The sequence below is a fragment of the Rhopilema esculentum genome, chromosome 11 (genome assembly GCF_057945365.1).
Source record: "Rhopilema esculentum isolate cy_ngs chromosome 11, ASM5794536v1, whole genome shotgun sequence".
Taxonomy (NCBI): Eukaryota; Metazoa; Cnidaria; class Scyphozoa; order Rhizostomeae; family Rhizostomatidae; genus Rhopilema; species Rhopilema esculentum.
Window position 1 is genome coordinate 14,264,571 of NC_142825.1, and position 144,179 is coordinate 14,408,749.

At 36.4% G+C, this 144,179-nt stretch overlaps 7 protein-coding genes across 9 annotated transcripts; 5 read left to right on the forward strand and 2 right to left on the reverse strand.

Annotated features, from left to right (window-relative positions):
• The first annotated feature begins 8,947 nt into the window (after nt 1-8,947).
• LOC135693729 (autophagy protein 5) lies at nt 8,948-20,698 on the forward strand. Of its 2 annotated transcripts, XM_089111241.1 has the most exons (9): nt 8,948-9,118; nt 14,410-14,537; nt 16,160-16,238; nt 17,040-17,117; nt 17,315-17,399; nt 17,576-17,617; nt 18,336-18,427; nt 18,955-19,003; nt 19,971-20,698. In XM_089111241.1, the coding sequence occupies exons 1-9, from the start codon at nt 9,008-9,010 to the stop codon at nt 20,159-20,161; spliced, it is 855 nt and encodes a 284-aa protein (XP_088967367.1). In that variant the 5' UTR covers nt 8,948-9,007; the 3' UTR covers nt 20,162-20,698. The 2 variants fall into 2 exon arrangements, with proteins under 2 accessions (XP_088967367.1, XP_065068357.1); XM_065212285.2 differs by lacking the exon at nt 17,576-17,617 and having other exon boundaries at nt 8,961-9,118.
• Nucleotides 20,699-27,674: 6,976 nt separating this feature from the next.
• On the reverse strand, nt 27,675-37,860 carry LOC135693725 (dol-P-Man:Man(7)GlcNAc(2)-PP-Dol alpha-1,6-mannosyltransferase). The gene is made up of 9 exons (XM_065212276.2): nt 37,669-37,860; nt 34,886-35,018; nt 34,171-34,344; nt 32,775-32,969; nt 32,371-32,474; nt 31,485-31,714; nt 30,574-30,746; nt 29,706-29,784; nt 27,675-28,694 (listed from the first exon to the last, which is right to left on the reverse strand). The coding sequence occupies exons 1-9, from the start codon at nt 37,858-37,860 to the stop codon at nt 28,478-28,480; spliced, it is 1,497 nt and encodes a 498-aa protein (XP_065068348.2). The 3' UTR covers nt 27,675-28,477.
• Nucleotides 37,861-37,931: 71 nt separating this feature from the next.
• On the forward strand, nt 37,932-41,724 carry LOC135693727 (exosome complex component CSL4). 2 transcript variants are annotated; one of them, XM_065212282.2, is made up of 3 exons: nt 37,932-38,139; nt 40,754-41,109; nt 41,590-41,724. In XM_065212282.2, exons 1-3 carry the CDS (start codon nt 37,932-37,934, stop codon nt 41,596-41,598), a joined length of 573 nt encoding a protein of 190 aa, XP_065068354.2. In that variant the 3' UTR covers nt 41,599-41,724. The 2 variants fall into 2 exon arrangements, with proteins under 2 accessions (XP_065068354.2, XP_088967227.1); XM_089111101.1 differs by lacking the exon at nt 41,590-41,724 and having other exon boundaries at nt 40,754-41,127.
• On the reverse strand, nt 41,680-76,643 carry LOC135693720 (A disintegrin and metalloproteinase with thrombospondin motifs 18). The gene is made up of 31 exons (XM_089111100.1): nt 76,008-76,643; nt 75,372-75,423; nt 74,412-74,701; nt 73,673-73,820; nt 72,509-72,654; nt 72,224-72,310; nt 70,293-70,417; nt 69,271-69,314; nt 67,993-68,098; nt 66,711-66,845; nt 66,089-66,248; nt 65,336-65,431; nt 63,210-63,358; nt 62,774-62,837; nt 61,637-61,742; nt 61,081-61,238; nt 57,463-57,781; nt 56,650-56,859; nt 56,066-56,195; nt 55,412-55,613; nt 53,563-53,725; nt 52,771-52,909; nt 51,713-51,969; nt 47,494-47,662; nt 46,738-46,964; nt 46,202-46,321; nt 45,699-45,821; nt 44,858-44,965; nt 43,719-43,784; nt 42,600-42,797; nt 41,680-41,819 (listed from the first exon to the last, which is right to left on the reverse strand). Exons 1-31 carry the CDS (start codon nt 76,077-76,079, stop codon nt 41,680-41,682), a joined length of 4,509 nt encoding a protein of 1,502 aa, XP_088967226.1. The 5' UTR covers nt 76,080-76,643.
• On the forward strand, nt 48,176-50,780 carry LOC148959056 (UPAR/Ly6 domain-containing protein cold-like). Its single transcript, XM_089111102.1, has 2 exons — nt 48,176-48,477; nt 50,135-50,780. Exons 1-2 carry the CDS (start codon nt 48,438-48,440, stop codon nt 50,467-50,469), a joined length of 375 nt encoding a protein of 124 aa, XP_088967228.1. The 5' UTR covers nt 48,176-48,437; the 3' UTR covers nt 50,470-50,780.
• A 20,439-nt stretch (nt 76,644-97,082) lies between the features above and the next one.
• Nucleotides 97,083-103,470, forward strand: LOC148959057 (ubiquitin-like protein 5). Its single transcript, XM_089111327.1, has 4 exons — nt 97,083-97,241; nt 100,065-100,148; nt 102,091-102,128; nt 102,851-103,470. The coding sequence occupies exons 1-4, from the start codon at nt 97,186-97,188 to the stop codon at nt 102,892-102,894; spliced, it is 222 nt and encodes a 73-aa protein (XP_088967453.1). The 5' UTR covers nt 97,083-97,185; the 3' UTR covers nt 102,895-103,470.
• A 9,298-nt stretch (nt 103,471-112,768) lies between these two features.
• On the forward strand, nt 112,769-116,439 carry LOC135693825 (core alpha-(1,3)-fucosyltransferase). Its single transcript, XM_065212407.2, has 2 exons — nt 112,769-113,440; nt 114,629-116,439. Exons 1-2 carry the CDS (start codon nt 112,831-112,833, stop codon nt 115,216-115,218), a joined length of 1,200 nt encoding a protein of 399 aa, XP_065068479.2. The 5' UTR covers nt 112,769-112,830; the 3' UTR covers nt 115,219-116,439.
• The last annotated feature ends 27,740 nt before the right edge of the window (nt 116,440-144,179 follow it).

A 144,179-nucleotide genomic window follows, 5' to 3' on the forward strand; every position in this document is an offset into this window, starting at 1 on the left:
TGCCAGAAACCAATGAAGAATGGACAGACATTGCAGAACAATTTGAGAGAATATGGAACTTTGGTAATTGTTTTGGGGCCATTGATGGGAAGCATCTGGTCATGCAAGTCCCTGCACGTGCTGGGTTTTATTTTTTGAACTACAAAAAGACACACAGCATTGTCTTGATGGCAGTTGTTAATTCAAGCAATGAATTTATTTTGGTAGATATTGGTGATTCTGGTAGACAGAGTGATGGTGGCGTATTTTCAGCAAGTTCTTTAGGACGAGCAATAGAGGAGAACCTACTCAACATACCACAGCCAAGGCCTTTACGAGCAACAGCAAAACATTTCTCTTTTGTTTTTTGTCGGGACGAAGCCTTTCCGCTCAGGGAGTATTTGATGAAGCCACATGCTAGAGCATCAATAGGCCCCAAGGAACAAATAGCCAATTACAGAATTTATAGAGCTAGGAGACAAGTGGGAAATGTATTTGGCGTATGTGCAGCACGTTTTTGTGGCCTCTGTTAAACCAACCAGGGCATGGTTTGTTGAAGGACTAGCACGAAATAACTAGCCTCTAAATGACTAGCATAGAACCAGGGGCGGACTGGCCGGTCGGGCAATTCGGGCGATCGCCCAAAGGGCCGGTCGGTTTAAGGGCCGGCTGATAAAAGTGCAAAAAAAATAAATTAGCTCAAAAAGTAAATGCGAGGCAAAAAAGTATACCCACGCGTTGATCTGTTTGTCTTGAATTTTCAGAAAGAATAAATATTCGGCAATTTGCTTTGTGGGAAAGAATAAATATTCAGGCGAGTACTCCAAAACCATCAAAATTATGAATTCATTTTTGTCACCGCAGCCCAAACACACTCCTTCAGGAAATATATTATTATATTTATTATATTCTTGTTATATTTTCTCTTGACGGTATTCATAAGATTTTTACCTGCCCTGATGTCTTTTTACTTAGCTTTTGCTTGAAGCTGGTCATGTTTTTGCCTAAGCACAAGCTATTGCTAAATGTAATATATTTAAAAGTCCAAAGTATAGAGTTCACTAAGCGATTTGCTCTGTGATGTGAAGCAATGAAGAGGACATACGTAGAACGAAGGAAGAAAAAGATAACTTCAACCAAAAGTGGTGCACAAAAAATTTCACAAGGAAAAGCTATGAGACTCAAAAAAGGATTCAGCTACGATACAAAGCTTTTTTTATCAAGCAAAAGCCACAAACGTCACCAAAAATAGCAGGGTCTTGCTTTTGCTCCTTTCAATAAACTCATACAAGTTATGGTAAGTTTATTAGGCCTATACTATCATAAGTCAAATGCATCCCCCGCCCAACAGGGTGCTACACGATAAAATTTCAAGTTAATGTTCTTCATGTTAATGTTCTTAGAAAAACACCTTTTAGATGACATCCAGAACCGAGGGGCAAATCACTTCATAAAAATCTCGTACACCTTTGGTCGAAATTTTATTGTTTTATGAGAAAATCCCTGGAAATCCTTTTTTGTGGAAATATCGTACACTTTTTGCAAGAGTGAACTACCCCTCGTCCAGAACGATAACTGTTGTATTTTTACGCATTCGTTAGGGTAGCTTGCGGTGACCGAAAAGCTAGAACTTCCTTTAACAATGCGATCGCTGGCAGAAATCAAACAGAGAAAAAGACAGAGTGCCAATCTATGATTAACACAAGTACTTTCTCTAAAACTGTAAAACTTGAGTGAGCAATGAGTAGTTAGCTAACAACTTTTATAGTAATCTGTCTTGTGTCCCTTGGCAATCCATTCTTCATGTAGCACCACTATGTTCACACGTCTCGGTTAATCAAAACATGTTTACGAAGAAACAGGTGTTAGTGAAGAAAAGGTGTTTACCAAAAAAGTTGTTTACCATAAAAATTGTTTATAAAAATCATTTATCAAAAACTTTACGTTCGTAACACCTCTCCATCAGGCTTAGGTCTCGTGGCAGCGACAGCCGATGCTGGTCGCTTTTCTTGAAGACGTTTGGACCTTCTTGGTTTGTTTGGTCCGTACTCATCGGAATTGGGAAGTCTTGGGTTGCGTCGCTTTGGCTTCTCAGTTGGCCCCTCCTTGGTATGTAGCTCTTGTGTGGGTTTAGCTCGGAAACCTGGATCATCGTCTTGATCAGCTCCGTATCTTGGCCGTAACTGATCCAAATGTCGACGCCACACCGGTCCTTTGGGAATCACCTTCACGTAGACACTCCTTGGTCCGTGGATTGCTTTGACAATAGCAGGAACCCATCTTGGCTCTCTGTCACGCCTCGGTCCACAGTACAGTACATAGCAGGGTGTTCCAATTTGATACTTGAAAACCTTGTCAATGAGAGCCTTTCCTTTGTTGATCCGACTGTTGACCTTCCATTGCTGAGCTTGGGCAGTGTGAGCTGGAGATGGAATGATAACATCGATCTTGGTTCTGATTTGTCTTCCATTTCGAAGTTCACTAGGCGAATATCCTGTAGGCAATGGCGTGCGGTGGTATTGCAATAAAAATTCTTCAACAGCCTCTTTAGGTGGAAGAAGTGATTTCTTTAACGACTGCTTGAAAGATTGTACCAACCTTTCTGCTGACCCATTGGTAGCAGGATAATAAGGTGCTCCAGTAAGATGATAAATTCCTCTCTCATTACAGAACTCTTGAAATTCCTCAGATGTAAAGGTTGTTGCATTACAATTGTATGCAGATATCCGAAATGTGCGAAATCTTGTTCCAGATGTAGCATTGTAGCTTTTGATGTTATTGACTGTGTCTGGCGAATACTTGGAATAGGCGTCAGGAATTAGCCAGTTGGAACCCATAAAGTTAATAGCATGATCAACATGAATTCTGCTCCAAGGCTTTTCAGGCAAGATCCATGGATGAATTGGTGCTTTTTCTGGTGCATTCTGGTGCTCTGCGCAGCTTGTACATCCTCTAACCAAATCCGCAATATTTTCGTCTATGTGCGGCCAGTAAACTGCTGATCGTGCCAGTTGTTTCATGCGCTGCATTCCCATGTGTCCCAAATGAAGAAGATCAAGAACTTGCCTTCGAAGTACCTCAGGAACGACAATTCGTGATCCATTGAAAACACTTCCATTGTCAACTGTAAGTGAGTTTTCGAGCTTTCTGAAATGACGCAATTCTGGTTCATCATTGTCTGGCATTGGAGGAAAACCTTCACGAATGTATCGTTTGAGTTTTGAAAGAATCGGGTCTTTTGCTGTTTCGTTTTTCACTACTCCTGGTTGAGTCGGACTTAGTTGTGTTCCAATTGAACGTATCAAACAAACTGTGTTGATGTCTTTAACTTCTTCCCCATTGTCAAAATTGGCATCAGGTCCAATGGGAATTCTACTGAGGACATCTGCGTTTCCATGTTCATCTGTCTTCCTGTACTCTATTGTGTAGTCGTATTGACTGAGGGTGAGAGCCCATCTCGCCAATCTGTTTGCTGCAAGAGCTGGAGTCGGCTTTGTTGGACCAAAAAGCGCCAGCAAAGGTTTATGGTCTGTGACAAGTATGAATCTTCTTCCATACAGGAACTGATGAAACTTTTTCAGAGCAAACACAATAGCGAGAGCTTCCTTTTGGATTTGACTGTAGTTTTTCTGAGCATCAGTCAATGATTTTGAAACATTGCTGATAGGGCGCTCACTTCCATCTGGATATCTGTGAAACAAAACTGCTCCAATTCCACAGGCGGATGCATCACATGAAATTCCAATTTGCTGAGAAAGATCGTAGTGTGCAAGTACCGTGTCATTTGAAAGAATTGTCTTCAAATTGTCAAATGCTTCTTGTGCTTTCTTGTTCCAATTCCAAGGTGTATCTTTCTTAGTCAGCTGATGCAAAGGTGCAGTGATTGTGGACAAATTTGGAATGAACTTCCCATAAAACTGAACGGATTCCAGAAAAGATCGAAGGCTAGTGACGTCAGTGGGCTCTGGCATGTTTCTGACTGCATCAACTTTGCTTCCTTTTTCTACTCCTTCCGGTGTAAGCGTATGCCCAAGATACTCCACAGATAACTGAGCAAAACTGCATTTCTCTAACCGACATCGCAATCCATGTTCCTCAAGGCGTTGTAGAAGCTGCTTCAGGTTCTGCAGATGATCATCAGCACTTTCTCCACTGACCAAGATGTCGTCCAAATATACTGCTACCCCTTGTAGATCACATGTCAGTTGTTCCATTATCTCCTGGAAGTAGCCAGGTGCAGAGCTGATTCCAAATGGTAGTCGCGTTTGCAGGAGAACTCCTCTGTGTGTACTGAGAGCAAGACGTTGTTGACTTTCTTCTGATTATAAGCATCTGCAAGATCGATCGGCCACCTGAGCTGCATCTTCTGTCTCACATGCCAATTCTACTGCTCGTGTGAAGGTCAGTCTGTCATCGTTTTCTTTGAACAGCATCTTTAGAACAGCTTCATTGCCAACTGAGCAGATAAAACGTGTCCTCATTGCTTCATCTTGAGGATCTTCAATTGCAGAGAAGTTGCAAGTTGCGGCGTCTTAGCGAATACGTGCTGCCAATTCTTGAATCGTCTCACCCGGCTTGCGGTTAAGAGAGCTCCAAAACTTGAAACATTCTCTGACTACGAATCGTTTAGGATCGTACTGCTTCTGCATGATGTCAACAATCTCGTCCATTTGTAGCTCATTGACATCTTTCCTGGGCGAGAGCTGTGATGCCATATTTGACAGAAATTTGTAGACAGCATTACTCTGGTTTGTCAGAAAAATCTGTGCTTTCTTTGAATCTTGAACAGAGTGGGCACCAAAAAATGTCTGAAAGCGTTTCCAATAATCAGTCCATAATTCTGACGTACTGTCGAAGGGCTGAAATTTAGGAATTACCGTTGTGATGTTAGTAGTTACTGCTGTATCGCTGCTTGTTGCTGGTTGTCGTCCAAACCCTTCAATGACCCTCATCATTGCTTGCAGTTCTTGCCGATGTAAATCTTGTTGCTTTTGAAATTGCTCCTGTTGTTGTCGAAGTTGAACTTGCTGCAATTCAAGAAGCTCGACCAACTTTTCATTTGCCATTCTTCAGATGAAAGATTCTTCTCTATGTGAAGTCCTCGTCGCCAATTGATTTCTGTTGTATTTTTACGCATTCGTTAGGGTAGCTTGCGGTGACCGAAAAGCTAGAACTTCCTTTAACAATGCGATCGCTGGCAGAAATCAAACAGAGAAAAAGACAGAGTGCCAATCTATGATTAACACAAGTACTTTCTCTAAAACTGTAAAACTTGAGTGAGCAATGAGTAGTTAGCTAACAACTTTTATAGTAATCTGTCTTGTGTCCCTTGACAATCCATTCTTCATGTAGCACCACTATGTTCACACGTCTCGGTTAATCAAAACATGTTTACGAAGAAACAGGTGTTAGTGAAGAAAAGGTGTTTACCAAAAAAGTTGTTTACCATAAAAGTTGTTTATAAAAATCATTTATCAAAAACTTTACGCTCGTAACAATAACATTATCAACATATAACTTACTGTATTTAGAAATAAAGTCAAACCAATGAGTTAAAATTTTTGTTTATTCACTATTTAGTCAGCAAATGACATATTTAACATGTTCTGTTAACCATGTTCTGTTCACCAGCATTCATCCGTGGACAAAATTACTGAATTTAAAAACTTTTTATTTGCTATTATTGTGGGCCGGTTTGATCAAAATTTGCCCGGGCCAAAAATTTGGCCAGTCCACCCCTGGGCAGAAGTGAGATTGGCCGATGATTTTTTGGTTTCAATTTCGCTTGTTTGCAATCGTCGGGGAAGCATGCTAGGAAAATTGAAAGATTGCATAGCTCCGTATTTGGTGTTGCTAGTATTGATGCACCTTCCTTGAGGAATTTCCCTGCAAGATTATCGGTTCCAGCTGCTTTTGAAGGATTTATTCCCTCCAGGAGTTTAAAGACGTTATCATGGTTGGTGTGGTGAAGTTTCAATCCTTCATTTTCAAGATTCAGCTTTTTGTAGTATTTTTTAACACTTTCTATACCAAATCTACGAGGTGGGTTAGGTAGCTTCTTTACAAGCTCTGTAGCTAAATTGGAGAAGAAATTCTTAAAAATATTAGAGTTGATTTTATCATCAAAACAGTGTCTCTCGTCCATTTTTAGGCAAATCTTTGAGAGCTCTCCCCTAGATAAAAACCTCTTGATTATCAAAATTTTATGCATTTACTCGATGCTGAAGAAATGATAATGTTTATCTGCAACTGGATATATAGAGGTACTTCTATTTCTGGGTAAGGACAAGTCTAGGCATGTTGTGCAATGACAGTTGCCTTGAACAGATTTTTTGCTCGTGTTGATTGGGTCAAGCTGGGAAAGTATCAAAGTAGGTCTATACCCGATAGAGAGTCCTAAAGTGATGACGTCAGAAAATCTATTTTTAGAATTTTTTAGTTTGGATTCCATAACCTGAAAGAGCATCATGAAATACCTGTAAATTTGCAAAATCAGGCAGGTGTATTACGAAATGGCAGAGATATGGCCACATGTTTATTCATTTGTATTTGTTGGTACCTAGCATGCGAAGGTAGTTTTTAGGACACTGAGAAGCTATGCTTAACGAGCAGTGTCCTGGTCCTTCCTCTCGATGTGACCACACCTCGTGATTCCTACGCCTGGAATTACAGAGAGCTGGCGACTCTCCCCACTCTGGGCAGTGGCGTGCTGGCAGGGGGGCAAGGGGGGCAATTGCCCCCCCTGCCGATCAAATATCAGGGGCACCAAAATGGATTTTCACGTTATAATGGCTACCGAACTAGGGCAATTTACATAAAAGAATACAACAATACTAAAAGCAGACACTGTATAAAAATCCACGATAAATCGCTTCGAAGAGAGCAAGGATCACCTTTCAACATACCACTTCTTTTTCTATACTCACTTTGATGTACAGAGCAACGATCGTCAAACACCATCTCACGCTAAATCTAAATGATTTTTACACAAAGTAGATACCATGGGCGTACCGAGGTAGGGTGTGGGGAGTGTTTTAAGGAGCCTGTCAAAAAATTTTGGCTTGGAGGTAGAAGTTCAGATAAGGCGCCATTTCATAAAAGTATTGAGAGGGTGCAAGAAGTTATGAAATACTTTCATGAAAAGAAATGCTAGGAAGAACAAGCGGAGAGATTATGTCCCAATCTGAAGAAAATTGTGTTGCATAAGCTAAAATATTTAACAACGAAACCCGAAAAATCGATTAAAACCATCAAATAGCTTTCAGCCTGTGGATATTTATTGAAGAGAAAGCTTGCGTTATTAAAAAAGTGCTTCAAAAAGTGAATTTTCCAGCAAACTGGAAGCATTAAAATTCAAAGTTTTTCTCCTTCGGCGGCAAGGGGTGCCGCCCCGGACAGTGTAGTTATATCTTGGGCTTGTTCCGATATATGGATCTAAAGGGTTGGAAGGTCTGATGATAATATGTAAATAGATGTTGTGAATCGACACAATGTATTGCAGAGGATGGTTTTCAATCCGGCAAATTCGTAGTAAACCCAAACAAGGCCTGTCTCGCTACGGCCTTGGGGCCATATTTGGAAGAAAGTTTATAGGTATTCTCAAGGATTTTCCATGAGTCTATAGTGTATTGTAAATATTTGGATGCATTTTCCGACCATCCCTAGCACGTCTTCTTTGCAAGTTGTTGCCGCCAACGATGGTGGCCGCCTTCATTAATCTCCTGAACGATCTTTCCGCCCCCTCCCTACTCCCAACCTCCCTCAATAGTAACGTTCCTGATTATCATTGTTGTACAGTTTGATGATACAGCCGCTACAACGATACTAAAAAATAATGTTAAGTTTTAACAAAAATAACATGCTCTATTTAAAAATTCTCTATCACGTCCTGTCAGTAATTACCTACCCCCTCTCCCCTCATTTGAAGATCTTACAGTACCCCCTCCCCCCATTTCGTAATCAGTAATAGAAATCTTATGAAAATTAGGACATGGGAAAACTTATCCTTTTACTTTTTGCAATATTACTCAATAAAAAATAATAATATATGTGACCATGCCCCCTGTTTTTGCCAAAATTCTGTTCTTTTCACAACACGCTATGTTGCTTTCAGAAAAACTCTTGGATCTCTTTACAATTCTTTCCTTCAACCTCGTATTCTTTATGGTATTTTGAATTGGGGCAGGCAGTGCCACTAATCTTGAACCTATAAAACGCAAACTACTTAAAGCAATTAAAACTTGTAGCAAAGATAATAACTTGTAGCAAAACTCTTTTCAAAAATCTAAAAATTCTTAATTTTGATTCTGTATACAAATAAAAAGAATGTAGATTCCTGTTCGAAAATCATAAGCAATTTTATAAATACTTTACCAAAACCTCTTCTTTTCATCATTATCAAACCAGATATTCCGCTAACAAAAACTTTTCACTCCCTTTGGTCTCAACTGATTCAAAAGGAAGTCGAACATTTTTCAAGGCTTACAAACTTGAAACGACTTGCCCCTTGAAGTAAAAGAAAATAAAACTAAAACGTTATTCACCAGAGTTGATAAACTGTTTAGCCAACTCTTAATTATGCAATTTATTTTAATTATGCAAACTATTACTTCGCATCCACATCTTTACATTTATATTATTTAATTTTTCAGTGTATTATAATTTTGTTTCTTCTTTTCCGACTTAATTTAACACTGTTTGCTTATCATTGTGGAATTATAAATAATTTTGAATATACTATATGATATAAAAGCATCTATCTTTAATTTTGACCGCTTTTAGCTTTGAAATTAAATTCAGATTTAAATGTTACATAAATTCACGTCAAACAGGGGAAAGCGGCTAGATAGCTCTAATGAGTTTTTCCACTTGTCCTACAGTTTCATTTTGTAACAAACAGTTACTGTTATGAAATTTATATGTAAATATTCATTTTCTGTTATTTAATCATCTTAAATTTAGCAGTATGTAAAAAATTGTTGTAAAATTAACCACTACACGGGAACGAGGCGAGCAAGGCCAAGCAAACATGGCCGACGACAGAGAGGTTCTCAGAGAGGTTTGGGAAGGCAAACTACCAGTCTGTTTTAGTCTGAGTCAGGATGAAATCACAACTGTGGAGCAACCAGAACCGTATTATGTAAGTGAAGCGAGCAATGCAGCAATTTTTGAAGGCATCTTTAAAGTTTCTTTTTGGGTTAAATTCGTTGGAATGATATGTATGAGTGCTGGGGGCGCTGCCTGGCGTTTCTCTGCCATAGATTCGTATTAAACAGTAGTCTTAGGTTTGCACAGAGCAAGCAAATCCCAAATGTGCTTTCAATGGCACAGAATTACAGTGATTTGAAACAATACAAGTTGCTGTTTGGTTTTCTGCCGATTTTCACTAGCGATAAAGCCCTTTTAGCAACTTCCTCCCCCACCCCGTGTTGGCTTGGTGGAGATTAAAGCAAATAATTTGAAGCATATTATTTGAAAGATAATACCCCAAGATTATCTAATATTGTTCAACTTTGCTAAAATCATGCTCAATGAAAACCGGTCAATTTGTTTTCAATTTTTTTAGTGGAATTTCACCTTATTTTCTTAAAGGTAATGTACACGATCAGTTTTTACTGATCAGTTTCAACTTCACACATTTTTTCGTCAGTTTTGACTGATCAATCTACTCGTTTACAAGGTACTGATGACCTTGTAATAATATTATTTTCCATCATGGCAGGTGTAAAACGCAGGTCATGCAGGTTGATAAAATGCAGGTTAAATCGTGCGGTTCAAGACTAGTGGCCATGGGCACAAGCTTTCAGGCTTACAGCCTATTTACGTTGCTGTTATGACTTTTGCGCAACATAATGAGGTGTTCGATGAAAGTTGACACCCGCTAATGTGTTGGGCATAATGAAATCCAGGAAAACATCAAGAACTGTTTTATCCACAAATATATTTGATATCAGCATGAATCACAAATAAATTTCGATTCTTTCTGTTCCAAGATGGCTGGAAAATGCACTCATTGAAGCAATTTTTACCACCTCACAGTACATTCTAACTCTTACAATTAGAATTGATCTATTTGATGGTTGTAAATAGATAGATTTCTGGATGTGGGTGTTATGCTTTAGCTTATATTAACCAAAATTTTCACGAGAACAAAAGGATTTTCAGGGATTTCAGATCAAACAAACAGATTTTCACGAAGAGTGATTTGCCCCTCGAAAAGTTTTTTTTCTTCTGACTATGACAGCACCTCCGCAAAGGAAGGGACCGCGTTTACTATAACAGGAAACAACAGGAAACAACAAGAAATGAATACAAATGAGAAGAAACGATAAGGAAACAATATGAAATGATTTGTGACTTTGCAGAAACGACTAAATCTCCAAAACGAAGCAAGCTTATCCATCCACGTGGGCAATGTCATCTTCGTTACAGTTGCCTAAGTTTTTCGGGCATGTCATTCTCCACCGCAATAGCTGTTGTCTTAGATGAGGCTACGGAAACCAAGTGATAATGCTTACTTATGTTTCTACAATGCTAATTTTAGCAAAAGCAACAGAAACTAAAAGAACAAACTCCAATATACTCGAGGAACAAGCTGTATAGGTTGACAATCTACTTCTTGAACAATGTTTTGTTTGGGAGCCTAACCCTGAAACCTCTATAAAGTTTCGGTAAGTTCCTAAAGCAGTTGAATTCAGGGGGAAAAAGGCTTGATTATTAGCCGAGAATTAGAATTGCTTTATCTCAACCTTCCCAGTAGCTGTTCCATGTTAATCCCAATGCCAGTGAGATTTGCTCTTACAATGCTGGCACTACATATCAGGCTTTCATAGTTTAATTCCTCTTACAAAATTACCATATCAACTTCTACTATCATAGCTATTAATGCAGGATTTCCACTTAATAAATAAAATTGTGCCGCAGTTAAAATTTTTCCAAGTGGTTTCTTCTGTTTCTTCTTGTTTCTAGTCTTTTCTACTCATTTCCTGTTATTGTAACCATGAGGAAGGGGCCTGGTCTGCGCTATTTCCCCCTCGGCGCTTCTTTCCAAAACAATAGACTTTTTTCAAAATCTTTTGCTATTATTGTTAAATTTTCTGTTGGCCCTTCCTCCCCCACTTTCCAACCTGTGTCGGAGCCCCTGTATGATAAAACGTAATACGATGGATTCTCTTGAGATCGGGACAAAATCTCAAAAACGTAGTTGTTGGGACGCAGTTCTGATGTAGGGCAGGTCTTGTTTGTTCCTATTCTTTGTTCTTGACTTTTAACCAATTATGAGGCTTCTGTTCTTATGCAATTGTTCTTATAAAAAAGAGTGTTGTTAGATTAGCCAACGTTTGCCTACTGCTGCCAGATTTTCTACCAAAGATCCGTCCGACTTCTGATTTTTAGGCAAACGGTTATAAGCTGAGATCCTCAGGCCTATGGCCACTAATTATGACCCGACGATTTAAGCTGCCTTTTGTTAACCTGCATGACCTGCGTTTTGCTCACTAAGTGTGTGTATATATATATATATGGTTTGCTTGATATTGTGAGTCTGGTGGAAGCTCAAGAAATCCAGAGTAGCTACAAGCAGGTTTCCAGCCTGACTGCAGGTGCAGCTTTCAGCACTATTTGTGTTCTGAATTTCCATTTAAATAATCTATCCTGAGAAATGAACTTTAATTTGCTATTTAATACTCTGATACAGTTTTTGACCTAGAGAAATATATTAGAAACAAGTTATGTATGATCACTTTTAACAACATTTACAAAGAAAACCCACCTAAAAATGACTCAGTGATGGGGAAATTGAATCAAGGTGTAGTCTGTTTCCATAAAAATTGAGCATTCTTCTAGCTTTACGTGAGTACCATTGATTTCTTTAGTGTAACATCATAAAGATATATTTTTAGAATTTTTATATTTTGACCATGTTACTTAAAAGAACACCATGCAGTACTTTCTAATGTGTCAAACAGGAGCGGTGCACAGAAATATGGGGTTGGCAATAGCTTCTATGATCCACTCCTGAAACGGGCATGAAACTGGGCACCAAGAAAATGCTCGATGTAAGGAGCCATTCAGTTTTGCAAGTGATCAAAAGACAGAAGATAAGAATAAAAATGCATTTCTCTAAATTAAGTAGATACTTTTGTAAAATGAACCTTAATTATAAAAAATTTAATGAATGGAGCTTGTATGCCATGTAATTTGCTAAATGTTTATGGGCTAAACTGGCTCCTGTTGAAAAAATCAGTTTTCCAGAACAAAAGATACTTTTATTTTTCATCTAAAAGAAAAACAAAATTAAGTCTATTTGAAATGTTTTGCATTGAAATGCCAATTTTATTTGATATTGAACATGTTACCACAAATAGTAGGTAAATATTGTTTTTATAAATTCTGTTCTTGTCATCCATTGCAAATTTCATTGCAAAATAAAGGCTGGGGCTGCACAGATGAGGCCACTTTTATGTGACGCTTTTTAATTGGAGGGCTAATTGCCTTTTCTTTTAGCCACTAAATGGCACGTTAATAGAACTGTGATTATATTAACACAAGAGCTGACTCTTTAATGAAACCTGACAGAATTATTATGATATATTTACATTGTGTATAGAAGTTATTTCTTTCTAACTTACTGTTGATAAGTCACCAATGATTAAACAAGACCAACCAAAAAAGTATTCTTTTTTTCATCTTCACACATCTATGGATATGCTTGATACACAGATTCACAGGATCTGTTCTTTATCACCACTTTAGGCTGAGGTCTACCCTTCTCTTTCATATCCAGATGTATCTAGTGAGTTAATTTACCTTGCGACGAAACCAGTGAAAACATCCTTAGTGATGTTTAGTTCTGTGGTTTACTAATAAGTGCTTCATGTTTTAAAGATAACTGCCGATTACATAGTAGTCTCTGGCCACATTAAGAGAATCTGGGAACTATTTCTCCAAAGCCAAAGCATGCACAGTTTTTATTCACAAAAGCAAAGGAGCCGAATCATTGGGTTAACACTAACCTGGTTGTTTCGCAAAGTCCGTGATAATGAAATTGTGAAACTATTGACCTGATGTTTGACTAAAAGCTCATTGATAAAAGATAAATATGCTCATTATGGTTTTTGTTAGAATAGAAATTTGTTTCATTCATAAGCAAACAATTTTTTTGAGTGCCTATTTATGTTAATATCACTACCCACCACCCCTGATGCCAAATCATTTAAATATGCCAATCTTATATAGATCACACACCATTGATCAATTTTTTGAACAGAAATGGCCTGATGACTGCAATCATGGTAATATTATCACATGCACAGTGCCATGTTTTGACTTATTTGTCTTTATTTTTTTTCTTTCAATATCTTTTTAATTTAAAGTAATTTTTAAGTTTCTTTTGTGTGCATTATCTTGATGGCATTTTTAGGGCCATAATTGCTCTTTACAGCCCTGTTTCCATTACCCTGTTTTTGTACCCATGACTTGTTTTCAAATGACTCCACTCTGTTTCTAGCACATTAATGGGAAGGCAGTATCTTTAACATTTTAAGGCATGCAATTACCACCAGCACGGCAACAAATTTTCATATTACCAGGACTGTGATCCTTTGGGTACTTTTAAAAAGCAATGACATTTGGGTTATAAGCCAAAAGTCCACGGAAGGGCAAAAATTGCATTCAACAATGAATAGTCAAATTTTAAAGAAGTAATTTCTCACCAAAGACATTCAAGCATTTAGAATTTACTGCACCAAAATTATCACAATGGGGAATCCATAGGTATCTCTTCATAGGGAAAAAAGTCCCATACCAGTTATCTCTGCAACAAACAAATGCCAAGAATGGAATTTAGAGACAGATTTGGCAGCTGTATATTTTGTAAGAGATATGTAGATGTTTTAGGACTATTAATATATTTCTTATTTGTATAATCACCTAGATAGTTTGTATTAGAGTGTTTGTTAGTGATTGACTTTGCATCTAGACTAGATATCACCAAAGTCAACCTTGAATTAAATTTTAATGTAAGCATATTTTGTTTGTAATGTTTATGGTTAATGGATTTTGCCCTTTTTCTCCAAGTTTTACTAGCCATGGATAAGTGTCTAGTTTTTGTATGCTAGGTTTCCACCAATCACCATGCTCTCTAACTACAACCCTACCACTTCCCTAAGTTTGATGGTAAAAATTGTAAGCCTCATGGTCAACCTGAAAATATTTCAAAGGTTTTGACGATCAAAGCAGCTCAAACCCTCCCTATATGTGATACATCTTCAGAATTGCTGGGAATGTTTGATATCTTGTTTTCAGTATTGAACATGGTTGACATTTTTCTGTACCACTGCTGTGCTGGTTTATAGATATGCATTGTTGTTATCTTCAGAAGTTTTTGCTAGATTTTGAAGTTTAAAATGAATTTTGTTTATTTTTATTGAGGTTCTTGTACCAAGGCTGAGCTATTTTCCACTGGTTGTTGACAAGATGTGTAGACATTTTCAAATTGCTGCAAATCAGAATGATTCTGATGAAATGTGGATGGAATACCAAGGACAACCTCTTAAATGGTATGTCTTCCATTTTAAGACCCTTTCTAATTAGCATCATTTTTACATGTTATTGATAAAAGTACCAGGTAAGGGAGCTCTCTTCAAAATATAGATTATTTCTAACTTATCCAATAGTATTTGAAGCATTACTACAGTTTTCATTGCCTTTCATGTTTGCATGCGAGTTTCTTTCTTGCCACTCTTTCTCGACTTCTTCTTTTGTTTTTTGGTTTTGTCAAAGTATTTCAATATTTTGAGGAGTAAAGTTATTGTGGAAACAGTCCTGCTAAGAAAATATTGTAAATGACAAAGATGTCAAATTTAGCAGGATTTAAGTAGCACTCCGTTTTTGTATAAATTTGTTTCCTAAGCGTACCCCCTTTTCCTTGATACTGCAGAAAGATGATTTACTGCATATAGCATATCATTGGTGACATTCTTGTATACTTGTTTGCTCTATTTGTTACCAAATTAGTGATGTGTCTCTTAAAAATGTGGGGACAGTTTATTTCCAAAGTAAGCTATTGGTACTGCAAGATTTGAAGATAACACAATATAGCTGAAACATATCATGCAAAGTACTTTTGGCCTGACACTCCCCAGATGAAAACTTTGGATAATGTCACAAAGATAGGCAGAAACATGTATCCAGATGTGGACCAGAAGTGAGAGGAAGAAACACATTTTTTTGTTTAATTGGTTGGCCTGTATTATGGTTAAGAAGCAATGAATTTTGTGTCGCCTTCTTGATCTTAGGTTTTTAATAGGTATGTACTGGTATTTGCTTGCTGCTTGCATTTTACAAAATAAACTACTCTCTGCTTCTTTAGAAAAAAAACATTTAGGGTTTATAACCTTTTTGCACTGTTGGCTGGGGTTATCTGCAGGGCTTTATGTTTGGGTGCATACATTGTTTATCTCTACGGTTGAATGTAGGGAGGCCATGAATTGCTAATCTGAGCATTGGTTGTAAGGGATCAATTACTTGCTCTATTGCTCAGGGTTTTCTAGGCCCTTCATACTGACTCATAAACTCTATGTAATTCTAATAAATGATGGCGTTTATTGAATTTGTAACCAAATATTAAGCAAATCATTTTTATCAATTAATGTCTAGATTATTAAGCTACTCTTGTTAAAGTGATATTCATAATATTCTTGTATTTTCTGTAAATTTGTCATATAAAACCACAAAACGGTTATTAGTTGAGGCATTAATTGGAAGGATGTGTTCATTTAAAAAAGGCAATAATATGAAGCAAGTGTTTTATTAGTGGAAATATGGTTTGCTATCTTTGACTCTTAAATCATGATAATCACAGGATATTTCATCAGTTAGTCAGGTCAGGTCTGGTGAGGTTTTCTTTAATGAGAAAAGTTGTTTCTCATCAAGTGAAGTCAGGTCAGGTCAGGGTCAGGTCAGAACAAGACAGGTCAGAACAAGTTTGATCAGGTCAAATTATGTCAGGTCAGATCAGGCCAGGCCAGATCAGGTCAGGCCAGATCAGGTCAGGTCAGGTAAGGTCAAGTTAGGTCAGGTCAGGTCAGGTCAGGTCAGGTCAGGTCAGGTCAGGTCAGGTATGTTTGTTTTGTAAGCACAGTTAGGAAAGTTCTTTCATACTTTCTATTTTTTGTTACAGGCATTATCCAATTGGCGTCTTGTTTGATTTATATGCTTCAAGTGATACATTGCCTTGGAATATTACTGTTCATTTTAAGGTATGCTGAAGCTCTTACCCTATTCTATTAGTTAGGCGCTCCAGCAAAGCTAGGGAATATGAATAGATAAAATATCAAGAAATTGGCTGCTAGTGTCAAATTTAATTTCTTCATATTTTATAGGTCTTGCACTCTTTAAAATTAAGGGCTATAGCCTTTGTCATAGAGATAGACCAAAACTATAAGAAAGTTTTTTAAGATTTGGTTTTAAAGGGTTCCTAGAAAAGTTTCTTTTTAAAAACATTGCAAGTCTAATGAGTACAACTAGCTTTTGTTAAAATTGTATAGTGCCAACTAGGGTAGAATGAAAGCCCAATTTGAAGGGTATTAAAACCATATCTAGGGTTTTAGACCTGCACTATGAATTTGTTTACTTTTTCTATATTTTCATCTGTTTTCATCGTCATTTCTGAAAAGAAACTCGTTTGTAAACAGAAGAATAAAAACATAAGGACAAAGAGCAAAAATATCTAAATTAATATATTGAGCTCAATTTGGATCTATAGAACATTATTCTTTTATACTGGAAGAACGTTGGCATCTGTATAAGCCAAACATAAGACCAAGGATCATTGTCAATAGGTTAATTTTTTATTTCAAAAATGCAGCTAAAATATCCTTTAAGAAATGTCTAATTTTAATGGGATTCACCAAGCAATTTGAACTGAAGAAATATGAAAATCTTGAAGAGTATTCTAAGTAGAGGATATCAGACAGAAATGAATAAGCCAATAGCTTTGAGGATAAATCAACTTATGTTCATGAAAATACAATCCTTTTCTTTTTATAAAAATATTGCAGAGGTTTCCTGAAACAGAACTTATCAGATGTCAAACTAAAGAAGTTGTCGAATCTCATTTCATGTCTTGTTTGAAAGAGGTAACCACCATGATTACATATTTTCTAAGTTTATTTTACGGAATTAGTTCAATTTGTCCAACAAGCATGAAATGAAATCCATGTTTTGAATATTGGTTTATTTTGAAATTGATTAAAGTAGTTGCTGCTGAATGCTATTATATCCTTTCTTTTATTGTGCAAGTTAGATGCTTTTGCATGTTAGTTTATATTTGCAGGCAGATAACCTGAAGCATAGATCACAAATAATGAATGCAATGCAGAAAAGAGATCACAAACAGCTCTGGTCAGGATTGAGTAGTGGTAAGTAAAAGGGTTGAGTAGTGGTAAGTAAAAGGGTTGAGTAGTGGTAAGTAAAAGGGTTGAGTAGTGGTAAGTAAAGGGTTGAGTAGTGGTAAGTAAAACGGTTGAGTAGTGGTAAGTAAAAGGGTTGAGTAGTGGTAAGTAAAATAATGAGAAATATCTTCATTTCCTTCTAGACACAATTCTAGTATTGCTGAGAGATGCCACTTCATTCTTAAGTATTAAATGCTGTAAATTTTATTGACAATATTTTTTGTAATTATTTCTTCTTTCACATAATATATTATTTACTAATGATTTAAAAAAGGTAGCATTATGCAGAATATAAATTGATGTTGAAGTCGAAAAAACACAGAAATCCAATTGAAAGCAATAATGTTAAATTTATTCAGTTTTGAATTCTCCCAAGCTAAAAGTGGCCTACCATATCAGCATGCCTTTCGTGAAAATTAATCGTCAGCGATAATAATGGCGGGAAAATGCGTAGAGACTTACGATCTAAGAGAAGTGAAAAGCTTGACAAATAAGGAATGGCTTCTACCGTATTTACTGGTACTGCCTTTCTTTTTGCAGTTTTTAGAGCTATGATAATTCAAGAGTGTAAGGATATTGAAAATGGAAGCATGTAACTGAGTTTTGCCTGATTTTTGGACCTTTTAGTTTGGTTTTAAAATCTTTACGTTGAAGAGGAAAATAGCGTATTTGTATGCAAACAAACTGCAATGTTCTTTTGCTATTCTAAAGCTTGCACTGGCAATATCCAAAGGATGTTTTCGTAGTACTTTTTTGCTTTTTCGTAATAATTGAAACATAACAATTTCACTTGTATAGAAATTCATAGAAACAGCCCTCGAAAGAAAAACCGTATACATACAGCAATTTAACTATCACCCTGGTGCCTTCTTTCACATGCTTTGTCTTGTTGTTCCATTTTAGACAAATTTGATCAGTTTTGGTCAGTCAATAAGCGCCTTATGGAGCGTCTCAATGGAGAAACATTTAAATATATCCCATTCAAAGTTTATCTGGTGTGTCTAAACTGTTTATTCTATTTCTTATTCAGGGGTTAATTTGCCTTTTTGCACTTCCTGTAATATTAATTTCATACATTATATATTCATGTATTGACTTGATACATTCATGCAGCTCTCAGAGTTTAAGTGGGCTAGCCTTTTTTTTGTACTGTTGAGCTTCAAAGTGTTAATTTATACTGTGATATGCAAATATTATATTCATATATGCAATAATATGGTTCGTTGTTTGGTAAAAATTGCTTTGGGAAATGTTTTCAAGTTTCTTTTATTATCTTTTAGTTTCTTTCATTTACTCCGTTTGAAAGTGACTGATAAAGAAGAGTGAATAATATATATTGAAGATGATTCGTAATGTTGCACTACGTTCATATAGAACATTCATATATTTAGAATAGTTGAACCGCACAGTTTGATGTTTGATCTAACCACCTCTAAGAAATTAGAGAGATATTTCAGTTACTGATTACGTGACGATGTCCGGTATTTTCTAAAAGATTCATACTGTTTTGAATTTCTTTAAGTCGGATCGACCATACATTCAATTGCTGTTTCGACCCTTGTCTGATAAAGGTATGCTTCTCAAACAAATGTTTTTTTGTAATTATATTTGAATCATTTAATATCCTATCCTCATTCCTATTCTCATTCAGAAGGTTCCAAATCTGACATGGTTTCATGAGACCATAGCCTGCCTCTTTTTGAATAACCCACACTTTTTGAATTAGCGGGATATATCAGTCACGCGATTCTCTCTTCTAAACATCGCAAAACAGGCAACTGCTAAAAAGCAAGAATATTGTAGCTGAGGCTTGGTTACTTTTTTAAGATATTCGTTAAAACTGGTTAATTCTGAGTCTGAATATTGTTATAAAAGAGTGTTTGCTTTGGACACGTATTTTGGTTGGTGAAATGTATTCAAAGTATTGCCTAAAATAGAACTCGATGGACGGAATTTTCGTGCGATTAGCCTGCGCGATTTTAGATAGAATCGGAAAAACAACTGCAATATTGTTGACTTGGAAGGGAGTTATACTGGTATATCTGCAAAAACATTGGCTAGAATTGACAATTAATTATGATTGGTAAAGTGGGACTGTTTGAAATAATATTATTGAATGACTGGCTAAGCGACAAGTCTGAACCGAAATGGTCCAGTTCACTTGGATATCGAACAAATTGTTTGTTTTAGGTCTTTCTGTCTTCGAGTACGGTATTTATAAGTTTTGATTTGTTTTTGTTGAATGAAGAACATTGCCACGTAAATTACAGTATTTTTAAGTGACCAAAATTTGCCATGTTTCGAGCATTTCTTACCGAATCAGCAGCTTGCCGGTTTTTCAACTGTTGAGAAAATAGAATGTTCGTAATTGGTGTTACTACTTTTTCTCTGTACTTCGTCACTTCGTCAGTATTACCAATGATTTTTGTTCATAACTCAAGTATAAAATTAAAGGCCCATTTTATATCACCTGCCTGCAAATATATTTTATAATTCTACTTCAAAATTGGAAAAGATAGAATAATTTCCGTTTTTTAGGTGAAATTTTGACATTACGAGACTTGATGAGAATTGTCACAACGAAAGTCATGGATAAAAACTTCACAGGGAATCAATGGAGAATTGTTTTACAAGGCATTGAGCCTCCTTTGGAAACTCCTGTGCAGTGGCTAAGTGAACATCTTAGCCACCCAGACAACTTTCTTCATATCTGTATGGTTGAAAATTAAGTATCAGTAAAAATATATTAAAGGGGCCTCAACAATATTTGGTATGCTAGAATTCGCGAGAACCTCTTAACTTCTTTGTTTGATGCCTTAAAATGAGAATTTCTATCGACGATTTTTTAATTTGGGTTGCACCTTGAAGTTTACCTTTGGTTATTTGTTTTCGAATGATTTGACTTTAGTGAAATTTCTTAAAATGCCTACAGGCCTGGGTGGAATAGGTGTAAGGTTTGATAGCATGCAAGCATATGTACAAATTGCGGTTGTTTAATTGAGTCAACTACGCCTTTCGAAAAGGATGTAAAATTTGAAGGTAAAGTTGTGCTGTTTTAAAGTATGGTGGCCTTGGTTGTGTTTAAAACAGCATCGTTAACAGGTGTGGAAAAAGTGACTTGGAAGTTTAAAGTTTCTCATTTCAAGGCAAATGTGAATATGCTGTTGTTATTCGATAATCCGTTCACTTGATTACGCCTCCCACTTGAGTTATTTCATATGTAATTTATTATCATATAGTTAATTTCTATTCTGTTTTCTGTGTCACGAATGTTGTTGTTTTTTGAAAGATTCCGCATATTAGATGAACCAACCCCCAAAAGAAGATCAAGCCACGAAAATCTTCTCACGAAAGCTCCCATCTCCGAAGCTTCCCTCTCAAGAAAGCTCCTCTCTCACGAAAGCTCCCATCTCCGAAGCTCCTCTCTCACGAAAGCTCCTCTCTCACGAAAGCTCCTCTCTCACGAAAGCTCCTCTCTCACGAAAGCTCCTCTCTCACGAAAGCTCCTCTCTCACGAAAGCTCCTCTCTCACGAAAGCTCCTCTCTCACGAAAGCTCCTCTCTCACGAAAGCTCCTCTCTCACGAAAGCTCCTCTCTCACGAAAGCTCCTCTCTCACGAAAGCTCCTCTCTCACAAAAGCTCCTCTCTCACGAAAGCTCCTCTCTCACGAAAGCTCCCATCTCCGAAGCTCCTCTCTCACGAAAGCTCCCATCTCCGAAGCTCCTCTCTCACGAAAGCTCCTCTCTCACAAAAGCTCCTCTCTCACGAAAGCTCCCATCTCCAAAGCTCCTCTCTCACGAAAGCTCCCATCTCCAAAGCTCCTCTCTCACGAAAGCTCCGCTCTCACGAAAGCTCCTCTCTCACGAAAGCTCCCATCTCTGAAGCTCCTCTCTCACGAAAGCTCCCATCTCCGAAGCTCCTCTCTCACGAAAGCTCCTCTCTCACGAAAGCTCCTCTCTCACGAAAGCTCCCATCTCTGAAGCTCCTCTCTCACGAAAGCTCCTCTCTCACGAAAGCTCCCATCTCCGAAGCTCCTCTCTCACGAAAGCTCCCATCTCTGAAGCTCCTCTCTCGCGAAAGCTCCCATCTCCGAATCTTCCCTCTCACGAAAGCTCCTCTCTCACGAAAGCTCCTCTCTCACGAAAGCTCCTCTCTCACGAAAGCTCCTCTCTCACGAAAGCTCCTCTCTCACGAAAGCTCCTCTCTCACGAAAGCTCCTCTCTCACGAAAGCTCCCATCTCCGAAGCTCCTCTCTCACGAAAGCTCCCATCTCTGAAGCTCCTCTCTCACGAAAACTCCCATCTCCGAAGCTTCCCTCTCACGAAAGCTCCCATCTCCGAAGCTCCTCTCTCATGAAAACTCCCATCTCCGAAGCTCCTCTCTCACGAAAGCTCCTCTCTCACGAAAGCTCCCATCTCCGAAGCTCCTCTCTCATGAAAGCTCCTCTCTCATGAAAGCTCCTCTCTCATGAAAGCTCCTCTCCCGCGAAAGCTCCCATCTCCGAATCTTCCCTCTCACGAAAGCTCCCATCTCCGAAGCTCCTCTCTCATAAAAGCTCCCATCTCCGAAGCTCCTCTCTCACGAAAGCTCCTCTCTCACGAAAGCTCCCATCTCCGAAGCTCCTCTCTCACGAAAGCTCCTCTCTCACGAAAGCTCCTCTCTCACGAAAGCTCCCATCTCCGAAGCTCCTCTCTCACGAAAGCTCCTACCTCCGAAGCTTCCCTCTCACAGACCCCACTATCTGACAGATGCTCCTCCTTTTTCAAAAATTATTGTTTTCAAGGTTGTTGTGACACCCCCAAAGCGCCCATTGTGACGACTCTGCTGCAACAGGAATTATTGATTTTTTTAGGCTTATAAATATAAATACATCGTTTTGGTCTTCTTTCCTAGTAGAACAAACGTGTTTATCATTTCTGGGTTGTTTTTTAACATCTGTCATTCGTACTTTGTAATTTTTATCTCAACAAATTGTGAAATTTGATTCATTTTTCTCTGTTAGTGATGCTATAGAGTTGAATCAGTGAAGGCTGTAATCATGCATCATGTCTTTACTTCTATCTATTTACAAAACTTATTGCTTTATACGCTATTTAAATCATATTGCTATATACGTAGCCTATAAAATATTAATCATTTCGATAATTTTTTATTCGATTCCGTTCCTTCTTTTTAAATCAAATTGATGTTTGGCACCCCAAGTTGCAGAAACGAATTAAACTATAAGATTCATTGGTTCATAACTGCTGCTTGTTATGAATGCATATGTTCAATGTACACGAAGGTAAACGAATCCATATATTGCGAATATTTAACATGCAAGGATATATGTAGTGTCCAACCCATAAAATAGTTTTTAAGCTTAGACTTTCGACGATCAAAATAATCTAAACTACTTCTTTTTATCAAAATTTTTCATGTGATACCAAAAATTTTTGGTTTCCAGGAATATCTTGTACCTTTCAGTTACTAGATTTTATTTATATTAGCAGGATCAATTTATCTTCATCGATTCCCAATTATTGTTTTCCTTTTCTGAAACAAAACAAAACAAGCATCCTGTTTCGCTGACAAGTTGAAGTTCGCCAAAGTAATTGCTCTTTTCAAAAAATGTTGTCCACTAATAACATCCAATTATAGACCTATTTCTCTACATTGTTCTTAGGAAAATGAAAAAAGTCATGTACGAGCGAGATTTCTTGTAAATCATTAAGTTCTATGCAGGGGCGGACTGGCTAATCTTTTTGGCCCGGGAAAATTTTGATCAAACCGGCCCACAAAAATAGCAAATAAAAAACTCCTCGGAAAATACAAGTAAATGTTAGTCTGTAAGGAAAACAAGTTTTTAAATTCAGTAATTTTGTGCATGGATGAATGCTGGTTAACAGAATAAGGTTAACAGAACATGTTAAATATGTTATTTGCTGACTAAAAAGTAAATAAAAAAAAAATTTAACACATTGGTTTGACTTTCTTTCTAAATACAGTAACTTATATGTTGATAATGTGATCGTTCTAGATGTCATCTAACAGGTGTTTTTCTAAGAACATTAACATAAAGGACTCCAGGTTTGGCTGCGAAAAATTACCACGTAATCTGTTCTTTATATATTTAAAGTGGAAAAGCTTCTATCACACTCGACTTGTGACAAATAATTTTCTAATCCTCCGGAAAACCACAATGATTTTCAGCAGCCCAATAATATCGATTTGTCAATTTCTGACCCCAAAAAGAAAACATGGGCACCCTTGTTGAAATTTTATCGTGTAGCACCCTGTTGGGCAGGGGATGCATTTGAATTATGATAGTATAGGCCTAATAAATTTACCATAACTTGTATGAGTTTATTGAAAGGAGCAAGAGCAAGACCCTGCTGTTTTTTGTGACGTTTGTGGCTTTTGCTTGATAAAAGAAGCTTTGTATCGTAGCTGAATCCTTTTTTAAGTCTCGCAGCTTTTCCTCACGAAATTTCTGTTCACCACCTTTGGTTGAAGTCTTGCTCTTCCCTTGTTCTACGTATGTCCTCTTCATTGCTTCAAATCACAGAGCAAATCCCTTAGTGAACTCTATATTTTGGATTTTTAAATGTATTACATTTAGCAATAGCTTGTGCTTAGGGAAAAACATGACCAGCTTCAGGCAAAAGCTAAGTAAAAAGACATCGGGGCAGGTTAAAATCTTAATCCCCGGTAAAACGACTGGACATTTTCACTGAACATGCACTGGACAAATGTCCAGCGTAAATGTTGCGTCGTTTTGCCACCTTGTCCAGTCTTGTTTAGCGATGTTGAATGTTGTTCAGTCGATTTTGAAGGTAGCCAAAAATGTTCAGTGGACAGGATTAAATTTCTTTTGTTCACTGATGTTGTACAGAAATTGTTCAGTCGTTTTGCCACTCTACTGAACATTGTCCAGTTCGCGCACGCGCAATCGATTAATGGTTTGGATTTGGCGTCAATTTATTTCCCATATTCAAATCTTCAACAAACTATCCTAGTCAACACCGCGAACGAAATGGAAACAACGTGAAAATTCAATTCGACCAATAGCAGAAAAGGCATTTTATTAGTAACGACGAGTCTTCTGATCAGATTAGCTTTAGTTCCGATAAGGAAAGCGATGTCAGAGAGCACGAAGACGGCGATTTTGATGAACCTAGCAGTCCTAGCCACTTTTCAATAATACACTCTAATTCATAAGATAACACGGTTAGGGTTATAAAAAGTGTATTTTCAAAGGTAAAGAGATGCCCTGTTGCCAGTTTTCCCACCCGCATTCTTCAACAGGGAAAAAGTTCACTGGACAATGTTCAGTCGTTTTGCCATAGCCAATATTTTCTTGATGTCCATACTCTGAAATATGAGCAATGTCTAGTGTGTGACCAGTGCAACTGCTCAGTGGTTTTGCCGGGGCTTTATGTATCGCATTGAAACAGAGATGTTACAGTATAATATGTCGTCAAGAAGGAAATACCGTCAAGAGAAAATATAACAAAATGTCAATAACATGTTCCCTGAAGAAGTGTGTTTGGGACGCTGTGACAAGCTCTTTTTCTGCCAGATTACACTAGTAGAAACAAGCACAATTTGGAAACAGAACCAAGAGTTGCGTATTTTAGCGAAACTTAAGAAGAACGGAGCCTTTCCCAAACTAGCATGGAACCAAATAAATGCCTTGTGTAAACGCAAGGCCTTGTGTAAACGCAGGCACGGAACCTAGGAGCTCCATTCGTTGTCTGTAAAAACAGAGTATGCGTCATCCGCTTCATTACATGAAGGATATCATATTTGGGAACGTTAAAGAATGAATGGCTTTTTCAAAAAGTTGAAAAATTTGGATTGATTCGTTTAAAACCGGTCCTGGCTAGGTTTGATTAGCCTCAATATATATAAAAATCAGGGGCTCATTTCTGCGTCTTCTGAGCTACTACAATACATAATACTATAGTATCACCTGTAAATGCAAAATATGGCATAATCGGGCAATGTGGAAGTTATTTAGATAAAATTAGGTTCTTTTGTAGCAGTCTGCAAGTCACGACATTGCAATTTATTACATAATAACTTCTCGACAGAAGCCAGAAATAGTTTAGTTATATTTGTAATTTGTTTGGGTGGAGTCTTGTAGACTGAGTTTACAAAAAGCATACAAATCGTGTTTTCTTGAACTGTTTCTGGTGAAACCAAGGGGCGGGGGATGCATTTCTACGATCAGACCCTTCATTATTCAATTACGTGGTTTTGTATGAAATTGTCAGAAAGCACAACTTTGTGCAAACAGTTAAGCTAGTTGAAAGGAATGATATTAATGGTTTACTCTTGTCAAAACATGTTGTCAGCAACGTCTAGTGCAAAATTCTGGACGCAAATTTACAGCCCTCCAGTTCCGACCCTGAACTCCTTACCCACAAAGCTTCAACAGAACGCAAAATCTTTATGGTCCGGTGTCCCGGTAAACTCTTTACATGGTATCATGAAAAAGAAATGGAAAGTTTAAAAAAGTACCTGAATCATCGTAGAAATAGAACCTCTAACGATCTTCATCTTCACAGCCACCATCCATTAAAACAAGCGAATTGCCTACTGGTGGATTGAAATGTCCCATGTATGGATGCACACATTGGGTTGCTCCATGCTTTAGAAGTGAGTTGCCAAAGGGTTTGTATATTGTCTGTGTTTAAGCACAATCGACAGTCAATCGTATGTGAGAAGCTGAGAAAATTACACATTTATCAGTTTGAACATGCCTCAGACGGAAATCATTTATGTACTCGAAACGATCGCAGGCAAGTGGATTGTTTAGTTCGATCAAATTTTCACTCGCACTGTAGACCCTACATAGTCCACCAAAATGCCGGATGTCATAGTGAGCATTCCTTCTGAAGAAGTATCTACTGGTGTTTTCGTTACAGCCTGTTTTTAGAATAACTGTTTTCGTTACGACAGGATCAACGACTCCGCTTTCTGGATGTAGGCATTTGCTTGACAACAGGTGTCTATAGTCTATAGCAATGTCTTTATGTTGTTTGTAAAGGAATAACCACAACTAAAAGGTTCTCTTTTGGGGAGACGAACATGGGTAACGCAACCCTTCTATCCTGGAGGCAAACAGCCTGCGCATAGAACGAGGCCATTATTATGCATCCTTTTTCTCTCCAGGAGGAGGGGTTGTTTCATTCATTTGAAGATCTTCGCTCGCTCATCTCCCAGAGATTCATTGCAACAGTCTTCAATTATATCATAGTTAGCTTGTGTATTGATGCATTAATCGCTTTAGTTATTCATTTATTTATCAGAAGATTCTATTTCATTCTGTATGAATCTAAATATGTTTTTGGTACCGCAAAATTTGAAGATGGCAGAAAATAGCGGAAATGTGGCAAACTTCAGTACTTTAAAGTAATTTTTAGATATTATAACTCTGTCTGATGAGTGCACAAATATATAGTTCCATGTAACGTGCAGACATGCTTCTATTGTATCAAATTCAGTGCACTCCTGCACTGCCATGTCAGAACAGAGAACTCATACTTGGATATATACAAATATATGTACATACGTAAATAATAATTGCTTTAAGGTTTTGGCAGAATGAATCCAATCAGTTAGAATATCCAATTAGTTAGAATTTTAGCTCTTGAAGTTTATAAAACACATAATTCCATTTTCACAAAAGAGTATTTGTTGATAGGAATTCTCTTTTACTCATACATAACCATCCGTCTAGTTGAAAGCAAAGAGTCAAAGTGAAAGGTCCTTACAGCTCCTTGGAATCAATTCTTGGACTTGTATTTTTCAATATTTTCCTAAACGATCGACAGAGAATAAAATATAATTATAAGCATTAACTCTAAAGAACGCCGATACCTTTATTACAGATTCCAAATTTTGGATGCGGCGTTCAATAGAGGGCAGCTGTTATCAGAGAGCAGCGTTAAATACAAAATGAAAAGTTTTTCAAATGAAAAATGAGATGAAAAAAGATAAAAGCAGACTTTTAACAATGCTTTTTTCCCCAAAACACGTAATAAAGATTGTGTGAACAATTTTTGAAAGTTCAGAAAAGATGTCTTAACGTTATGGAAATGTCAAGGAATGTCAATACCCTTGCCTCTGTCAGTATGGAGTCACATTGTGGACAAAATGACAACCGATAGATCGTACCGTTATACGTAGCCTGCGTGCAGGAGGAGAAGAAATTAGGAGAAGAAATCTAGAGGATGGAGGAGAAGAAATCTAGAGGATGAGGAAACCTCATGATTATTGATATGACAGGACGGTCTACGAATCACAACGATACAATACCAATCATGTTATGATTCGTAGACCGTGGGACGATCCATACAATACATTAAATACAATACAATAACACAATACGATGCAATAGAATACAATAGAATACAATACAATTCAATGTTTAGACAGAAGGAGCTCGTATTCAAACACAGCTTAAATAGAAAAAATTTCAACAGGCAAACTACAATGAGTGGCCAACTTCAACAGTCATGTGCTCGCGTTTCTGATTGGCCTATTTCGACCCACAACTGGGTATATATATTTCCTTGCGTAGAGCAATTGGACAAACAACCTCTTTTGCTGTACTCTAATGTTAGTTTTTCTACATGGAGATCCTTCCTATTCCTTGTGTTGTATTTTGTATGGCAGACCTTTTGAGGAACTATATTTTAGCCTTTCAGGGCAGAGCTGATTGACTATTTTATAAGTCAGAACTACTGGGTCAAATGTCATCAATTGATTTATGTTAATGAGTTCATGATTCGTCATTTACCTTTAAAGATTCTGTTTTATCAATGCTTTGTTCTGATGTTTTTGCTGAGTGCTTAGTTTGGTATCAGAGAGGGCTCCCCATACCACCTTACTGTACCTTGAGTGGTTTTCAACAAGTGCTTGAGATGAGAGTGAGGTAAGAAAACAAAAAGGAAGAGTCGTTAGCTTTACACCATCAATCGACAAATTCTAAATCAAACCACTTTACAATATAAAAAAGATTTTCAGATCTAAATTACAGCTTAATTTTGGGACTATTATGTTCTGCGTTTCAGAATACAAATTTTCTCAGTGATCCTGACATCTAGAAATTTCCTCAGAATTCGCCAATTAAATATCATCTTGTCGAACCCGCTTATAACATCCAGTGTACGATGTGTGTTAGAAAATGAAGAGCAAGGCATTTCGCGTAGAAGATAATTGAAGTTCTGGAGTTTAGAAGAAGATTCTTCGAGGTTTTCTTCTTTTGAATATCTGGAAAAAAACAAATAGAATTAACCCAAAGGCAAGTGTAGAATTTTCTGGCTGAACCTATCATTTAAAACTGACGAAAGGTAAGATAAAAAAGACAAAAATATCATAGCAAAATGAATATCTACTCTTGCAAAAGAACAACATATCAGTCGAAGACTTATTCTGAAATTAGAAAGATATTTGTATGAGGATAAATATATTGCGTAATTCCTAAAAAAACTGCAACATATCATTTTACAGAAATTTTTGTCTCACACTCTTCAGAATATAAATGTTGGATAAATATTAATATATAAAAGTAATTTTTAGCATAAAAATAAAAGCCAGTCTTCGCGGCATGTTTTGTTTCTCAAACAAAACAGAGGTTTCAGTGATAATGTGCCTCAGAAAATAATGCAACTCAATGGGAATAGTGAACGGAACGAATTCAACGGATCTTTGTTGAAAGATAACCGCTTTAATGGGACATAGGGCCAGAGTCTCCTTTGCTACAAAAGGGCATAACACCGAGCAGCATGAATTATAAGTCTTTTTTTAAACTGACTCATTTCCTTCTTTTCTTGGTCGATTGTCTAAGATTGATTGTAGGGCTGATTTCATATTTGTCTGATTTCAAGAAGGGTGGTAAAAATGATCGCCACACCGACAATTTTGACATCAGTGCCCAGGCTCCTAACTCTTTAACAAATATCATCACTTTAACGGAGTTTCAAAATACTAGCCTTATGTTCTCTGACTGCTAGAATTTAAAGTATCATTTCGAGTATAAATGGTTCTGCCATTAGCAAAATATGCTGCTTTTGTGATAGAGTTGTTAAGACTAGCATATGACCGTCATAGTCCGCCATTTGCCAAGTCTAAGGACGCTGTTACAACTCTATCTACCGCGAAGCTATTTGGGAATGGCATAATTTTCGGTCTGGCACATACAATTAAACCTGAACATCTGACAGGGTAAAATGATCCTGATGCGATCCAGAAGTTAGAAGTTAGATTTCAGAAGTCACACACCTCCAGAATGAATTTTGTTCCCCAAAACGGGTGACGCCAGTCTGAGCTGCATAGTTGTCAGTGTGTACTGATGCATTACCTAAAAGAAATAGTTGCAATGGGTGAAGGGGAGCCCCTAAAAGATCACCTCGTACTCTAGCTTCATTATATCACATGAAAAGTAATTGAAGAGAGATTAACCTGCGATGTGATGAGATAATAAGGGATTAGCTAATTTCAGGTCATTCAGCTCATGAAGCAGATATAATTGAATTCAGACAAACCCTCCTGGGTATCTCGCCTACTATATATTTACCCCCCCCCCCCTGGTGTTTCGCCTGGCATCATTTTTGACACAGACTTTGAGATAATTGTGAATGGCCACAGGGTTGTTATGAAGATTCATGCCCCCTGTGGCTTCGTTATAGTACTGTAGTTGTAGTGGTGTTTTATAACCTTCTATAAGCATAAAAAAGAATTTCTTAACAAAAGCACTGTTTAATTACTTAAGTGACATTAATCAGAGACATTTCGTGTCTGCAAGACACCTTCAGGTAGAAATGAAAAATGAGCAAAATAAAAAACTGCTTTTTATCGGTGTTTGAAATGGCAAAAAGGTGAACAGAAAGGTCTATTTAGGTACAGAGGAAAAAACGCGAATGAAAGAATGACGCACGTGATTGGCCCCCTTTTTAAACCAATCAGCCACCGTTAACACTTTTTCAAACCAGGATTTTTTTCAACACGTTTAAAAACGTCTAAATGACAAAACGAACTTGCTTGCCAAATGATTCAAATAACAAACAAAATTGTTCACAGTTGTTGGGTGGCTTTTATGTTGTACGCAACAGGTTATATAATCAGCAAAATGTGCATTCAGTTAACCTACCACTAACTGCCTTTTCAATTACATGTAGTCTTGCGAATGCAACACCACCTGGGTAATTATAATGTGAAATGTAAGACAAGACTGAAGCTACAAGCACATTGCCAACGAGTAGGCCTACTGTACCAAGATGAAGTAGCTTTGTAAGCAGGCCATTTTGACGAAACCAGTGAAAGCTGGAAAAGCAAAAGATGCGATTTCAATCGAAGTTAAAAGTGTTGCATTGACACAGGACATCTTGAAACAGATTTAGTGGTGGGTTTTTGAAGAGAATGTGCTGTCCATTAAAAAAAGAATTGAAAATAAGTTCAAGATAATAATATCGAAAGAAATAGAATTATTCTGCCTATAAATTCTCTCCTAAAAATTTCTAAATCATCTCTTTCATTCCTCAAACCATTTTGTGGTACTTCTTCCATCCTTCGTCAACCCTCCATCACTCCTCCTCCTCCTCTTCCATCAAAAGCATTATTCATTTTAGATTCACTAGTGCATTGCGCAATATTGATATTATCAATTATTCCAGTTGAGACAATAACATGGAACCATAATCTATGGGCTATGTACAAAAAATCTTGAAACCAACAATTACATGGAACCATAATCTATGGGCTATGTACAAAAAATCTTGAAACCAACAATTACATGGAACCATAATCTATGGGCTATGTACAAAAAATCTTGAAACCAACAATTACATGGAACCATAATCTTTGGGCTATGTACAAAAAATCTTGAAACCAACAATTACATGGAGCCATAATCTATGGGCTATGTACAAAAAATCTTGAAACCAACGATTACATGGAACCATAATCTATGGGCTATGTACAAAAAATCTTGAAAGCAAGAATTACCGCGAATGAGTAATTGCTTCTAGGACATTAACAGTTGGTAACAATTTTAATACTTACATTTCCATAACACCAACTGCAGCTGCAGTGTTTAGTACAGGTATGCAATATATAATAAAGCGAAGCTCTTTGTGTGGAAGGATGGAATACGCAAGAACAAACACGAGAGTTGAGAATAGAAGCCCTCTGAAATTGTCGTCTTTGCATCTAAAGCCGATTGGTACTAATGGGAGTGCAAAAAGTAGGCATCTTGGAATGGCAGAGTAGAAATACCACAAGAACGGTGATGTCTGCAAATGAGGCTAAGAAAATGCAATGTTGCAAAGTTTTCAGCATGTATTTATCATAATAAATTATGAAGCAAATTCCATAAAGAGTTAAATCATTGACAAGATAGAGACTTGAGTTTTGGCAACAGCACAACTGCTACAAAAATTCAATTTCAAAAAAGGACATAATCATATAAAATACAAGAATGTAACGATGAATGATTCCGACTATCTGAAAGGGCTGCTACTTTATAAGTGAGCCCGGTCTGAGTGTAAAGCACAAAATCATATTTCTCTTTTGATATAGTTTATATGTGAAAACCTCAGGCCTTGGTGTCATTATTCCCTATTCATCCAGAATTGAGATTTCGCCTCGACTTGAGTTATGCATGGCAGATTCGTCACCCGGGACGATTTTAGAAATTCGATTTCAATTAAGGAATTAAGAAAATGGGCGATAGAAGGCAATTAGTAAATGCTCTTGCCAAAAATGGGGTATCAGTTGACTCCAAATCTTTCCTCTTGAAAAATTATGTCTTACAACTAGAAAATGGCCAAACTACAAACGATAAAAAACGATAACAATACATAATTGCATGTCTTAGTAAATTAATAAGACTTTAAAATTTGTAATTTTTTAACTAAAATTGTGGAACATATCACGCTGAAAAGGATACACCCCAATGAGAACTTTTGTTAAGAACTGTGTTGTAGTACAAAACAATTCCTTCTGGCCAGAGCAATTTCTGCCAGAACAGAGAATCAATGGAAATTGTAACAGCTAAAAATAAAAAAATAAAATTTGATTACGAATGTATACTAACGATTATATTGCCAAACATATGGGACAAGTTGGTATTTGATGAAGCTGGAGATTTTAAATTGTCATGCAATCTCGGTTATAACAGCAACTAGGTTAAAAAGATAACTAAGCCTTGATAGGGAAATCAGCGAATTTTGTAGATTCTAGGCTAGGCCCTTTAAAAAAGCTAATTGAAGTGATTATGTTTACAAAAGCAATAAAAATTTGATGCAAAGTTTTCTATTCGAAGGCAGACATGCAAAGGACCAAAAATCTCACCTAGCGCTAGAAGACCAGAAATTACTGCATGTTTTATAGCCAATAACAAGCCAACCTTTCTTCGAAAAAGGCTGACCAGTAGGAGAGGTCCAGCCAAAAGACAAATCTCCGACCTGAAAATTATTGCCGAAAATGCAGATAGCCAAATAAATCTTTGTATCCGGTTTTCAAGCCAGAAACCGAGAGCTGGAAGAACTGAGAAAGAGAAGAGAAAAGTCAAATTGACTTTAATGATACATAAGCAAATTACGGAACATAAGCAGTGAAAAAAAATCCAAAAAATCTATATGTTGCCTAAAAAGGGCATCATTTGCCTTTTATAAGACAGGGCAGTGGCATGCTCCGACAGGGCAGTGGCATGCTCCGACAGGGCAGTGGCATGCTCTGACAGGACATGAATGGGGAATCAAAGCGTCCCTTCCCTCAACTAGCTTACAGGTCCTGCCTGATCCGACTGGTACCATCTGGCAGGGTTCCCTAGCTCAGGGCTACGAGCGATGACCAACGGCTAACTCGGCGGGAGACCGGCAAGGAGGGCGGATGAGCCACGACTCCAGGGGTCAACGGCTTCGGACGAAGAACTCCTGGAAAGAGGGATGGTGTCCCTTTAAAAACACTGTAGAGGTGGTTCTGGGGGCCCATCTCTACTATTAGTCTCTTAGTTTTATCTGTGACCATGACAACAAACCAAAACTCAGATTTTGGGATAGTTGGAGGGTCATGGTAGCCAACCTTCTGATAGAAGATGGTACCTGATGATGACGATTTTATAAGACACTGCGATAAAAGTCTTAACAATGGAATCAAGTACTTTTAATAAGCAATTTCTTTACTGTATCTCGATTTATAAAGACCTCTAATTTTTTTGCAATTTGTTTCTAATTGCTTCTGTCGCACTTCCTTGCTTATTGATAAACCTCAAATCTACCTGTCACCTTAAAAGCATTTTAAATCTCCAATGTAATGAAAGAAAAATTTTTTATTTTCTATTCATTCCAATTGCTACAAAAAGCCTTCAAACTGTTTTGCTGTGAGCATTGAATGGGAGACAGTTTTTAACTTAATCGACAGTATCTGAAGAATTTCTTCTAAAGAGGCAAGTCCATATCCTGTAATTCAGTGAAATGAATGACCTATATACCTAATTTTTTCACTGTGATTAGATTTACTGAGTTGTCTTAATCAAAATGTTTGAAAAACTGCATTACTAGATAAATTTTTGTTAAAGGAAAAATTTTGTTCATCTATAGAATTATTTTGATCGATTCTAATGCAGACGAACAACAAATTAAGCATTACTGGCTGTACTAGATGTTAATAGTTGAACAATGTCATGGTTTCTAAGGATAAACATAAATAGTCTGAAGAGATCGCTACAGTTCAATATAGTACTTACCTAAAATGAGTGCAAAAATATTTGGCAGTGTTCTAGATGCATAGAACATGAAGTGGAACTGTGTGACAGTGAAAAGTGTCACCAGATTAGAGACCGATGGTGACAAAACTTTGCAGACGGACTTTCTGTAGATTGTAAATGAAAGCATCGTGAATGACCCCAGGATTATTCTGGCTGAATAAAAGATAATTGACATAGTGAATACCAAATGAATGCTTCATTTTAGTTCAGATTTGCAGGGCAGATGTGGTTAAAAAAGGAACAAGAAGGACAAACTATCCATAGAAAAACAAGAGGTGACAAAATATCTAGCTCACATATAAATTTAGGAAGAAATTCTTAATTTGTTCTCTTGCCTTTTTCGAAGTTTCATTCTCACTAATCTTTAATTTGGTGAGCAGGGGAGGTCATGTTGCCATTCAATTATTATCTAGTAATGGAGTCAGTGGTTTGTGGGTTTGCAGTTATATGAATTTGTAGTTCTCTGACTGTTGACTTTTTATATATTTGCTAGATATAAAAGGGGTTTCAGGATTTGGTACTTCAGTTTTGTTAGTTTTAGACAACAAGCTGTAAACAAGATGTAATATCTTTATACAAGGTGTTATTCAATAAAATTATTGCATTATTAAAGAAGGCTGTGATGAAATGTACCAGATCCATGTTTATTAAATAAATTCTAAATTCTAAAAGTCTAAATTTTGTTTAATCATACCAAATATCTGATTCAATTCCTTGCTGTGGTTCGATATCTTCTGCATTGCAATCAATGGAGCAGTCACTAGGCTCACCACTAAAGGACCAGCAAAAGTTCTTGGTACAACGCCTGGGAATTCCAGGTGATCATACTAAAGAGAATAAAACAAAATAAAAAAAGGTTTGGATTGGAAACTCACAGCCAGTGCAAAATATAGTCAAATGAAAATCGCTGTGTATCAAAACATTAAATGTCATGCTTTAAGAAAAAAAACAATAATATACATAAACTTGATGATCTGCTTTTGGTGTCAAAAAGCTTCTATGTGTTGATGAATTGCAGTTTTAAGGTGTCCTACCCTTTAAGGTATGTAGCAATCATGTAGGCAAAGACGGTCATTTGCTATAAACAGCCAAAATTAAGATCGAATGGCCATTGTTCAAGAGCAGAAGAGAAGTTTTTACACTGCAATCCTTCGTTCGTGACAAAGCTTAATTGCAAAAATATCTACCTGTTCGCAGCTTGAAGCAACATAATTTTCCTTGCCCTTCTAGCTTACACTCAAGTGTCAGTAAGTATCAGCATAAATCAAAATATCTTTTTGTGATAAATATCTTATTAGAATGGACCAGACCGTGGTTGAAGTCTCATGCAAGAGCAATTGCCCTAGAAAAAATTAACTAAAGTGCAAGAATAAATACATATTACAGGCCTCTCCGTGAGCATTTTAGCGGGCGCGTGCTCAAACGCGCGCCTCGCCTTGCTAAGGTGCGCGTTCTACCAAAAAAATATATTTACGTTAAAGTAGACAAAAACGGCATGTTTTCGCATGTAAATACTTTGTATCTAGAAATATCTAAACAAACTACTTAATAATGCACTAAAAGAAAAAAAACACATTATTGTTGCAGTTTGTCAATGTCCAGCTCAAATTCCGATGAAGAATCGGAGTTAGAAAAAATGGAAGAATCGAAATTCGTTCCATTGACGTATGATTCAATTGCTTTTCTGGCACTTCCTTTACAAAGAGGATTTGATAAAATAACGCTTTTGTGTTTTGAGCAAACTTTACACCAAATCGAAACCACCATTGTCTTCCCATTCCTATCTTCGGTCTTTGATCCGCTAACTTCGTCCTTGCGATACTTGCGAAAGCAGATAGCTCTATGGCTTGGTCCTTTGAATTAATGGCCATTTAAAAAACTTATAACAATCAGGAATCACAATGACAGTTTATTGGTTACTGACCGGAAATATATTCAAGAGGTGTTTGATTTAACTTGGCAATAACAATTTCTTCGAAAAAGGGATTAAAAGAAGCAACCGTTTATTTAGATATCAATCAATTTCGAACCCGCAAGGCTCTTTTTATAATAATTGTTCAAAACTAAAACACAAGGGGCGCGATTTAAAGGGTTCTCATAAACCAGGCGCGTGATTTATTGCGCGTCTCGGCAACGATAGGAGCGTGCCAAGGCGCGCGCGCGTGATCGCGCGCCTTAAACGGAGAGGCCTGATATTATGTTGTCCTCATGTTGTCCACAAGACTTGCAGTACTACAGGCCCAACCAGTGGCGGACACTTGGGGGGGCGAGGGGGGGCGACCGCCCCCCCCCAATACTTTAGAGAACAATGGTCTTTTGTTCTAAAACAATGGGAAATGTGACGTCATCTTATTAAAACAATAGGCTTGCCCCCCCAATATTTGACCAAGTGTCCGCCACTGGGCCCAACCACACAACTTTTGGTTCAAACAGCCTTAGGTCCCTTGGACAAAAAATTTGGAATGGCTTACCACAGGTAATAAAATCTGCAGAAAATCTGAATCACTGAGTCTGATCCAATGCAAAAGATTACTGAAAATTGGCCTTTTTGATCCACAACTGGAAGATATATTTCCTAGTGTAGAGTTTGTGATCTCTGTTCTGACTTTTTAAACTCTGGAGAGTGTCAGACAAAAAGCTTTAGTTTACTCAAATGTTTGCTTTTTTCAAAGCCATTTTCAAGTTTTGTACCACCAAAAAGATTGCTTGAATAAATACCTTCTAAGGTAAATTCTTTGAACATGCTGTAATGGGAGGTGGTTTTCTGTGTCATTTGAAAAAAGAACTTTGGATTCAAAGTTGCATAGTGCTTATAGCCTGCACCACCATGCTAAGTCATAGACACATTTATGACAAATGAAGGAATATTAAATTCTGTTTTCATACAATAAAAATACTAAGAACTGATAATAATTTCTTACCCATTTTTTCTTTGCTAGCTAATACAAATAGAGACATAACTAATATTCACAAATAGAGAGATCACTTGTATTCGCATCACTTTTACAAACAGAGACAAGGCCGTATTTTTTAACCAATTTTTTCATTTTCTTTTTCATATTCAGGTTGTTGTTATTTTTGCACTGACTGGTCAGCTGCTGGACTGCTAAGATGTTGCTAAAGGTTGGATCTAGGCTAAATCACGGGGAGTGTCTTTTATTGAAACTGGTGTACCAAACTTCAAAATCAACAGAGTTTTTCAGTGTATAAACGCTTTACCAATCCGGCAGTGCTGACCAGTTTATATTCTAATTTTATAGACTTTAAGACTAACCTGCTAACCGCTAGCAGTCTAGCACGCAATACTCATTATGGGGACTGTATTATAAACATTTAGATTAGATTAGATTAGATTATAGATTAGCTATTCCTATAATTGGCAAGACGGTCTTGGTTGATTGGCAAGATTAGCAAGACCAATAGGTAGTCAACTAAAAATAAAAGATGTACACAAACACACCACACAACAAAGCATACCTTGGTGATGTCAGATCTATAGTAAAGGAGATCATGCATGGCCTGGACATTAAAGCTCTCTTCAACCTTGGTGTAAGGACAGTTGATAATATGAAGCACCATTATAAAAAAGAAAGATATTCCTCTCCAAGATATGACAGCCATGTTTGCTTGTGTACTGCCTCTTCTTAACCTAAAAAACCTCCTTTTCATTAACACTCAAAAGTGTTACCTTATATTCTGCTTACCACCTTACAAATTGTGGAATCGTGACACTTTTCAAAATGACTGAGTCCTTTGCAGTGCCGGGTGAAAGACTTGGCAGTTTAGAAGATTATGAGCCTGGTCAAGGAACGTACAAGCGAGGAGGCTTTATATATTCAAAGCTGGTTGGAAGAAAAAGAACCAGCACGTTACAAGATACATCTAACAAGAGAATTAAAATCTCGATTACACGATTGGAGGAATCTAGTCAATTTGTGCCAGAAATAGGTGAATTTTATATTCTTTGTGAATAAGAAGTACCAAACATGTTGTGAGGCAACTTATTACTTTGAAAAGGCTGTAATGTTTTCTTGGAAAATATCTATTTTATGCCCTTTTCACCTGAAATAACTACATCATTTGAAAGAGATTTACGGCTTTAAGCAGGATTGAAAGATACCCTCTGCTCTGCCAGTGAGTGTGGAATCCATGTAAACCTCGCACCAGATATTGGTGGGTAAATTATAAACTTGCACCGAAGGCTCTACATCTCAATGCTAACACCAAAATATTTTATGGTTCAATGCAAAATAGAAACTATCAATCGTCATACCCTGGTCCAAAAACTGCAGCAAATCCCTCCGCCTTAACACCAACACATTATTTTTTCTTCAATTCACACTAGTATGCCAAGGAAATGATAAAGTCCATGGAGGGTATGTCATCTGCACGCACAAGATGCAGGAATGGATACACTGTGTTTGCACCTAAAAGCTAGTTCTAAAAAGCATATACTTGGAAAGGTGATAGTGTTGGTACACCTGGCATTTTCATATTATTTATCCTAGGCTGCCCAGCTGTTAGCAGATCCAAGATCTAGATCAAAATCCACCATACTCTGAAAACTGGCTGTTCAGGGTGATGATAATTAGCTGGGAAAATGTGGTCAAATAAACAACATTTCTCCCGTGGTGCCCAGTGAGGGAAGTGTTATTGCTTCTATAAGACAGGTTTTAAAGAGTAAAAGACTGCCAGAAACTAAGTTTTGATAACAGATCTGTGACAGGCTCTCGGCCTATAGTGCAGTAGTGAGTTATGGTTCTAGTCATGATATAGCTATAATTTTCCAGAAAGTTAATAATGGCTAACAACCCTCAGCACATATATAGTGTTTGCAGCAAATTTTTTTATGGAGTTTCCATTGCTAGTTATTTTGAATGTTACAAAGTAATACAAATGGTGATATGTAAATGTTTTCACTAAGGTCCATAATAAATGACCATGATTGTGGTTGATGAATCTGTAATTAGTTCTATGCCAACAATATGCAAATGATCTGGACCACATCCTATTGGTTGTAGCTTTAAACTGATGATCAAAACTTAATTTGGAGGAACACAATCTAAAAAACAATTTGCTTATACTTACCTTAAGTCTATCAGCCCCAGTCCTCCTTATACACAAACGCATGCTTCGCAGTCGCAAGCAAACCATGCTGATCAGAATACGTCTGCAGGCACATCTGTAAAAGTAGTCTTTTAAAAGTCTCGAATTGTTTAAGAATTTAAAGAAAAATTCAGCTAAAAGTTTCACCATGTGAATATTACTAGATGTTTTTCTTCCTTTGAATAAAATGATTAAGATACTAGGAAAAAAGAAAGATCTAGGCCATCAAACCAGGGATTTGAAGCCCAGAGGCACGTATCGTGGTATTAGTAAAACCAATCAAACCTTAAGGATAATGAAATGTGACTGGGCGAAGATAGGTTGAAATGAATCTGAGTTATCACACAATTTGTATAGTGGGTACAAGAAGGAAACTTTGAAGATCATAAAGCCTTTAGTTAATTTAAAATCATGTTGACGTCTACAAAAGCAAGCCTTACTGCTTTGTGAAAGTGATTTATGTAGCAAAGAGAGAATAATAGATTTTCCTAACAGCAAGAACAAGATGTTCAAATATCATGTTGTGATTATTAATTCTGTTTGTATTGCCTCAACAAGCGATCAAATGAATCAGTCATTGAGTGAAGGCTTCTGTGTACAAATATTCAGAACAAACTACCAATCTGGGTGGAGCATGCAAGATATAGAAATTGTGATTGCTTGTAAATGGTACAAACATTAAAACAGCTAAAAGTATCATTAATTATAGTATCAAACAATATCAAGCAACAAAACTGACTGTCATTTTGTTTGGCTTGCGAATGAAATTAAGGACTCAATCACTTCAAATGTTTTGGAATGAATGAAAAAGTAATGGCCAGATTTCCCTTCTTGTCATTAGCTAGAGTTTGTTGACTCTATAATGCTAGTTTTGTTGATAAAACCATCCTCATTCTTTTCAAAAATTTACTGGTCTTTGAAAATAAAAGTGACTCATGAAAAAGAAATGAAACTGAATGTTATATCGTTGTCATTTTTCCCAGAGGAAACAAACTACTAGCATTCCCAAATAGAATGCTAGACAGGAATCAGTTTGCCTACAGGACCTATTTTTTCCATTTGTGTATGATTCGTCATTAAATTTTTTTCTATGTCTCTTATTTTAAATAATTTTTTTCCTACGCATTACATTTAAAAAATATTGCAGACACCTTTGCAAAACAGTTTGTGCTTGCAGGCACACAAAATTATTTGGGGAGGTCTGCACTCATGATGCAATATTTTTGTTTTTCCCTTTTGTTTACTTGTTTACTTTTTAATTACTGTGCTATTCATTTCACTTATCATCTAAACTCCTCCTTTAGATCGGGATTGTCAAAGTCAATTGCACACGGGGCCAAAAACTAATTCACTCTAAAACTCACAATAAATGTGTGTAGAAATTTCTTTGAATCTGCAATTAGGATACACTTTTATCAACAGAAGTTTACAGAAATAATTTTTTCTCTATTTCTAGGTTCTCCTGCAATTTGCAAAATTGTAAACACAACACCAAGATTCTGCAAAGCAGCAATTCTCAGTGTGAATGGAGTTGTTTTAAAAGATGTGTTCAGAGGAATGATCAGAAGAGAAGATGTCAGAGCTACTGAGATAGACAAAGTTGAAATGTGCAAATCTTTTAGGCCTGGGGATATTGTTTTAGCTAAAGTACTCTCTTTAGGAGATGCCCAGTCATACTTATTGACCACTGCTGAAAATGAACTTGGTGTAATTCATGCAAAAAGTGAAGCAGGCCTGCCAATGCTGCCTAGAAGTTGGTGTGAGATGTATTGCCCAAAAACTAAGATCATAGAAAACAGAAAAGTGGCCAAGGTTAAAGTTCTGATGTAATATTTATAGAAAACTGTGTATTTATGAATAGCAATAACAAGTTGTTAATTTAAGTTTTGTGAAATTATACTGTCTCAAAACTAGGTATTTTTTATTTTTTGAACTTTTAGATTGTTGTTATTGGTGTGAGGGGCAAAATTGAAATCTGCCAATACTTGCCCTTTGGAATTTGCATCTTCCAAAATTTAATTTCTCTACCACCATAAAATTTGGTTACAATTTCTGCTACAACTTGCTTATGAAAGTAATTTTTGTATTTATTAATTCCCGGAAGAAGGAAATTGGTCAAAATATATGATTCACAATATAGTTATTGCACAAATAAAAATGCCTACTGTATGCATTGTGCGTTCATGTAGGGGAAAGTCCCTAAAATTTTGAAAACTCTTTGATGTATATGATGTATAATTTGTTAATTTTGTTGAGATTTAATTGTGTTCTGAAACCAAGCCTGTTCTGCAGCCAAATTAGCCAAGCCTTATCTGAATGTCACTATGGAGCAAGACACATGATCAAATGACCAGAAAAGGTCCTGTAGTTATGATGTCATGGTCAAATGCAGACAAATGGTGCATATGGACAGGAAGATGTGCAGCATTGAGTTGCTTGGTTGTATTTGCAAGTACGGTCAGCTTCACATCTTGTGAACCTCAATGCTGTATCACATGTTATGGTGTCCTGGCGTGGGCATCCTGAAATTTCAAGCACAGGGCTTCAAGTAGTTTAATTATAGTTGCAGTGTTTTAAAGGCTATATTTTTTTTACTGGTGATTGTTTATAATAAATATATTTTTAATTATCAGGTTTTTAAGGGTTATGAAAACACTGAAATTGCAATTAAAAAGGTTTCAAGTTAAACCAACATTTAATGATAAATGATGCATCCAAGCTTAAATGTGCTAATATTCAAAGACTTAAAGTTTTATTAATGCTGTAACTTTTTTCTTGTGTATTGTGTTTTATAAATTTACTCTCATTCTTGTAATTTTTCTTATATCTGCAAAAGACCAAGTCAATAATTTATAGAACTGACTTCTGGTGGCAAAAGTTTAATCTTTTATGCAGCCAGTTCAACAATCATCTGGAAACAAAAGCCTTAAACGCAACATCTTATTCTAAAATTGCAGATGCAAATATTTTTTAAAGGCAAGTTAGGAGAATGAAACAGTGGCTAAAAAAGTAAAGCAAAATTAGCTTATCGCATGTTATTAAACGCCATAAACTGAACTGAGTAATTACCAGTTGAATTTTAAAATATGATGGCAGAAAACTGTTTTAAAGAGGGTGTATCAGAAACAAAGTTTATAGAAAAGTTTTCTATAAAGTTTTAACTAACCATAGCTATATCATGATCTAGTGAAGGAAACTGTGGAAGCTTGATGGTCATATTAGCAAACTGAATTGGCATGCAATACATTAAGCTGCGTCATGGGCAGCTTTTCGTAAAGTAATGATATAAATATGTATGTTACCCATAAACTGTCTGTAAATGTAGCTCCTCTCTTTCGCATAACGCTCAGCAAGAAGCTTCCAATATTCACTCCACAATTGTCTGTTCCACCCTCTTCTACTAAGCATTGGATTCACTGTCTTTTTTAATAGTAATTGAGTGGGTTGTTTGTTCCTTTCGAAAATTCTGTTGGGAGGCTTAGGTCCTATTAATTGTTTTCCTAAAAATAACAATCTATTGTTTAAAATACTTCACAGGCTCAATCTTGACTTATATTGTTGAGATATATTTTTTTATCTATTGTTTGTTCATTCAAAAGAGTAAAATGAATATGTTTATTTCATTCATTTTATACTATTTATCAAGTTGCACGAGCTTCCAGAAAAATATAACACTATTTTGCAAGCTGAATTATTTGATAAAAGCATTCAATAACAAAAAACGTTCGAAAATAAAATGAAAATCCGCAAAAAATAATAAAGATCATAGAAGTCAAAGGATGCTCTTGAAAGTTTTTAAGGGGGGCTGACAGTTTGGTTTCCCTATTTAGCTCATTCCATAGTTTACCGCCACGAAACAAAAAAGGATTTCTGACCCCCAACCCCCCTCCCTTGTTGTTGCAAAGAAATGTTGAACTTTTGTTTGTTGGTCTTAAAGTTCTTTTAGTAACGTCAGAAAGTATTTGAAAGCTAGATCAGTAAGGGAATCGAGGACCAGGTCGAGTAGTGATTTATAGAATTCAGAATGTCCTTAACCAACGTCAAGTCAAGACTCTGCAATTAAAGGTAAGAGGAGCATTGTGTTCGCTACCAGTCACGCTGTTCGCAGCCTGTTCCGTATTTTCTGTAAGCTATTGAGTCTATTTTCGGAACAGGCATCCTAGGCAGAACAGCAGTGAAAATTTCAGAGAGAGAACCCATCAAGTGCGTATGTGCTGTATTTTGAAGACGTGCATCTAATAAAAGTAATACTGAGCACTATAGAATATTCTTATCTCATGAAAATAACTGTTTTATCCACGAGTCGCACATTGATCGATGCCAAATTAACCAGAGCTAAACACACTTTGGTGTAGTTCTGAGGGGGCCGATGTTACGGATTCTTTATCTTGCAGTTGCAAAAAGAATAATGAATTTCAAACCTTTATAGAAATTCAAACTTTGACTGTTTACTCTTGCATTTGGAACCCCAGCTTTTTTGTATATGCCTATTTGTATATAAAGCAAAAAAATAAATACTTGAAGTAACTCAGAAAAGAGGCATATAAAGATGTAAATAAACTAGATAAATGCCTATCTAGAAAGCTAGAGTAATAAAACTTCTAAATTGAAAAAAATGTGAATACATACTGAAGCATTTTTCATTTGGCCCGGCACTCTTTGTATTACAAAGCTCATGCAACGGTTGAAAGGCTCCAAGAAGAGCCCAAGTAAACAAAAGAGCCACAGAAAATAAACATTTTGAAAATTGGATCAATCTGCATATTATTCAGTTGAGTCTTTTCAAACAAAAGTTACTTCATTTTCTAAAAGGGTATGCAAGCTGCAAGATTCTCAAAGACTCTAAAGAAACTATCAAAAGAAAAATTCATCATGTCACTTGATTTAGAGTGTATTTACATTTAAAATCTATTTTGAACATCAGTCGCTGGAATATTTGAGTGTGTGTCCATACAAGATATCATTATTAAGGTACAAAATTGCTCTGACAGTCTCCTGATTGGAACCATATCTTAAAAATTTTGCAGCGTACTTATAAGATTTTGCTGTTTATACAGAAATAGTTCTCCTCTTGCAGTAGAGATGAAACATTATAATGATTTTGTAGCAAATTGACTGTTTTAATTTTTTTTCAAAAATCCAAAATCAAACAATTTGGAAAATAAATACAAAGTTCTCCAAAATAGCGGATTGGGTATGCAGAATGGACATTTATTATTTGCAGATTATCTTGTAGCATTGCTCCTTTGGTGTAGTACATAACACTACATAACACTGCTGCCTCTCACAACAGTTGACAGACACGCACTGGTTTGAGCTCACGCTGTTCGGGCCTTGCAGCAAGAGAAATATTTAACAGAAATCAGGTAAAGGACAAGGAAGTCCTAGGAACATCAAAACATAAAGAAATAATGGAATTTACTGCATATACCTAATCTAATTAACTGCATATACCTAATCCTTTGGCAATGTTTCTAGTAAGAAATTTTGAACAATAGTTATATTTCCTGTGATTAGGCACTGACAATATCAAAATTCAACAGAATATGATAATACTTACCGGCTTTTGTGTAGTCTTCAAGTGCCATTTGGCGTCCCGCACCATACCTTTGAGCTTCACTGATCACGTGAGTTATCTGCTGCTTTTTGGACTCTTTTGTTTCGATACCTAAGCAAAAATATCTAAAAAATTAGCATAATTAATTTCATTTACAGACTGATCAACCTCATCTGAAATTTAGCTTGAGATGTCACCTATTTACTAATTCTATGGTTGGTTCTTGGCATACCATTGATTATCTACGTTAAAAATTGAGATAAAAATTTATGTTCTTCATTCCGAGCGACCAGAAAATACATTCTTAGTACTTTATACATGCTGAATCTTAAAAGTCCCATGTGAATCTTAAGTCTGACTCAGACATCTGTTCCTTGTCTATAAGCTTCTTGATTTGTGCAACCTCTCATACTTCTCAATTCCGTAGGCCCAATATTTTGCATTGATTAGGTCTATAATATGCTATTTGTTATTGAATTCTTGTTATGCTTAGATACACTTAAGCCTCACGTTTTTATCTTCACTACAAGTTGAATTAGTTTGCTGTTTTATATAAATTCCATGATAGGCCAATTATGCTCTGGTAATGTTTTGAAAATAAACTTAACAACATATGTACCTATGACAATAGATACTGGAAAAATTAATTGCTTCTGATGCTAATTTTCAAGAAACAAGATTTGAATTCGACAGTTTTGCTAAATGAAATCGAACATTTTTGACAAATCAAACCACTGGAAAATTTCATACTTGACAGAAACGACATTAAGGACCGTTGTTTTTTCGAATTATCTCATCAAAGTTTGAACACTGATAAATTATTATTCTTCAAAAGGATACCCACCTCCACCAAGAATATTGAGGACACTTGTCAACATTGCCTGATTGTTGATATGCTTAAGTACATGGGCATCTCCAGAACTGCTCTGCCTTTGTTGACTTATATTGCTTTTCTTTAGATTTGTCACTTTGAACAAAACATTTGTGGTAAATTGCAAAGAATCAACTCTTTTATAAAAATAGGTCTCAGAAACTGGTACATGTAAATATATGTGCATATTTTTTATGTTTTATATGATTTATGTTCTGTTTTCTATATGTTATCATAATTTTCATATGGCTGTCTAAAGTACTCAACTTATCGGAGCGATTAGTTAGACTAACACAAATCTGAGTTGTACGTGTATACAATCCTCTGTCCTATACATGTATACATGCAAATCTAGTTATCAACATGCAAATATGTTAAGACTGACGAATAAATCATTTAGATGTATTTAGTATTTTCATTATCAATCTAAGTGGGATATTCCTGGATTTTCTTCTTATATCGATTGTAAAACTTACAGGCTTCGACCAAGACTTGTCCATGTCCTTTTGCCGGATTAAGACTAGCTGCTGCTTTGTCTGTGACAACAGGGAGGACAATAGTTTTCAACGGGGTGTGTTTCTGCTTGTATGCAAGTTCTGTAAGAGAAACAACGCCTAAGTTTATGAATAAAGTATCATACATCTAATTTCTAATCTTGATGCAATTATTTCAAAAGGGGCTTACACCTATAGCATTATGGCCTTTAAACTGCCAAAAACAGAACTAAACATTCCAACATTTCAAGAAAAAATGATTTAGAAGCAACTTGCTGCCAAGTTGAAGCTAAGATTATTAGAGCTTATTTAGGCAGGGAATACCTGACTTTTTCATTTGCTTAAAGCCTAAGATAAAGAGAAAATTTTTTTACTTACGTACAATTTATTTACATCAATCGTTATTATAGTATCATATTGTACCGCACGCAATCTAGTATATTTCATGAAAGATTATTGAGATCTGTGAAAAGAACATTGCCCAAGTGAGAAATGATTCATAATTACTTATAAGGTACCTTGTTTCTTCTTTTTAACTTGCGCTAATTGCAATCGCAAGACTTTCTTTGTGATAAATGTCATTACAAAACCCGTTCCTCCAACCTTTGCATTTCCTGAGCGAAAAACGAGTGTAAAAGAGTCACTTTTAATCGTTGCTTCTTGCGTATCCTGTCTTCCACATAGCTTCTCTGAAATCCCGTCGTGATAGAATTCCAAGAAGTCATCTTCACATTGATTGCTCTCTCTAAAACAAAAAAATCACAACACGGAAAGTGCTAGAATAAAATCTAAAACGTTAAAGGTTTTAAAGATTGCTTTAGCAAGGCTGGGTTTATTAACTTAATGTTTTTTGCATTCATTCAGCCAAGGAACGTGAGACCCACGCTATGTCGAGCCCAGAAATACCCCCATTTTAAGCAAATGGAATAGAAATGCTATAGAACAATACATTGTACCCTGGTATTCGAAATAAAAATGCCAGGATTACATAAAAATCTACAGTATTGGGAAAATTCTTGCAAAAACAGGTACAAGTAGAACGTGAAGAAGCAAGCCAACAGAGACTAGTCAACATATATTAATTTGGGCGAATCAATAAACTCTGATTAGATTTTTATTCAATCATTATTTTAAAATAAACTTTGCCTTAGGTTATAGGGTGGTTGTTTAAGAAAAGAAACGTGAACATCCGGACATGATTGAGTGCTGATGGTGAAACTCAAACTAATATAATTAGTGTTGATGTCAGGTACTTAAAGATACTCAAAACTCACCCTTTAGAGCCTACGTTAAAACCTTTCATGGCTATAATAAAACCACTCTTGTCCATTGCAGAGACTGTCACCTTGCAGTATTCATTGGCAGGATAGGCTTCGGGATAGTTGGGTGAGGTCAGGGCACCAAATGAACTTTTAATGAGCTTAGTGTTTGCATCGCAGATATCTGCAAAAAGAATTGGATTGAAAATAAAATTGCTGTACTCCTTGCAACACAGAAACCTATAACAAGACCAAAATATATTACAGATTATTATTGTTAATTTTGCAGTGTGGTCATCAGTTTTATTTGTTAATTTAGAGATAAAAACGTAAAAAATGATCCTTCAGCTTCTTCAGTGCGATTCATGTGGGATTAAGAAATTGCTATAAATTTTGATTATATAACCACCTCTATCAAAGAGCTTTATACAAAGTGCGAAAATCATGTTTATAGCTAAAATCATGAAGTTATATTTGGTGGGACGTGTAAACTTCATAAAAATGTCATCAATGCTGCACAATGTTTTTTGTACAGTACAATGCTGTGGCTCACAGTGCTATCGGCATTAGGGCTTGATTAACATTTGAATACATCATTTGCGAAACAACCCGTAAAATAAGCTGAAAAATCTGAGAATTGAATGCATGATTGACAAAGGAAGAACAAAATAGCCACCTGCAAAGCTTTTACATCAGCAAGTACTAAATATTTTTCCAAAAGAATTGCATGAAAATATTCAGAGCAAATGGTGGGAGGAAAACAGAAATCATAAAGCACTGTCCCTTTTGTGCATCAACTATGAATTTTAAAACTGCTGATAGAGAAATTGAGTGACTCAAAGAAACAAAGTGAGGCAAAGACGGTTTTCAGTTGAGCGTGGTTTAACAGTTAAAAGTTGACTTCATTGAACAGTTTTAAAACTTTCCATATTGCATCAGCACAAATTCAACAAAATATAATGCAGTCCATTATCGTTGTATTATTCTTATTTTTGCAAGGTAAGTTTGTAGCTTGTCCTCAGCCTTTTTCAAAGACATTACTATTAACAGTATCTTTAATATAAACCCTTCATAATCCTATGCGTCATTTAACTGTGTTTTGAGCTACCATAGTTACTACCCATAGAGACATTCGCGTTTCAAACTCGATCAATTACCCAAGCTATTTGAAAACATCTTTAAAATTCTCAAAAACATACTTTTTTTGCTCTTATTTTGAAATGTAAAGAAGTATAGAGGACGTAATTTAAAAAACATCAATGCCGTTTTCTGTTGCTATACTGGGAACTCTGGATGGGCTTTATGTCTGATGGATCAGAGGTATGTTTAAATAACTTCTGGTACTGCAAAATTGAAGATTGCGTGGATAAGGGGAAGCATAACATTCTACAGTACTGTTGTATAGATTTGAGAGGTCACCGATTGGTCGAAAACAAGGAACCAATCAATCGCACCCTTCTTCTTATATTTTTTTTCGATCCACACCTAGATATAGATTTACTGCTTACCTTTGGTCATTACCCTGAGGAATATGTTTTGTTCCTCACAAATTTGTTGAGGAATGAGAAGTATCAGACATCTAAAATCTTTCTTAGCTAGAATTGCTAATGATGGGAACATTCATGTATTTGTCAGTAAGAGACTTTTCTTTGGTTTAAGCTTAATAATATAGGACCGTTTGAAGTGCTTCTATAATGGGAATTCTATTCCTTGTTTCTATCGAGTTTACAAAAGATCAATGTATTGCTGCATCGACTTCTCTAAATACATGGATGTTAAAGAAAAGGGGTTGGGAATTGCAAAGCGACTGGAACCTGAGACTGAATTTGATATCTCTTTTTGATGTCACGTTAAAAGGAAAGCATGTTGAATTCAATTTTAAAAGCAAATTGAAATCTTATTTCATAGACAACATTGTAATCAACTTTTCAATTCAAGGAATAAGATAAAGGTTCTAGTCACAAATTTCCCCAAACAATGTTCTAGCCTGAATAACTCATTGTGTCGTAATGTTTTTACGTCAAATTGCTTATCAGATCTGTTATGATACAGAGCTACTTTCCCATCAACCTGAAATTAAATGTATTGTCCAATGTCTACAAATTTGATATCACTTTTTTGAGATTAAATAACACCTTGAAACTGGATAACACAGTAGAAACCTAATTATTTAAGCTGGAGCTTGTTAAAAATTCTCACTTTTTTGCAGAAATTACACTTTATTCGATTAATTCATTGGAAGACCTAAATAAAATTTACTTGACGTATACGAATCCCGGTTTCACGAATAAGCATTCGCCCTGCTTCCAGAAGCCTTAAAAACATGTATTTACTAGAAATTGAAAGAGATTTGAATGATATTTATCTCAAACAGTTTAACTATATTTTCGTTGCCTTTTAATGTCCGCTTCCAAGATACTCACGGGATCTCCTTTTCTTTGTGTTTGCTCAGTTTTCTCTTCAATTTTTACTGCTCGACTAATTGAGCATAAAAAGTAGAATATAATGCTGACGTGCTATTCACAGATGAAGAGCGTTTCTAAAAGTACGTCCCTGCAAGGATGTCTCCAATTGAAGGTCACAAAAGAATGTTCTTGAAAAATGTAGTTAAAAATGTCACTGAACGAATGCTAAAATTGTTCTTGTTTATTTTCAGTTGATTATTCAGCTGGACTAAACTGTTGGGATTGTGAAAGTGACATGGATTGGAGCAAATGCAAGTTGCTCAAGACAAAAGAATGCGTTTGGCCACAGACAAGATGTGGCAAATTCTATACCAAACAGGGAGCTGTGGAGACATACAGACGTGATTGCTTTACGGAGGAGTATTGCCGCGTGAAGCCGCAATGCACATCGCAGTTTTCAAAATGCGAAATTAGCTGCTGCGAAGGAGATGCCTGTAATGCAGCTAATGTTGCAACAATTCCGTTGTGGTTGTGCGTATTATCAGCCATGGGTGTTTATCTAATATTCTGTCTGCAGCAATATTAATAAGCAAAGAACTGATCCTATTGTAGATTAATAATAGCTCTGACTTTTTTGATTTAATGAATATAAATGTAAATAGAAAGCATAAATATAAGTGCCAGGACGGGCATAAGGATGGTGATATGAGAATGGCTGAAATGAAGCCTTTCCTATCAACAGTAACAAGAGTTGCTTTCTTTCCTTGGAATGTTTTTGGAACTATAAACTATGTAGGGTTTAGAAACATTAAAGGTTACTAAAATATTGAGATGGAGTTTAACAAATAGAAAAGAGAGTTGAGAAATACGCGATAAATATTGTGATCCATAAGTCGATTTGAAGATTCTATATTCTTTAAGCGCTGCTGGTATTGAGACGATCTGATGTGATATTATTCAGTGCATATGCTTGGTCATAGAATAACGCATTTCTAAGTTGACAAAGGAATTTGTTAGATTCATCTTGATTCAGTTTGGTTATAGAGAATCAACAGATATAAAAATGCTGATGCCCAGACTTTATCGTGATATGTTTCACACGAATTTCACTGCAAGGTGTTTAAAACACACTCATTTGGATGTAACCAGCAAACTGATTCCTCTATGATCAACTCAGCATCGAATGGTATTCTATTGGCATGACAGAATGCAAAGCTTGCAATATATAGTCAAGTTAATAAAAAATTGTTTACGTCTGATGCTCATAAAAATGATCGGATTTATAGTGTCTTTCCGACTTTAACAATCGAACATCTTTTCTCCTAATGTAGTAATAAGTTGACAGCAAATTTCATAAATAAAACAAGAATCAAAAATGATTATATTCCAAATATTAAAATATTATTCTTTTACAGCAATAAAACCGAACACAAAAAGGCGAGCTCAATCAAGACACGCTTGGCATTTCATTCAGAAAGTATCACTTAGTATCACTTAGCTGCATTTTTTGATGCAGTAATATCAGCTTTATAAGGATAGTAAATAAGCATGACAAATCTAAAAAGAAAAATGACAGGCAGCTACAAAATACAAGCTCTTCTCTAGAATCTATACCCTTTCTTCAAAATATTTGAAAATGCTTTCAAAAGCCATTTTTCTTCTTGGTATTGCATTAATGGAATCTGAAAACTTTTATTTTCTTGTTAGCTCTAAACTTTATATCAAAAAATGTATAGTGACATTTGGGTGGTAAATGATTTCGGTCTTGATATTTCTATTTATTAAAGTCTACGGTATCTAAGAAAGGAAACCCAAAAGAGCGGACTCACCAACGATCTTTGAAGGCATTCCAGGACTATCAATGGCTACATACTGTATTGAAAACCCTTTGCTTGTTCCATAGTCATCGGAAAAGAACTTGACGCAAACTGTGTTAGTTGTTGACACGATGGAGGCGTTTGAAACTTCATTGCCACAGAAAAGAGTAAATGACTTAACCACAGGGTCACCGCATTTCCCATCAATGATGCGCAAGAAGTCTCCTTCACAGGCAGACTCTGATTTCCTTGTTCCATTCAATTTCAAGCTATATTCAAAGACAAAATTATCAAGGCATTTTTTGCCTTGAGAACTGTAACAATCATCGGTATTGCAGCTGTTCTAAAATTTATATTTACGATTTCAACGAAATAAAGCTTCGTGTCCAGCTTAAGAATGGATTAAGTGCAGTAGTTATCCTGAATATTGGAGATTTTCATAACCGCTCGAAAAGTTTGAGAATTGGTCATGTTATGTTGAAGGGTCTTTCTTTAAAAAGAGCTACTTTATTTGAATCAATATTCTTGGTATGTCATATCCTGGTCACTATTGTTAAATACTTAGTCACCAGTGTAATATCAATGCACTCCCATTGTTAGATACTCGATAGAGCTTTACCTTCCCACCATTTTATCTTGTTTCATCTATTGCATGGGGCAAACTAGTTAAGGGAATAGCCCGGTTGATCAAAAAAATCTAAAAAACTTTTCCTTCTAGAAAGAAATTTTAAAATGGTCATGAAAAAGTCAAAACATAATAACTTAGCAGATTTCGCCTGACCTAATGACAGAGTTGGTTGATGAAACTGGAGAATGAAGAAGTTAAAGAAGGTGAAAAATTGAAAGTGAAAAGGAGGAATAAGAAGACAAGGGCGATAAAGATAAAGTAAAAAGAGAAGAATAAAAAAATTAAAGAAAGAGAAAAAGTAGAAGATGAGTAAAAAGGGGCGAATCAGAAAGAAAAAAGAAATGAAGGGGACGAAAATAAAGGTAAAGAAGGAAAAGCAAGAAAAAGAAAGAAAAAGAAAGATGTAATTGAAAAGATGAAAGAAGGTAAAGAGGAAACCTACTCTGTCAACTGCAATCTTACTACTTTCCCATCGGGAACTGTAACTTGACTCAAACACTCTTTATTATTTGGGTAGTGATTTGGATAGTTTGGCGAAGAAAAACTACCATGTAGTCCAGTAATATTTCCACCACAATTTCCTGCAATAAAATAATTAAGAAGAAGTACATTAATAAACGCAATTCTCACCAAATGAATTCTGAGAGTTGTCTCAAAAAGGTGACAGCGTACGGTAGAAAAGACCGACATCACATTTGCACCAAAACAGTGTTGGTTCCAGAGTAAAATATCATAGATTTTATTAAATCTGACAGCACCAAAGCATTTACAATAAATAAGCAAAATTTTTGAGAGGGAGATGAAACTATTGATATTTGAAAAATATTTGAAATATTTTAAAATATTTGAAATTGTGTGAAGCGTACAAACATTTTTCAGGCATTTTAGGAATAAATGGGAATAAATATTCTAAGAAAAATCGATTTGCTTTCAAATAAGAAGTATCAATTTAAGCCATATTTGTAAATTTTTGCTTAAAAAACTTTCCTTATGATTAATTGCTCATTTTTTTTGTGGACAAGTAACCGATTTACAATATATTAGTTAATTTAGTTAACTTTTTCAAAGGATACCTACCAAAAGTTTTCAGCTTTTGATTGTTATTACAAGATAAGTGCTCTTAATCAGGAACGATAAAATGCATTCAAACAAAGTTTTAGCTTTATTTTACTGGAGTCTCAGTGTTCATGATCATATCTCATGGAGCGATGAAAACATGACTGATAAGACAAACCTTCTCCAGGGCAAGGATTATGAGCATTACATATCAGCTCTCTTTGCGGCCTCTCGATGGGCTTGCAACGACTGTCAGGGACAATTGCAAATCCTGTGTTTTGAACATACGATTTGCAAAATACCTCTCGTAGCTGCACTCCTCTACCGCATGTAGTAGAACACTGCACGTGAAGAAAAATATTACAGTGAAAGCTTTGAACATGGCCAACTAGAAGCAGGAACACATCGAAATCGAAAATTTGCGAAAGGTATGTGTTTAAATTTGATTTTTAGATAACTTCTAGTTAAATTTGCATCTTGAACATAGAGTTCATCATTTAATCATTTTTTTGAGTTTCATATAAATTTTACAAATTCAGAGATGTACATGCACATAAAAGAGATTTGAGGTTCTTTGCTATTCGTAAACTTAGAGAAAGTGCTAAATTAATGCTTATTTAAGACTGAAATAGCAAAAAATTAGATAGTTTCTTTCATCGTTTATCTAGGCTTTGAGCAATTGGGACTAATTTGAAAACATATTAACAGTCTCTCTAGAAAGAAAAAATAAAATGCTGTAGTATTTGATCTTGTTGAAATTGTTCAAAAAATGCTTCCGTTGATGATGGTCGATTGTGTGTCATACTTTATGCATGGAGAAAAATTTCATCTTCTTACATTGCTCTTCTTTTCAAAATCAAAGTTAATAAAAGCGGACGGTCAGTGCAAAAATTGGTGTCAGTAGCATAATGATACAGAGAGATAATCAAGTTGGTGAAACGGTGGTGACATAAGGGAAGGGAGTTTGAAATCCTCACATTTTATTTCATCAATGGTATTGAGTGAATCTTAACTGTTTCAGGATCTGCTATTTAGGCCTACTTGCTATAAAAGAAATAACAATCATGCATTTTTCAATTTCCCTACATTCAATCATTGGCTTCAAAAGATTTAACTTAACTTGTCTGAGATCCTATCCATTACGAAAGAAATAATATTTTGGAAGCATTTTCGCATGTTTCCTTGCGTGTTTCAGAAAGTGAAAACCGTTGCAACTAGCATCCGTTTACTACGTATGATCGAGCTTTCGGTCTACAGATACATGATCAAGCAGCTTTCTAAGCATCGTATTGGTCATGTTACACAATAAACAGAACATTTCGAGAATGTTATTGCAGCACATTTTCAAATAGAGCTAAATTCACCAGCATTCCTTGATATTTTCACAGTAAAAAAGGTTAGATATATTTAGCATTTTAATATAAAGATTAGTGCAAATACCTGTGGGTTATAAACGTCGTTGCTGTTTGGCAATCATTATAATTATACGATCCACAGTCACCTTAGAGTCATAGATTAGCTTTCAAGTTTGTTTCAATATATGTTTTTGTTATGTTGTATCTTGCATTTCTATCTCATATTGGCTTTCCAAGCACGCGTGGCTGTATATCGATATCAACAGCACATTCACTTTCCTTTAAGCTCTGTTAGAGAAGAGCGTGCTCCGGTTTTTTAAAAGGGAGATCGTATATTTTAGGAAGGTATATTCAAGTTTTTTTTAGAGATGAAAATTGATACATTTTTCAAAAGTTGAGTGTTTGTGGACTTTGCTCCATCACACGACAAAGGCCAGCTTACAGAAAGAATATTTAACCTTCTCTTACGACTTCTCACCAGTTGACTTATGACTTGATGCAATTCTCTAATGCACAAAAGAGAATATCCACAACTGGGTTTATATTTTCCGTCGTGTTCTTTCGGACCCTTGTTCCGACGTTTTGTACTCTGAAGATGGTTAGACGAAAAAGCTCTAAGTGGTATTTTCTGTACCGCCAAAAAATTATTCAAAAAATGAATAAAAATTGCACCTTTCCAAATGGCTCTGTGATCCACTTGGAGGGACAAGCCTGCTTGTTACAGATTCGTTTCGCGGCAGGCTTTTTCTCAGAATTGCATAAACTGTCAGGAACCAAGAATTCTTCGCTAATTGTTTTGATGCAGAAGATTTCTCTTGACTGAATGCCTGCGTCGCAAGATTTTGTACAAGATTGCCAGTCACTAGCAACCCACCTACAAATAGATAAAAAGAACTTGGAGATCAATTTTATTGCTTATTCTGTAAAGGAGAGGAATTATAAGCAATAACTTGCCCAAATTTATTTAATCGTCTATTCGTTTTCCAGCTTGATAACTGATAAAGTAATTACTGATACTTCCTGATATTACTTAGTATTGAACCATTAAAAGAAAACTTAAGATATCAACAGCTGTAAGTTACTTTAACATAGTATGAAACTGGTAGCATTTGAGTTATTTGGTGGAGGCAGGGTATTTGATTAGCAGGACTTGATATGGTCGCCAGCAAATTATACGATCGACACCAAATTATTTTGGTAGTAATCAATATAATTAGGAGGGAATTGTATAACCGACAGAAAAAGATATGATTGGCAGTACATGACATCATTATGAGACCTTTATATGATTGACAGTACATATCATGATATTATGTAAGTGCATACTTAGCAGTACAGCTCGGCATTTTACAGGCACGCACCCTGGAGACTGGCCTAGGAAGCATGCTACAAAACTTGAGTCCCACTGGAGAACCATCGTCCACACGGCGGCATTCAGGATATAGCGATTTTGTTCCTAAAAGAGCAATTGAATATCTGAGAAATGATTTAACAATTCCAAGACAAAACCTGCTACCCACCGCATGTTGATAGTGAGCAAAAGTGAAAAAAATATTTTTAAAAATCTTAGAGGCAAAATGGCAACCTTGAATGGTTTCTTGTTTTGGCTAATTGGAGGTTAGTAACCTGTCCCTTAGCTGAAAAGACTAAGATAGCAAGCGAATGTTTTAAATTATCTGTGCAGGCAGTTAAATTAAACTACAATAACATTTGCCCTATATTTCATGAGTTATGTTTTAGTTTTGCTTTTGCGAAAATTGCATCATTATGTAAAAGAACTGCACTAGAATGTATCTACTGTGTTTGAAATTCGTTAGGTATACATTTACAAAACAACTACAGCTACTGGAATATATGAATGTTTTGTACTTCGTGTGCAAAACAAGCAATCATAACGCCAAAACACGTACCTATGCCACATGTAACACTGCATCCTGTTGAAACCGTTACCCATTCAAATGACTTTGGACTAGTGATCTCAGACTTTTTGTGCTTTAAATCAAAGAACTTGTACCTTTCAAGACATTTGGCGTCCTGGCTGCATTTCTTTTGCAGTACAGCTTTCATTAATTTCCGCAAAGCTTTCAGCTTTCGAAGGGCATTTAGTAAATGGTCTACACCTTTAAATGAAAAACATATTTCTGATTCCGAGCATTTTGATATTGCTTGCCTGAGCAGTATGACTCAGCACATGTGATAAATCTATGAATACTCAGACCCAAGACTATATGAAACAGGGCCTCCGACGAAGGGGGGGGGGGGAGGGGCCTTGGTAGGGGGACCTTGGCCGGGGGCTTAGGGGTGTTAAATTTTCCCTTGCCCCCCCCCACTTTTCAACCTTTGTCGGAGCCCATGTGAAAGCAATCCACCCAAATTTTAAACTGGGAAGTTAACAAAGAACTGGATACTTTACAATTGGCTTAAAAGCATGACCATAAAAGCCCATTTGGTTATAAGCGCCGAAGCTTATCAAATGTTTAAAATTTTGTCAACCTAAGCATTCCTTTCATGAACAAATAAAAATAACACAATGTTGGTAAAGCATTGGTAGCCGAACAAATTAAACCAAAAAGGTTTTGGCATCAATGATAGCGAAATGAAGGTAGGAGCAGTAAGCCAAAATGACATTGAAGATTAGAAAGATTTTTATGAAAAGCTAAGACAATTTTTGTATCTGTTTATACATCTCTGAGACTTTTTATATGTTATAAAATCATTATTACCTGTTGAATTGTTAACGTTGCCACTTTTTGTCTTTGCAGTTTCAAAATAAGTGGTGTTTTTATTTGTTTCGTTAATGGAACGACTTCCAGCGTCCGTCATATTGTGTGCTACTGTTGCATTGATAAATGCAGTGACATTGCCAGTGTTGTGGAAACTTTTTGTTCTGTTGGCTTTTCGGTCAGTCACATTAACAAATATTGCAGCTGGATTTTGCATCTTGGCGACAAATTTCTCCCTGCAAGACCCTCCATCGCCTTTGCAGACACCACAACGATCAACTTTTTCTTTTGATCCCAGTTCCATATCACAGCCAACACTCTTGAAAACAGAATTTTGAACAACTTTTATGGTTGGAGTTGAATGAATTTCTGGTAATGCTGTCACAAGAAAGTTGAAGGCACTTTGCACCGTCAGTCAACCGTTCAGCATTAATTATAGGATTTGCAGCGCATTTATGATCGAGAAAGTATTAAGAATTAGCGTATTTTCCGAATGGATACGTAACAATAAATCTATTGTGAAGTCCAACTAATAAGAAATTTTAATGACCAGCAAAATACGTTGGGCATTCTTCCATTATTTATCACTTATAAAGGAAAATATTATTTACCTCAAACATTCTTTTAAACCTTTTTAGAGGTGGGTAATTCGTAACAATAGCGTCATATATGTGTCCAAAGGTATTTTTCAAGAAAATTAAATTGAAGCAAGATTCCAGTAAGCCCGAAGTCCGTGTTTATTGAGTTATAAGATAAAGATTATTCAAAGATAACTCAGATAACTCACAAGTGCTGAGCGTAGTCAGACACAGAGCTTTCGTAGTACTTAAAAGTGAAACCTTAATTGCTTGGGTGATGAATAGTTTGATGAAGATGTTGCTTTTTAGGGATATTCCAGGATATTGTTAGGATCCCACATCAACATGGACTCCAAGGTGAAATATGGTTAGGTAAAAGCTTCGCAGTCATCTCCAGATACAGAGGATGGCCACGTTAAAATAAATTATGGGCCATAAATTGGTCGAAATGTGTAATTAGCTCGTCAAGTCTTTAATAAGAATTTAGCTTTTAGAATGGCAATGTTACTTCCTTCAGGCTTGGATTTTTTAAACGACATGATTCATTACAACCAATTATGATTCCTATTACGGACGATGGACGAGAAAAGAGACTTACACAGAAGTGAGAAACCCATCAGGGCTGGTAAACCACAAGGAAGTACACTCCCCTCACAAAAGTAATGCACCACCTCGAAGGAGGGAAAATGGCGCAAGAATTATCGGAAGCAACTGTTGCGCGAATTGATTGTTTTTAAGTGGCGAAGGGGAATGTGTCGGAAGTGAAACAACCACCAATCAAAACTTCAATCTTTCTAGAGTACTTTTTTCACGAATTACAGTTTCAAAACATCTTTTAACAGTTTCAAATTTTAATATTTTGACGGGAGCTATGAACTTTTGAAACCGCTTTATGCCATCTCGAATTGGTTGCATATTATTGGGCAATGTATTATTGTGGAATTTCATTCCAAACCTGAAGAATTCTTTTAATTAAAGATTCTTTGGTTCTTCAAAAACCTTTAAAATCATGGTTCGTAATGTTATTCATACGAAGCCAAATATTTTCAACGATGTACAAATCTGGACTTGAACGACGCCACGGAAAAACTTGAATTCTTCATGTTCGGAAATAAATCGTTGTAAAAATGGTTTCCTTTTACGCAGGTGAATTTCTCATTATTCTTCGTTTGTAAGAATTTTGAGCTGCAAAACTTTGCTCAGCGTCGAGTTTCATGTCTTTTACTGTCCCTTGGTGTCAACATGGTGAAATAAAAAAGACAAAATTGCTACCTTTCTAACGTCAATTTATTGAAGCTGTTGTGTGGCTGCCAAAATTTGCTATAAAATGTGCCTATTTCACCCAATTCATGCATTCAAATGCTTTGTATTGTAAAAATATTGAAAAAAGTGCCACCATTTTGAACAAGGTGGTGCAATACTTTTGTGAGGGGAGTGTAGATTAAAAAGCAATAGATGAAAAGATTGAGGCAAAATCCAAGTCTACAATAAACTGCATTAAATAGAAGTACAATGCCTAAACCAAGGCTCAGAAGATTGCATGTTTGAAACAATAAGAAAGGCGAGACAGAGGTAGAAAGTCTTGCGGGCCTTGTAACAGGTAAAAACAAGTAAGGGTGAAATGAAAGGGTCTTGAAAGATAAAAATTACGTCAAAAAGAGATAAAGATCACATTTTCGACATTTCACGAATATGGAAAATAATAACAAGGAAAGAAGAAGCAGGGACAAGAATATTTATCAGAAGAGATAGATAAGTCCTATTAGTTACTAGCATTGAGGAAAAAGATGAGGGGATGGACGTAGGTCTAGAGAATGTCCTATTTTTAGACTGGAAGTATAGAAGTGTCTAGGAAAAATAAAGGTGAATCCCGAGAAGACAATTTAAGAACATACTAACATCTGAACAAATTCAAGATGCGTAGCTGTATAGCATCTTGGGATGCCAACACACTGAAATTTGATGGAAAGAAAAACAGAAGAGAGTAAAGCTGGTGTTTATTTTTAGATTTAAAACATGAGAGACCTGCTGTATTGATTGTTTTGCTCGCTGTTTTCTAAAATTAACTTCATCTTCAATTAATTCCGGTTTTCTAAAATCTCCGGATATTTACAGTTTCCATTGCAGATAAATGTTTTCCAGATAGCTGAAAAATAGCCAGAGTAGTCCCACTTTAAAAACAAGCAACCTGAAACTCGATCAAACTGCAAAACAATTTGAAAAAATTTGGATTTGAAAGAATATTTTCAACAAAATGCCCGAATATTTTTTAAAGAAACAATTATTCATTTCAAAACCAGGTTTCTTGGACAGGTTATTAGTATGTGAAATTGAAACTGTTCCCTACTAGAGTTGAAAAGTTGGCGAACTGATGATGAAGCTGGGAGGGGGGGGGGGTTTAGACCTGGAGAGGGGAGGGGTTTAGTGCTTTAACAATGTAAGAAGAACAGACGATAGCTACATGAGAAGCTTAGTATAAGAATGGAAATTGAACAATTATTCGAATTAGGGGGATAGGAGGTTGAAAAGTATGTCATCTGGAAACTAGCTCTTTCCAAAACATCCTGCCCCTTTCATCGGTAAAATTGAGAATAGTGTCATCACTGGAAGGTATTTGCCCCATGTCATTAGGTCCATAAAGCGCTGGTCAGAAAAATAGTTTTTGACAATTTGACAATTTGACAATTTAATTTGACAATTTGGATGAAAATGTGCATTACAAAATCACTGCATCTGGAGCCAGTGTCTTTCCTCTAAAATTGTGCTGCCGTTATTTCATCCTTCAAAATCGGTCCCTACAGACTGCAAAAGTTTGGTAAAAGGAAAATTCTCCATGATTTAAAACATTACAAAGAATCAAAGACGTAAATAATCCATATCATTGCCTTTTTATTGAGTAATCTGGAACGGTAGTTACTGCGCATGCCTTTGGTCTATCTTTTTGACAGCGAGCAGTCAAGTCAATGAAAGACATCTAGATAAAAGAAGCATCAATGCCTGCAATAATTTTAAATTGAAACTATGAAATAAGTTGACTTACCATGCATTCACCGGCAACGCATTTCCCGGCAAGATTCTCGTCAAACAGATAACAATCAGTTCCGTCGATTGACCGACCGAAATTTTTCAAAATTTTGCGATTATTTTCTGCAACACACTCTAACATGCAAGAACTTTCCGTGGGTTTACCTTTTCTTCCTGAATCAAATATGAATACGTTTTAAAATTATATGAATTCTAGAATAGTAACATATCAGTAAGATAAGAACCCAATATATGAAAAAAATCTAAAGTTTCTTCTGAAAATAGGAATAAATAGAAGATTTAGTAAGCGAAATTGTCAAAAAAATATCACGAATCAGCAGAGAATAGTTTTAAGCTACCTCACTCTTTGCATCAAGCAGCGCAGAGCAAGCTAAAGCTATAAGGTCACAAAAACCAATATCTAAAATTTTTGAATTTTGATACCACCAGTGTCTTGACAAACATCACAAAACACCTTCTAATTCACTGCAAAACTGTTTAACCAATGCAAGTCTAGCAGAAAAGAGACCTTTTGCTTATCTTTTTGTAAAAAAAGAGAGATAAGGACGTACCGTTGCTTTTATTATATGTCCAGTTATATTGAATGTCCCCTTCGAATGATCCAGGATGTCTCTTGCACTGCTGTTTGCGAAAGTTCATAACTGAATCAGGGCATGGCTGTCAAAGGAATAAAAAAATTTCCATAAATAATGTATACATTTAAATGACATTCATGTAATATAATGACAGGATTGATTCTATGCCAACCTTATTAGATACAACGTTTAAAACCAGAATGCTTTGACACGACAGCTTGTAAACATTTATCATTAATAATGATGGGTGAATCTTCTTGTTGAACAAGGAAATAAATATTTTGTTGTTTCTTAGTGCGCTTTGCACTTGCAGGGAAGGCGGCTTTGATACTCGTACAGGATAATTCTCACAAAACCATCAACAATCCTTATTTCAGCTATAATTGACAACTGTAGCTATTCAAAGTCATGAAACGTGTCATCCTTATTGTTCCACTGCACCAGACCAAGCATCTAATACTGGCATGCACCATAATTTTTTTCACATGACTATATCTATTTATTGGGAAAACATTAGAAACTGGTATGAGAGAGCTTTTTGTGCCAAAAAAGTTAAGGATTTTTTTACTGGTTGGGCTATAATTTTTCGGAATTGTTTACGTAAACCAATTAAATTTCTGCAGTGAACACTGCAATAATGTAGTGTAATATTTTTCAATGCGATATACAATTTATATTCATTTTATGTCACTAAGCATGTACCAGTTTAGTCATTGAATCATTGTGCTGGGTTTTTGTCTGTTTATGTAAAAAATCTTGCATCCGGATCAAGAAATGATCTAGAAAGATCATTTTTCTGAGATTACTGTCACCGATCTGTTTTAAAGTGGTCAATGATGAGAAGACAGGGCTACATATTATTTAGTTGATGCAACTGAGAAACGGCTTGTCTTAAACAACGCAGCTTTCTTTTATAACTCTGGTTTTTATGCTTCTGGTCAGCTTTTTTAATTTAACCTCGTCACGATGTTTAGTTAACAGAGAAAAACATTTGCATGAATGATAATGGACTATGATAATAATGATTTATGTTACATTGCATTTCCAAAATGCACTTGCTAATTATCTGAGAGAATACAAAACGCCAAGAACTTTTAAAGAATCAACTCTTACTTTTTTGTTGCAAATCGTGTATTCTTTTGAATCTCCCTCGCAGTATTTGCCGCCACGAAGAGCTCTATGTTTGATATTATGAGATTAATAAAAAAAATTATCAATATTCCAATGAAATTTTATCTTATTCTGTTTTGCTGAATCATAAAAATGTTTTTTTGACGTTACTTTTTATCTCTAAGACTTTTAAGGTCCTTTATTCACGAGAGTCCTTTGGGCTCAGGTTGATTCATTTTCAGCCTTGTGCCACACCTGAATCATGTTAATCGAGGCATATCATGGCAGTTCTGATAAACTGTTTTTAAACCTTAACACATAATTTTTGTAAACCTTTAACAAACTTTCGAAAGAGCTGAAACATGAAAGAAGTGTACAAAGTGTAATAAGAAATTAGCCTAAAAGCGTAATTTTCAAAAATGGCCTAAAAATCCCTTACGCAGGGTTGTGACATGTTCTTTCGCGATATGCAATACCTCCTCCACAAGGCCTTGAGCATTGTTTAAACTCTCCCCATGATGACCAACCTCCATCAACAACAGAAGTATCAGCTACACGTTGCTCTACGCATCTACCATGCTTGCACCACTGTGATCAATGAATAAAAACAGACGAGGATGATAAGAATAGAAAACGGGCTCGTAGCCAAGGGATGGAATGGGGTGACAATGCCACCCCTGGAGCAAAAGAGTGCTAGCTGTTTGCCACCCATAGAATTTTGTCTGTACATTTTTAATAGGATTTACTTCGTTTTCATTGGATTGCCGTGACAATTTGAGTCAAGCTAAAATTGGCGGGAGAAAAATTTCTAATTGGGGTCTCTTATTACCCATGTAGGACTTACGATTGTGCCTGGCGCTCAAAAAATCTTCGCTGCCAAGCAAATAATTGGCGCTACTACGGTGCTTCTCGGAAAAATTGCTGAAACAACTACCTGCAACACGGTTGTCAGGGCATTTCAAAATCGCAAACTATGTGAAAAACAATTTTGTCGACAACATACTATAGTGCAGTAGACTCCACTTACAGTCACTCCGCTTAAAGTCACACTTCCAAACACTTCCATTTGCAAATTAGGCAAAACTCTTCCATTTAAATCCGGTTACAGCCACACTCCATTATAGTTGCAAGCTTTCAAGCAACATTAGGTGTAACTATAACTGGAGTCTACTGTACATAGACTAGCAAAGGTTTAATCAGTGGCTTTGAAGTGGGAGTGTTGTGTTCTGTTTTTTAAAAAGAAGTATTTCTTGAGTTAGCCTGCGGAATATTATAATATTGCAAAGGAGATACTAGAAATTGCCTCAAAATCAAGATCATCAAAGAAGTTAAAGAAGCGAAGACCGTGGCTTGGCTAAAGGATCGCTGCATCAGCTAAGAGAGAATGAGGACAATTGAATGTTTTCATTTTTATAAATTGCATGCTGTTGGAAATTCTAAAGCCATTAAACATAGTAATGGAGCGACTTCAATTTTTTAGTCTAAATCTTTCACAGCGCTGTTTGTAGTGAATGCAGTGAGAGAAGATTTTAAGGATATGCAAACTAAACTAAGGCTCCATGCGCGAAAATGGTTGCTGATTTCCGAAAAAAGCAAACTGAATACACTGAGGTCAGCAACATTCTCCGTCAGTGAGTCATAGGAAGTCAAAGCTTCAAGTATTCAAGAATCGTTGCAGCTGATGGAGGTGGATATTCAGGAAAAGGTCTTGATCAGTCATTAATGCTTTATGGGAGATCATGAAAGCTCTTTTGCCACGTTTATCAATTCACGACAGAGACCCTGAACCTCTATAAGATTATGCAGCGAATAGTTTCTTGCTCTGGAGAAAATAGTGGAGAAGCTTATTCTTTTTCCTCCGAGCGGTGTGCAAGATCTTCTATCGATGTGAAGTGGCCAGGAAGCGAGTTTGCAAAGACAGATTTAGCGCCGATACTCGCAAATTCTTTTTAATCTTTAAAAGTTGCAATTACTACTAGCTTCACATCAACACGTAACGACTTTGAAGAGTGCTTGTTTTCTGTATTAAAAAGAAAATCTTGATGGAAAATACAACAATTGAAAGTTTTCCAGCTGAATAAAAATTAAGAGGGTTAGAATTGTTTCATTACTGAAGATAACTTTTTTTGTTTCTTTGTTGCCACCAACTCAGTTGTGGATCGGAAAGGCCAATCAAACTGTGAGACAGGCAACATTGACAGCAAAACCAAGATTGTGCAAGAAACTACAATGACCACATGCTTCGGACTTTTGGCATAGCCTGATTGTCGTTCAATCTAGCTGTTTTTGGAATATCTTACTTTGTTGGCAAATGGGGCCGAAAAACTCCCCTTAAGCGTGAGAACCGCTAGACTGAAAGTTAATTTTCTGGATCTGATCAAAAGATTTAGTTTCCTGCATTGCGCTTTATTACAATGATCGTAGGGGTAGGAGCATCAACCAAGTGAAAAAGAAAAGGGCGTGGCCAGTTTATTCCACGCATTTACAAGTAACAGTTTTACAAAATTTTATTGTTGTTAAGGTGACATCACGTTAAGTAAGCAAAGTAAATATTGGTTTTCTTACTTTGTCTTCCCCGCAGGCAGTTCCATCTGCAGGAGGCTTGCCTGTTCTTACACAAGATGTCATATTTGGCAAGATACATTGCAGCTCTACACACACCTACAATTGAGATTAGAAAATAAAAAAATACAAAGATTTATTTGAAATAGCTACAATCCCTGTGAAAGATTTTGGAAAACTGACTTCAATTTTTCGCGGGTAGATTTATCAATCTTTTTATCTCCCTGCGAACAATATTGGTTTCCAATAAAACAACGTACAAAGTTAGCAATTCTCTTCTTTCTTTTGACATGTATTATATTTTCCTGATCTTCAAACATTGTATTGTCGTGTAGAAGCTAGAAGTGGTAATTGTTAAACAACGATATTTTTTTGGTTTTTGTAAGTGAATTTTACAGGAATTCTAGGTGGAGAGAAGTACTTTTGAAAGACAGGGCCATGTGCAATACCTCAAATAACAGACCTAGCAGAGATATTCTAAGAGCTGTGATTAAGTTTATTTTGTAAAATTGCATTGAATATCATTGTTTACCTCCTTCAACTTACTACAAAATGTCATAAATTAAATTCTATAGATTTAGTACAGACTCTAATTGATTACTATATACGATACTACTTATTTGGAGCAAAATTTCCCTGTAGTCAGAAAATCCCTACATTTCATAAGCAAACCAATTGTTTGATAAACAACATATCAAGGGCATACCCCAGCATGCCTGTTCATTTACTCTAACAGAAAATATATTGTACATATACCTCATCTATATCTCCAAAATAACATCCCTTAGCACCTTCTCCGCCAAAAAGCTCGCATTGTGAGACAATATCGTAAACTGTTCCAGAGTTTGGGAACGAAGTGACACTGTCTTGCCTCTTTTTGGAAGGGGCGTCATTAAGGCAGTGCGACTGTTCGGTTCTGTAAAGAAATCGGATACAGGCCGGATTAGATTGAATCGAATTCCATAAATAAATGTTTTAGCGCTATTGCTGCAAATTGTGAATTACAAAAAAAAAGCTTTTATTGTACCGTGCTTTAAATTTGAGTAATTCATTAACAACGCAGGCTGTCATACCATGAAGTCAAATTGGAACAGTTTCCTAACATGTTGTAGCTTAAACGGTTGGAGCAATAGGTTTCTCAATAAAGTTTCGAAACCAAATATTTGTATGGTATTATCGAGCCAAGGATAGAAATATTGAAAATTAATAGTTGTCTTGAAGTTATCGATTTCTCTGGCCAAACAATTTGGAATTTTAGGTTATGGCTTTCTTAAAAAGATAGTTTTCAGAGGATTTGCGCAGTGTTTCAAAGTTTAGCGAAATTCACCAGTCGTGAATCAATGAAAAGCAATTATGTGGATAGATAATAATTTTGTACCTTAAAAATTTTTGCAAATGATTGACACTGCAAGATGACCAAAGGAATGCTCCTTCGTCGTAACCAGCATTTGGCTTCATCACTCTGTTTTGTGCAAAACACGACGTGCCAATCATGTCATGCTCCATTCCCAAACTAAAAGCCAAAAAGTAACAGTAAGAAGAAATAACAGTAATTTTAAGGAAGTTATAGCAATTTGAAGAAATTGTAGTTTTTGATTAGAATTCATCCTTGTTGGTGTTTCTGCAAGAAGGTTATTAAACCAGAAATTGAGTCAATGGTGATCAGCAAGGTTGCCAAAACAGGTAGATATAAAGCGACATAGGACAAAAACGTGAAGACAAGGAAGAGTAAAGGTAGTCATCGCATGAAAAACTCAGAAGCTTTTATGGTATCAGGCTTAAATGAGTTGAATACAAATTATTTTTGACTTTAGCGACTAATCTCTGTGCTCATCTGAGCTAAAGTAAGATTCCCTGCCGTCACATTATGCATGATTCAAGGAACAATTGCCTGATGGTCGCAATGAACGTGAAACTCGGAGTAGCAACTTAACACTGCCCTGTCTATATACCGAATAGTGTGAGCAGCTCTGCCTATATAGCAACGAGCACTTTATGACAGACCATCAAACAGAAATAAAAAGGAAAGTTTTCCGTTGAATACAAAAATCATAGAAACTAAATTAACATGTCACACATGTATTTAGGATCATTTGTATCAAGTGGTTTTGGAAAATTCTAAAAACACTTGAGGTTATTAATCTAGTTAAAAAATTTGAAATTCCAAATGGTATTTGACGTTTCACATTTGATGGTTTTGTCCTGTAAGGAGCTGAAAATATTTCATTTCACGATGCTCAGCACATTGTCCTCGTTTGTTTTTCTTCAATGAACATTTTGTTTAATTAACAGCACATCCCAGCAATTCATATTGACATTATTGATAAAAACGTGTCATCATTTTTTAAATACCTTACAAAGCTCTGGAAAATTTAGCAGAGTCAAAAAAACACTACGCTCGCACGGCCACTGACCGGAAGAAGCTCCACGAAAAACAATAGAAGCTCCTATGACACGCTCAAGCCACACCCAATTTATATTGTTTTGTGAGAAAGGTTTGCCTTCTGGGATGTTTTTTGTCTGGAGGAAGGTTAACAATTTTTCTGGACTTTAAAATTTTGAACACATCTTAACAAAACAGTATATTCCTCCTGAATTGAATAAAATCTACTTGCTGTCTGCCATCAGAGCAAATAGATGTTCATTTTATGCTTGCATACCTATGTCCAATATGATGAGCAATTGAAAAGCCGGTGATTAGGCCATGGTCTTGAATTACTGCCACCGAAGAAGGAAACCGACACATTCCGCCAATGTAGGATGCCCCTAAGGAGGAGGTGAAGCATTTGTTCATGTGGGGAATTTTGAGTAATCTTGAAAACTTAGGAAAGAGCAATGAATAACTTTCGACAGAAGTCCTTCATATTGATTTTCTACATTCTTTTGTTTGAAAGAGCTCAAGTTTTTGAGAATTTCCATTTGTAGTAGAGGGACTTATTTAGCTGAAATTTTACAACCACTATGATATAAATACACCAATTCGACTTACAGCCTCATTTTGAAAAATTTCTTTTGTACAAAATTTTTGACCTCAGAGTCGGATTGAGACCATAATCTACTTGGAAGTTTTCATTATGGTAATGCTCACGATATTGATTTTATAACGACATAAAGATGAAAATTTCATAATGGATTAAGTTTCCCCCCGAAACGATATTTGCGGTCAAATCCCTTGCAAGTTTTCAAACTTCATTTCTCCATAAAATCTAAAATATAAGCTCAAACAATATGAAAATTTGTATTCGGCCTAAAACTATGGCGATAAAACCATATCTGAGCTTATTAAATATATCGGTGTATTGCTATCTTCCATGAAAGAGGGAAGAAACTATGATATTGTATGGAAATTAAATGGAAAAATTTGATATGAAAGAGCTGTGGAAACTGTTAGGCCTAGGCCTTGTCAAGATAAAATTAACCTAATCATTTTTCTTAGTTCTGTTTTCTTTTTCATTTAAAAACGCGATAAAGTCAGCATAAAAAGTTGCGCAAATCGAATTCATGCAATCAAAAGTCTAAAAAGCGAAGAATCAAATTTTCAGCTTACACGGTATCCCACAATTGAAAAAGACTGCTGCCGAGGTTGGTCAGCAATTAGCAATCAAGATTAAGAAACGTATTGGAATAATGGCGAACAATGAAGCCAAGATAATTAGAACAAAGTGTTTTAAGTTTTCAACTTTATTTTGCAAAAGACATGAATGGATATGAATATGATTAGAATTAGAACTTACAAAAGGGTAATAGCATGCCCCCCCCCTAGCCAAGCAATGAACAACAAACCACGAAATAACAGCAAAATAGAAATTATAGCATATGCAACTGTTTTTTCAAAGTATTACACCGTCGGGAATTGACTTTTGTCGAGATTTTTAGGAGACAAATTTGCTTGAATATTTTATTTTCAGGTCATGAGTTACTTTGAATATTGTACATACCATTGTAGTCACAAGGCTGCTCCATATCCTTGCAAATGTCATATCTAAAGAATAAAAATCAATTCTATATTGTCTATATTACATACATGTATAAAAAGTTATACCTTATCCATAATATTTTCTCAAAATCATCTGACAGAAAGATTGCTGTTCGCAGTTCTAAATGCAGTTAGCCTATGCTAATTTATTCTAAATCAAGATACGAAAAAAGGGCATTTTATGAATTTTTTTCGTTTCCAGTTCGGATTTTTCTTCTACTATTATTGTCCTTGTCTGCGCGTAATTCAGCATTTCATCGGGATATAGTTAGTTTAAGTCAATTCTGCTCATGAATTAGCCCCCATCCTCCCCACCCCCGAGAAATTCTGACTACTTTACATTAGAAAAGAGTTGAGAACTTTTTGGCCATACCTTTCACGAAGAGGACTGATATGCCATTGGGAAAGTTAATAATTTTTAGAGTCTGTCTATTGAAGGACTAAACTAAGTAAAACGTCTTAATATTTGAAATACTCAATTGCCAAATTTACTATATGACAGTTTAGATTACATTCTTAATACTAGGCTTCGTAGAGCATAAATGCACAAAACCTATACGAAATCGCGGTGGTGTATAAAAATGAACTTTTATCAGTGGCTTTGTACCCAAGCGTTCTTGTGAAATCTCTATTCCCCAATTTGACGACGCTATGAACATTTTTCAATGCTTGTTATCTACCAATCTGGCTGGTTGCGTTCTTTATTTTAAGCCTTCATTCTAATTTATAATATTGTACAGCATAGTTACATTTACTTTTTGAAATACGGACACAATCTTCAATAAACAGGGAAAATGAACTAACGTGATTCTATTGTTATACAAAAATGTCTCTAGGTAGGATGTAAATAGATGACTTTCGCAATGACGTGGAAGAGGATATGAAAGCGAGGCGTATAACCCAAAACGAGAAAAGTGATACTCCGACCAAGACATCCATTCCAAAATTTAGCTTTATACTTTAGTATCGTGTCTAAGCACTGACCTGGTGAGAAGTATAGCATAATCAAAACCTTCTCCTTTTGCTTCGAGCTGCTTTGACTGCTGCCAAGCCCATTTGCCAAATGATGCCAAAGTGTTATGGGCGTGATGATTGATGATTAAATTCTCCTTGTAGAACGAAGAAAATCATTGGTCACAGAAATAATGCAAGTTCTAACACACCACTGGCGTAAACCGTGGTAACGTGGTAATCTAAAATAACAATAAAACCAGCAGTGGTGTAGCTTGATCTTCCAGACTGGGGGGCTGGGGGGGTCATGAGTAGTAAAGTTTAACGACGAAAACATAGACAAAGAGAAATGTTGGTGCTATTTCACTTATCGATAGACGCTTTTATAGAAAAACGGAGAATTTTTTCACCATCCAAAACTTTTATCTACATCTACATCCCCCGTTAGCTACCCCTGTCAACCAACCATTGAATCACCTATCTGATAGGTCCTATCGTATTGCGATAGATGTTATTCCTATACCTATAGCTCAATCTCCATTCAAGCGAATCTTGGCGAAAGCCACAACAAGCAAAGAGAGAGCACGCGCACTTGATATTTCGCCTCTACAAGCTGGTCGCCGCGTTTCGCTTTGTAGCTGAACTTCGTTGAACTTTTCAGAATCGCCAACGAAAACCTAAATAATTTTGCGTAGGGTGAGCTTCGAATTTAAACAGTTGTTGGTGCAAACTGTTCAAGGCCAATTTGTTGACCGCGCAAAAGAAAACGTCACGGGAGGGAAGTGATGGATCTCCTATGTCAGATTATCTATACTACACACGCTGGCTGAATTACTGCAATACCAATATGCACACAATACCTATACTCACATTTTAGTACACGATTATTGGTGTATACATATATCGATGTATCGATGTCACAATTACAATATATATCTTATCTACACACACTGGCTAAATAACCGCAATACCTATATGCACACCGCTCTTACACTTACGTATGAGTTCGCAATTATTTGTTTACACATAAATTTATGTCGCTATTACATTTTCTATGCCTAACCATTGTCCCTGCATTGGCACTGTGAGCTCGTAGTATATTCTTATTGAATACATTATATATATATACATGTATGGCGAGGCTACATGAATAAACTGGATATACATGAACGTGTATATCCCGTTCTTTTCTATAGAATTATAAAAGACAACATATATACATGTTTGTATATGTTATATATAGCAGTATAGTATATCTATACTGACACACGCCCCTTTCTAGTTGGGCACACTATTCTAACAACGAACTGGATGCCGGATCTCCTAACGACACAAGATTTTGTGAGCGGGCCCAGTGTGATCTGGTTGATGTTTGTATTACACTGCATTCTTATGGTTTTTGACAAGCTGTGCTATGTACACTTAGTGAGCAAAAGTATTGCACAGGTACTTCAATCATTATGGCTCCATTTTTGTGATTTTGCAAATGTCGATATTGTTTAGAAATACGCAAAAATCAAGAATATTCTTGCATTTACTATTTTTAACATCAAACCTTGATAGATTTTCTAACATATTCCAGTTAAAAAGTCATCTTATAACTTTAATGAATCTTGCTTTGGCAACTTGAATTTTGGTTCGCTAAAATATTTTGCTGCAGTGCCGCCATTTCTGTTTCAGCCTGTGCAATACTTTTGCTCACCAAGTGTATATTTTTAGAAATACACTCGTCAATTCTTTGAGTAATTAACTCTATCGTCTGATTCAGTGACTAGATTTTGCATTTCAATACCACGTTCATTGTTCTGTTCTGTTGAGTTTTAAGTTTACAATGAGGCAACACCTTGTGTTGGGCAAGAATATTGAGATTATTGAGGCTCGGCAAAAAATTATATATTTTCGTAAAAAAGTGTGTTATTTGCAATTTGGCAACATTTCAAATGATACTTTGAAGGCTGTGTTACCTGTGATGCTACAAGAACGAGGACTTTAACGATAACCATATTCACTGAGTTTGGTCCAATGCTTGCATCTCTCAAAATGTCGTGTGCCTAAAAGCCAAAATTGTCATCAAATTATCTTACAATTTTCCTATAAATCAAACGAAGAGTAATTAGATTTCCTCGATGTATTCAATATTAATTTGACTAACAACGTGCATGTAGCCATATTTTGATGCACATTTTTACTTTCAATTTTCATGATTGCCATTGAATGCCCTAAATATCAACACAGCAAGGCATGCATACAATATTTCCAACTGTCAGCGCATATTGTCGCGCAGCATCTAGGCCGTAGTGTTGCGCCATCTTTTGGTCAATGACAAGCAACGTCTCTACTGTCTTCTCTATAGATGCATCTCCGGCGTTCCTTTTTCTCCGTATTTTCGGACTATCTACGAGGATAATACAAAGAATAATATGACCAGGCAGAATGAACTCATATCTCATTAGAGAGACTTGCAATATAATCATCTTTGTAACATCATCTGGATAACCCAAGAAAAGCATCAATAAAACGTTTTCGTCAACCACAGTTTCTTTAAATATTTTTTTTTTAAAATCAATGACAAGGAAATCTTTGTTGCTCGTTGTCGCTTGAAAATTTTATGAAGGAATCAAATATCCTAGTAAGAAATTCGGGTAATTGACGTTTTTGACCGCATTTGTAGCTGATTATTTGTTCTCAAGGACACGATTTTGGAAATTTAGCAACATCTAAGCTCAGAATTCTCTTAGAAATATCAATGCTAATCGTTCATAATTATTCTAATGTCGATCACTGTAAAAAGGTTGTAGCATCTATGTTGCAACGGCAAAAAAGTCAGGCCAATCTTTCATCCATAATTTAATTAACTTAAATCTTTTAAAGGATGCATAATTGTTCGACTCGAGATTTTAACCAAAATAATTGTCCGTAAAGTTTATAGAATGAAGTTTATTAGTACATAAAGAGATATTCAATAGATTGTCTGACCCAAATGCACAAAAGCTTCTATAAATCATTATGAATTCATTATAGAATCTCAGTTACAGATATTCCAATGTTTCAAAACACGTTAGTCTTGCAAGGAGACTGCTTCCTGGGCCAAATGGTTTTTAAACATGTTTTTTCTGTGTGCTTTTGTTTTGAAAAAAGGGACTTTTTCTTCAACAAGCAATAAACAATTTTGATATTACAACAACCTCCGTATAAAAACATGAATAATCTCTGAAATGATGGAAAAGTTTTCTTGATTCTTGCAAACGTGCTAAGCTGATATCTTTATTCGATTTTTTTAATCATTATCAGCTTTTATACCTCAAAACACATTTAATTTATCAGAAAAGTAGTCACTTTCTGGAAAAGTATTTTTGAAAATATATTAACAATTTCTTACAATTTTGCAAAAACTATTATATTGTGACTCGTACCTTGAATTTTAGTGCTAGTTTTATTGCTGTTGTGATGAAATCTGATTTTTGGTAACATTCTCTTTATAATGACATGTGCACCGTCTAGGCCCAATTTTTGCATTGGCTTTATCAAATATTGATCTGTTTCTGTGAATATGATTCCCTCCTAGTAATTAAAAGAAACACGTTATAAAGGAAAATATTAGCAGATAAATATTTAATGGCAGATAAATATCTTATGATGTATGGGATACAGATATAAGTTTTGATCAAGAATCGGCAATGTTTTCATTCAATTTATAGTTTTCTAAGTCGTACAAAGTCAATTTTAGTTCACACTTGATCAAGACCAGAAACTTTTTATACATTTTAACCATTCTTGCTACCAGTTGGTGTTACCATAAAAAACCTGTTGAAAAAGAATTTGAAAAATTCGTGTATTTTCCAGTTAAAGGCCTAACATTTATACAACACAAAATCAAAAATGTCTACCAATGCAACAAAAGAAAATTAGAAAAGTATAGTGGCAAAAAGTGAATTCAATAAAATGCTGCAAGAATCCTATAACAACTGAGCTGAAAAGACTCTAATAAGAATTTTGAAAACAAATACAATACTCTCTTAGAACCAATTTGGACTTGAAAGATTTGTTTTTACTGAAAAATGTTTCGTTGTTTCTGATGTTGGAAGAAACATGCTGTTTCATTGGTGAATGAAACTAAAGCAGAAACTATATGTTTATCAAAGGATTTTTTACCATTCCATTGCCTTTTGACAAGGACACAAAAGATTTTGCGTCGTCTATTAGCTTTCCTTTGTAAAATCCACCAATTGGATGTTCAGGTTTTAATGAATTTGCGTTGGTCCCAATCATGCTCCAAACAGTCCTTGGTGCTATGAAGTTATTAACAGTATTCATCCTTGCATTGAATGTCTTGTTAAATGCACGAAAGTGGATCGTGAATTGTTCTAAAATGCTTGGTTGGACGGCATGCTGACTGGCTCTACTTTTCATGTGTGTTAAAGAAGGATATATGATTTCTGAATCTGAAAGAGATAATGACTCATTCTAGTGAAGGGTGAAACCAGCCTAATGATGAGCTCAGTGAGCGGCACATAATACATTTAACATTTTCAAGCTTTCTTTTTAAAATTTCCTTAACCATGTCAAACTATTAACGATAGCTAACTTATTGAATGCTACCAAACGTTACATCACCAGCATACTTATAAAAGGCTTTCATTACAAGATTGCTACGTATCAGACAAAGAAGGTTGAAAACTGTGTTGAAAAACAGAAAGGATAACTTTGCTCTGGTACAGATAAGCTAATTCTCTGGCATGAAGTCTGTTTGGTCTTGCTTGTCATATTTATGAATGATGACGGTTCAAGCATAAGGTCAGAAAAATTAATGGTCCAGTTGGAATTCTCAATATGGTTAGCAGCTATTCTAACTAATGCGGATGTTTTCTTTGCTTCTTTACTGAGGAAATCATGCTCCTATTTTGCAACTATTTCAGCATAGAAATATCAAAGTCTACAATTTGAAGGCCAAAAATTGTCCATAAACCCAAATGTGGTTTGCAGAGAAAAAGGGCTTTAACAAGGCATGTGGATTAATCACATCTTTTCTAAAGATAAAAAGGACATAAAAATCAAGTTATTAGAAATTACTGCAAAGACAATGAGGCTTTGAAATAAGAGTGATCTTATTACCTTTTTCAACATCGCTGGACTCTGATGCGGTATTTGTAGGAGGGAACTTAATCTATAAATTGAGATAGAAAACGTTAGCAAATGAATAATACGACAGTTTGAAAAAAATTGTTGATTTTTATCATTATTTCTATTACTATAGCCTTATAATAGCTGTCATACATCTTTAGTAATGATACTAATTGGGGACACTATTTAGCCTATTTACTATTTCAATTATGCAATGAGTTAAACAGACTAAAAAAAATCTAATCATACATCAAAGAAACATCAGTTATTCTTTACAATACTTGCATTGTCCATTGCCGTTATTTGTAACTATGCTCGTTAGGTCTAACTTTCTCAAACGTAGGGAAAGAATCTAAACTAGGATCTTCCCTGTCACACCTACTTAATTTAGACCAAAGTCGAGGCCCAAAATATCTTATGGAATATTGATGATAAAACTATCTAACAACATAGGTAGCATTTTGGCTTTGTGAGCAACGACTCTGTCCTAAATCCTATGGCTGCTTTTACGTCAGTATGCAGAAAGGATTAATACAGGGAATTGAATGAGTATATATAAAGGTTAACAGTTCTCTTTATTCAAGCAATATGTTTGTATGAAAAAAAATGGTTTGTTGTAAATCTTACCATGAGAAGGGCGACCAGTGTTTGCTTGAACAGAAGGCGAAGCTGCAATTCATGTTTACGGCGTCCTTGCATCTCTTTCCCGTGTCCAATGATGATTCAGAACTTGAAGATGATCAGATTCTCAAATTGCAGCATTTCTTTCCAAGGCAAAAGGTTTTGACTTTTTGTTATAGCAATCTTCTGCGCAAATAATGCAACATTAGATATCGTGTTTGTTTTTGATATCTCATTAATTGCAGTCAGATAAAAGTTGATAGTGTAACTAAAGTACAATACCAGTTTGCCAACGATGAAAGTTCATTCAAAAACTACAACTCTCTGAGATATAATACGTTGGAAGCATTCGGATAAAAAGGCCCATAAAAGAATTATGCCATGTAAATAATGGTCATCTATGATGATAAATACTTTGGCCTCCACAATTTTCGCTAATATCTTTTACTGCTAGGTATGCTTTCTCCATCATTTAAAAGATATCATTTAGTGATACCCTCTCACTGAAATCTTATAAACACCTTCTCCTGAAAGACATTCTTTATGAACAACATCTCAATATTTTTTTATGATAAATTTAAATTTAGTAAAGGAACATTCTTGAATAGCATAGATTTTTTAAGATGTAACATTAGCGAAATATTAAGGATGTGCATTGAAACTCAGCTAGGTTTTATTCAGTATCCATGATGAATATGTGAACAATTTCCGTTGTATGTCTAAATGTTCGTGAAAAATGCTCGTAGATCAAGAGATCACTTAGGCCGGGTCTTTCCAATGCGGCTTACAACGAGCAATGTCATAATAATGGCTCACCTGTAGCTTAGTAATGAATTAGCGACATCTGATCAGATTTTTCAAAATATAAAATCAAACATGTTGTGTTTCTCTTAATATCAGAACTCAAGCTAACTAAGCCATCTCTGCTGGCAACTAGCATCTACCACAATTATGATTTAACTGGTGGGATAGGCCAAGACAGGTATTTAGGAGAAGATTGTTAACCTTGGCCTAGTTTGACAGATAAAGGATAAACATGACTTCGGAAATCATCTCCGCCATGATTTAGCATTTCAGCGTGAGATCATCATAAACTCGAGCGCATTAAAGAAGCCAAGACAACTTTCTCAGTAAAATCTGTCGATATTTTCGATTAACTGAAACGAAGGTTTACTATCAGTAAACGGATAGCTTGTTTGCAAAAGAACTGCGATGTAGCGAATCTCGGTAATTTTTTGATAGAAACCTCAAAGCGCGACAGTGCTGGTTACAAAACTGCTTTTTAATTGTTAAGAGCAAGCATCAACTAGAGTAAACAGCAATGTGTAATCTTATTTTTGTGCTCTGTTACTTTTATATTGACAGTTGACTATATGGCGAATTAACTTAAATCAAATCCAGATCAAATGAATTAAATTTAAAACAACACTGCAAAGGCAATTTAAAAAGATTTTATAATAGGCTGAAATACATTTTCCGGAGCATAAAATCTTGTGGCAGTGATTTTGCGTACAACGAATTACTATTACAACGAATATATCTACTAATTAAGTTATCTGTTAATACAAATAGATCATGTTGCAGAAAACCATTTCAAAGGTTAACCGAACACATTTCAAAAGAAAAGCCTTCGAAAAACATAGCTTTTGAATTCGATGTCAAAAGATGTCACACTTAAGTACTTTATGACAAAGGATACATGCAAAGGCGGCGCCAGCCTCCAAAAATTAGGGAGGTCGGAGACTAATTGACAATTGTGGGGATTTTATTAAAAGTAGTGTTTTGGGGTCCCTATAGTTCACTAAATTAGAGCCTAAATGCTCACTCTTTGTGGTTTTCCTGTGAAACGAAAAGAAATAACATAAAACAACATATACATTATCATTATATGGTTGCTCACAAATCAAATCATATCCAGTCTTAAGCACATTTCAATGATTCTGTGAATGCCATTAAAGAAACATATGCTTTTATCAAAAACCCCTTTTTTTCGATAATATTCTTGGGGGCCACTTCGAGGCCCAAATGCCTTAGGGCCCTTAGTTCTATGCTTAAAAGGGGCACACCGTGCATTACGCCACTGCATTTCTACCAGTCTCTGACATCAATCGTGCAAAATTAATAACATGAAAGCATCATGTACTGTCTTGATTTATAACTAAATATAAGTACTGGCACAAGAATAGTTAGTCAAACAACAATAATCAAACAATTATCAATATATATTCTTAACCAACAAGCTTATTAAAAAAGATTAAAAATAGCACAGGTATAAAAAAAGCTCAAAGTGTGGATGTTAAGAAGAGTTAGGGGTCTAATGTGATTAGAATATCATTAATAAATGAAAATAAATGTCTTCTACTCCTTACACGGACACTTGTTGACATGTTCTTTTAGAAATCAGAGCAGATACACTAAACCTAGGGAAAATAAGAAGGGGGCCCCAAAGGGAAGGGGGCCCCAAAGGAAAGAGGGGCCTGCTGGTAATTATCCCTAATTAAAGCATGAGTCATTTTAAAGAAAAAGTTAATATCGGAAAGGGGAAAGTTTCGCCATGTTTACGAATAAGAGTTTAAAGGTAAATAAAGAATTTTTTTCATTCTAAATCTTTATTCAATGTTAATTAGGTCTATTGCTTTAGTTAGAAAGGGGCCCAAGCATTGTGCCTTCCCACTTGGCCTAGGTTGGCTCTCATTGGCCTTGACTAGACCTAATACATACTGGTGCACAATGGAATTCCTAACTTTTTACTGTTTAGATAATAACAGGTTGACAGGAGGAAATGAATATGCCAACATTTTTATCCTGATGAGGAAGATATTATCAGCCTTGAAGAAATTAAGTCTTACACTGCCCTTCATTTTTAGTGTTTAGGCTTATGAATAGTCCTGAATGGTTTGATAAACATTAGATGATATACATAAATATGGGGTGGTTCGATATACATTAGAACATCCACCAAAGGCATTTAAGAAATAAGCCATTGGTCTTAATCTTAAATAAACTTAAACTATCATATGGCAACATTAGTAGTTAAGGAGCTGATTAATGCACTGAAATGGATCTAATCAAAATGCCAAATTTAAGTCATTCATACCCCTACAGAAAGGCAACAAGCAGGTCATCATAATGTGACTCCTAATACTACAATCTGCCTAACTCCAAAGTATTTTTTCATACCCCATGGATCTAATGAACCATTTTGGAGGATGAATTTTATAAATTTGGTTCCAGCTTCCCATCCACTGAAGATACTCCAGCCATTATAGCCACTTGGACTTTCAGTTTCATCTGAGGTTTGTTTTACCTGATTATACTTATTTTTATCAACACCTGCCGGTATTTTCATGTCTTTGCTCACTGAAGTTCCCCACCATTGGACCTTAACTTCACAAACCCTACATTTAGTTTTCAGCTCCATTTCAATCCAAGCTGTTTCTTTTTCTGTCCACCATTCAGAAGATGTTCCATCCACAATATTCTGGGCATGTTCGTGACAATCACTAACTTGGCAACTTGAATTCTCTGATAGCAACACATATTCTGCTTCAATTAACATCTTGCAAACATCTTTAGAAACCTTTGGAAAATGTGAAAGATATTCTCTTGCTTTCTTTACAAGGATGTTACTCAGTGAAGACAAATTTCCTGAGACAACAACATTTCTTAAGCCAAACTTCTTAATCCTCATTTGACCTAAGCTTCCATTAGACATTTCTAGTCTAACATGTCTTGAGATTATATCAATAGATATATGTTTCCATGCATTTGACTCTAACCATTTCTCAGCCCCAAACCTTTTTACCAGCTTAAATGTGTAACCATCTAGCGATTCTGTTATACAAAGGTCACCGGCATAAGCATCCCCCAACAACTGCAAATCAATATATTTAATATGGCACAGACGCTGTAAATCAACTTGAATCCAGGCACTTTGCTTCTCAGCCCACCAGTCGGAGTCTGTTCCATCAACCAAATTGTGGGCTTGTTCATTACACTCACTTGCAGTAACAGCTTTGCCTGATGACAAAACTTGGAGCTCTGATTCCGTCCTTCCTGAAATTTCTATCTTTCTGATACCAAAAAATTTACCCTTTCCCCATGGATCTAGCATACCATCCTTTAAACAAAACTTTATTCGCTGTGTTTTGATTGCCCATCCTGTTAGCCTGCTCCAACTATTGTAACCTTGTGGGCTTTGAATCTCATCACAAGAAGATTTCACCTTTTCAAAGTCTCCATTTCTTCCAGCAGCAAATACATCATAATTTGAACTGACAGATATTCCCCACCACTGTATTTTCACATCAGTAACAATACAACTTCTCTCTAGATCAATTTCAACCCAAGCAATATCTTTATTTGTCCACCACTCAGAATCCGTTCCATCAACAATGTTCTTTCCCCTTTCATGACAGTCACTTACCCGAACGGGTTTGTCCCTTGACAAAAGTTCACTGCCCATAATCTGGTTGGCATCCTGCTGAAAAATATTTTGAAGATAAGAGCATATCAGCTCTCCTTTAGATACTTTGCTACAAACATTTGCCAACTGTTTCCATATTGAAATATTTGAAGGGCACAATGAAGATGCAAGCTCTAGCAGTTGGAATGAAATTTCATTTGAACATATTTCTGCAGCAATTCTCAGCTTTTCTGATAGCACATAATTACAGTGGTCTTTCTGTGCCTTTTCCATAAGTAGTATGTATTGAGCATTTTTATCCCAAGTCCACTGAATGCCATCATGCACCACACTTGAATCCAGGCCAGAGCAGTCGTTACTCAAAATCCAATCTCCCTCCTTCCACCAAAGGAATGCACAGTGTCCTGGTTGACCAACCGGCAATGCAGGAATACCAAAAGCTTGACACATGGCACTACCAAATTTTGAGATACCACCACAGACAGCCCCAACTTCATGCAGAACTTGTAAAGTTACCGGTCTGTTATCATTATAATCAGCACCGTTATGCACACTTATTCCTTGGTGATTTTCCTCACGGTACTTCATCATATGATGAGTGGCATCCCCGACTTTATTGGGCGACTTGAATTCTTGCAATATATTATCTCTTGCCCATAAAAGCTCTTCATCTGAAGCCCAACTGCCAACAACATAACGCATTTGCCATGCATTTAGAGAATGGAAAACTGGAAAAAGTAGGTGCCTACCTTCCCAATTTTCATAGGAAAAATATCTTAATACAGGATCAATATCAATTTCAGGTTTCGCTAAGGATTTGACAGGAGTTGAGAAGGTCAGTGCTATAGCTACAGCTAACCTGTATTTCCAGCCATCAATTGCTTCCGGATCAATCGAGGTTATCTGCATCAATAACCGAAGCACCTCTATCCATTTATGGCCTAAGACATCGCCACTACAAAGCAGAGTTTCTAGCGCCTCCAGGTCGTTCCATAACCACTCCATAGCTTCCCATCTCACCTCTGGGTACTCAGTCAAGTCTGAATCGTTAGGTAAGAATTTCTGCAAATTAACGAGCAACTGCCATTGCAATAAATATTTTCCTCCTTCCGGTGATTTTGCAAAGCTTTTCACGCGATCAAAACAAGCTGATTTAAGGGTTGATTTTAGCAGTTCATACAGTTTCTGTGATTTCATTTCAGTCATGCTTCTCTGAACAGACTTCTCTCCCTCCATGTGCTTGCATCAATGATCTCGCTGGTTTGCTTCTGCCCTGATGGTATGTTGACCTGTTTGTGAACAGTTGATCCCATAGTGCTCTTCGATAACATCTCTTCGAAGAAAGGTAGCAAATTGTGTAATAGGGAGTCCAGAAGCCGCAAAACTGGATAAAAATAAGCCAAAAGCCCCCTTATATGCAGTTTAAAAAGAACGCATCGTTAAGACAAGAGGTGGTGGTTGCAAAGTCAATAGAATAGAATTGAGACTGTTAAGAAATTACAAAAATTATATTTCTCATTGCGACTTTTTATTAAGGAAGCATTATCTAGGTCAGCCATTCTTAAACTCCGGCCCTCATCGTCATCAAGTTTTTATCCGGCCCGCCGACCGCTTCATCTAAAAGAATTATGTTTTTGGACTGCTCTGATATTTTCTATTTCTCTGCAGTAAATGATAATGTGCGTCCCGTTGACCAGTAATTGATCCGAAGGGGAGTATGAAAATAGGAAATGCTTTATTTAATCATTTAAACGTTTTATGGCAACATTTTTTACTGCCTTCATTGAACTCAGTAGGCCGTTGATAAACTCACCATGACCTCATCCCTTCCTCCACTTTCTGAGATCCCAGGCCCATGAAGTTCATACTAATTAGCGCATGTGTATGAAGCAGCGTGTGTGGACAAGGGCACTGGCTAATACTTAATTGCCAAACTGTATTTAATTTATTTTTTCTCTCCATCTTGTTTTGGTTTAATTCATTAGCAAAAAAGTTGATTATTCGTTCTTATGCTAAGATAATTCTATTACTTTGGAAGACCCTTTCAAGTGCATTAACCCAGGCTAGTGGAAAGGCTGCCTAAGACAGAAGCCTCCAAATACAACCCCCCCTTGCCATTAAGCGCCTAAACCTGTCTGCATATGAATTTAAAAAGTGAAAATCGATAGGTTGTTACGATCACGAATTATGTTGTCACATTTCTCTGTTCAATGTTAATGACCATAGAGTTCAAAGGCAGAATTCTCTGTTGCCGATTTACTCAAAGTAATCCAAAAAATTTACCTGATGTAAGTCCTAAGCAAATAAACCTAAATCTTCTATAACATTCTGGAAATATCTTAAACATAGCCGCCTCTGCCCAAATTAAACAAAGAAGCAGAGTGCAACCAAATTGATTAATTTGATTTAATATTTAAATTCTACTACAATAATGATTCAAACAATCTTTTGGTGGTACAAAACTTGGAAATGGCTTTGAAAAAAGCAAACATTTAGTAAACTAAAGCTTTTCGTCTGACACTCTTCAGAGTTTAAAACGTCAGAACTTAGATTGAAAACTCTACGCAAGGAAGTACAAAATTTTTCGTCAGCCGAGAAACTAGTTATCTTCTCCTTAATGTAAGCTGAAATTACATCCTCTGGATAGCCGTTCTCAGGAAAATCTTTCTTAGTTGTTCAAGTTCTGAGTCGAATTTAGACTTGGAACAAATCATCAGTGCCCCATGTTTAAGAGTTTTTATGAGGCTGATTTTTCTTTGTTTTGGGCAAAACGAACTCCATCGAGTGTATAACCCCGAAAATGTGGGTTTACGGTATACACTAGTGAGAAAGCCAGTGCCAGACTTTTCAACCAAAACATCTAGAAATGGCAAGGAGTTATTTTCTTCCTTTTCAAATGTAAACTGCTGAGCCAATCATATATAAGATGGGTCTAAGTGGAACATTCGGCTTTTGTCTTTTAGGGAGGCCATACATTAGTGAACGTTGTGAACATGTTGGTCTTATCCTATCGTAAACTTCGTTGATCAACACTTTTGAGTTAACCAGCTCCATTTTGACAATTTTCTACTTTGCTCAGTTTCGAAAGCCTTCTTTAAGTCAAGGTAACAAGCTCCTGTTACATTTGAGTTATCCATATTTCCAAGATTAACTGTGCGTTTAATTTTCTAACTCTTGAACAAAATACCAACAAAATGACGGGCAAAAAGCTCCCTCAGAAATCATGCCTTGGACATCAGAAAAACAGTCATGAGGCTACGTTCCCACATCATCGAGAGCGAGTTGGGCCGTTGGTGCATCGGCGCAAATCGCTAAACCTACCACTGATTTGGACAGGAAGCGGTTACTTTGGAATTTTACCATAATAACCCCCAAATTTAATTGATAAAGGGGGGAATGGGCAAGAAAAGACTCTTTTCCCCACTAACATCCGATGCACCAGTCCTACCTAATAGCATCCAAATAAATGCTAAAAACAAAAAAGAATGCCTAAAGGTACGAGAAATTTTATTGAAGGCATCAAGAGATGAAAAGAGGGAGGGAGGGGGGAAAATAAACAGCACACTTTATTCGTCGCCTTTCACCAAGCAAAGAGAAACCAACACTATGCCAAAAACCTTAAATACCCCCAAGAATAACCTAGGGAATGAAAACCGCCATGAGCCATAAATCTTGCCCTAGCATTACTAAACAAAACCCCCGGAGGCCAAGACTACTTCGCAATACCAATAAACGAGCAACGCAAATGCAAGAGAACCACGAGAAGGCGTGGCACATGAGACCAAAAATATGAATAACAGTCAATAATCAACTCAGGAGTAACAGCCAATGCAAAAGCCTCTCGTGAAATTAACTCTGATTAAATTTCATTAAATCATCATGAACAGCAAGTATCGAGATTGGCCTATAGAGGGGGGGGGGGCTAAAGTTATCATAATCCTTGTCATCACCACTTTTGAGCAGAGCTCTGACTTTTGCTGACTTCCAGCTGTTTGGTAGGCATTGCTGCTCAATCGATAGGTTTATTGCTGTCGTTCTCGGTGTAATATCAAATGTTTTTACTTTTAGCGAATGCTCGTGCTAATTTTCTACCAGTTGTAGAAAAATGTTTATTGAAAGCTTCTGCAAATTCGGAAGGATCAGTGATATAACAATTTTTTGTTGGAGTTCAAAAGTATCGTGTGATTTTTCATCTGACAGGATACAAGTGACACACTTTTCACCCTATCTTTTCTTTTCATTAACTTATAGATAATCTTTTAGAAGTAAGTTATTCCTGGTTTAGAACAAAAAATTCTAATCAGGGGGCGCAGGGAGCGCGATTTTGCTTTTTATCACGTGACCCTATGACGTACATTGTGATAACACGGCATTTTCCTGTAATTAATAGAGAGTTTACGAAACACGACGCGACAGGTCCAGACAAACTAAATTCGTTTAGAAGTGTGTTGTAAACGTTAATATTGCACTGTATACCAGTAACAGCAATAACAAATTATCACAATCTACCTCACGGTGTCACGTGATTCATTTCCCGCCATAATTTGAAAAGGGTTTTTAAGTAGGAAAATGAAATCAGAAAGGAAAAATATTTCAACAACACTCTCATACAGCATTTTACTTTAAGCTAAAAGAAAGAAAAAATTGGCGCCAAAAGCGTGTCACTTGTCCTTTAAGGCATTTCTACATTCTTTTGCTGTCAGACTTATATTCTTCTATCAAACTTTTGAAGTATTCAGATTTTAATTGACGGCTCTCTCGGTAAGCATAGTTGCGCAACTTTTTGTACATATCCCAATGGTATGCACCATTAATACTGCGTGCTTTACGAGCGTGATAGTCACGTTCTTTCTAACACCCAATTCAAATCCAAATTCATTTAATATTCAGCAACCATTTTACAATTCTTACTGTCGATAAAGTGTCGATAAAGATGATTAACAATTTAACAATTACTAAAATTCCAACAATAAAGTTGCCTAGGATGTTGGGAGGAACCGAAACGGATTTCGAGCCCAACCTCCCAAATTTCAGTGACAACAGTAATATGATTTTAGTAACAGTGAAAAAGATATATAATAACAACAATCTAGGTATTTATACATTACAAGATAATATGAACTCGAATTTTACATTTAGAACAGTAACAGAACAATTGTATGATAATGAAGTTATAGAAATTACGAAAAAGCAAGATGAGAAATGGGGTGTAGAATAAAGAGGAAAGAAAGTAAAATAGGGAGGGGAGACACGTACAATTCTCTCTTGATTAGTAAGGAAGAAATCAAATATATATTTTTTATTTTCATATTTCACTACACTTTTGTAGAAGGCGGTTGCGAAGCTGTTTCTGAAATGATATCTTGCTTGACATCATAGGAAATTCCAATGGGATCTCGTTCCATATCTTAATTCCATTAAGCATAATTGATCGCTTTTTGAGGCTAGTTGTGGCTTGGGGGATTGCAATTTTTTATTTGCAGTTTGTCTTGTACTGTAGCGGTGCCTTGAGGAAGTTTTTTCGAACAGATCACAAAAAATTCTATTAGAGATTATGCATTTATTTCAAACATGAATTTTGCACATTGCAAAGTGTAACTGTCATCAAAGTTTTCTATATTAAATTTACGACAAAATTGGTTTGGACCTTGCTGTATTTTTATCGGGTGTTTTCGGCCCTTTGACTCTTTTCAATTAAGTTGGTGCGTGCTCCTCTACTATTTCAATTTAATGGTGCGAGCATCATCAACGGATTGAGTACCATCAATAGCATGCCAAGGAACGTTCGCTAGATCTTTCAAGAAATCCTCCTTCAAATTTCTTAAAAGTCTTCGATTCATTTGTCCGAGACGGCAGTTTTGGAACGCCACTCTTAAACACACACATGAAAATGCTATGATCGCTGATGGGTGATGAAATAACCTCAGTTTGCACAACTCTATGTTTGTTATTTTCACAGAAAGGGTCAATAAGAGATTTTGAACTTTTACAAATCTAGTCGGGAATTTTGTCACTTGCCAAAAGAAAATTTGAAACAGATTGCCTCGTGGTCTTGGGCCCTGACTTAGAGAGCATGTCCACATTAAAATCACCCATTATTACGATTTTTGTCTTTGTATGATTTAGCTCTTGAAACTGATCTTCAAAATCAGAAAGGTATGTGTCAAGTGTGGCATCAGGTGGTCTATAGATGCTTCCAATGATTTGTGATTTAGATTTTGGTCAATTTATTTCAATCCACATACATTCAGTATCCTTACACTCCACTAGGCCTGTGCTTTACCTCGCAGTTAACTCACTTTTTAGCTACCAATCCCCCATCCTGTTTTTGATTAGGACCTTTTCAATCTCTTCGAATTGCAGTATAGCCAGGAATTTTGATTTTGTAGTCAGTAATGATCGATGATCCTGGATACCGATGATCTTGGAACTGCTGATAGAAGTGACGCAGTGAAGATTAATTTGATCTCGGACAAACGAGATTGTAGCATAGTTTCTGCTTTATAGCTATAATGCTGCATACTCTTCCTCGTTTCCATTCTGTAATATTATGCTTGGTTTTGCTTGGTGGCTTGGTTCTAGGGTTTCTCTCAAGTGCAAAGAAATTAGCGGAAAAATGCAAGACAATTTTGCAAGCATTGTTTCAGAATTGCTCAGCTGCCTTCAAAAAGGAAAAAGAAAGACAGGTCGCTATTGGTTGCCCCACAAGGGTTGTTGACGGGTGATGATCCAAGTGAACGGCTTAAAAACTTTTTAACGAATACAGACCGAAAGGCTTTTTTAATATCAGTTGGACCATACCAGCCAAAGTTCAAATGCTATCAAAGAAATGCCGATATTCCAAAAAACAAGCAACGTTTTATAGCGACAAAGGCATACCATTTTGTCTGCTGCTTGTTTCCTACTGGACTAGGACGCAAAAGGAGCGACAATTCATGGCATAGAATGAAAAGTATTGGTGCCAGTAAAAGGGGAAAACGTGCTCAGCATTTTTCTTCAGAATCCCTCAAGGCAGCCCTTTTTGACCATGCGTGTTCTCGTTGAGAGAATGCCATGTTGATATTCAACTGAATCAACCATTGAAAGAAAAAATGATTCAAAAGATTGCCAATGAAGAGAAGAACAAATCAGTGACGAAAATTTTGTTTGATGTGGCAAGAACTTTGGCAAGACAGTCGATTGCTTTTAGCGACCATGCTAACGATAAAAATGGAAACTTTTTCCAAATTATAAATTTGATGTCTCGTTATTGCCCAGAGCTAGATCAATGACTCAACAGCAGACGCCTGAAGCCAAACAGTACAAAATATACAAGCCCTTCTTCATAAAATGAAATAATTCAGTTTCTAGCCAAAGATGTCCGGGACAGAGTGAAGAAAGAAATTTATGGAGCAAAAATGTTTTCAGTGTCTGCAGACACGATCCCTGATACTTCAAACAGAGATCAGATTGTTGTTGCTGCTAGACACGTTGCATATGATGGCATTGCAAAAGAGAAGACCATTGAAATCAAGGAATGCAAAGATAAGCATGAAAAAAAGGGGCAAAGTCGATTTTGGATTCTCTAGAATCAAATCAAATTGTTGCTGATGGCCTATGTTTCCATATCTATAACTTTGCCTCTTCAATGTCTGGGAGAAAAAAGGGTGTACAAAAGGTGTTGCAGGATTTATTAGAGCGTCCTATTCCCTACATACTTTGCCAAGCCCATAGATCAAATACTTTTAACGAGCACAGTGCCACGCAAAGCCAACTTGTAACTTCAATGTCAGGTTGCTTGAAGAGGCATCTATAGACCAGTTGCAAAAGAAATGATATATTTACAGATGCTATTCAAGAAGTTGAAAATTCTTTGAAGCTAAGAAATCTTTTAAAAACACGTTGGGTTTATCGATCTGAATCAATCGAAGCTGAATGGCGGATTTTCAGTGCCATTGCTCCTGCCATAAATCAAGTTATCAATCATAACGAATGTGAAAAGAAAGTCAGAAAAAAGGGAAACGCCATCAAAAATAATTTGGCCACATTTGACTTCATATTTTGCGTTATGTTTATACGCCTCAATGCTAAAAAGACAAAGGTTTGACAATGCTGCTGCAGAAAGAAGATCTCAATTCTCAACATCTTTGATGCACTGAAACTCGTTGAAGCTACTGTGGTAAATTTCGAAAGCTATGGACAATGAGATAGATAGTGCCACTGAATATGCAAAACAATTTGGCATAAACCCTTTGGCAGACTTTTCTTGCAAAGCATAGAATGAGATTGCTGTCCATAAGTTTTGATGGGCACCCTGAATCAGCAGCAGTGATTGGATTTCAGGAATATTACAGAAGTGAAATGTGTATGGTATTAGACTGCCTGATTTTTTAGTATGATGCAAATCTGAAGGCTTGTCTTCAAAAAGTCAGACCATTGGCAGAAGTTCTCCAACCGCCCCTGAATGAACCAACAGCTGAGAATGCCAACCCCTTTTGCAGCCTTTTCCCGCCCATTGAGCGCATTGAAAGAGATGTTCTGTTTTCCGAATCGGATGTGCTGCGATCGTTAGACGAGACCCAGCAATTTTCATCTGCTCAAGAGATTGGAAGATTTGTGCACGATAACAAAAAGCTCTTCTCATTCGTAGACAGATGCTATCGATTGCTCTTCACAGCTCCAGTGCCAGTCGCAAAAGATGAACGTGTCTTTCGCAAACTCAAATTGGGCAAGAGCTGCATTTGCTCAACAATGAACGACGAAAGACTAAATGACCTCATTTTATCGGCAACTGAAAATAATTTCACTGATGCAATAAATCTGGAGGAAATTATTAAAAATTGGTCAAAAGCAAAAATGGGCCGTTTTAGAATCAAATAACAATATTGTGTATCATTCTTTAGCAATAATATAGCTTCAAACTCTCTTCGTTTTCCTTTCTGGCTTTTTACTTTTGGCAATTTGCCTGTTAAAATCAGAAAGATCCAACTTGGGGTTGTTTCGATCTTTATCGCTGTATTCTTCTCTGAATGCGCCTTTTATATTTCGTGCAATAATAGTATTTCGTGAATGCTGGCATTGACCTTGAAAAAAAAGTTCACTGAATTCATAACACGCACATAATTACGTTTAAATCGCCACGTGCACCCATCGTATTTCTGAAAATTTTTTGAGAAATAACGTTGGTAGCAATCTGAAATCTGTTCAGCATGATCATAAAAGTTTAAGAGATTTTATCAACGAAAATATTTTGGTGGTTAAATTGCTTTACAAATCGATTTTCAGTTCTCATCAAAAAATTGACTTTGTCTTGCATGTAGGTATCAAGAGATGCTTGAAACCTAGATTTTATTAGTATTGAAAATATTTATATGAATTAGAATTGCTCGGAAATCAATTTATTGAAAAGGGCACTCTGCTGCCTCTGTGCTGCCTCCGTGCTGCCCCCGCACCACTAAGGCACAATGTTTTTTTCATCGATCTACACAAACGAAAAAGCCGCCATTGTGTAGACAGAAGGAGTTCGTTTTCTCTATTGGACTCCAGTGGTAATTTTTCTTTTGGCACGCGGCACTGATTGGACAACTATACCGGTCTTGTGCTTGCGTTTTTTGATTGGCCTATTTCCATCCACAACTGGGTATATATTTTTCATCGTGTTCTTTCAGACCCTTATTCTGACGTTTTATGCTCCGAGGAGAGTCAGACGAAAAAGCTTTTAGCCTATTTATTATAAAATGTTTGCTTTTATCAAAGCCGTTTTCAAGTTCTGTACCGCCAAAAAACTTTTCCCATATTGCTAGCTTAAATGATAAAAATTTGTTCATTCACATAGCATTTAGCAAGTGATGTTTTAAATTCTTTTTGAACCAAAATCTCGAGGTAGAGCCTCGAATGTCAGCTGATAGGTCATTTCAGAGATTTTGCCCCAATATATTAAGCCAAACTGAAGCGTGTTTTTATCTAAAAAAGATATCTCTTCTTTCTTGTGGGACACCCCCCCAGACCATAACCTTGTCGGCAAATCTTCGAAAACGGAAGTTTATTCGTCAATTTTTGGAAACTGGCAAATTTTCAGAAGAAAGAAAGAGTTTTGCCATTTTCAAATAGATATCATCGGTTGTTGATGATAGCACCAGTCACAGTTGAAATTTGTGAAAACCTAACGAGAATAATTGATGATCGTTGAAACTCTCTCGTGCTAAAGGCCAGGCGCGGTCTGGCCCGGGTGGCAAAGTGGCTATCCCCACCGGGCCCTCAGACATGTAAAGTAAAGAAAATTACGGGCCCTTTCTGCAAAAGTTAGAGTAGAGAAGATAATTTTCATAAACTGGAAACTACATACAGTCACAGCCAAGGCCCCTAACATGCGTGCTGGCTTCACAACTAAGCATCAAAATGAAGTCTGCGCGCAGGCCAAAGGGCCCCACTATGACCAACATCCACTATACAGAAATTCTATTTCAAATTTCGCACAAAGACAAATCTGTCCTACTTTCTAGATAAATAATTTTAAACTGTATGTAGAGATCAAGGAGCTGTTGTTTTTAGTTAGTTGTCTAGAGTCGCCATTGTTACATTTCTAGCTAATAATGACCTTCCACACATGATCGAACGTTCCCTAGGGTCATATTATTTTAAGGGAAGAAAATTGCGCAGGAAGAAAGCTTCTCAAATTGGGAAATTTTTGGAACCAACTTTGCGAAAGAAGCGAAATAGGAGCTTTGCAAAAACAAACTTTCGCGTTTAAGCGAAAATCATGGACTTTGCGTGAAAAACATTTCTTTTCAATTGATGTTTCCTTCTATTTTTATTCCACATGATACCAGCAAAGCAACGAAAAAGATGTAAAATTTGTCCAACAGAATAATTCTTCGTCAAAGTTTTCAAGAGAATCAACAGCAAAAGTTTCTGGATATTTCACAAAAATAAATTTTCGAAAATTTAGTATTTCAAGAAGTTTTGCGTATCAATCATCCGCGATTTTAGGCCATAAACGCTAAAAAACGCAATGGTTCCTTCCCTCGAAAGTTTCTTTCCGTGAATATTTCTTTCCTTGAAAGTTTCTTCCTTGAAAGTAGTAAGCAACAGTTAAAGGCCTTCCCCTGCTGCCCTTTAAGTTTTTCTTTTCTCTGAAACCCTCTGCAAGGTGCATGCTTAAAAGTTATAATGAAGTTTTTCTGTTTGCTAATTGTTAAATGAACAAAGTGTTTAGAATAATAAAGTTTGGTACAGACTAAGGAATCTGTATCGTTTTAAGTTCTCTCAATGATGTTTTAGTGTGAACAAGTTTGTAGGTCACTAGATTTCAAATTGTAGCCAAGATACTAACCTAGACAAATGAAAAGATGACACATAAAGGAAAAGAACATGCAGGTTGAATTTTTGATTATTTTCTTGGCTCAATTTCAGAATACTATATATATATATATATATTTATATATTAGGTTCGCTTGAAAATGTTGCAAAAAGTTGTCACACTAGGATTGTTATTCTGAACTGTTATTAAAGTTACAAATAGAACCATTGTTTTGCTGTTATTGTGCAGAGTTTAACTGCATACATAGAATCCTTGATTTAAATAGAGAGCCACAACTGTCGATAATTGATTTGAACAGAGAATATTTTAGCCTTTTCTCGCATTAGTTGGTGTGGCTCAAAAAAGTTTATCTGCCACACCCTGAGCCGGGACCTTTTGGTTTGATGGCCACCCTGCAATTATGACACTGAGCAAAACTGAAATATAGCAGTTCGAGAAAAAATATTCGCGAATTTTATCAATGATAATTATAATCGCTTGAGAACCACGCCCGTATCTGTAGCCACGCCCATATTGTCGGCAAACCACTGGTTTTGCACCCCCCATGAAAATTTTCTAGCGACGGCCCTGCTACTTGTCTCCCTCTTGGCAGCCCTGTTTGTATATGTTGACCTCCTCTAATTCTGAACTGTGAACTTGAGTCTACATGTAAGTGAGGGGTTAACTCATCAAAGATTTTATCCATATTAAATATTTTCCGGGTTATTACAAACTCACTTTAAAGAGGCCCACCGGGAAATTTCCCGGTGTCCCGCCTAGCCACAACACCCCTGAGTTTGGTCTGTCTCTTCATAGCAGTTCATTTATGTATTGTATGTGTGCTTCCCCATCCAAAGACTGTGGAGCATGTTTCAGGTTGAGGGTGCTTAAACTTTTTCCTTTTATAAACGCGCTGAAAACCAAGAGCAAAGCGATTTTTGTATGATTTTAGGTACATTCTCGATATCATTGAGAGGCTACATCCCCATCCCCATTTCTTCGGTCCCTGTCGTGATTCCCGCTAGTTAAAGCGTACAAATACCAAAGGCCAATAAAAGCGTGTTTACACGAGGGAAACAAAACTTCACCCTTTGCGAATAAAACAAGATATGCACAATACAGATATTTAAGAGCAAGGATCAACATTGCTCGCATCCCCTCGTCTTTGTCACTATGAAGCCTCGTCTGCGAGTAGACATTCTGAATGAAAACATAGTCAATGGTGAAAAGTTCTTCTTTAAAACACGAGTCAAGGCAGAGAAGCTTTAAAGCCTTGGTCTGATGGTTTTCAAATTTAGAGGCCACAAAATATAATTTAGGAACAATGATACCATTTAGGATCATGATGCTGGCTTGATGTTAGAGGAATTGGCTCCGCGGATTTACACGCCCAAGGCCAGGGATAACTTTCTGGGGGAGGGGGACTTAAAGCTTCAAACTGTAACAAAGTATATAAAGCCAAAAAAATGATTGCACAAAAGTTTGCAGCATGCGTTTCTTTTACCAGGTCGAATCAGAAGACAGTTTGTGCCATTAGGTTACGACGTTAATATTTCTTTGGTCGACTTAAAACATATCCGGGTTAAAACTTATCCGTTTTTAAAGTGAGTCAATGGAAACGGCATTTTTTCTTCGACCCGTTTTTAATCCGTTTTTCACTGGTCCCACTAAGCCGGGTTAAAATGTATGCAGGGTGAAAAGTTGTAAGAGAAATCAGTATTTGCATCATCAATAATCCTTCAATTGCTATCGTTGTAGGTTAATGGAAGCAACATTGACATCCAGGATTTTGTCTTTTTATTTTTGGCTCCATCTCAACTTTTAAGCGTTGCTGTTGTTGCAAGTGGGTCAGAAGTTATCCGGGCTTCGGCGTTTCCATTAACTCGCAGGTGTGTCAAAAAATACCCGGGTAAAAACTGACCGACTTTGAGATCCGTTTTCAAACTTATCCGTTTTTCAAATGGGTTAGTGGGAACGCGACGCAGAAACGGATAACTTTTAACCCGGATATGTTTTAACCTAGGCTAGTGGAAAGGCTGATAATACCCTAAGGGCCAATATTGTTGTAGCGGAAGGAGAAGGGAGACTTTCGAATTTTGATGTTTCCATTTCGCTTGAAGAAATTCCCTTTACAGCAAATTTTTTGTAATAAAACCTGTCTCACGGGGTGTTAGGGGGGGGGGTCTGGAAACCGTAGAACCGCCTGAGATGTTCGCAAAAATCGTTAAACCGTGCATCATTTTTCTAAAAACCGCACAATCGCGTGAAAATCATCTAGAACCAAAATAATGCTATTTTCAACTAAGTTATAAGGCAATTGTACCTTGAACACCATTGTAGAGTAATGAGTAATGAGTAGATTTTTTTCACGCATGCAATTTGTAGAGTTCAGGATGCGAAACCCGAAATTGTAACTGGGTATGAAACTAAGTAAAAACCGAAAGCAATGGGGCTGACCAGGGCCGCACTAACATTTTAAGTGCCTCGGAGAAAAAGCATAGACAAGGCCCCCTTCAGCAAGTCCCAGCATTTAATTTGCAGAAACCGAAATAGATATTTCATGAGTTATTGAAAAATTAATTGAAAGAAAACTCTGTCTTTGTAGCTACAAAGAATTCTATTTATGAATCAAACAAAAAGATTTATTACTATGTCTGTGAAAAATTAGATTTTTTCTGAACTATTGATAAGTATGCGTCCTTAACTTCTCGACTAACTCAAGCCCCGAGGTGGCACCATGGTTGCCGCGGAAGGGTCAGAAAATTTTCTAATATGAGTGATTCCAGGTCGCTGGAAAATGCTACTCCACAATTTGTCGCTCATCAAGGGTTCAATTAACCGATGAAGACAAAGATGAAATGAACTTTAGGTGCCATTTTACCTACCGATTGGATTTCAGTGACCAATAAATCGTTAAATGGGCCAACTGAAGAATCACCGGCTATCGTATGAATTTGATAGGGTTGTATTGTATTGTATTGTATTGTATTGTATTGTATTGTATCGTATTGTATTGTATTGTATTGTATTGTATTGTATTGTATTGTATTGTATTGTATTGTATTGTATTGTATTGTAAAGTGCAGTGCAGTGCAGTGCAGTGCAGTGCAGTGCAGTGCAGTGCATTGTATCATCCGGGTCTGGTCAAAGGGCAATGCCGTAATTACGTGACTGTATTTTTTGATCATGTGACCCACCCACTGAGTCATGCATTTTCATTTTTTTCAAATAATGGTAAATTAACGGTCATCGCGATTTACTGTGAACCTCCAAAATTCGCCCTTCTCAGGGTTATGAGAATGCAACTCTAGATATAAATCTAGAGATAGAACAGAGTATATAAATCTGTTAATAGTCTCGCGCCTGATTATCTCTCGCATTTATTTGTTAGAAGTTCTGATCGCAATATTATCAACATTAGAAATGCCGAAACTGACTTGCTAGTGCCATTCATGAAAACTAGTAATGAACAGAAAGCGTTCGCATTTCGTGGAGCAAAAATCTGGAATGATCTCAGCCGCGAGGCCAAGCAAGCTCCCTTTTTATCTTCTTTTAAGAATAAGATAAAAGGTTTGTTGTAAATTTATTGTAAATAGTTGTAGATAAATTATTTATGATTGTAATTAGTTTCCTTTTTCCGTTATTAATTTTAGTAGATTTTTTAATTTGTAAAGTTTTTGGCACGGCCCCCTAAATCAGTCATGACTGACGGGGCTACCGTGCATAAATAATTTTGAAATGAAAATAAAAATGAAAAACATCTATCGTTCACTTATGTTAAAAAAATTTGGGACAAACTTCGAAATTTCGCAACAAAAACGGGTGAAAAGACATTTTATGCAACAAATTTGAAAAGACATTTTTAAAATCTTTCTCATTCAAAAAGGACGGCAGCTATTTCTAGGAAATTTTTACAAGACATTGTTGATATTTTGAAGCCTTTTATGTACGCCAAAAAATAAAAAAAATATCAACCATAAAATTTCTATAGGTCTCGAGACGAAAACATGGAAGCTCTGAAAACTCAAGAACTGAGTTAAGAGAAGCGCTTACAAATTGCTTTCTACTGAAATAAACCAAAAGGATTTCGCGATATCACAACGCCGACACCATTTTTCATTCGTCGAAGTGGTGCGATACTTTACTTACCTAGTGAAATAGTGAACTTTATTCGAAACTTAAAAGTTTAATTCTGTACCCCCCCCCCTGTCAGGCCTTAATAGGAGTACCTCTCGGGGGAGGGGGTGTAGCCATTATGTGGGTAGGGGGGGTGGAGCAATTTTTTAGCTCACCTTGTGTAATTTTCTTTATAAATTTTTTTTATGCAGATTTGAAATTAAAAAAGTTGAATTTGTTTAATCTAAAATTCCTAAAATTCTCGTAGACATCTCTAAAATTCCATGAAGGTCATGTGACTTTTTCCTTTATTGGGCCATACAACCCTTCGGCATATTTTGCTATTATAGTCAGGACAGCTATTAGACTACGCCTCTATGTTTAATATAAAGAATGTAGAAATGCTAAGTATAACAATGATAACAAAGCACTCACGGCCTTTAGCTTGCTTTAGTGTTGGCGACTTGTGGCGTCTCTGAATTAAACACTTCGAATGGCAACAGGACAACAGCGACGTCTTTCAAGCGACACACGCTTCGACTTTCATCGGGAAACGGCGGCCACGATTCTTTTGGCAAGGCGGGAACGCCCACAGTGAAAAGCCTCCTACTCTAAAACAGGCAAGCTCTTTTATACCCTTTCTAAAATACAACCAGCCAATAACAAAACAGAACATGATAACAGCAAATTAGAACAGAACAATAGTTAAAATAGCATAAAAGTTAATAAAACGATGTTCACGCTGATACCCACGTGAACCAGCACGTGAAACAAGTTGGACCTTCGTACCGTAACACAGCAAAATCCTAAGAATCGTAAGACTTTTCCAAATCGTAAGAATCATGTTTTCAAGGTTTTCAATGTGTTTTCATGGTTATGCTTCAAAAGTTGAAGTATTTTGTTAACTTTTAATTCCATTTTGGGGATACGTAGGCCTAGATTATTTGGAGAGAGACTGCCCACATCTAAAAAGGGTCTGTTGCAACACCGAATCCCACGCAGGGCCATGATTCGTTTATCGAATTTAACGTGTTTAGTGTTACTATCGGACAAAAAATTTGGGGCTAAAAAGTAACACTCATTCCTACTTCTATACAAGAGCTTCAGTTGGTATTTAAATTTTCTGTGAGGGTTAAGGGAAAGTCTTCCTAAAAATTCTGAAAAAGTGACAATTTCTGACAAGTTTGGCCTTCAGCATGTAGCCTCTGATCATTTTCTTTACTGGGGCCTGGTTGTTGCAGCCACCTTTTTTCTCACGAATACGAGATTATGAGCCAATTCGAGATTGATGTTTAGACACCGTGCGCCATATTTATCATAAGACGTTGGTTGCACTTCTTTTTATTGTACAAAAAAGACCAGAAATGATCGAGGTTACATGTAACGATCGTCTTGGGAAAAAAGTGAGAGTGAAGTGCAAGTATCCTTTTCTGTGGTTTTAATTGAACGAACTTCCCTGACTTGTGAAACATTCTCTGTTCTTGGCAATTTTTTATCTACACTCTTTTTTTTATAAGAACAATTTTATCAGAACACGAGCCTCAAAACTGGTCAAAAGTTAAGAACAAAGTGAGAACAAGCTGAGGCTGAGCTTCTGCAAAATGCAATTTTGAACAACGTTTTTTCTCAAAATCGAGGATTTTTAGCGATGTTTGGGTGCTTTTTCGGTGAATATTCAAATTTGTCAGCAAATTAAGGCTGTCTCACTCACTTTGTTGGCAAATAAGGCCTGAACACCTCATTAGATCGAAAAAGCTAGCAATAGCACTGCTTACACCCTCTTAATTTAAGAACAAATTAAGAACAATCCAGCCTCAGATTTTCGAAAAAATTAAGAACAGTCAGCCTGAACTGAAATTCACTGGTTCTTATAAAAAAAGAGTGTAACTTCAATTCTTCACATTTATTTGCCAAAATTTAGTGGATTGGATCCCAAAAAATAGATCATAGTCTACATGACATAGAAGTAGAATCTTTATGTTGAATTTGTCTGTGCCGAAGGTTTTATGCTGTTTGCTGTTTGGCCCGTCAGACAGCGAATTACCCCATTTTCGAAATTTAGTTTTTCTATATGGTCAGTGGGGGGAAAAAATGCGCATTTTTGAGAAATTTTCGGTTTCCCCCTGATTGTTCACACATATTGGAAAAAATTATGTATAGTTACAAAGTAGCCCTGATAAGTTCCTTTAGCAACAAAAAATTGCTACCCTTTCTTTAAGAGATTATTTTTTAAGAATGAAAAACTGGTGCGCATTTTTTAACCACAAAAAGGAGAAAAAATGCGCACATGTGGCAAAAAACTACGCACCTCTCAATTACGGAAGAATGTTGATTTGATTCAATAAATTTGTTGATATTTGCTGTAAATAATTTTTTTAAATCAAGATTGTCTTTGCAGCTTTCCTGATGCTTAAAACGCCCCTTGAAACTTCTAGCAAAGCGTTCTCCATATGTCTCTCTTGCCAAGATTTTGCTTTTTTTACATACGTCTTCAGCATTTTGCTTTCAATCTATGCAATGCGACTTAATTTGTAGTCTTCTAAAATAAACTGATCTTGTCTTCAGTGGAAAAGCTTTTATAGCCATCAAGAGACACGCAACACATAAAATGGCCCATAAATAGCATCTATTGTAATTCACTTATTGCTGTTTCAGCAAGGTAAAATTTAAATATTACATCATAGTCATCTGACGACAGTTAGATCAGCTGACGGAATCAAAACTTTGACATCCCCCCGAGATAAGGTATTCCCTTCTGCCCCTCTGCACAAGATAACTTCTTGGTATATTCCATGCAAAGCGTCTTTTGATACGTTTTTAAAAGAATTATTAGAAAGGCAAATGCTCTTATGAAAAGGATCCAAAGTCTTTTTAGAAAGTTATAACTTGTCCTTTTATGTAAACTTCTTGGTTTCTAGAAAATAATTTTCCCAAATCCATATGGTTGTGAAATATGGTTTCATTCTTGCATATGTCACATGTTTTAAGAACAGATACAGAGCCTTTTTCCGACGAAAATATAACTTTATGGTGGGCATTTTTTCCCCTCACTACAGAAAATTTGAGGTTAAAAAATGCGCAGGCCCCTCTAGACATGCCACTTGGGAGGAGTAACAACATCTGTTTATGGGCAATGACCTTAACACTGAAGTAGTGTAATGCTGTGATAATACCTTTGGAATGCAGTCAATGAGCTGAGAAATCGAAAAGTTTACCGTTGTCATGGAAAACTTGATATCATCATAAATTGGAGCTTCCGCTTTTCAAATACGTAATGAAAAACAAAAGAGCACTATTTTTGGATTTGGTTTTCATTGAAACTATCATCAAAGGTTTGGTTTATCATGCCTTATCTCAAACTGTTGGTTACTCCTCCACAGCGCTGTAGAAATGGGTGCGCATTTTTTACTCCCAAAATCGCCATGCGCATTTTTTCCCCCCACTGACCATACACATTTCAATGGGATTTGTTGAATGTTATCACTACAGCAGCAAATTCCAGTCAAATCTAAAGAAATTTCTAAATATTCAAATTAAAGTAACTTGCAACTGTCATGAAGTTTTTAGTATAAAGCTACTCCAAGATGAATATTTCAAGTTTAAAATAAGATATAGATGATTTAATGTATATCATATTTAAGTATATATATAGGCATCACTGCTTGCAGCTCGAATCCATCCAGTAGCATGTCACAGCTGGTCCAGCAATGCAAAAGTCCATGCATGTTTTCCAACCTGGCTTCTGTCATTCTTTTTTTGTATTCTAATTGCCTTCTTTACTTTCTTACAGTCTTATGTCCTTTTTATTGTTTCCTTCTATCCATACACAGTTCATTTGTTTTCCTGAATTATTTCCCGTATCTTTCACTAAGTGCCTTGCTTGTCCCCACTTGTTATAGGAATAAATATTTCTTTCAAATTCAAGCCCTTTTTATGCTTTATCTTTCTATTATCTTATCATTTTCTTTCGATTTTTCTTTCAGTTTCTCATTGATATTTAATTCTACTTCTTTTTCCTTTCTTTTATAAAGTTAGGATTTTGAATAACTTCTAATTTGATCCCTATCTCTCCTGTCCTCCTCTCTTTCTTTAGCATCCCCACCTTGTGTTTTTTAGTTTTCTGTTTCTTTTGTTTTTCCTTATCCGATGTATTAGGCTCTGTATACCATTATTCTCTGATACAAAATCATTGACGTCTTAACCAACTGAACTGCCTTGATGATATTTGCCTTGACTTGAAAAGTGCAGATGACACTGTTGGGGATTTGAAATTATTAATTGCAGCACAGACTGGTACAAGACCAGAAAGAATTGTTCTCAAGAAATGGTACAGATTTTGTCATGCATATTCAGTTGTTTTCTTAAATATATATTACTTAGTATAGAAATTTTAGTTTAGTTGCATCCATTGATATGGTTGAATAGACAAGTAACATTTCAAGACATTTCAAGTAACATTTCAAGACATAAGAACATTTAGTCAGACATTACCCACCCATTTCTCTTTATCATCAGTGCCAATATGAAAGAGCAGTCCTGGTTATATGAAAATTTTTTATCATACTAGTAATTGCACTCCCTGAAAAGTAGAGGGGTGCCATCCATGAAACATAGACTTTTAGTATAATATGGCATATATTTCAAGGGGTCTATCACTGTTTGACAAAGTGTATGAGGCTATTATAAAGCAAATAATTTTTACTGAATTTTAAAAGAAGTTTCTTGAAAAGATAGTACTGTATTTTGCCATGTATATGACACATCTTTGCATAAGACACATTCTTAATTCCATCTTTGGATTCTGAAAATAGTTTTTACCATTTCTTACCATGTATAAGCACACCCCCTGCTCTCAGTTTTTGTAAAGCATGTATCTTTCAGTTAAAGAATAAACTATTGACACTAAATCTATTGACAAATTATACTATTGACCTTAATATAATATTATTATATACTATTGACTATTGACACTAAATATTTACACTAAATCTGTGGAGGAAAATTCGCTCAAACTGCAATGTTTGAAGTAGAAAGTTTACCATCATAAAATAATCAAAATCATCATTAACGATTACAGGTTTGAAAATCCATAAGATTCTTGTTTGTCATCTGTTCCATCCACAACTGACAGGGGTGTGCCTTCCAATTAAGAGAATGCAGGGTACAACCCTTCCATTTTGGAGTAAAAAAGCTTTTGTCAGATAATTTTTCTATCCCGGCTGGAGAATCTGGAAGTTTTTACTAAATTTTCAATAAAAGTCCGGTTATTCAATTGGGAAAACTGGTGCTCCAAATATCATATGATTTTGTCTATGAAATTAAACTTTGCCTTGAAAGGAAATGATAGGAGAGTCAATGTTACCATTGTATAAAACGCACCCTCAAACAACAACAATTCAAAAGAAAGGTGTGCATTATGCATGGCAAAATATGATATTTAAATAAAAAGCATATATCAAGTTTTATTGGCTCTGTTGCAATGGCTGCGTATTGTTTTGAGAAAGGATTTGATCCCAGAATTTGAGAAGTAATTTGATCCCAGACTGTATTCATTTGAAAATGCTGTTTAATGTGGAACCATTTGAAAATAGAGTCATTTGAAAACTGATAGTTTTATTGGGAACAGCAAGAAACTGTGGCATTTGAAAGTAGAGTCATTCATTCTTAGTTTCAAAAAGGGCTCAAATAAAGGATATGATGACAGATCAAAATGGAGTAATGGAAATACCTTTGTTTTTATTTTGACCAAAATGAAGTTGCCTGGAGTAATTGGAACAGTTAAAAAAATAATGAAAGTGGAATGACTTGTAAAAAGATCTAGCAAAGACAGAGTAACGGGAAAAGGCCTTAAAGATTGATTATGCTCCCCACATCTACTTCAGACAATATTAACAAGAATTTAAAAAAACCCATAGACATAAAGAATAGTTAGTCAAAGCATGACACAGTGCAATATAAAACAATCCAAAACATTTGCATGCCTAATATTACCAGGAAGGAAAAGTGTGGCTATCATGGAAATCAGAAGCCTTAAACAGATTTCCTTATCAGTTGCAACTAGTGGATTGTTACAAAATGAAGCTTTTCTTGGAAGATGAGGGTAAATTTGAATATATGTTTTATTGCAATTGATGTGTAATACTCAGTTTTTAACTTCAAGTTAATTGCCAATGTTCTGTTTTAAACATTTTGCAACTCAATTCTGCAAGCCTGGAATTGTTATGTCTGGAAGGATTTTATTTGACTTCATGTTTGCAAACCTTTTCCAGGTACACTATCTTCAAAGATCATATCACCCTCAGGGACTGTATCTTTTCATCAAGAATTTGTTTGGTCAATGCCAACATGTGCATGACTTAAACTTACTTTATAAGGTGGTTTTCTTCTCAATTATTGCACAAGAGTTCATTGAATTTTTCTATTCAAAAGCTCTTATAATCTTAAAGGTGATAAGGTCTGTTTATTAGGTAATACCGAGCAGTTGGAATAGGTTGTGTTAGATTTCTGTTTTAACCATATTAATGGAAAACAACTGGATTAGAAACTATGAGGAACTATTTTACATTTGTGAAAGATAACAAATGTTGCTTGAAATTATAGCTAAATTAAGATACCTAATTTTCCCCAAATTTCAATATTGCCTGACATTATCTCTAAATGTTTTTGTCATATTGTAATTCAAATTAGATAAATTTGTTACACAATTTGGAAACAAGCTATAGTTTCACAATGAACAAAAAAATGTCACCTTGTGGTCCTTTCACATGAAGTGTGGATACGCCTTGTTGATATTTCACAATAGTTGATTTCTATCAGAATAACCTCAGGGCAACAATTCTTAACATAATAACAGTATAGATTATATGGAGCACAGAAAAGGCTTTGTAAAAAGTTAGCGTAATGTCCCATTTTTGAAAATTTGGGTGTCTGTAACAGGTCCTTTTTTAACCTTTTGCAGCATGGAATTTTATTGCAGGGGTCTGTTAGACCTGAAAAGTTCACTTTTATTTTCATTGACCCCTGAAACAGATGAAATAAATGATGGAATGAATCTTGAGCTTTATTACAAATAGGACAACCGCTCAGATCAACTCACCTTTGATAACTGGTGGATTTAGAAGATTTGCAGAGCTGTATGCTTATTGTATTCAACCTTGGACTTCAAGACTCATTGCCAACCTATGTGCACAAAAATGAACATCTAAACATATTGTAGGTGCTTGTTAAGTAAACAAATGGATGTTCTTTTCTCAAATATTTCCACCTTTTAAAAAAGTCCTGGTTTGAATCATGAAAAATATTTCCATCTGAATGTAAATTTGGTATTTTCTATTTTTTGTTACCTTTGCTTTACTTTTTACAACTAATTTTTTTGCTTCAAAATTATGGATTATGGAAAAATTTGAAATATGCAGTTGTTTTTATAATATTTGACAGCTTGTTTGAGATGATACATATGTTACCTGGATTTATTAAGATTAATGATATTGCCTGTCATCGAAGATGCAAATGTTTTGTATAACTTTCTTTTTAACTTCTTCATTTCTTACTTTAAAATGTATATTAAAGCAAATTTTATTTAGACATTCAATGAATTATTATCATTTTTGTTAAAATATTTATTTTGATATACGATAGTTTTGAATAAAGGGCCTTTCATATCCCTTGTACATATTTCAATTTTGAATTTTGTTATAATCACAATTCTGATTTGACAACCGACTTTTAACATCAAGGTATCAAAATTTGTCCTTATTCATGATTTTTTATTTTACGCTTCCTATCCTTTATAAAACTGCGGAGAGAAAATTTCACCAAAAAAGGGTTTAGGAATATTTATAATTACCTGTGAAGGATTTTGGAAGCATATTCAGTGAGATGAAAAGTTTTTACTATTTCCCCTCTAAGACTGATAAATTCGTTTCAAGTCAGACAGTTGCTTGCCGAATTGAAATGTTTTATCTCCAACTTGCTAGGCAGCCATTTTGTTCCAGACTACTGGAAAAGGGAGTCGTGCTTGCGATTTTTGCAGCCTAGCGCTCCAGTCATTTAGGACAATAGGCAAGGCAAACCTTTGTGTCAAGAAATCGAAGCAAAAATTGCAGAAGAAAGATGAAGAAGCAAGATATGGAAAGTATGTGACAAAGCTGGAAAATGTTTGAATTGAATGAGAAGAACCTAAAAAAAACTTCAACACAGCGGAGATGCTAAGAAATTGATTTGTGTCGGTTAACAGGAATAGCATTTCAAGGGTGTTATCCAGACCATAGGATCATGGTAGAATCAACTTGCTTCATGTTCATACTCGCTTGCTTTCCTGGGTACCAGACTCACTAGGGTAGAACCAATATCGCTAAAGAAACGCTATTTTGTACAAATGTTCTCGAACTACCGAGTTTGTCATACAGAATGCTTGCCTCAAAGCCTTTGGCATTGGCAACTGGCTATTTGAATGAGATCTTTGCCGACCCGATGGAGAATCAAAAAAATCATAAAGCAAACCAGGCGGGGTTAAATTAAATAAATATACAGAGAGCAAATCTTTAGTTGGCATTTTCAAATCCGTGAGACCTAAACTGAAATCAAGTCCAATATCACTGCCATTGTAATTTTAAAGCCTCGTTTTCATTAGAGTCATAAGATTCTATGACGCTCATGATCAAGTGAAAACACCAAGAACCATAATCATGAAATGGTTAGCACGTGATTTGAAAGACATGACATTAGGATCGTAAAAGTTAAAAAACTTGTTTGATCCTTATGATCCTTACGACTGGATGTTCCCTTGTATAGTGAATTATGTGAATAAATTCCCTGATTTCCAGTCGAAGGCAGCATGAATTGCTCCTTCTGCTTATTTTCTGTAAAAACATACAACAGATGATTCTTTCGCGATTATAGAAAATTCACTCTTGATCTATACATACACGACTTGAGAAAAAAGAATCTAGAAACAACAATTAACTCGATTCAGGAGGCAAACAAACTATATGATTTACTTCATGACGAATTACTTAACACCATTGATAAACATATTCCCCTAAAACCAATAACAAAGAAAATGTATAAGCAAAGATTATAATTCTGGATCACTAAAAGAATCCTAAAATCGATCTCAACTAAAAATAAATACTATAAGAAAATCCTTAAAACAAAAACGCTAATATCTATAAAAAATATAAGTATTGTAGAGACCTTATTAATTATCTTATCAGAAAGAGCAAAAAAGACTACTATGCCTTATATTTTGAGAAATTCCAGAAAACAATAAAAACTTTGGTCTGGAGTTAATGGAATAATCAACACACAAAATAATAACAACAGCCATAACCTTAATTTGCATTTACAATTATTTACAATTTTCACTAATGGAAAATTTACATCTTACAGCAAAACTGTTGCTAATTCATTTAACGAGTACTTCACTTTAGTGGCACAAAAGCTAGTAGAACAAATGAAACCATCTACAAAAGATTTTAGCGATTTTTTGACAAATTCGAATTTCAATAGTATTTGTTTAGATCCAGTGACTTCAGAGGAAATCAACGACATAATAGCTAATCTTGATGTAAGTAAACCAAATGATTCTTATGATGCTCGTACTAAGCCTATTAAACTAGTTATGCCGTTGACTTCCTCTAGAGCCACTGTTATGTCGCTATACTATTTCTGAAACTTTTCCTGTGAAAACCAACTCCTCTTTTTTTGAAGATGTCTTTCCAGACAAGTTCAAATTTGCAAAATTTACGCCTATACATAAAGGCAAATCGAAACTGCAACATGGCAATTATCGTCCTATTTCGATTCTTCCAATTTTTACCAAAATTCTTGAATTCTCGTTTGGTAAGTTTTTAGGAATAAATGATATAATATACTAAACAGAGAATTTTGTAGAAAAACTTAGCACACTGCCTAACCTCGAATTTTATTTCACATTCTTACTAATCGACCATGGAGATTCCAAATCCAAAAACCAAAAGTTATCACCGGAAGTTGCTGTTTTTGATGACGTCATCGAAAAATGACCAAAAATCTTTAAAAATCAGCCAAGGACTCGACCTCAATTTTTCTTGCATTTTTGCACCAAGTTAACTATGCAGATTTCAAATCTGAGATGAAATGAAAAATATCTTAAGCGTAAGTCAGATTTGGTGATGACGTCATCAACTGGGAGAAAATTCACTTTGAACCTTTTTAATTGTTTTCTCGCAACTATCATTGTCAAATATGTTCCATATTCGAACTGCACACATTCAGTGCTTTTGAAAGATGTATTGAATTACTATTATACTTACTTTGAAACGTTCTTTCATGACGTCGTCATCATTTTATGACATCATCTTCCTTTAAAGGTAATTGAATTACGCGTGAAAGTATACCTAAAAATCTTTAGCTAGTTAAAAAGTCATTCAAAATTAAAATTTCGTCGTATAGAAAATGATATGGAATCCATTCATCCTTCATCACTTTCTCCTTTGCTGGAACTCCCAAAGAAATTGTAGTTCCACTCATCATCGTCTGCTTCAAGCTGATCACCGTTATTTCCCACGCCCTGGTCCTCATTGGTTACGGAATTTTCTTTGATTTTATCACTAGAGCGCTGCAGATCTTGCAGTTTTTTAGCGGAGTGTGTGTGGGGCCCTGTAAAAGATGAAAATAATTTGTGTGAAAAAGATTTTGGGAATTAGTTGGCTGACTCCAGTATTTTTCTGCAGATATTCAAAGCTTTTTTAACGTTGACGATCGAATATTTTTCTCATCAAGCCGTTAAGAATTTTTTTTCTCTGTATATCCTCTCAGTGCAATTTCTCATTGCAATTGCAATTATCAAATTTATGTTCAAAATTAGAATCTATAAAGAAATTTTGTTCTTTTAAACCACACTAATACCACCTGTAGGCCAGATCATTCTTTCCATCATATGTCTAACCAAAGCTTAAAGGCAATTTATCTTACTTTTGGTACTGTAACCAATAGTAAATGCTTGTGTTGACCAGTATGGATCTTGAAGGTTTGTTCTATATTCGCAAACACGAGTGCGTTCGAAATTAACTGCTTTCCTTTTTGGCCCTGGTTAAGCCTTGAACTAGCTTTACAAAGTAAGTTTGATACAATAAGAACCAGACCAGATCATACAAATTGTTCTTGATAAGTTATCAAGTGGCTGGTCGTATTTATTTTGATTAAACAAGGACGACTCGATAGAAATATGAAAAAGTTTTGATCTACCTAATAATAATAGCTTAAAAAATTTGAATAACAGCAATATAAATACAGTAAATAAAAACCCCGAATCATACGTCCATGAAACCATAGATGAAAAAATTCTAGAAACTGATTCCTGCGAATTAAATACAGTTGACATTCTTAAGAATATCAGGATTAAAAATAAAAAGGATCTCGTAATTGCATACCTAAACATTAACTCAATCAGGAATAAAATTGAACCATTAAAATTAATGGTTTCAAAATATGTCGACATTCTTACAATCGCCGGAACTAAAATAGATAAAACTTTTACAACAAGTCAATTCATGATCGAAGGCTTTTGAGAACCTTTCAGAAAGGATAGAAAAAAAATGGTGGAGGCCTTCTTACCTATGCAAGAGAAGGGATCCTTGTTAAGAGCTAACAAATTACAAATTTCCTAATGACATGAAATATGCACCACCGAAATAAAACTTAGAACAAAAAAATGGCTACTACTTAGCATATATCGCCCACCCTCCCAATGCTAAAGCTATTTCTTTGAAGAGATCGAAAAAGGAATCGATTTCTTCAGCAACAAATTTGAAGATCTTATCGTTATGGGCGATTTCAATTGCGAAGTGGGTGACAGCGCAATTAAGGCTTTCATGGACACTTATAAATTAGTTAACTTGATCAAGAATCCAACCTGTCATAAGTCAGACAACCCACGATGTATAGATTGATACTGACAAACTGTCAGTAAGTCACTTTCAAAACACGACTAATGTTGAAACAGGGTTGTCTGACTTCCACGTAATGATACTGAGCATACTCAAAGATTTCACCAAGAGAGGTCCCAAAATACTTACATATAGAGACTGCAAAAAATTCGATATTCCGAGCTTTAGATCTGAAATTTTGAGTCATCGAATACTAAACTTTAGAGACTACGGAAGTGTTGATATCTTAGTCAAAACTCTTCTTAATAAACATGCCCCCATTAAGAGAAAGTATGTTCGTGCAAACAACAGGCCATTTATGACGAAAGAATTACGTAAGGCAAAAATGCATCGTAGCAAATTAAAAAATAGATATACTAATAACAAAAATGAGGAAAATCATAAAGCATATAAACGGCAAAAAAACAAATGTGTAAAGTTATTACGTAATGCTAAAAGCAGTTATTTTAGAAACCTAGACTTAAGTAATCTTACAGATAATCGCAAATTCTGGAGAGTGATCAAACCGGTCTTTGCAGAAAAGATAATAACAACACCCTCCATTATATTGGAAGAAAATGGAGAATTAATTAGTGATAACCGCAAGATTGTAGAATCATTTAACAACTACTTTATAAACATAACACAAGGTCTAGGAATTCAACAAGATATAGCTCACTTGTCAGTTACAGAAGGTATAAATGACCCAATTGATAAAGTCATTGAGAAATATAAAGACCACCCAAGTATCATAAAAATAAGAGAAATGTACCCTGACCCACAGCCCTTTGAATTCAGGGAAGTAAGCAGTGGGGAAATTTGGGATCAGATAAACAAACTTAATACCAGAAAGGCCTCACCAATAGAAAGTATACCTGCTAGGATATTTAAAGAATATTCAGACATTTTCTCTGAAATTTTACAAAGAGCGTTTAAGGAGGACCTATCTAATATGACATTTCAAAAAGAACTCAAATTAGATGATATATGCATAAAAAAGATGGTAAATTCAGTAAGAAAAATTATAGACCAATTGCTACCTTACCGTCCGCATCAAAAATATATGAGAGAATCATGGAATCACAAATTACTTCCTTCGCTCATTGTTTTCTATCACCACTGCTATGTGGTTTCAGAAGGAATTATAGCGCCCAACATACATTACTCAAATTCATAGAAAATTGCAAAAAAGTTCTAGATACTAAAAAAACAGCCAGTGCACTATTGATGGATCTGTCAAAAGCATTTGACTGTCTGAATCATGACCTAATGATTGCTAAACCAATGTTTATGGTTTTAGTAGAAGCGCCTTGAATTTCACATTATCGTACCTTAGCCAGAGAAAACAAAGAGTCAAAATAAACCCCTCTTTCAGTGAATGGAAAACCACGAGTGTAGGTGTGCCACAAGGATCAGTTTTGGGACATCTCTTGTTCAAATACACAAATGACATGTTTATGTTTATATCAAATAGCCAAATATGCAATTGTGCTGATGACACAACGCTATATGTCAACCACCAAGACATTAATCAGGCTATTAAAATACTAGAACAAGACGTAGTTATTTTGAAAGAATGGTTTCAAAATAATTATATGAATGGGGACAAATGCCACCTTATAAATTTTGGTAAAGGCAGCAATGACACATCTCTGAAAATAGATAAAACGATAATAGATAAACCAAGTAAAGAACAAAAACTTCTTGGAATAAGTATTGATAATTGATAATAATTTGTCGTTCAAAGGACACGTACAACCGATATGCAAAAAGGCCAGCCAAAAGCTACATGCTTTATCCCGAATCTCCAACTGCATGGATGATAGAAAAGTAAAACATACCATGCACGTCTTCATTTTATCACAATTTAGCTACTGCCCTTTAATTTGGATGTTTTGTGATCGACAGATGAACAAGAGAATAAATAGAAATCATGAAAAGTATTTGCGTCTTGCCTTTGGTGACTATGAATCAAGCCTTCAATCTCTTCTTGAAAAAGACAACTCGACGTCTATCCATGATAAAAATCTGCAATTGCTTCTTACAGAAATATATAAAACTTTACATAATCTCAACCCAAGTTTCATGAAAGAAATCTTTACTGAAATAAATACAGTGAAAAAAGGCTTGACAGTATCGAGAACGACTTTGTTAATCTTCGGGACGAAGTAGCAGGTATCCGCAGGCACGTAAATACTGGGCGATGTGGAGGGGGGGTGTGACACCCCCCCCAATCTTTTATCCAGTCGGAAAATTTGAGGACAGTCGGAAAATTTAAAGCGGTTGGTAGAAAGCTAGGTTAAAGGGAGAAAATTTGAATCATTTGTGAAAATTGAAGTTTTGACTCAAACGACCTTGTGAACTGTAGCTCAAAGAGAAGCATAAGAAAGGTATAGGTTCAAAAGAAAATAGTTGTATGGTAAAAGGCAGTCCTAAAAAGAAAGAGAGGTGACGCAATACAGAAAAAACGAAATTTTGTATGAAAATGCAAGTATTTTCAACTACATTCGTCGTAATGAGGATAGTGTGATAATGATTTCATCAAATTGCTTCTAAAAACGGAATACGAAATAGAATTTTTTAAGTGATGCTCAAAGAAGCGCAGTACATTTCCCATGATTTATCAAGAACTTTCTCCGTTCGAGATTGACCGATGAAACATAGGCAGCGCCAGGTGGAGGCTTCAGCCCCCCCCCCTTTTGCAAAAATGTATTTTTAAGCAAATAAAATGAGTAAATGAAAAGATACAAAGAAAAGAATAATCCGACAAATCCTTTAGTTACTTAATTTCCAAGGAATACGCCGGAGTCTATGGGGCCTCATAAAGTAATGAATTCAATTTTAAGACTTTAATTAATCAAATGTAATAAGAGCATGCCGTGAAAATAACAAAATGTTTTAAACGATTGCAGGAAAATACCTGCAAGAAATGTTCTGAAATGTATTTTAAGTTAATCTAAAGAGCGTGGTCGTGAAAAATTTTCTGGCCACTTCTTTCCAATATCCCTAAGGCCTCCGCCAACCTCGGCGCTAAGACCCCTTCAAACGTACCGCTAGCATAATGAGTGCCCCATAAAATAATAGGCATAAAAATTCGTGAAGCGTTTTTCAAAAGATTGCTCTTTAGTCTAATAATTCTATCAACTGGAGCCCCCCCCCCTCACTTCGAATTTCTTGGCGCCGCCCCTGTGAAAAACTAAATGACCTCATGATTCTTACTTGCGAGTAAGACATTTTGGACAACGTAAATTTAGATAAGATAGTGGAGCAATGGGCAAGTCAAAGAAGGAAAAAAAATTAACACCTGATTTTTGGACTAGGTATGTTTTGATGCACTAATTAAACTAACAGTCTTCATGCTCGATCTTCCAAATTTACGAAAACTAGAAACTTTATCATAGAGCTGAATAGTTATTTACGAGACAATTTGTAAGGTTTTGTTGGTAAAAAACTATTAAAGTTTAGGCCCTCGTACAAAATTAGAGCTGACCTTTGTCAGTCAAAAATTTTGAGCCCTACACCCCCCCTCCCCAAAAAATATCTGCCAATTTACGTCCCTGGGTATCCGAAAGAAAGAAGAGGAAAATTCTGTCGATATTGATGGATTGAAAAATGCCATGGACTGGCAGTTTAATTGCATAAAAAACATTCAATTTGAGCAATTACGCCAGGAGCAAAACAGCAGAAAATCTTCGTTTAGAGTTCAGTGTTTAACTGAAGAAGAGCACAAGAGTCTGGAAGAAAAAACGATTGGTGTCTTAGAGAATGAGATTGGGGTACGCGTTGATAAAGTGGAAATCGACATTGTTCATCGTGTTGGAAAACGAAGGTCTGATGGTAAGCCAATGGCTTTTAGTTAAATGTTTAACGCACAAAACTAAAGTACGAGTCCTGAAGGAAAAAAAAACGAAAAGTATTTCTCTTTCCGAAGACCTCGCCAGTGGTATGCACCAGGGGTTAAATGATTTGATTTCGCGTAAGAATGAACTTAGAATTGAGTCAATTTTGACCATAGATGGAAAAATTAAATATAATCGACTAAATACGGATAGAATTAATGTTATTAACAGTCACGACGATGTTGTTAAAGCTTTCAGTAAGCCAAGAAGTGGCTAGGATCTAAGCCAAGATGGCCTTGTTCTTCCCGACCATAAATTTCGTTCGAAGCCTAATACTAATTATTTAACGTCACTCAACGTTTATCCAGGTTTGATGGGGGAAGAGCCTCTGCTTATGTGGCTATATCTTAGCCAATTTGTTAACACATTCAACTGATTTTGCATACTTAGCGTTATTTCATAATGCTCTTTTAGGATAGATAGTCAAAATTGGAAAATTCTTAAAAAAGTTTTTTTGTGACGTCATCACTTCGGTACTCTATTCTATAGCATCCTTTGTGTTCAGCAAACTTTCGATTACATTGAGAACAGGCTAGCTCGGTTTGATGGGATCCCGTCTTCTCCCTATAAGGTTAGCTCGTCGAAGCGGGATTCATTTTAATGCTTTTGTCCACGTAATCGATTCAAGCCGAATTTGAACAACGGCTGCGGTATCAGACCCAAAAACATAACTCAGACCTAGGGGGGAAGAAAAGACAAAGCCCGCATAGCTCAAAACCGTTTCTTTTCAATTCTGGCATTGCAGCCATTTTTACAATCAATTTACCCAGGGCCCACGCCGCGAATTTGAAAGTGAGGGAGGGAGGGGGCAAGGCTGCTTTCACCTTTGATTATAGCTTTGAAATTACCTCCTTCATAAAAAGGTTCGCAAAGTGACGCACTAAGACTTAAACGCTTGAAATTTTCCAGCTTGTCAAAATGATTCAAAATGTTTTCTTTTGCCAAAGCCATTTTTACAAGATTCTCGTTGAATATGAAACTAACCAGGTGTGAGACGAAAAGTGCAGATTGTTTTGCAACAAAACAATACATTTTATACAGGTTCTTCTATAGGTTTTTGCATAATAAATACAAATTCTTTGCCTAGGTTAATTCCGCAGTGTCCCCCCGGCTGCGACCTGGTCTGCTGAACATGTTGTCGTTCACCTTTTCTGGGCGCAAAGACATTGTTAGTTCGGGTTACTTCGATCATTAGCTAGCAATGAGACTCAAGTTTAAATGCGTTTTGTTTTTCTTCATAATATCAACTTTGTCGTTGTTGATTTTCAATTCGCTTTTATCATGGAAGTATAAGTTCATCGTTAAACCGTACGAACTGATTTCGCTTCAGTTCGCTGCAAACACTGATTACGATAATAAAACTGTTGCTGCAACGTCATATCCAATACGCCCAAGAAAGAAGATATTGATTTACACTCCGCTGTTTGGTGTTACGCCATGGTGGTATATTCCATACAATTACAATTTCAAAAACTTTGATGGAAAAATGTGTCCAGTTCACGACTGCAATGTAACATACAGTAAAGACGAGCTTCCAAGCAGCGATATGGTAGTTTTCTATGGGCGAGATCTCCCTAATCTGAATCATCTTAAAGAAATTTCAAGAACACGACGCCCACCTCATCAAATTTGGCTTTTCTACATGCATGAAAGCCCTATATTTTCTTATGGGGATACAACAGCCTACAGCGGCTTATTCAACTGGACTGCAACTTACAGACATGATTCCGACATTACTGTAACATATCATTTCTACTTTCCGCTCGAAAATGAAGACGAACGGCCACAGCTCGGCCAAAATTTTGCAGCAGGTAAGGGATGACTTACTCATAGCCTAGATGACTTACTCAGAGACAATTTGGAGAAAGCTTTTATGAGAAATGAAATGATTGATTTATAACGCAAAGGCGGGCTAAGTCTTATTCACTGTTTACCAATTTTGTAGAAACAATCTCCGTTGTTTAGAGATAAAGATAACTTTGCTTTTTCATTTCTCATGTTCAAATGAAAAATTTAAGCGAGGTACATTAAAGGCAGTATGTCCCCCATTGTTTTCATAGCCACGATATTCATGCATCGTTGATTTAATTCACAAAAACAATCAGAATGAAGAGCCACAATAACGCAATTTCCTCGAGCGAGGAGCTGCTATGAATTTCGATTCGGAAACGTCTAAGTCAGTTTCGATGATATAAAGATTAGGCAATTTTTGTCGTGTACACACACAATAACTAGTGTCGGATACTAAAAAGGCAAAGGAAGACCTTCCTTTCAGGCGAGGCTTTCAAGTTAGAATTAGCCAATCACGAAGGGGACAGACTGCCTTTAAGTAAAAAGCTGATTTTGAAAAGTGGCCCAACCTTTAACTTAATTTACATAATAGTTAATTTATCTTTGTTCATCGTGTAGGTAGGTAATTTTGTTATGATGGGAGCATCAACAAAGTTCCTAGGCCAAGGTGGACAGTTTTTGGTACATCGGATCTTCTTCGTTCTGTATTTACAGTCTCTATCGAATACAATTATTCAAATCTGTGCAACGTCTCATAAATTCTTGCATAAACAACTATCTACATACTTTGCAACCTTTTATGTTTAACACGAAAGTAGCCTGCTTTCCATATAGAAATTATTTCCATGGGGCTATGACTGGCTGGAACCGATTCCAATGGCTGGAAAACAAAAACATATCCAAAGCATCCGTCGCGTTTCTTTAACCCGGTGCTTTAACTCGGTACTTGTTCACCTTTTTCTCGATTTCATAGTTGCTTAGTACATTACCTTGTTTGTTAGCATGATGTAGCAATTTTTGTTGAGATTGTTCATGAATTACTTTCGCTTACTGTAGCCGCTCCCCCCATTCTGACCTGTGCGGTTAAATTTAAAATTGTTATGTGATCCACACCCGATCCAGAAGAATATGTTAGTCTGGCTTGTACTAGGCCAGTTGTAGTGCGGCCTATTAGTTTTCCAGGTTTCACGACATCGTTCTTCTTTTAGGTAAAGGCAAGTTGATCACATGGATGAACTCGCATTGCGATAGTGACAGAATTAAGTTTGTAACCAAGTTACGAGAGCACGCAAAATTGGATGTGTATGGTGGTTGTTCAAGACACTTCCGGCCGCAAACTCCTAATTGCCCAAGAAAAAGCAAACAGTGCACAGAAATCATGCAGCAATATAAATTCTTCCTTGCTTTTGAGAACAGTTTTTGCAAGGATTACATTACAGAGAAATATTGGTTGAACGGTCTGGAAGCTGGCTTGGTTCCAGTTGTTATTGGATATGGGGATTATTACAATGAAAAACTTGCAATCCCTGGATCATTTGTTGATGTACAAAAGTTTGAAAGTCTCCAAAAACTGGCCAGTTATCTAGACTATCTGGATAAGAATGACACTGCCTACAATGAATATCACAAATGGAGATATAATTATAAACTCAAGAATCACCATTGCATGTGTGAATTTTGTAAAGCTGCCCAGGAATTGAAGTTACCCCCGAAAACGATCGACCTCGAGGAATTTTGGGGCAAGAAAACTTGTGACTTGGAAAAGAAACCTTTGCAGTCCATAATATCTAGAAGCTGAAATTTCAAATCTTTAATAACGAATGTTTTCCTCTCACATTATTTTAAGAAAATGTTATTCGATCATTTGAAATGTTCAGGCCTGATATATTATCACGAAGGGCAAAAGCCAAAGACAGATAAGACAATCTTGTTTCAACGGTTCAACTGTCGATTTTGTTTAACTACATTCAATAACCGTAGAAGAAAGTACTAAAGCTTAGCTTTTGAAAAGTGCGAAGCCCCTACAGTCGTGTCCTTATTCTTCGTTCGAAACACAATGTTTTTCGTTGCTCCCTTAAGTATAAAATGGTTTTAATGTCAAGGGGCTGATTGTCGACGGCTGTAAATAATCATGACGTAATGTGAAAAATGCCTGTAATTTACTGTATTTTCGTGATCTATAGAATACTTTTTAATCGCTCTGAAAAAAGCAAGCATTTTTTCGACATGATTTACCTAAGGTTAAAAGCTGACTGTCAAGTGTAAAATGTTTGCTTTTTTAGTAACAATTTTCAAATTTTGTACTCCCAAATACTTTAAGTATATGTCAAAGGTACATTGTCGTATTTTAGGCAGCCTTTCCGCTAGCCCGGGCTAAAACATATCCGGGTTAAAATTTATCCGTTTTTGCGTCGCGTTCCCACCAACCCACTTGAAAAACGGATAAGTTTGAAAACGGATCTCAAAGTCGGTCATTTTTTACCCGGGTATCTTTTGACACACCTGCGAGTTAATGGAAACGCCGAAACCCGGATAACTTTTGACCCACTTGCAACAACAGCAACGTTCAAAAATTGAGATGGTGCCAAAAATAAAAAAACAAAATCCTCTATATCGATGTTGCTTCCATTAACCTACAACGATAGCAATTGAAGGATTATTGATGCAAATACTGATTACTCTTACAACTTTTCACCCTGGATACATTTTAACCCGGCTTCGTGGGAACGATAAAAACGGATTAAAAACGGGTCGAAGAAAAATTCCGTTTCCATTGACTCACATTAAAAACGGATAACTTTTACTCCGGATATGTTTTAACGCAGGCTAGTGGAAAGGCTGCCTTAGCTAAAGCCATTTTCCAAGAAAGCATGGCTACAAACCCTAGGAATAAGCCTTGGCATTAAAGCCTTATTGTAAAACAAAATAGAAGAAGGCAAGAAGTATGTAAACATTGCGAGATTCTGCTGTAATAAATCTATTTACTCTAGCTTTCCATACAATTAAAAAATGTGGATAATCTGCATGAATTCTTTCCGGTGCCGGGTCTTTGTGTATTATGGAAAATTGTGGGGAGATTTAATGCCCGTGTCCGCGAAGAGAATTACAAGAAATGACGACATTTGGCGAGCGGCTAATCATATTTTTTTTATCTTCCATGCAGTTTTTCAAGGCTAAACTTTACTTTTCAGCTGAATCTCTAATACACATCCTCGGTTCTCCGCGAACCTAACTTTATCTACGAGGCACAGCACAGTCTTTCTCAAGTACTGTCTGTCCCAAATGTACAACAGCAAGGCCCAGCGCAGTCTTTCTCAAGTACTGTCTGTCCCAAATGTACAACAGCAAGCAGGGGCGAAACTACCGGGGGGGGTGTGGGGGGGTGTGACACCCCCCCAATCCAAAAAATAGTCGATTTCGCAGGGCAATCGAAGATTTCGCAGGGCACCAAGAAGAGCTTTATTGCCACGCAGAAATGCCACCTCTGAAGTTCGTAAAGAGCCGTTTAGGAATTTTGAAATGGAAATATCGTATTTGTTATGAACCTCCCTTCCTGACATTGCATTTTAGAGAACGGAACAGGTATGTAAGGAAAAGCTCGTTATTTGCAAAGCGAAAGAATTTCTTGCCGAAAGTCATAGCCAATGGATGCAATGATTGATGCATATGTTTATGAGGGCAAGGTTGAGTCATGCAAATTAATTTAAGTTGTAAATTATTTTCATGACAAGCACGGCGTCACTGGGGGGGGGGGGAATAAGGGGCTGAAGTCCCTCACTTTGGTCAAGATAGGAATTTTTTATCATTTTTTCTATTACCTTTTAACAGTGCATAAAAAACATAATAAATCGTTAAGATACCAATTTTGTTTCATCTAATTGCTAACTTTTTCACGTATATTTTTATTATTTTTCTTTTATTTGCATTAAGTCAGTAAATCACTTTCTGTATCATTTTTAATTTTGGCCTTCTTGATACAAGAAACTGCACATTTCTGTTCAGGAAAAAAAATTCTCCCAATCAAAACAACATCTTCCTCTGTCATTCACAACTACGTGTAATCTGAAACGAAAGGTTGCCGTTTCTTTCCTTCCCCAACGTCTAGCACTAGAGTTTTAGCATGACATCCCCCTCCCGTTTTTTCCCAATTAACAATCATATTTTCAATAAACAATCAATTCTTTTAGCACAATAGTATTTTGCTAAATTTTTGTCTGAAAGATGCTTTTTAGCCCTTTTTACAAGGTATAATTTCAAAAATTTCTTCACGTCGGACCCAACAGGTGGGTCCTCCTACCTCACTAAACTCGACTCTTAGCCCCACTGGGTTAAATTTCGTTCCGCTGTCTACATCATTACCCACCTCCCCCCCCATCCCCCCCAATTAGCTGTTTATTAGCTTAATTTTGCAAACCAACATTAAATGAAGTGAATATAAAAAAACAATTTACGCTCACGTAGAGAAATAGAAATTTCATAGGCAATGAAGTTTCAAGTTTGTTTTTTTTGCTTAGAAGTTTGTCCTTGGTAAAGACCAGTGTACACTGGTAAAGCTTTCACTAGTAACTTATAGACAAACCGTTGCTACGAGGTCTGCAGGGCACCACTCAGTTTTGCAGGGCAGAAACCCTTTTCACCCCCCCAAAACTATTGGCCAAGTTACGCCCCTGACAGCAAGGCCCAGCGCAGTCTTTTCCAAGCACTGCCTGTCTTGAATCAACCTCAATTACGATGAAGTATCGACGAGCTACAAAAGCTTTCTCAAGCCTCTTGAGCTGAGCAGTAAGCATCCTTAAATTGTCAAAGCCTAAATTCTTAAAAGTGCATCTTCACATATCTCTCTGTACACTCATTTTTTCCAATAAGTAACAAAGGTCGATGTTGAGTACTCCAGTTTCTCAATGTTCTGGAAATTTCAATACTCACTGTTTCTTAAGAGTTTCTTAGTTATGATGTCATGAATGATGTTATGAAATGTTCGTGACCTTCTTTCTCACGTCAAAAGATTCGCTTCCGTTCTGACGCTGTATTTAGATATGGGAAGTATATTTTTATCCCTTGTATCTTGATTTCTAGGCCATCAGGGCAATAATGTTCTTAGATTTTACACAATTTTTTCTGACTGTCCAGTGCTCGTTTCTTATAGCCAGTTTCTTACAAAAAAATGAGTATATCTGTATCTGCTTGTACCTCTATGTATCTCCCCAAATTGCCAACTTACATGTATACATTTCTCTAAATCCTGTGGTTGCTGATGGGTAAATCTTTTTTATCAGAATGGTAGGAATTCTATTCCATCTGTGATTTATTCAAAAATTGCCCAGAATTTGATTCCTTGACCTGTGTAATAAGTTTATCTGGTTTTTAGCCAAAATAATAGTCGTATATCAGCAACTAATTTTATATCGTTGGCTTTGAATTATGGGAATCATTTTGGAGGAAGCTCTTTGTGTAAATCTGCACAATTTTATTTGTATAACGCATGATATTATCACATATTCTTAGCTTTATGTTAGCTAGTTGCTGTTTTCTAACTTACAAGTCAAAACTTGTTATTGAGGTTTTGTGGCGATGGATCATTTCAGAAACCTTTCTTAAAAGTTGTTAGGAAACGCACATCCGTTGAAACACATTTGTGTCCTGTCTAACGCATATGCTCTTCACGCTATTCACAGCTAGGCCCTGCATGTCCGTCATTACACTGTAACACTTGAAACGCATATGCGTCTCGGCCCATGCAGAAACGCATGACCATGCAGAAACGCATAGTACACCGGAATAGTTAAACCGAGCAATTTACCCGTGCGATAAATTCTGTTCAAGAATAACAAGAGGAAAACAAACTGGTTATGATTCCAAGGTTCTCTCAATCAGTCATATTAGGAAACACTGAATCCGTTATGAACGATTACAAACCGATATCCATATAATCTCTAAACATTTTCAATTTTAATTCAGTACACGCGTTCGTGTTCCAATCGAAAAAAGAAAACAAGCTACATTCAAGCAATCCAACAATCAAAATCCTATCAATGAATGCGGAAATAAACTAAACAATATTCATCATTTTCAACGTGTCCTCCGCAGAGCCTTCATATTTTCTAACAGTTGCCAAAGCGGTTTCTTATGGTAACGCAATAATATCGATAACGGTCAAATACACGGAGTCGGATCCAAAAGGTATTGGATCCATTTGGATCCGAACTCATTTTGGAGAGGGTGTTTACACGGGATCGGATATGAAAATATTTGCTTTTACACGGGACCAAAATTTGCGTGCTCCTTCCAAAAACGAAATTTTAGCGGCAATTATTCAACCTCAGAAGGGAGGAAATTATTTTTTATTTTACAGAGATCGAAGGCTATTGTATCTGCCTTCATATCTTGTTTTACTTTTTCTCAAAAAGATGCTCCTTGGGTTTTGTTTACTTTATTTTCTAGCACAACTTTCAGCAGTAGAGCCGTCTCCTCATCAGTCCAACCAAAAACTTTGCTCCTTGGTCCTTAATCAACCTTTTATTCATTTTGAAAAAGCAGACATACAACAACAGCGTATTTATAGATACAAGCATTTTACAAGTATTACTAACATCCAATCAGCTAAAAACACGCAAGACCTACAACCAAAAGAAACCTCGATAATTAACAGCGAAGTTATCCGGAAGATTATTAACAGCGAAGTTTGCCAAATATTTAAATTATAGCCTACAATGGTTCGTTCGATTTGGTGCACAACATATACGAAGTACCTCGAAATAGACATCTTCCGTCTTATTTTGGATCCGTACCTGTTTGGATCCCAATCGTTAACACGAGGCCTCTTTGGGTTCGGATCCAAATGGAACTATCTTCAAAAGCGATTCCAAACGGGCACGGATAGCAGATCCAAACCGGATCGGGTCCGTCAGGTCCCGTGTAAACGCAAAGACTCTCCGTACCCTTAGGGCCTGTTTACACGGGATCGGATCCGAACGGATCCGTACCTAAAGTGGTAAACAAAGATGCGATTACATATGTGGGGCAACATTACAAAGAAATATTGTATTGGTAAACAACTGTGACCAATACGAAATAGAAAGAATGGAATTGGTGAAAGTCTTAACACGAGATCTGCGTTGCCAGACAAATAGCAGTATTATATTTGGTGAGGTTTTTACCAGCGGCAATTTTTATATGAATATGGTTAAACTGTTTTTCGGAAAGCGGTGAAAATATTTCTCGGAAATTCGAGCTTCCGGTGTCTTTTTGTTGAAATTTCAGTCGGTTGAACACGAAAAAGCTGAAAAATTTCCAAGTGCAGGGCAGAAAACGGTGATATTAGAACACAGCCTAGCCACGATTAGTGGATACCGAATCTCTGCTGTTATTTATTTATCATGGAGGTTTAAAACCTCATCGAGAATGGCTTTGCTTGGTTTCCTTGCACTGGGTTTAATAAAATTTTACCTGGATAAAAAAGTCCCAAAAATTGTGAGAATTTGTTGGAATTTGTACAAATTTGTTGGAAAACTAATTATTTTTTCTAAAAATCCACAAAATTCCTTTTAGTTTCATCAAACCCCGTACGTTATTTGCATTGGAGAAATTCCCCTTGATAACTGTCTTGAATATTCGATTTATACAAGTTTTTCCAAATCCTGGATTTTGCCTTAGTCATCTGTACATCAGCTTCATATGGCCCTTATCAATATCCATATTTTAAGCAAAAAACTCCTTTTGTTAAATTATTTTGACTTGACGTTTATGTTATATGCAACACGAAAAAGGAAATGCCGTTAGTTTTCAGAGCTCTGCACGGGCAGGTCCAGATTCAAAATACTGAAGGAAATGACTTAATAACCGCCCGTAATTGCTATCACGTCAATAATTGAAATACTTTTAAGATAATTTATGAAATGAAGTACTTAAACCATCTGCTTATATCTTAAAATTCGTAGAAAGATCGAACAAGAAAGGCTTTTTTCCTAAGGGGACAGGTCTTTTTCTCAAGGATCTTCATTGGAAACGCCATGCATCCTATGTAAGGAAAAATCGTGGTCGTTCAACGGCAGGATAAAATTTCAACTGGAAATTGAGGGAATTCCTCATTAATGATTTGCTTTCTTGAATTTCTCACTCATTTGGAGCTAAGTTGTTCTTTCAAGGCTATTATTTTTCCTTTGTGTTCTGTTTTTGTAGAAAAAGTTACTTTGTTTATGGTCGAGAATCTTTGTGCTGTGCGTTTTATTGCTTTTTTTTGGTAATGTTTCCGTCTAGTTTTGGTAATTTGTCTTCCTAACTGGGTAATTTCCACTTGTATTTTATTTCTGTTTGCATAACCCCCGTCTTGCTGCAATCCGAAATTGAATGAACAGGCTTTATCATTATGCCACTCACCCGTATCCATGGAAATGGAATTGTTCGGAAAAATATTCTGAACACCTGTTCGTCAGAAGCTAAATGCCAGTGTATAACCTTGATGCATTTCTGGAATGTATTTTTATTGAATTTGAAAATTGAAGAACTTATGGCTGGTTTTCATATAACGTGATTCAACGATATACGAAAACCGCAAAACGTCGCTATTTCATCTTTTTCTCTTCTTCCATAACGAAAGGCTCATGTTTGAGCGACCGTGGACCTCTTCACCATCTTTCGTTACTCAACTCGCTCTTGTACTTTTTTCTCACTTGTCTCATTGTCACCCTTTTTGTTCAGGATGTCCAGCATTCGGTCTTTACAATTAATTCAAGGCGTTATTTTCATTCACGCGCATTGGTCAAAAGGGAAAATACAGTACAACGTTTGATACAATGACTACATAGCTTTCGAGATGCAATGTAGCGTTTCATTGTGGTTGGATTCACACACACAGTGATGGCATAGTGTAGTCATGGCAGGGCATTTTTTAAGGAAATTTGACTAGTGGGCCAAATCCTCAAGAGGGCCCACTTTTTCGCGACCAGAGCCCTTGACCCCTTGACTCAAAAAAATGAAAATGAGTATAAAAAGAATAAAGCTACGAAAATGAGTATAACAAGAATAACAATTCAATAAAACTTTAATAATATGTTTAACATTTAAAAGTTTCTAAAAAGTTTCTAATGTCCAGAAAATGTCCCGTCACAGACAACCAGAGTCACTCGAAAAGAACTTTTTGATGAATTCCCTCTCTCTATAGATCTCTGAATTTGGCTCTCTGTTACGTCTGTCTTTGCTCTTGAGAAATTCGAAAACTGCAGGTCTTGGGTCAAAATATGCAGTCCCTGTGCCATTGAGAGAGACATGCATGTAGCTGTTAATTGATTCTGGCTTTAGTAATGCTCTGCTGGATATTTTGATATTATTATAATGGGAGACAGCTCTCTCTGTTGCCATGCTATGTGGTGTCAAGGTGAGGAAGGAAGCAAGGAATTTTCTGAGCAAACCAATGCTGGCCTCTGTCATTTTTCTCAGCTTCAATGCATAGAGTGTGCCAGAATCTTCTATCTGGCTATAGACTTGAACTTCGCTTAGGTTTGTCCATGACATGCAGACATCAGAGACAAACTCTTCAACCTTGTCCTCTCCAAATATCTGGCTCACAAGATCTCTGCTGGCATTTATCATCTGCGCTGGTGAACCTGCATCCAATATCTTTTTTAAATTGTTGATTGTTTCATCTTGCTCAATGTTCATGCGCTGGTCTAGAAAGTTTATTGCTGATTGAACAATTTCCACTCTGATTGGACCATCTTCTCTGCGTAGTGATGTGACAAACCTATGAGCCTGGCTGGTTTTTCTGATATTTCTTTCTCCACTGCTTTCTTTACTTGAGTTTAAGTTCTTCAAGTATTTCTCTTCCTGCCCACCAGGCACTGGCATCTCCTTCATGACGTTCAGGTTGACAATAGCTGCATCCCTGGCTGTTAATACATCCAGTAGGATGAGGTCAGATTTTTGAAAAATTTTCTGTAAGTTCTTGAAAATTTTGCACAGATCATGCATAACAGTGGTCAACCACACTTGCTGTGTGCCATTGCCCCATTTCATAAGAAATCCTTTTGCAGATGAGCTTTCTTTTCTGTCCGAATTTATGGTTCCATCTGTCATTTTTGTCCAAAGCCTTCTTGCTGCTTCCAGGTTATTCAAAATTGCTTTCAGCAAATTCAAAGTGTGCTCTGCAAACCTGACCTCAAAATGCTTTGGAAAAGCAAGAGCCTGATCATTTTCTTTGTGCAGCAACTTTGTGCGACGTGGGGATGAGTGGAAGAATGTCGAAAGAGCAAGAACATCAGCCATCCAGAGATGGAGTTCAGGGACCTCAGATTGAACAGATTCAAGGGCCAAATCTGAACGATGACAAACACACCACGCTGTCAAGATATCCCTGCCAATATGTTGTTTGAGCAATGTCCATAATCCTGCGTTTTTGCCTGTGTTTGCTTTTTCTCCATCAGTGGTGACTCCAACAAGCTTCTCTGTCTCCACACCAACACTTTTCAAGCACGAAATAAATGAATCAAGAAGTCCTTCAGCTCCTCCTAAATCACTGCTGGCGATTCCAAGAAAAACGGTCTTCACACTCACTTCATTCGTTGGGACTAACCTTGCTGTTATAAATTTAGAATCAACCTGCTGCTTGTCAGCACTTCCATCAATTTGAACAGAAAAGCACAGACAATCTTTTAATACATCAGCAGTTTTTTTCATCTCTTGCTTAGCAACTATGTCTCTCATTGCTGCATAGGTTACTGGATCCCTATAATGGTATACAGAGCTTGGTTGACTAAAAGGAACAAAATCTGTGTGCCATCCTTCTGTCTCAAAATTATGGAGTAAAGCATTGCTATGTTCAGTTGCCAAAGACCTTGATGGCCAACTTCTTGCACTGAGTGTTTCCGTTCTACAATCATTCTAAACATCAACAGCCATTCGTAAAAGAAACTCTAATGTTTGTATTTTGCATTGTTTCATAACTTTGACCCAAGGATGACTGTCTGACGAGAGACTCCACGCTTCTTCAAGTTTCTTCAATCTTAATGCTTCATTGTGAGCAGAGGAAAGCAAATGACCAACAAGTAAACACAGTCTGTCTTTCCCATCAACCCGGACTCCACTGGCAACTGGTATTCGTCCATTAGTGGCATACCTTTTCACTTCAGGTTCATACTTGCTGCAAAGTAAGCAAGTGACAACGGGACGTCGTCGTTTTTTTTGTCCTTTCTGTTCTTCCCTACTTAATTCCAGGCAAGATTCAGCTAAAAGCAGCCAATTCAAGTCTAATTTTTTGCCTTTGTACCAACGATCATCTGTGGAATCGATTTTTGACGAGGCACTGTCTGGTTTCGAAGTTTCGGCGTCAGCAAGGCCAAGGCCATGGCCTATGTCTGCATGAGTATCATCACTATCGACATCGTCAATGACATAATTTTCCTGAGTATTAAGAAAATATTCGTTGACGTTTTTATCATCTTTCATTGAATCGATGAAACAGTCAGAAGCTGTACTCACCTCAGCAACGGGTACTGCAGTTGATGAGTTTTTATCGCTTGTTGATTCGCCATCAATAGGACTGGCAGTCTTAGGCCGACTGCTGGTGTTTGATTTGGTAAATCCAAACGAGGAGAGTAGCGATGTTTGGCCACTTGCAGTGGCAGCCTCTTCCAATTCATTCTTCTTTTTTTCCAAACGTTTCTCGTGACCACTCTTTGTTGCTTTTCTTTTCATTTCTAACATGGATTTCTAGCTGACAAACTTTTGATCTTTCTATTTCGATTTTAGAACACAGTCTAAAATGACCATGACAACACCAAACATAAACTAGCAACCATAGCAACATAGAGCCTCGACAAAAAACCCAGAAAGAGGATAGATATGCAAAGGGCCTTTCCTTCTGTGCTCAACAAGTGGCACAATGTGAAAGACTAATTTTTTACTTTTTACATTTTGAAAAAAACATTTGTGAAAAGGGCCCAAACTAGTGGGCCGAAAGCCCTAAATTTTGCTTTTTTACTGGGCCGGAAGAGGGGCCCACTGGGCCAGTGGCCCAGTAGTTACAATGTTAAAAAATGCCCTGAGTCATGGGTAATGTCGGACACCTTCAATTATTTTGCCAATCTGTCAATGCTACTATTTCTTTTCGATAAAATTGTTTGCTCTTAGGAAACCATATCTAATAAGGAAATTTTCTGATGAATTTATTTTTACATTACAGGCCATGCAAGAGTTTAATTCTAGGGTGGGAAATGATTATATTTTCCCGATAAATGTCTTTTTTAGTTGAAAACATGTATAATCAAAGGTTTGACAGTAATGAGCTCTAACGGAATAGGCGGGATCAGTGGCGAACTGGCTACCATTCGACCCTCCGAGAAAACAAGCAAAAGGGCGTCAATAGGTGCTAAAGTTGCTTAACTTTGGGGCTTGTAAAACGGGCAAGGAAAACTTTGCCTTAGCTGAAAATCAGTTTGTTGCAAACATTGTCATAATTCATCCTTAAAACCCTTTGCAATGGACAACAGAATGAGGGAACTAGGTGGGAAACGAAAAGGGAGCTCAGGGGCTTGCCTCAGGAAATTTTTTTGAAAACACCCTATTTAGAATGTCGAAACGTGCCCCATAACGAAAATCAAAGTTTTTTTATCCAAAATTGGAATTGGCATGAGGAAGATTCTCAGTCAAATTGATAGTATTTGAAACGTCTACAAATTTGTTGGTATCTAATGATAGATTTTGTAGGTTGGACTAAAACCCAAAGCCCATTTTTCAGCTAGGGAGACACTACCTTCCAATATTTTACAAAGAAAACAACTTTTCTGCCCTATTTTCGAATAAACTAGATCTCAAAAACATTAGAAATTTGACGAAATATATGACTTTATTCTCATCAAACGTTAATGTACACTAGGGTATCAAAAGTATTGCACCACCTCGAAGGAGGGGAAATGGCGCATGAATGATCGAAAGCTATTATTATGCAAATTAGTTCTTTTTTTAGAGGGCCAATGGCAATTGGTCGAGAGCAAAACAACCACCAATCAAAACTTCAATCTATTTAGAGCATTTTTCAATATTTTGACGGGTAGCAACAAACTTCTGAAACCGCAAAAAGCCTCCTTGAAATGGATCCATATATTTGGTCAACGTATTCTTGTGGAATTTTGCAATAGGCCTGGAAAATTCTTACAAATAATGATTCTCTGGCTTTTGGACGGCCATTTGGATCACGTTTTGTATCATTTTTCATTTGAAGTCAAATGTTTTTAGCGATGTTAAAGATTGGACTTGATTCTGGCTATGCCAAAACTTTAATTTCTTTTGTATGGAAATAAATATTTGTAAAAATGGTTTCCGTTTACTCAGGTAAACTTTTATTTTGTATTCGTGCAAAACACTCATTATATTTCTGTGGACGGATTTTGAGCTGCAAAACCTTGCGCAGTGTTGAGTTTCATGCCTTTTACTGCCCCTTGGTGCTGTACGCAGTGAAATAAAATAGACAAATTCTTTCCCCTCTAACATCAAATTTATTTTGGTCGCCAATTTCTCGGTTTCTTTACTACTGTAACATTCTCGAGAAATCTTTTTTGATTTACCGCAGCTGTTGTGTAGCTGCATCTAACTTGGTCAACATTTTTTTTTAAATTAAAGACCACTTCCTCGTAAATGTTTTATAGCGACTCGCCTCTCATTTGACAATTTTGTTTCCTCAGGCATGGGCTACATTTCTACAGATAATAATGTTTTTGCGTTATCTATACATTTCTAACTAAGTTTTCTATGGCGTCAGCAAGATTTGGAAATTTTTCCCGCCAAAGTTTGCTCTAAAATGCGCTTATTTCACCCAATTAATGCATTCAAATGTTTTGCATTGTCAAAAAGTCGACAAAAAGTGCCGCCATTTTGAGCAGGGTGGTGCAATACTTTTGATACCCTAGTGTATAAATTTTTTAAAGTTTTGGAGCATATCTTTGAAAAATGTAAAGGGGTGCCTCAGCACCTGCTAGCCAAATGACTGCTCCTGCCTCCACGCTACAGTTACAAATCATTTACAAAAGATATGATTCCAGTACATCAGCGTGCGGAATTATGACCAGGTATTGAACATGTGCTTAAAACCGTAGACTTGTCCAAAAGATATCTGATAACAATCTTGGACAAATGGATTTTAAATTTGTAAGAGATCCTACTGCCTTCCGTTTTGAGCAAATTGATGATTTTGCAGATTGATAGGCTCCTTCTGTATGAGAGACTGTGCGTAGATATGGTAAAAGGATAAAGAATTTCTTAAGAAAAGGCACAGTCTCTATTACGGGACAAAAATTTGAAGAAGGATTGGAAAACTTTAATAGCTAGTTGTAAATTAAAAACAGCCGGTTTAACTTTCCATCGAGTTTTAAAGAAGGTTCTTACATGAGGACATCAATCCTCAACCTTCAAAAAGTTATGTATAAAGTTTTTTAAAAAGTGGTCTCGTCAAGAGTTTTGGCTTCAGTTAGTCATAATTTCTTTCTGGTTCAAAACTCCAGGTTTTAACGTACATAAAGCAAGATACCTATGAGTTGTTAGTTGAATTGCAAAATGAAATAGCTTGCCACGGACAACATGTTCAGAATGTATTATCCTTTGTATCATACCTAGAGCAGTTTTCACTATCATGGGATAGTTGATAGCCCAAAGAGAACGGGCTGTTATCCAAGAGAGACAACACAAGGAATATGCACATATTACGGAATCAAAAATCGGCAATATTTGCAAAAATCACTGTAGTAACCTAATGCGCAGGAGCATTACGTTATGTGACCCATGTTTATATAGAGTTTCAGATTACAGTTGACAGTATTACAGTTATGTGTGTAGGCCGTTTGAAGTTAATATAAAGTTATCGTTCTTTTCAGTTCAACCCATGCGTTGTTCTATCTCCTTCACATCTTAACAATCACCTTCTCCCTAAACAACTATTTTAACAAGCTTTAACAAGTAGCCAAAATGACCGTAAACGTTTGTGTAAATCTCCCCTCCCCATAGGCGCACGGGACGGCTTCAGCCACCCCCCCCCTCTTAGATTCGGGCAAAAATCGGGCAAATCGGTAACAGAAAAAATGCATTTTGAACCTTTTATGTCTATAATATATCTGAATATCTGAATGAAAAAATTAAGTGATCATAATCGTGAACGCTTACGGAAGTAAAGGATAAAGGATTAAGGTAAAAAACCTGTGTCTAATTTATATAATGATTTTAAATAAAACAAGAAAACATTCAAACAGATCCATTTGTATGATGTTATCATTCCTGCATTTGTTTTTTTGAAAGCCTGATACTGAACATAATTTTCCAACAGTTTGTCTTTAGAAATTATGTAAAGCTTAAACATTTTGCTAATGTGTCATTAATCATAATGCTCATTATGATGTGTTCACAGTCGACATAATCGTTGCCAAGCCAATGTGTGAACACACTGAACTAATTATAATTCTTTATTTTTAAATACTAAGATCAATACGCGATTTAGTGGAAATGACCAGGACATTTTGTGTGCTTTGGGAGATGTATGCGTTAATGCCAGCCCTCTGACACAAAGCATCAGAAAGGTTTCTTCCTTCTATCAAATAGATTCGGACCTTCTAGAAATGGAACAGAAACTGTTGAATCACCACAAAAATAAACATCTTATTCAAACAACGAACTTTTGTGAATTGCTGCAAATGATGCACGATGACAATGTTTCGGATTCAGTTCCCCATTTTGCTGAAGTGATGCACAAATTCTGGCCACCATTCCAGCGACTTCATGTTCCGCGGAACGGTCATTCACCTCAGGCTCGGATACAGAATAAAAGTTGACGGTCGCACATTAACACTGCCCAGCAGGCGGTCTAGGGGGCCTCCCTCATGGTCAAGGGCGGAGCCATGATGGGGGCCCAGCCCCCCCGAACCAGAGCAATTAGAACTGGGGCTCTGAAACGTTCAAATTGTTCAATCAAACATTTTTCCTTTTAAAAGGTTTTCCAAATTTTCCAGCAAATACAACACGCAGTTGAAACACAATATCTTGAGATACAATACCTTGATGTTCAGGTATTGGATATCAGGCACTAGGAATAATTTGCTTTAGCCCTAAGTCACAAAAACTAATATGGTTAGTCGTAAGTCATTGGTTTCACAAAATTATTAGTCATTAGTCAGTTGGCAAACAGTCTGCTAGTTGCCTAGTGCATTCCCCTACTACTCCATCAACAGATATCAAATTAATTCATGTATTGCGCACTTGCTTGAAAAAATTACAAGATAACCAGGTTTTTTAGTGAGAGTAGGCTTCCTGGCTGCTACCACAGCTACTACTGTCAATTAACAAAATATAAACAATTTTTTTGCGCTACCAAATTTGAAAATGGCTTTGAATAAGGCAAAACTTCTGAACCTCTACGGAGTATAAAACGTCAGCATAAGAGTCTGAAAGATGGAGAATAAATACCCATTTTTGGATCGAATTTTCCATCTTGTTCTTTAAACCATTATATTGACGTTTTACACTCTGAGGAGTTTCAGACGAAAAAGCTTTAAGTATGTTTAAAATGTTTGCAATTTTCAAAGCTTTTATCAAAACAAAATTTTTCTTTTTCAAAGTTTTCAGAAAATCTTGCAGAATTTGCTGATTAAAACTTTGTCTTCAAAGAATTTCCAATGACAAAAATTGGGAAAGTTTGCAATTAATATTAATGTTGCTCAACTTAAAGGTGAAGCTAAACTTTTTTGCAAACGTACATTTGACAGGAGGTATATTGATGATTATAATCAATTTTAGTTCTGTGCAAAGATTAGTTGCCTTTCGAAAGTTTTAAAGTTTTTGAAAAAATAACTTAGGGCAGAGGGCGCACCGGGCCAGTCCGCTTCTGCCTCCAACTATCCAAAAATCTGAGTTTTGGTTTGTTATCATGGTCATAGATAACGGTATAGAATTCCACAATTCATCACATCTATAGGATATTATAACTAGCCCATTAGTAACAATGTTCGGTTTTTTTGTAAAAACGAATGATTTCGATTTCGTTTTCGTATGCAAGTTCATTCAACTGAAATATCTCTTTTATAAATAATTGATTTAAGTTATTTACTGTTTTGTATATTTCTATTGCTAGTAGTTGTAGGTTCTTTTGATTTATCCTGACATCATTCTTTTGAGAGAGAATATTTTCAAAACTTGATTCAAAATCATTGTAAGCCACTCTCAGTGCTCTTTTATGGAGCATTTTATGGATTTCAATAAGTTTTCCAGATTTGCAGCTACAATACATCTATAAAAGAGGGCAATAGTTCAAGTGAATAAGTGTCTGGCAGTGTTGTTGCTAGTAAACGGGTTTTGTTGAGTTAGTTGGATTGAGACAGTATGGTATTGAGACGTATAAGAATTTAAGATAAGTAAAATATTGAAAAATGACCTCTCTTGGTTGTTGTGTTTCTGCACAGTATTAGATTAGAACCAGCGAAGATTTGAGACAGGCAGGGATGCCAAGTTGCTGTCGCAAACCGGGCCCTCTCATTTTCTTATGACCCGGGCCCTTGGTATTACAGAAAATATCTTTAGGAATTTCAAACACGTCGTTATAAGAGAATCACAGAAATGAAGTAAATTCTTCAAAAAGAAGAAATTCCGATGTGGAACATTATCAGGTTTTTGTGACAGCTCCTATTTTTGATCTTTGAAATACTATCTATGATACCTGTATTTCCAAATCTGGTCCGAGGAGCACCAATGGATGAACGATTCCGTTGGAAACCACAATGAAAGACAAAGAAATTTTAGTTGGTAGGTTATCATTACAACATAACCTTGAATTATTTAAAAAGATAATTATATTTCTGTAATACCATGAAAAGTCCAAAAAGCCTGTATTGAAAGCTATTTGAGCATGTAAGGATGCAAATTCCATAAAATAAAAAGCTTATTTCTGCAGACATTTTGTTGATTTTTATCATAAAAAGGTAAAGAACTTTTAAAGAGAACTATGTTGCAAATATAAGATGATAAACATTTTTTAGCAAATATAGTAATGAATGCGTCATTTAAATTTAGAGGACCTTTAATGATACAATTTTTTTTTGCCATTGATCGGATTTCAAATTCGATGAAAATGCAATAATTTCTAACTTTTAGAATTCATTGATTTCAACGGAATATTTACTTCTTTGGAGCTCCTTTTTTTAACAAAATTTTGATTTTACGAGCAATTTATAGCCTTCTACATTAGTTTAGTAATGTCAATTGATTAAAGCCTGAGCTTTGAATGATTTAAAATTCCTAATTTCATGTTAATGCTTTAAAAGAAAAATTGGAATAAAGCATCATCTAAGGCTCCAGAAGAGCTAATTCTTTTGGCAATTTGTTCCCAATTCATGTTATTATTGTTTTGAATTCTTTTAAAAGCTCACTTTAGTATTCAAACGAAAGAATACTATTTTAGATGAAAACGGCGAATCATATGATCGTTTCTTATCTGCTATTTTTTATCGGAATTACGGAATCCTTGATGGCTCTAAAGGGAATAAATCAATATTTTTCTGCTCTGATATGTCTTACTAAAACAGAATTTCCCACTCTTGTGATTTAAAATACCGATGAATCTCATGGGCTGGGTGCTTTTGGTACAGTTAAATATAACGCATTAAGTGGAATAAGCCTTCCTTTTGTGCTCCAATCTAAATATTTTCCAATATTTGACAGAGTAGATCTCAAAAATACAAGTTTAGGGAGGTTTCCAATTCTTCATTCCAAAATATAACCTCTAAGCGAATCTATTACTCAACAACAACACAACCAACAACTAAAACAAAATATGAAATTACTTAGTGTTACACCCAGTATTGAATTAGTCTACCAATCAGATACAAGAATTCTGTGAATTATATATTTCATCCAATCAGATTCTTGATGTTATACGTGTGATATCAGCCTGCATACAAAGCAGTTAATGATTTATCCTACGGGTATAGTTATTATTGGTACATGCAAAATAGAGTATTAGTATAACTATGCACAAATGCTTAGTCAATACATATGTTGCTATGTATCAATGCAGACAGTTAATTATAAGAACATAATACTAAAGCGTAAATTCCAAAACAAATAAACAGCTAAACAATAGAAAATGCACTGTGGAATTCCACAATACATATCACTAGTGGAATATGTCCATCCTTTGGGGCTCCTATTTTCAAACCTACATAGCCTACGATCAGAAATTGCTTTTGGAATCGGGAAAAGAAGCATGGGATATTAAATCTTTCGTTAATATGATGGAACTTGGGTTTTATATGGCAAGTACTTGCTTTGCCACTCAAATCGTGTCTATAAATAAGTTGAATAAAAAGACACTTTTTGCCAAGTTGAAAAAAAAACACTGAAGATGATTCCTAGCTGGAGTCGAAACGTTTGATTTATTTTAATAGAATGGAATGACTATTTACACTCATTTTTTTATAAGAAACAGGCTATAAGAAACGGTAAGCTCAATTTTTCGAAAGTTAAGAAACAACCCTACCCAAATTGAAACAAGCTAAGAAACATTTATAATTTGCATTATAATTAAACAGTCTTGACATTTAACATTTATAATTTGCATTATAATTAAACAGCCTTGACATTTAACTTCACTGTATATTGCAACGCTACACTTGACATGCAGTTTGCATTCATTCTCAGTAAATTGCACATTCAAGAAGCTTCCATTTAGAAATTTGTTTTGATTTCAACTTGTCATTAATGGAGTTCAATGAGCTTAACTGTTTACAGATCCCAACAGAGTTAGTCATTCTAGGAAAGCAAATTCCTTGATCACTTCGTTAGTTTATCTCTGAATGTGAGTGAGCTATTTACTTTAGCTGAGTTATTTATTAGGTTTTGTTTACTTCACGAATATTATTAAGCCTTTTTTTGTAATACTGTGTATTATATTACTCCATTAGCGTTATGAACATTATGTAATGCGCCTTTGAGCCCGGTGAATAAATGGTGCAATAAAAATGCCTTTATTATTATTATTATTATTATTCAACTCTTCTCATGGTCTTGATGGTATACCAGTGTTTTGTCTATGATCAGGCCACCTCCCGTGGCTTAAGATAATAGATCTTTAGTCTTTCTTTTCCAGCTCTCTATTTCGTCCTATTTGCTGTAATCCAAAACTTTTCTCATTATTCTAGCAGTGCCCAACAAACAAGCTTTTTGCAGAGGATCTAAACCAGGTTTAAAGTCGATATTTTCAAGATACTTTGCAACATTCTTCGTGACTATTCCTAGCGCACCAATGACAATTGGTATTATGTATACTTTTGTTATTTCTCTGTTCCAAACCTTCAAAAGTTCAAACTTCAGATCTTTATAGTGCTCAAACTTTCAAAAGGTCAAAAGGACATGCCACATCAATAATATAGCATGTTCTTCCTTTCTTATCCAGTAGGACTAGATCAGGCTTGTTATGGTCAATTCTTATTTCTGTTTGAATGGAAAGGTCCCATAATAGTTTGACCTCTTCGTTTTCTAAGACCGCCATTTCTTTATCTACGAAATGTTCGTAGCTCTTTGCAGTGGTGGGAAATCCATATTAGCAGATACTTTGTCATGCCTTGCTTTTTTATAATCGTTCTGAGCCAACTCTTTACATTCTGATACAATATGGCTGATAGTCTCATCTCTTTCACCACATAACCTACACGACGGCGAAATGTCTTCTTTGTCACTATTATGTCGTATCCAATTCGTCCTAATTGCTTGATCTTGGGCCGCCATGATCAGCCCTTCTGTTTCCTTCTTCAAATACCCTTTCTTAACCCATAGCCAACTGTTATCGTCGTCCCTTACTTCTTCTGTTTCCCTTAAGAATGCCGAGTGTAGTGACTTGTTGTAATATTTCTCCTCTCGTGTTCTGCGTAGTTTATTCTTTAATATTTTTGGGATTCTCATTTTCAGACATAATATCTTCATTCACCACCTCTTGTAGTAACATCTCTTCGCTTTAATTAATATAGAATACTCATTTTTGTAAAAACAGGCTAGCCAGTTACATTCGCCAGTGGCTTGATCTTCCCATAAGTGCTACTTTAACTAGTATAGTTCTTTCTAAAGATCAATTTGGTCTCGATCTTCAGCTACCTTCTGTCAAATTCACTCATTGCCAAACTGTTTCACGCAATGCCCTCCGAACTTCTCCTAACACAAACATTCAAGCTTTATGGAAAAACACCAGTAGTGGGATGAATCTGCAATACGACATTTACCGTAACACCAAAGATGTACTGAAAGCAGTAAAATCAGACAGTAGAGAGCGCTTGGCACACCAATTACTATCCCAGGGTGCTATTATTTTATTTCTGTTCGACCACTCTCTTAAAAAGCTCAATGGCACCATAGGTTTTGCAAATTCAAGAGCAACCTACAGAACAACCTGTTGTGCAGAGCAACCTACCCACGAACATCTTCAACTTCACCATCAAATACCTGATTAATACTCTCCCTACGCGCAAAAATCTAAGCCTTTGGAACCTAAGCCAATCATCTGATTGCGAATTCTGCCTTCTTCCCGAAACTTTACTCCATGTCGTTGCAGGCTGCAAAGTTTATCTCGAACAAGGTCGTTATACCTGGCGTCATAATTCTGCTCTAAATTTTCTTGCAACCTCCTTGAAAGCAATAGAGGGATCCTCTCTTTTTGCCGATATACCTGGCTTCTCCTCACCATCCATCATAACTGGAGACAATCTGCGCCCAGATCTACTTCTGCGTACAAAGGAAAACATTCTTTATGTTTTGGAACTAACGATATGATTTGAAACTAACCTTAACTGCAATGCAGAAAGGAAACGTTTAAAATATGCTCGCCTTGTCTCAGATCTAAGACCAAGGTTCAAATCTGTCATATTTTTAAATCTCTTCATCAGCTTTCTTGGCATCTTCAGCGACTCATGCAGCTCATTCCTTGAAATGTGTGACTCTCTTTCCATCGATGATCAACACAAACGATATCTCATTTCTAAGCTTTCTACGATATCCATTCGTACCACCTATTACATTTTTTGCTGTAGGAACAAAACATGGACTAACCCAGAGCTACTCCCCTTTTAACGTTTTTTTTTCTTTTCTCTTTACTATAATTGTAATAGTCTTATTTTGTAAAAACAGGCTAGCCAGTTACAAATTACCTTGTAATAGTGAGATTTGTAATTGCAGTTTTAACTATTATCCAAAATGAAAAGTTTCCATTATTATGTTCAATTTTCACAGTTGAAACTAGCAAAATCGGATTTCAAGTACTTTTCGTAAAATCCTTGCAGTCCCTAACAATACCGTCTTCTGAATTTGGGCTGTCTTGATCGAAATTCCAATGTCCTTGATTCGGCTTTCCAACAGCGTGGGCACAGTTCCCAATGCACCTATCACAACATGAATTATTGTAACTTTAACATTCCACAAATTGCTGACTTCTCTCGCTAAATCCCTGTATTTGTCAATCTTTTTATCTTCCTTCTCTGCTACCTTATTGTCGCCAGGGCACGCTATATCTATCAATTGGCACTCTCTTGTTTCTTTGTCAAGAATTTCGCGTTATAACCATGTTCTACGTAAATGATATTTCTGCTTTGCAAGAACGTTTCAGAGCTGCTAAAATGTTACCATATGTCATGCATGTTTAATAATCGATCGGTGGCATCTCCATGCAAATAGTTTCCTCGACTGAGAGTAAACACGTTGTATTTCTCTTTATTCAAAATATTTGTGTCTCAAGAACCAGTTTGTAAAAAATTACTATGTTTTATTGGCCCATTTTAACTGAGTCCAAGTCACCTGACTTTGCTGTTCTTCGCTTATTTGACATCAGTTGATTTGCGTCAAGCTTGTAGCGCAAAGGTTTCTCATTTTAACAAAAAATGATAACAGATGAAAAGAGCAAAAGTTTTGCAACATTTTGATAACCTGGTTCATTTTAGAAGAGTTTCTCACAATATTATGATGACTAAACTATAGAGTCATTATCGCCAGACTGAATTTGTTTCTGTTCGAAAGGCCAATCGATCATAGAACTATCTGGATACTTTCGTAAGGGTGAGGCGAGTGTATACACTCAGGGAGATAAAATGTGGCTTTGACAAAATTGCAGCATTAGTTTTCCGTACACTGGATTGAACAATATCGCAATGAATTGAAGAAGATGGACTTCGAGGCTTTGGAAAGATTCTACATCAATTGAATTCTGTTTAACCTATTCTTTAAAAACAATGGGGAAAAAGAGCATTTCTTGAATAACACAGAGGAAAATGAGCAGTCTTAGACACCCAAGCATAATGTTAAGTATGTGCGAGTTCACTTTCTGGAAATCTTACGAGGTTTTGCAAAGAAAAGCTTATTTTATTGCAAAAACAGAGGTACTTCTAGGCACAGTGCACACCTGTCATTATAGCCCAATTTCCGTACTTTCGCAATTGTTGATAATGTTTGTAAATAGAAAACTTTCATATATTTGTTACTCTACCTATATAGATCGTTCATTATTCACCATCTAAACAGTCATGAACTCTTATGCAACTGGTCACAGCCTTTTTAATTAGGTTAGTTAAAAACATTTTGCGGCAGAACTGCCGGTTTGTTGTGTACAGTACAAAGTTTGGCTCACCTAGTGTACAGTAGGTATAGCTCAATGTGCTTTTTCCAAAATTTTAAGTTTTCCCAGCTTAGGGCAAAGAGCCATATTTAAAATAGTGCTTGATAGCTTAAATCTAAAGGATATTCCTTTTACAAAAAAGGGCATTCCTGTCGTGGGTCAAAATCGATTGAGGTTCAGAAAGGGCCTAGTGTTACGGTACGAAGGTCGAACTTGTTTCACGTGCTGGTTCACGTGGGTATCAGCGTGAACATCATTTTACTAACTTTTATGCTTTTTTAACTATTGTTCTGTTGTAGTATTTAATTGGCTGTTATCATGTTCTGTTTCCTTATTGGCTAGCTGTATTTTAGAAAGGGTATAAAAGAGCTTGCCTGTTTTAGAGTAGGAGGCTTTTCACTGTGGGCGTTCCCGCCTTGCCAAGAGATTCGTGGCCGCCGTTTCCCGATGATAAAAAGTCGAAGCGTGTGTCGCTTGAAAGACGTCGCTGTTGTCCTGTTGCCATTCGAAGTATCTAAGTCAAAAACGCCACAAGTCGCCAACACTAAAGCAAGCAAGCTAAAGGTCGTGAGTGCTTTGTTATCATTATTATTCTTAGCGTTTCTACATTCTTTGTATTGAACTTTTGAGACTGATTTCGTATGAAGTATTTCGTTGACTCACAAACTGTTAGACTTAGAGGCGTAGTCTAATATTGGTGCCTCGTGTGAGGAATTACTACTTTCCAGGAAAATTTTTGGAAAAATTTTTGAGAGAACAGTATATTTTGTTGCAATAGTTTTGAACTTTAATGAAGATTACGGATACAAACTCTTGGGAAACGGAATTGAAGGAATTTGACGAACTTGCTGTTTTTCTTATTGTGGCAACATACTAACTTAGTTTGATGGAACTAAAGAAACTGAGAAATAGTAAAAGTCGCTACACTTTTTGAAATAAACTTGTATCGTGATATTTTAGTCTATTTTGCTTGCGTGTTTTGTGCTCTCGTGACACATTGGTGTGATATTGCGTATGTTTAACTTCTTGAATTGAACTGCGTCATTGAACAATTATTGCTTATGCTATACGCCAAGATCGTTGCCAGTTCATTTGTTTGCCTTTAACAATCGCCTTGTTAACGGTTTTATCGACTTTCCTGTTGTTTATTATCGAACTAGCGTAAACAAAATGGAGGAACAAAACGCCGCTTTTGCTGCAACAATTAATGACTTGCAAAATCAAATGACTGCTGTTCAAGCAGCGCTTGAAGGAAATAATCAGGTCACTGTATTTAAGCCGCGTCCTTTTAATGGCTCACTCAATGAGGACTTGAATGAATGGTTAATGAAATTTGAACGTTTCGCAAAGTTTTATAATTGGTCCAATGCCAAAAAGCTCGGCGCGATTTCGCTACTTTTGGATGGCCCTGCATTAGCCTGGCTACATACACAAAATCCCGACACAGTCAATAATTACAACAACTTGGTAGAGGCACTCAAGTCTCGTTTCGGCGCTCAAAACCTTGATTTTCTATTTCGCCAAGAGCTTTATTCTCGAAAACAGGGACATTCAGAGCCTTTATCACTGTATACGGCCGACATAATTAAAATGTGCCAACGTTTAAGTATTTCTGACAAAGATATGATGAACATTTTCATTAATGGCCTTTCTAGTGAAATAAAAAACTATGTCATTCTTAATCAGCCAGATTCATTTGAAAAAGCCGAGAGCCTAGCCCGTTTGCGCGATGCAGTTATAAAGAACACGCCTGATATGCGAAATTCCAGTCCTTTCCAAGACCAACGTATTAAGGAACTCGAAGGGCAAGTGAATTTATTGATGTCTTCCATGTCGGCAAAACGTTTACCAACGCAAGTATTACCAGTACAGGCTGTTGGATTCGAAAACTTTTCCCAACCTGCCCCCGTACCTGTAGCTACTGCTGCTGCTAATTATGTTTCACGTAATGAGCTATCTGAATTAAGACAAGACATGTTGGCAGTTATGGATGCTAGGTTGAAACAAAATTTTCAAGGGAAAGGGGGTCCTAATTATTTTCCACCACGTCAAGGTCAAAAGTTTTTTTTGGGCCGCAACCTGCGCACAACGGACGGCCAACCAATTTGTAATAAATGTCAGAGAGTTGGTCACGTGGCTCGTTATTGTCCAGAGTCCAATCAATCATTTTACAAGTCTCAGAATCAAAGTTTCGGAAACGGTCAACAACATTTAAACGGAATGGGATCTTCTCGGTGAGGTCAATGAAGGTCCATAAACGCCCTATTAATGTATTTGGCCCCAAAGAGAAAAACTCTAAACCTGATAAAGAACTGCAGACGTGGTTTGACAAGCGAAAACTTTCGAAATCCTGTCAAAGTACTAGTAATCGTTTTGTACCCGACGCAAAACAAACTTTCGGCCGTGAATGTCAACCCATTCAAACTGATCTTGCGAATAATTTGGCAGTAAAATCGATTTATCAAGAATCTAACAATGAAAAGGAAATACTAAACAATGATTTGCCGTTGATTTCATCTGAATTTTCGTATTCGTCGTCGACTCAAAGTAATGTCCTTATCTGGGGGATTGTAGAGAAACAAAACTTTAAATTGTTGGTCGATACTGGTGCAGCTGTAACTGTAATTAGTGACAAATTTTATAACGACGTTTTGCGTGTAGCCTATCGAGTGCGCCGACAAGAAAGTCTTAACAGCGTGAAGACTGCGGACGGAAAAGAGGTTCCTGTTGTTGGAGCTGTCTCGTTTCCAATACTCGTAGGATCGGTTTCCTATCAATGTCATGCTTTTGTGGTAGCTGGTTTAGCTTATAATATTGTACTTGATCGTGATTTCTTGCATGAGTATGGTGCAGTTATTGATGTCCGTCAGCAATTTGTCGATTTTTCTGGTAAAAACAAAATCAATTTTGCCTCAGGGGAGTACCCCCCACTGATCTCTGATGTAAGAGTTTCAGAAACTTTTGTTATCGACGCCCAGAGTGAACTGGTAATTCCAGCTCGTTTAGAAAAATTTGCTACGTCACATGTTGTTGGCTTAATTGAAGCAGTGCCTAAACTTTCTGATCGTTATCATCTGTATGGGGCCTGCTCGTTGTCTTCTCCTAATGAAAATGGTGAAGTGACTTTTCGCTTACTAAATCCTTCAGACACACCTGTCATTCTGTACAAAGGTTCAACTGTAGGTAGATTTCATCAAATAACATCCCCTGATGACATAATTTCGCTAGAATCTAAAGAGGTATCATCCATGGAAGCTCCTTCGCAGAGTCAGTATAATTCTTCTCCTCGTGAATTCAGTCTTCAGTTTAAGTCACTGCCTAGTCCTTTACTGTCTACTGCAGAAAATACTCAGCTGAATAAACTTTTAAATGAATATGCTGACATCTTTGCATCATCATCTCTTGATCTTGGTCACACAATTATCATTGAACACGAAATTGATACTGGTGATGCTAGGCCTATCAAGCAGCAGCCTTATAGAGTTTCTCAAGCACAAAGAGCAGAAATTGACCGTCATATTTCGAATATGCTTGAGCAGAAAATAATCAGTGTTTCTTGTAGTCCTTGGAGCTCTCCTGTTGTTTTAGTGAAAAAGAAGGACGGTACAACTCGATTTTGTATCGATTATCGAAAAATTAACGCTGTCACTCGTAAAGATAGCTATCCTTTGCCTAGAATTGATGATGCCCTTGATGCTCTTTCTGGTTCCAGATACTTTTCAACTCTTGATTTGCAATCTGGATATCATCAAGTTGCCATGCACGATGATTCTAAAGATAAAACTGCCTTTATCACGCATTCCGGATTGTATGAATTTAATGTGTTCAGTTTTGGCCCAACGAACGCCCCGCCGAACTTTCAACGTCTAATGAGCAAAGTGTTACATGGCCTCGATTGGAAAATTTGCTTAATATACATAGACGATATTATCATATTTTCGGCATCTTATGAAGAACATCTCGCACGCTTGCGTCTCGTATTTAATCGTTTGCGTGATGCGAACTTGAAACTAAAACCCTCAAAGTGTCGTTTCGCCAGTCAGTCTGTTGACTTTCTCGGTTTTGTGGTTTCATCAAAAGGAATTTCACCTGATTCCAGCAAGATTGAAGTTGTTAAATCGTTTCCAGTTCCAAAGTAAGTAAAGGAGGCTCGTAGTTTCCTCGGCCTTTGTAATTACTACAGACGTTTTGTTGAAAGTTTTTCGAAAATTGCTTCACCTTTGAATCGTTTAACTCGCAAGGATGTTGTGTTTGCTTGGACACCTGAGTGCCAGTCTGCTTTTCAAACATTACAGAACCGTTTGTGTTCTCCTCCGATTCTGGCCTATCCAGACTTTAATTTGCCTTTTCATCTGTTCACGGATGCAAGCCATTCAGCGTTAGGCTATATTTTAGGACAGATAGTCGATGGTAAAGAGCACGTGATAGCGTATGGTGGTCGTGAATTGAGCTCTGCTGAAACTCGCTATAGCACTACTGAGCGTGAAGCCTTAGCTGTTGTGGATGGCATAAAATAGTATGAGCCTTATTTGTCTGGAAAAAAGTTCTTTGTTCCTACCGATCATGGCAGTTTATCTTGGTTAATGCGTGTCAAAGACCCTACTGGCCGCCTTGCACGTTGGGCCTTACGTTTGCAACAGTATGATTTTGAAATTATTCATCGCCCTGGTGTTGCTAATGGTAATGCAGATGCACTTTCTCGTCGCGTCTATTCTGCATCTCCTTCTGCTCATGAAGTTTCCTCTCTCGATTTACCAGTAGCAGTTGTTGACCATCCTTGCCCACCAATATCTACCTTGCATAGATTACAACGACAAGACAAAGATCTTGCTGACATAATTCAGTATTTAGAAACGTCGGAATTGCCAAGTAGTGACACTAAAGCTCGCGCGTTATTGCTGTCTATCGATTCTTTTTATTTGGATGAACATGGGATCCTTTGTCATCTATGGACACCTGGAAAGCGTCGCGCTAAGTCTCTATGTACTCAGGTCGTCATTCCTGCGTCTCTTCGTCATGAAATTCTTGTTTCTCTTCATGATGACCCCACTGCCGGACACCTTGGCTCGGAGAAAACCTACGAAAAGGTTCGTTTGAGATATTACTGGCCAGGAATGTACAAAGATATTGAACACTGGTGTCGTTCTTGTGTAGACTGCGCTATGAAGGAAAGTCCGCGAAATAAACGCAAGGCTCCGTTACTGCCGATTCCGATTGAAGGTGCTTTCGATCGTGTTGCTATGGACATTTTAGGCCCGTTTCCTGTTTCAAAAGATGGAAACCGTTACACTATCGTTTTTTCGGACTATTATACGCGTTGGCCAGAGGCATTTGCCCTACCATCTACGGAAGCTCCACGAATTGCTCAACTGTTAGTTGACGAAATACTCGCTCGGCATAGTGCACCTCGCACTCTCCTTTCCGATCGTGGATCTAATTTTCTATCGTCTATTGTCAACGAGGTTTGTAAAATAATGAACACGCGCAAATTGAACACTACCGCGTGCCATCCGCAGACTGATGGCCTTGTCGAACGATTCAATGGAACTCTTGCTGAAGGCTTATCAATGTATGTCAGCAGTCATCAAAAGGATTGGGATCGTCATATCCCCATGATTCTCTTCGCATATCGTGTTTCGCCTCATGCTACTACTGGTGAGTCGCCCTTCTACTTACTGTACGGTCGTGAGCCTCGTTTACCTGTAGATGCTGCCTTGTTATCGCCCTCCGCTCATCTTTCATCGTCTGTCGCTGAGCATCGTGCACGCATCCTTACAAATTTGGAGAATGCGCAGCGTATCGTTTCTTCTAAGACGCAGTTGGCTCAACAGAAAATGAAAGACTACTATGATCGAAACAGTCAACCAGTTGTTTACGATATCGGAGACAAAGTATGGGTGTTTACCCCGAAAAGCAAGAAAGGCTTATCAAAAAAATTATTGCACAACTATCACGGTCCGTACCGTATTGTCGCAAAGCTTTCTCCGGTCCACTTTCGTTTGCGAACTCTCGATAACCGTCCGGTATCTGTTCCAGTGCACGCAAATAGATTAAAGCCGTATTACGATCCGAACGATCGTCCAATCGAGCCACCCGCGGATTTTGACAATTCTAGCGACCACCCTGACAATGATTTGCCTTCCGCTAGTTTCGATCATGGCCTGATACCAGAAGAACCGGCTATAACGCGCCCGGAAGAGACACATACTCCGTTGGAGATTAAGAACTACGTTGCTCTCCCAAACAAGGACTTGTTTCACGTGCTGGTTCACGTGGGTATCAGCGTGAACATCATTTTACTAACTTTTATGCTTTTTTAACTATTGTTCTGTTGTAGTATTTAATTGGCTGTTATCATGTTCTGTTTCCTTATTGGCTAGCTGTATTTTAGAAAGGGTATAAAAGAGCTTGCCTGTTTTAGAGTAGGAGGCTTTTCACTGTGGGCGTTCCCGCCTTGCCAAGAGATTCGTGGCCGCCGTTTCCCGATGATAAAAAGTCGAAGCGCGTGTCGCTTGAAAGACGTCGCTGTTGTCCTGTTGCCATTCGAAGTATCTAAGTCAAAAACGCCACAAGTCGCCAACACTAAAGCAAGCAAGCTAAAGGTCGTGAGTGCTTTGTTATCATTATTATTCTTAGCGTTTCTACATTCTTTGTATTGAACATTTGAGACTGATTTCGTATGAAGTATTTCGTTGACTCACAAACTGTTAGACTTAGAGGCGTAGCCTAATACTAGGCATCCCGTGCGGTAGAGTAGAGGAAGGAAAAGGCAATCATAAAGTCTAGTTTTGTTTGGAAAATACAATATTCCTAGGTGATGGATGGGTGATTTGTTTGTAAAAAATATCAGGTAACTTAAATCTTAAAAAAAATCCTTGTTTAATTAACGAAAACTTCATAAGAAATAAATTAGGGGGTGAGCATTTTTGGCGGTAGGGCCGAGGTCGAAAATAGGTAATGTTTCACTGCAGATATTTTACCAACCGTTTGTGTTCCTGCTTAGGGCTCCTAGATTTGTACCAAAAAATTACTTTAGAAAGTAAGTTTAAAAAATCTTCTTCGTAGAAAAACGTAAATTTTTTTCCCGGGCAAAAGTATAGGGGTAGGTTTTTCTCCACAGCAACTGTGTTTTGGCATGCAACATT

What these genes read in the sequence shown, in the direction of transcription:
- LOC135693727 (XM_089111101.1), top strand. Translation starts at nt 37,932, where the DNA reads ATGACTGAGTCCTTTGCAGTGCCGGGTGAAAGACTTGGCAGTTTAGAA. An exon ending in TCAATTTGTGCCAGAAATAG is followed by an intron (nt 38,140 to 40,753) that starts GTGAATTTTATA and finishes CTCTATTTCTAG; the next exon opens with GTTCTCCTGCAATTTGCAAA.
- LOC135693825 (XM_065212407.2), top strand. Translation starts at nt 112,831, where the DNA reads ATGAGACTCAAGTTTAAATGCGTTTTGTTTTTCTTCATAATATCAACT. An exon ending in CGGCCAAAATTTTGCAGCAG is followed by an intron (nt 113,441 to 114,628) that starts GTAAGGGATGAC and finishes TTCTTCTTTTAG; the next exon opens with GTAAAGGCAAGTTGATCACA.
- LOC135693729 (XM_089111241.1), top strand. Translation starts at nt 9,008, where the DNA reads ATGGCCGACGACAGAGAGGTTCTCAGAGAGGTTTGGGAAGGCAAACTA. An exon ending in ATATTACTGTTCATTTTAAG is followed by an intron (nt 16,239 to 17,039) that starts GTATGCTGAAGC and finishes AAAATATTGCAG; the next exon opens with AGGTTTCCTGAAACAGAACT. An exon ending in TCATGTCTTGTTTGAAAGAG is followed by an intron (nt 17,118 to 17,314) that starts GTAACCACCATG and finishes TTATATTTGCAG; the next exon opens with GCAGATAACCTGAAGCATAG.
- LOC148959057 (XM_089111327.1), top strand. Translation starts at nt 97,186, where the DNA reads ATGATCGAGGTTACATGTAACGATCGTCTTGGGAAAAAAGTGAGAGTG. An exon ending in AAAGTGAGAGTGAAGTGCAA is followed by an intron (nt 97,242 to 100,064) that starts GTATCCTTTTCT and finishes TGACTTGAAAAG; the next exon opens with TGCAGATGACACTGTTGGGG. An exon ending in AGAATTGTTCTCAAGAAATG is followed by an intron (nt 100,149 to 102,090) that starts GTACAGATTTTG and finishes AACCTTTTCCAG; the next exon opens with GTACACTATCTTCAAAGATC.
- LOC135693725 (XM_065212276.2), bottom strand. Translation starts at nt 37,860, where the DNA reads ATGAAAAGGAGGTTTTTTAGGTTAAGAAGAGGCAGTACACAAGCAAAC. An exon ending in TATTTTTGCACTCATTTTAG is followed by an intron (nt 32,970 to 34,170) that starts GTAAGTACTATA and finishes TCTCTTTCTCAG; the next exon opens with TTCTTCCAGCTCTCGGTTTC. An exon ending in GAACAAAATTCATTCTGGAG is followed by an intron (nt 28,695 to 29,705) that starts GTGTGTGACTTC and finishes GTTTTTTTCCAG; the next exon opens with ATATTCAAAAGAAGAAAACC.
- LOC135693720 (XM_089111100.1), bottom strand. Translation starts at nt 76,079, where the DNA reads ATGCAAGGACGCCGTAAACATGAATTGCAGCTTCGCCTTCTGTTCAAG. An exon ending in AATGCCTTCAAAGATCGTTG is followed by an intron (nt 47,663 to 51,712) that starts GTGAGTCCGCTC and finishes TTCTTTTTGCAG; the next exon opens with ATATCTGCGATGCAAACACT. An exon ending in TGAAGACTACACAAAAGCCG is followed by an intron (nt 43,785 to 44,857) that starts GTAAGTATTATC and finishes ATATACAAATAG; the next exon opens with GCATATACAAAAAAGCTGGG.
- LOC148959056 (XM_089111102.1), top strand. Translation starts at nt 48,438, where the DNA reads ATGCAGTCCATTATCGTTGTATTATTCTTATTTTTGCAAG. An exon ending in ATTATTCTTATTTTTGCAAG is followed by an intron (nt 48,478 to 50,134) that starts GTAAGTTTGTAG and finishes GTTTATTTTCAG; the next exon opens with TTGATTATTCAGCTGGACTA.